Source organism: Ascaphus truei, chromosome 4 (assembly GCF_040206685.1).
Source record: "Ascaphus truei isolate aAscTru1 chromosome 4, aAscTru1.hap1, whole genome shotgun sequence".
In the NCBI taxonomy this organism is placed as follows: domain Eukaryota; kingdom Metazoa; phylum Chordata; class Amphibia; order Anura; family Ascaphidae; genus Ascaphus; species Ascaphus truei.
The window spans coordinates 44,755,226-44,899,404 of NC_134486.1; the positions used below are offsets into that span (position 1 = coordinate 44,755,226).

Genomic DNA, 144,179 nt, shown 5'->3' on the forward strand with positions numbered 1-144,179 from the left:
AATTATTTCCGGACCTAACTGTATATATACACACCATACATTTTTAGTTATGGTGGGTGAAAAAGGTGACTGAAAACCTCCACCGTTAGCATATAGTCAATAAAGAATATCACTTGTGAGCACATTCACATGTCTTAGACAGGTCTGCAACCCTGCCTTTCAACCATTATCACCTCACATACAGTGCTCCCACTGCAGCAAGGGATTCTGGGAAATGACATGCAAATGAGCACACAATGTGTCACCTTTTGCCTGGAATATCCATTCACATGGAGCCCATTTAAGCTGATGTATCGCTGTTCACACAGCTTTTAAACCTGGCACTAGCAAAGCAAGTTTCACAGACATGTTTCAACCTTGATGGGTATCAACCAACCTCACACTGATGATACCAATCAAGGTTGAAACATGTCTGTGAGTGGCGCTGCTACTGGGGGGCGGGGGGGCTGGTGGCTGCTACTGGGGGGCAGGCGGTGGCTGCTTCTGGCTGCTTCTGGGGGGGGGGGGGCATTGCTGCGGGAGGACCTGTGGCTGCGAAGGGGTGGAATTGCTATGGGGGGGGTGGGGGGGGTGTTAGGCCGGTGGCCCCTCCCCAGTACATATAAAAATACCGTCAGAGAGACCTGTTACCGGATGCCCTGCAGCCGCCCTGCGTTTTTATTTATTTATTATTAACGCACACAGTCATGCAAGGGGGTACAGAAGGAACAAGTGTCCTGGGCCCGGTGACTGTGGGGGTGCGGCGGCGGCAACTGCAAAATGGCCCGACCTTGGCCAGACCCGGCTGCCGGTCGCAGCCTGGCTCCGGCTCCCCATCGGCTGCAGGCCTCTTCCTCACTATGTGTCCCACGCGGAGCTTCCAACCTGTGGCAGCACGCGACGGGCCCCTCGGACGTCAGAGCGCCGGAAGTAAGCTGGGCCTCAGCCTCCGGTGCGCGCTGACTTTGGAAGCTCGGCGTGGGACACAGAGTGAGGAAGAGGCCTGCAGTTGATGGAGAGCCAGGCCTGGCCTGACCAGAGGTTGGCCCCAAATTGCAGCTCTGGTCGCCGGACCCCCGCAGCGATCGGGCTCAGCCTGACAATTCCCAAGGTAAGTCTACTTTATTTTATATGTATTGGGGGGCTGGGTGTCTTTTTATATGTATTTGGGAGTGGGCGTCTTTTTATATGTATTTGGGAGTGGGCGTCTTTTTATATGTATTGGTGGAGGAGTGGGGGTCTTTTTTATGTATAGCGGGGAGTGGGGACTTGTTATATGTATTGGGGGAGTGGTAGTCTTTTTATATGTATTGGGGGAGTGGGGGACTTGTTATATGTATTGGGGGAGCGGGGGTCTTTTTATATGTATTGGGGGGAGTTATTGGGGGGAGCGAAGGTCTGTTTATATGTATTGGAGGGAGTGGGGGTCTTTTTAATATGTATTGGGGGGAGTGGGGGTCTTTTAATATGGAATGGGGGGCAGTGGGGTTGGTATGTATTTTGTTGCGTGGGATTGAGTGAGAGTGGGGTAATTGACGGAAGGTGGTGGCGAGTGAGAGGAGAGAGGGGTTGAGGGAGTGAGTGAGGAAGAGAGGGAGTAAGAGTGAGACGCAGGGGAGATAAATACATGCGAGGCAAGGGGGGTGTGAGGAAGAGGGAGTGAGACGGAGGGGAGAGAAAGACATGGGAAGAGGGGAGGAAATAGAGGTGGCGAGTGAGGTGTTAAATGACCTGGGCCCCAGGAAATCTGTCAGAGGCCCTGGCCGTATTACACTATGAAACACACATTTTCAGCTTATTTAGAAGAAGTAAGGTTGGTGAAAAACGTACCTTTAGGGCCTTATTCTATACCAACCTAAGTGGCTTTTTGGGCTGTTTTTAGACAAAAATTCCCATTGACCATGCAGCTGCTTTGTGGGTATAGAATTACCCCCTTATAGGTAGAGGGGTTTAGACAACAGTTTATTTATTTCTAAATATTTTATCAGGAAAGATACACTGACGCAGATGCACAGACGGGTGCTGAATCTTAGCACGCATCATCTCCTATTCATGTGACTTGGCGCCCTTCTGTAGCTGGGAGACATTAAGAGTTACTGTACCTCTCGTTTTCAAGTATGTATAGAAAATTAAGCAAGAGCAAGTGAGTTTTTGTTTCAAGTGGCCCATAAACACACACACACACACACGCACACACACACACACACACACATATATGTGTATACAGGGTTGCCAGGTGGCTTCTCCAAAAATACTGGACACAATGGTAAAAGAAGCGATACGCTCGAGACACACACACACCTCTCACCGCTCCATGCTGTTTCCTCCTTTCCTTGGCCACACCCCGAAGGCTCCTGGCACCACACCTCCTCCTGATTGGCTGCATTACCCAGCAGCAGCCAATCAGGATGGCGGAAGGGGCCCAGCCACCGAGCAACAGCCCTGCTCTCTCCCTGCTCTGGGAAATCCTGCGGCCCGCCCAAGCCGGGCAGGTCACTATGTCCAGAGAGGTGATACCAGACAGACACATGTCCAGTATTACCTGCCATTTTTTTACTGGACAAAGTGTCCAAATACAGGACAACAGGCATTTTTTTAAAAGTAATATTACTTTCTTAATTTGTGTAACCCTTCCAATTAATCATACAGTAAATGTTTGTGACTATTGTGTCAATTCATGTTTTCTCTTTCAATATTAATCAATTCAATACATTTCATTAGGAATTATAGAGATTTCACAGTAAACCCTGAAAGAAGCAAATACAATGGGGGTTACGCATTAAACTGTGATACTGCAGATCATGACAGTCACAGTGTAAAAATAACCCCCTACTAGTACTTCCACATTTTGCTGTACTTTCCTTTTTGTTTTCGTATTTGCTCATTTTGAACGTTTTTTTTTTTTTAAAGGGCAAATTTACACTTTTTCGGTAAATTACCACTTTATGGAGAAGTACAAATGTTCCCTATTTCTTATAAACATTACTCGGAGTAAGAATTACTTAAAGTCATAACATGATAAAATAGGGGGAGCCATGCTATACCACGAGTGGCCAACTCCAGTCCTCATTGGCCACCAACAGGTCAGGTTTTCAGGATATACCTGCTTCAGCACAGGTGGCTCAAGCAGTGGCTCAATTGAAGACTGAGCCATCTGTGCTGAAGCAGGGATATCCTGAAAACCTGACCTGTTGGTGGCCCTTGAGGGCTGGAGTTGCCCACCCCTGTGCTATACTGTTGATGTTTAAAAAAAAATAACTTTTTTTGTTGTTTTTAGTTTTACAAACTTTTGCTGCACTAGCAAGATTACGTTATGAGCATTATAAAGAAAGCAAAACAATGCAAAACTTTTAGTGAAACTGCTAAATGTTATAAAAAGCTCTTCAAACAATCAGTAAACTAAATTGAATTGCTTTTTTATATATATATATATATATATATATAATATATATATATATATATATAGAGAGAGAGAGAGAGAGAGAGAGAGAGAGAGAGAGAGAGAGAGAGAGAGAGAGAGAGAGAGAGAGAGAGAGAGAGAGAGAGAGAAAGACAGGGACAGAGAGAGAGAGACAGATAGATAGGCAAACCATGAATATGTTATTTTTGTACAGTAACTTATAGGGACTCTGATAGCACCAGTAGTCTGGTCTATACTAGTTAAGTGTGTGCCCCAATCCCCTTCACAATCAGGGCCGCCAACAGGGTGAGTCTGCCGGGGTTGGCGTCCCAGGCCCGGTGAGTCAGGGGCAGGGCCGCCAACAGGGTGGGTCTGCCGGGGGTTGGCGTCCCAGGCCCGGTGAGTCAGGGGGCCCAGGCTGTCGGTGTGTCAGAAAGAAAAATGCCCGTGTGAGAAAAAAATCAGGGCCTTTCTCATGGGCGGGGCGTGGGACTAGTAGCTAATATAAGCAACTGCACAGGCGGGAGAAACGTGTTTGAATGTTCCCGGCTGTGCAGCAGCTTATTCAAAATACACACACAAGTGAATACAGATGGTCTGACTGTATCACCCTGTACTGTTGTGTGTGTGTCTGTGTACAGTATACTCTGTGTTTGTCTCTGTAGTGTCGTGTCACTCGTGTGTTGTCCGTTTGACTGTCCCCCCCCCTGTCTTACCTTACCCCGTCCTACCTTCCCCCTCTCCCCATCCTACCTTCCCGGCACTCTGTCCTGCCTGTACACCGCGGCCATCTGCAGCAGGCTCCTCTGCTGCCGCCCGGTAGTGGTGTGCTTCAGCCTGCAGGACCCCCATATGTCTAAGTTCCCTACCCCAAAGCCACCCGGGCCCTAGGCCTCCAGCTCTTCAGCCCCCCACCCCAGGCCCTACCGGCATCCTCTGCCTCCCCTCCCCCCCTGGCCCTACCTGCATCCTTTGCCCACCCCTTCCAGGCCCTACCGGAATCCTTTCTCCTCCCCCTCCCTACCAGCATCCTCCGTGGCCCGTCTGCAGTGACACCCGGGCAGTCGGGCCTTAAAGCGCCCCCCCCCCCAGCCAGGCTCCTCAGCCCCCCCCACCCCAGGCCCTAAAGGCACCATCGGGCCCCCAGGCCCTACAGGCATCCTATGCCCCCCCCCCCCACCCCGGCACTACAGGCATCCTCGCCCCCCCCCCCCTACTGGCATCCTCTGCTGAGTGTCCCCCCCCCCCCGTTCCCCCCAGGGTCGATTAAAGCCCCTCCGCAGGCTGATTGATGGCCCTCCTGCGGGCCAGTTGTAAGAGACAGGTGTGTGTGCATTCATACAGTGCAGTATTTATAGACATGGGATTTAGCACTCATGGGAAGAGAGTTCTCTTGTGTAGTGGCTCATGAAACTGCGGTCTCGGTTTAGGCCACAGGTCAGTGTGCCGAATAGAATGGTGTTACTCTCTCATAAGGATGCACCCACTTTGGATTTCAGTACAGAAAACTACATTTGCAGATTTGTGATACCTTAAAATTAATATTTGTCAAGAACTGGAACTGTAAACGTACATAGCAATGTGTTACTGGCCCCTGCAGAACTGAAATGCTCCAGGGAAAAATTGTGAAGGGTAGCAGATGGGGATGGAGACATGCAAGTGGCAACTGTAGGGAGGGTGTTAGAGAAGTGAGAAATTACCTAATTATGCTCGTGACAAAGTAAATTGACCTAAATATAGGCCTTGGACAAAGTAAAAAGTGAAATAAAGAGAAGTAGTAGAAACCACTGGGGATAGCAGATGTGGAGAGGTCGGTGAGTTTGACAGTAATAATTGTGAGATCCCTGTTGTAGAGCATGTGCAACTGGGCTTGGAAAAATACCGGACACACCGTTCGGCCTGGTCTTAGGGTGTCAAAATTTTGGGGCGGCAAAAATTTCCGTCCCCATATGTATTTGCCGTGCTCTCAGGCCTAACGGACCTAACGGGAAGGCACTTAGCTCTGTCGGCCGCCTAGTTGCTGCTGCTATGCTTCTCCTTTGGAATTCCAGCGTCAAATGATGCCGCGCGACGTAACCAATGCGCCGTCACGGCCCCACGTTGCCACGGCAGACATGATGACGTCAAATGACATCATGACGTCGCGTTTCCATGGCAACGCGATGCCGTCTGACGTCGTGTTGGCGACGTCCGCAGAGTCATTTGACGCTGGGATTCCAAAGGTGTGTGCACATCCAAGAGACAAATTATCCTCGTGTCTGTCAGAGGGGCCTGGAACACATTGTTCCTCCCCATAAGGATACAGCACTTATTGGAATATTTATTACAGCTTGATATTCATTACTATACAATATTGGCTATTCACCCAAGATGGGTGTCTTTATCAAAAACAACGTTTTTTTTTTTTTTTTTTTTAATGAAAAAATGTTTTGTTTTTTTAAAGATAGTCCTATTAAAAAAAAAAAAAAAGGTAACATAACTATTATTGTGAGCATCAGATCCTAATCACCGTCAACGTGTGTTTCAGATCTTGGCCTTGTAGCCCATTGCGAATGAATTAATACATGGAAGAAACAAATATAATGTAAGAAAAAACCGAATATAGGATGGAACGGCACCTAACCCACGTTAATCTCAACTGGCAAAATGATTTCTTGATTCAGACGCTTCAGTCCTAATTTTTTGTTTATTTTAATCCTTTTTGAATAACAAGTCTGACATGCTTTTTTGCCTTTGATAAAATTCCAATAAAGCCAGGATGGCTGTAGCTTGGTGCAATGTCTGGGGGGGTGGAAATTAATACACTGACACCTGTATTTTACTAGCCATGCACAATGTTAAGTAGGGATCTTCTCTAGGCTCAAACTAGGCCGATTGGCTTGTTAGTAGCGCCATCTAGTGGTAGTTACTTTTGTCACATACACAGGTTAGAAATATGTAACACCCCTATCCCCCTCTCTCTCCCCCCCCCCCCCCCCAGCAGGAGATAGGGTGTACATGTGTGAACAAAGTCCTGCTCCGCTCCCGATGGGATTAGAGTGTCAGCTCCTTGGTCAGTTACCTGTGATATCAGGGTTCCCATTGGCAGGTTGAGGCCTGGGCTGTAAAGGAGGGTAGTGTGGGTTGGAGGACAAGATAAGAAATAGGGCGCCAGGATCTTTTGCAACTCACAGGTATTTTATTGACAGGCACACACCAGCTCCAGGCTTGCACAGGATCAATTATTATCATCATATAGAGCACAATACCTCATTAGACAGGTCCCTGTATAATGGTCTCTTCAGGGCAAGTTCCCTCAGTGCCCCTTTCCTATTCAGGTAAGTACTTCTGGGTCAGTCTTTGCCTCTAGTCCACCACAAATCTTTTGGGCTTCCTAGCTCCTAGCACCCTGCATCCCAGAATACTGCTTCAGCCTGAATATCAGTCAGGAAGGGCTTACTTCTATTCTCTTAGTCTTGACTGTGCCTCCCAGGAGCTGGGTTCCCAGGCAGTCTTCCCTTAGCAGTCCCTGGTCCTCACCCCCTAAGGGGAGGAATGAACCTGCTCTTCCCTAGGTGAGGGAAAGACTCCTGCCTTTTGCAGAACCCACACTATAACATACAGCAGGAGGGGACACACTATCCCTCCCCCTCTCCTTGCAACTCCACCAGCCCAGACTTGTGCCAGTAAAACTGCTACACTTTAGCAACTGAGGGGAGGTGATCTCACTAGCTAACTATTAACCCTAGCAATGCCTGCTCTTACCAGGACTTATGTGGTAGGCTGGGGGGGGGGGGGGGTAGAATTAGTGAGGGGGCTACAAGTGTATAGAGAGGAAAGGCACAAGTCGGTTTATTAGCCACAAGGGAACAATGTTCCGGTTGGCACAGTAGCCTTTGGCAAGGAAAATGGCATTTGGTGTGCCTCATGTATTTTGTTTTTCATGCATACACAGGTCAGTCACTCCCGGGACATGAGCTACGTGTAAGGATCGTGGCAAGTTTATTACTATTGTTTACAATTGTAAGGATGTGGTAGGAACCTCATATGTGTGTTCAGTTGGTGTTTGGAGTGTAGGAACCTCATATGTGTGTTCATGTGGAGTGTCTGCAACAGTGTTGCAGTGTGTCAGAGCAGAGTCAGACAGGCAGTGGCTGATGCAATAACTGTGTGTCTGTGCAGATTAAGGTAGAGAGGCTCCGTGAAGAAACTACAACTCCCATGAGCTCCTGGGCAGTCACCTGATGTGAAGAACCAATCAGAAGGCTAGGATGACGGGAGCAGGAAAGGGAAGCGTGGGGGAGAGACCACGCTAGTCAGAGGAGATCTGGACGGAGCTGAAGGAGGTAGTGTGAGTGCAGGGGGTCCGTGACTGCCTGCATAGGCCAGCTATCCCCTCAGTCCCATATGAGCATCCCCTGAGTCACAGTAGGCTGCTGTACTGCAGGGACACCCTGTAGTGGAAGTCATTGTCACCCTACTATACATTAGTTAGGGACAAAGCACAGAGTTGCGGCCGGTTGCAGTCATCTGGGACTAGACGGCTGGACACCACGACATCTGGACGTCAAGGGTCGGAGGCATCTGATCCTTTGTGAAGAGGTACCGGTCACTGCCGTGACCGGAAGGTATATTGTAACAACAAGTGCACCAACACCGGTCATCAGGCGCTGATCCCGTTTTAGGCTAAACTCTTTAGGGACACTAGCGAGTGGCTAGAGGACTGAGCCTATACCACGTAACACAATACAAGGACACGATGTGTGGGGCACGTGGTGATGGGACAGGTCAATACTCTATAAGAGCGTGGCTGAGCCACTATTGTACAGGACAATATTCCCTAGATGTGTGGCCGAGCCACTATAGTATACGGACCGTAGCAGTTATAAAGGTGTTAGGTATTGCTGCCAAGACTAGCATTTTAGTATAACAATATGTGTGATGTCATATAGAGTATAAGGTATGATTGCATAGTAAAACTTGGTTGCACGCACTGTAGTGGTATGTTTCTTGCCCAGGGGAGTCTTGCATGACAGGGATCCTGGGTAAGTGGAGGCGCTGCGCTAGAAGAGTTACCCCAGGCTCCCAGCTAGCGGAGGCTCAGATCTCCTGGAGCCGCAGGTTGTGTACAGTGACCAGTAGTCCCTTTGGGAGGCGTCAGAAAAAGGGCTACATTTTGGGGCGCTGCTGAGAGCTCAGACCTGGGGAGCCCGATACATTTTTCTCAATTGTGCAACAAGTTTTTTTTTCCATCATGTTTGTGCCCTCGCAGCCCGAGGTGCGCAAGTGGGCCCAGCGGCATGAAATTCCCCTGACACGTGCTTTCGGCCTGGGACATGTTCCCTCCATCCTCTCCCTAGGCACCGTGACTGACCATGTCAGGAAACTCCCGCTCATGGACACTGCCCGAATGCAAGATCACTATGACGACCGGGAACAGATTTGGCGCAAAATACTATATGTCACTGAACAGGACATATGCCCCAAAGCCCTGTCCTTAGTACTATTGCTACCCGAGGCTCCCGGCATACACTGTCCAATAGTGCAAGTGGATTCCACCGAGCCACTGGCTGCGTCCACACCACTGAGGGGATATCCCGGCTCGTTAGGTGCCGTCACTAGCAGCTCTGACCGCACCCCTGAGAACAGTTTGAACCCTCGATGGCCAAGTTCCATGCTCTGGCTCAGAAAGAGGGAGAAATGGTGTCCGACTTCCTTAGACGTCTGCATCTGGATCTGTGGACTCTGGTGAGGAAGGGGGTGGTGCCGAAGGTGGATGCCGACGGACTGCGCACCACCCAGCTACTGAGGGGGCTCCTGCCACTGCATCCGGTGTCCGTACGTGTCAGCGGCTGCCTCGTACCCGGACAAGCCTGGGCGTTTAATGACCTAATGGACCGGGTCCAAGCACATGAGACTGTGCTGCTGGGGCGTGACTTAACCCCAGGGAAGAAGGCGTCGAGTGGGAATAAGGACACCAAAAGGTCGGAAGCTAAAGCCGAGACGTCCGAGAGTGGGGACCCCAACAAGGAAGACTCGGAGGCGCCGACAGCTGCCCGGGAGCGCCCTGTGTCGGGACGAAACTCGCCACCCATCCGAGTGATGCCTACCTCAGTCAACTCCGGTGTCATGCTTGTGGAAAGATGGGGCATCTTAGGGCGCGCTGCCCCTCCCTACGGAAAACGGCGTCTCGACCGGCCAAGTCCATGCTATGTACTCCCCAGGACGGCGGAGCCGTGGCCCAGCCTTCGACGAGTAATCGGATCGGACCAGCCGCTATCGTCGGGGTACTGATTGAAGGCATCTATGCTTCTGCGTTGATGGATACGGGGTTTCAGGTGACCATAGTGTATCGGCCCTTCTACGATCAACACTTACACCGGCTGCCGCTGTTATCTGCTGACTCTTTACGGTTGAGAGGGTTGAGTCACGAAGATTACCCCATCGATGGAGTGGTGAAGGTACATCTGGACATTCCCCAGCTGAACACCGGTAAGCATCACCCCATGGAAGTGGAAGCCTTAGTGTGTCCAGAACCACAAGACCACCCCAGTGCCCCGATAATCATGGGAACCAACACAGACATTGTGCAATCGGTGATCCGCATGTACTTACAAGAAGCGGGCGAAGCCCTGTTGCTGGCTCTCGCTACGTGTCCGGCACTACAAGAGGCTTGCGGTAAAATCGTGACTGAAGAGGAGCATGGAATGCTGTACAGTCAAGAGTGGGGCGTGACCCAGATCCCTCCCGGGGAAGGGAGAATGATGATCGCGGCCTGCCACTACCCGGATAGACGTCCGGAGGATCAGCTATTCTCATTGGAGAGCACGACATGGGATGATCAGCGGCTTGGCTACGAAATATTAGCTTCAGTGAAGAAATTGCCGGGGAAAATTCCGAATAGAACCTGGGTATATGTGCAGAACATCTCCCCGTACCCCATGTGCATTGATCGTCGGCAGTCTCTGGGTAGAATCTATCCCGTGATACCTGAAAGAAGGCCGTAGAGGAATGGCCGGCGGCCACCACCCATGCAGTAACTCCCCTGTTGGCATTTGACTTTGGAGATTCGCCACTAACAGAGGACTGGAGAAAAAGACTGCAGACCAAGCTAGGAGAACGACGAGAGGTGTTCTCCACGAGTGATATGGATGTGGGGTGCAGTCGCAGTGCCCGCCACACCATTCGGATGAGCGACACCGCCCCGTTCCGGGAGCGTTCCCGCCACATAGCTCCCCGAGATGTGGAAGAGGTGCGGAGATTACTAGCCGAAATGGAGAAAGCTGGTATCGTTCAAGGATCACGCAGTCCGTACGCCTCTTCCATCATGGTGGTCCGCAAGAAGAATGGGACGGTACATCTATGCGTAGACTATAGGACACTGAACAATCGTACGGTACCTGATCAGTATACCCTCCCACGCATTGAGGACCTTCTGAACGCCTTGACGGGAAGTAAATGGTTCAGTGTACTAGATTTGAGGTCGGGATACTATCAAGTGCCCATGGATCTGGAAGACCAGGAGAGAACAGCCTTCATCTGTCCGCTAGGGTTCTACCAGTTAATCCGCATGCCACAAGGGATCTGCGGGGGCCCTGCAACCTTTCAGAGGTTAATGGAACAGACCCTGGGAGACATGAACCCGCAAGAATGCTTAGTATACTTGGATGACATTATAGTGTTCGGGAAAACTTTGGAGGAGCACGAGGAGCGGCTAATGAAGGTGTTGGATCGACTTCAGAAGGAGGGACTCAAACTGTCCCTGGATAAATGTAAATTTTGCCGCACGTCCGTGACTTACGTGGGCCACATTGTATCAGTTGAAGGGATATCCACCGACCCAGGGAAGATAGAGGCCGTAGTGAATTGGCCCAGGCCCAGTAACGTCCAAGAACTCCGATCCTTCTTGGGGTTCTGTGGCTTCTACCGGCGCTTCGTGGAGGGCTACTCTAGCAAAGCTAAGCTCCTGAATAACCTTTTAAAGATCTATCCTGAGGATACGGGCAGGAAAAACATCACGGTGCAAACGCCCTTTGGAGAGAAATGGACCCCTGCTTGTGAGCAAGTGTTCTTGAAACTGAAAGCCAGTCTAATGCAGGCCCCAGTGCTGGCCTATGCCGATCCTGACCGCGAATACGTGCTACACGTGGATGCCAGTTTTAGTGGACTGGGAGCAGTGTTGCATCAGAAACATGACACAGGGCTCTGCCCCATGGCGTATGCGAGTCGAAGCTTGACCCCAAGTGAACAGAACTATCCTGTCCACAAGCTGGAGTTCCTAGCCCTCAACTGGGCAGAAGTGGACAAGTTACACGATTACTTGTATGGGGTACAGTTTGAAGTCCGGACAGACAATAATCCAATGACGTACATTAACACGTCCGCCAAATTAGATGCGACAGGTCATCGGTGGTTGGCGGCGCTGGCCAACTACCGTTTCAACCTCAAGTATAAACCAGGGCCCACCAACATAGGGGCCGATGCTTTTTCACGAAGACCGGGGCTCCAGCCTGTCCTGGATGAGGAGGTGTGGGAAGAAATTCCGGGGCCTGGTATACGGGCTCTATGCTCCATAGCTGCAGTAGTCGACGATCAGGTCGCATTCTCGGAGCTAAGAGTAGCCGACTCATTAGGGTGTCAATCCCGTGCTGTCCCTCGGGCCTACCGAGGCTTGGAGGGAATGAACCTTACGGAAGACAAAATCATCTCCTGGAACGAGCTAGTGCAACATTAAATTCAAGACCCAGTGGTAGAATTAGCTCGCCAAGCCTTGCAGCAAGGAAACCCCTCTATTCTTAAGCAAGCCCCCAGAGAATTGGTGAAACTCTTGTTGAACGAGTTCGGGAAATTCAAACTGGACAATTGCCTCCTGTATCGGGTCATACCCTACCATAATCATCCCGACCGGCGACAGCTATTCCTGCCCAAGATTCTGTGGAATATGGTCCTCAGGGCCCTACACGATGATCATGACCATCTGGGTGTCGAAAAACATTCGGGTTACTTCGGGACCGATTCTACTGGCCGAAGATGAGAGAATCCGTGGAATTGCATTGCCGACAGTGTACCCGCTGCATACAGAGGAAGACTCTCCCCACTCAGGCTGCCCCCATGGCACATTTGAAAAGCTCCAGCCCCATGGATTTGGTGTGCATGGACTTCTTATGCATCGAGCCAGACTCCCGGGGCATCGGTAATGTACTAGTGATTACTACACAAGATACGCCCAAGCATTCCCCACCAAAGAGCAACGAGCGGTGACTGTGGCTAGAGTATTGTGGGAAAAATACTTCATTCATTATGGATTACCGAACCGGCTACATTCGGATCAAGGCCGAGATTTCAAGAGCACTCTCATTAGAGAACTGCTGAAGTTGCTAAATATAGCTAAGTCACGAACGACCCCATACCACCCAGAAGGAGATGCTATGCCTGAACAGTTCAACCGCACGCTACTTGACATGCTTGGAACACTAACAGGCTCTCAGAAGACGGAGTGGAGCAAGCATGTGGAGACACTGGTGCATGCATATAACTGTACTCGCCACGAGTCTACCGGGTATACTCCATACTTCTTGATGTTTGGAAGGGAAGCTAGACTGCCCGTGGATGTGCGACTGCGGATATCTACCGATGGGGTATCCAACAGGACGCATTTTCAATATGTACAAAGACTACAAGACAGTCTACAGCAGGCCTATAAATTGGCGGAAAAGACGGCGGCGCAATTAAATGCAAGCAACAAAAGACGCTATGACCACAAGGTGAGGCATAAAGAGATTCGCCCGGGGGATGCTGTTCTTCTTCGTAATTTAGGCATTCCTGGAAAGCACAAATTGGCTGATCGGTGGAGAAATGGGGTGTATGCGGTAGAATCACAGATGCCTGGCCTCCCGGTGTACCTCATCAAGGATTCAGAAGGCCGGGTAAAGGTATGGCATAGGAATCATCTGCTCCCCATACCTCAAGTAGGGGACAACGAATTGGAAGTGCCCACTATTGCAATAGATGGAGAAGATGAAAATACAGAGGTTGGCCCAGAAACTGTAATAAATGCCACCTCTGAGAATCCATGGAGGGAACCTCTCAAAGGGGCCTTCCGGCCGTGGGGGCATCTCCCGAAGGAGCTACGGGTAAAGAGCCCCTTGGTCCAACGACAGAGACACTGAGCCAGCCGCTAGATCCACAGAGCCCGTGCTTTGTGCCACAAAGAGACTTTGTAGACTTATCAAGCCCCTCAAGGGCAGAGTTGGAAATGCCAAATGAGAATTGCTACTCTCCAGAGGAGGTAGCTGAAGAACAAATTCGCAGAAGCCAAAGAGCTAGTCAACCTCCAATGAGGATGGCTTATGATCAATTTTGGGTACCCCATTATGAGGCTCAGCAATGGGCTCGCCGCAGGGTACAGTCGGTAGTGGTAATGTTCACTGAACTGTGCAATTTAATATAGAGCAATAAGTAAGATGTACTGTGTTGCGTTATTTTTGGTTATATAACATTCTGTGTATAGTTATGTAGGTGTAGCCCAAGCGGGGACGTTGGATTTTGCAAGGGGGAGAATGTAATGATATGGTAGGAACCTCATATGTGTGTTCAGTTGGTGTTTGACTCTGTTCAGTGAGAGGCATGTGGAGTTTCTGCAACAGTTTTGCAGTGTGTCAGAGCAGAGTCAGACAGGCAGTGGCTGATGCAATAGCTGTGTCTCTGTGCATATTAAGGCAGAGAGGCTCCGTGGAGAAACTACAACTCCCATGAGCTCCTGGGCAGTCACTTGATGTGAAGAACCAATCAGAAGGCTAGGATGATGGGAGCAGGAAAGGGAAGCGTGGGGGAGAGACCACGCTAGTCAGAGGAGATCTGGACGGAGCTGAAGGAGGTAGTGTGAGTGCAGGGGGTCAGTGACCCGCCTGCATAGGCCAGCTATCCTCTCAGGCCCATAGGAGCATCCCCTGAGTCACAGTACGCTGCTGTACTGCAGGGACACCCTGTAGTGGAAGTGATTGTCACCCTAGGGACAAAGCACAGAGCTGCGGCCGGTTGCAGTCATCTGGGACCAGACGGCTGGACACTGCGACATCTGGAGGTCAAGGGTCGGAGGCATCTGATCCTTTGTGAAGAGGTACCGGTCACCGCCGTGACCGGAAGGTATATTGTAACAACAAGTGCACCAACACCGGTCATCAGGCGCTGATCCCGCCTTAGGCTAAACTCTTTAGGGACACTAGCGAGTGGCTAGAGGACTGAGCCTATACCACGTAATACAATTCAAGGACACGGTGTGTGGGGCACGCGGTGACGGGACACGACAATACTCTATAAGAGCGTGGCTGAGCCACTATTGTACAGGACAATATTCCCTAGATGTGTGGCCGAGCCACTATAGTATAAGGACCATAGCAGTTATAAAGGTGTTAGGTATTGATGCCAAGACTAGCATTATAGTATAAGAATATGTTATGTGTGATGTCATATAGAGTATAAGGTATGATTGCATAGTAAAACTTGGTTGCACGCACTGTGGTGGTATGTTTCTTGCCCAGGGGAATCTTGCATGACGGGGATCCTGGGTAAGTGGAGGCGCTGCGCTAGAATAGTTACCCCAGGCTCCCAGCTAGCGGAGGCTCAGATCTCCTGGAACCGCAGGTTGTGTACAGTGATCAGTAGTCCCTTTGGGAGGCGTCAGAAAAAGGGCTACACAATGTTCCCACATGTTCTGCGGTGGGGGACAACGGCCTGTGAAGACGATAACAATGAAATAACAATAATAAATGTAGCCCCCTTTCCCTATGCCTATGGGAAACCGCGGGCGCCTACGTGTGCTGCTGATACCTGTACGCTCACAGGAGGCCTGAGCCTACGCTTCTGGGAGCCTGGGGTGAGCTCTCTCTCTCAGTGCAGCGACTCCACCTATGAGGGATCCCAGCGTTGGCGGGGTGACTCCTCATAGGACCCAATACAGTCAGTAATAAACAGTATCACACCAGATAATATATAACTTGTATTTACTGACACACATACAACAATAGTATAAGAGTAAAATGCAATGCAACCACTGCCATGATTGAGTCCCCCAAAGTACTGAGGGTGCCCTGAGCACCTGTAACCCGTTGTCCACACGAGCAAGCCCACCCAAAGTGTGTGGAAGCGCTACCTCCTCTGTGATGTGAACTGTTGGTGCACTTGTGATACCTGCTTGGGTACTCCAGTACACCAGGGGCAGCTTCTGGAATTTCTCTGACGCAGGTCCCACGCAGTGAGGCCTCAGACAGTAATCCCCTCTCCCCTAAGGGTCCCAGCCTCGACGTGGTGTGAGCTCAAGCCGGAGTGTCTCACACAAATGTCCCTAAACACTGCAGTCTGGTCCCAGGCCGCAGTCCGCCGCGTAGACGGCACAACAGTATAGCGGTAATGATAAGGTGAGGAGGGTCCCTATCTGGGGCCTTCCCTACAATACGGAGCTATGGTTGGCTCAGGGCCTGGCTGAGCCTAGGGGCAGAGTCTGGCCTAGTCTAGGAAACTACAGGTCCCTGGACACTACCGGATGCGCTTGTAGTGCGGCGACGCGACGTCGCGTCAAAACAAATGCATTGAATCTGTCGCATGCGCTTATAGTAGGCGCGACAGCGATGGAGCGGCCTTAGGCTACGCTTATAGTGCCGGGGACGCGACCGTCAGGCTATGGTCACTAGAAAAATCAAATAGAGATGACTTCCAGAGATCGCGACCAAACCGTCGCTCCTTCGCGTCGTGCTTACAATAAGCGCACGCGCCGGTGGCAATGCATTTGTTTTGCCGCAGCGTCGCCGGCACTATAAGCGCAGCCTAAATCTCTGTAGTCAGTAGAATTTGATTTTTACAGCGACAGTCTCACTATGTGACAGGCTATCAACCAATCAGATAGCTTCTGATGCAAGGAGAGGGGGAATGTGTGTGTGTGGGAGCGCAGGGAGATGGGGGATTTGTGTGTGATTGTGTGTGTGTGATTGTGTGAGTGATTGTGTGTGTGATTGTCTGATTATGTGTGTGTGATTGTGTGATTTTGTGTGTGTGTGTGTGTGTAATTTTGTGTGTTTGTGTCTGTGTGTGTGTGAGTGTCTGTCAAGTGAAACACACTAAATTAACAACTTTAAAATAGTAAATTCTCCCATAATTTAAAGTAAAATTAAAGTAAATTCAGCATACAAACAGAAATTACAACTCCTCTCTGTTCAACCTTTCCCCTTGCTCTTGTCTCCTCCCCTCTGCTTTCCCCCTTGCCTGACGTCACTCCCCTTGTAGCGAGAGACATCTTCAAAACTCAAATGACAACTTTTAAAATGGTTACGGAGACAGGTGACGTCATCCGTAGCCGTTGCCAGCACAGTAAGCGCAGCCTTATCGCTTCCGTCAGAATGGTTTGCGGAGGATATCCTTTTCCTTCAGGCTGCATCCAGGCCATTGGTTGGATCAACCCTCGTGATCACCCTCCCCCGAGGATTCTGGGACTCGTAGTCCTGCTTCGGTCCGTGCGGAGCCAATCCAAGATGGCCACCACGCTAGCAACACTGCGCATGCGCGCCTTTCTACAAAATGGCATTTCCCTGCTAACTCCCCGATCGCACGGAACTCCGCCGATCAGCTGAGCAGCAGAGCAGCTACCCTTCACCGGAGGTAAGGAAGGGGACCCGGCTACATAAATAATAATAATAACATTAACTAGTACAGTAGGTAAGGAGAGCCCTACTCCAAAAATTGTTTAATGGGTTAAATGGTGCGGATTGACGCAGTTTCTAAAAAGTTAGACAAGTATTTTATAATATATATGTAGCCCTTGTACCCCCTTAGTACAGAACTACATGTGCTGCTGTCACCTGTTTGGCTACCAGGAGGCCTGAGCCTCCGCCACTGGAAGCTTGGGATGCACTTAATTTCACGTTGCAGCGCCTGCACTGGCGAGGGATCCCAGCGTAGTGGGAGGAGCCCCTCACCGGAACCAATATACACAATAATACACACAGATATGATAACAGTATTTACTATGCATAGATTATATACCATCCACATAACACAACCCCGCAAGATATCACCCCACAGTTAGAACTCCCGACTGTAAACCCGACCTCTCTGCAACATTTGACACCGTGGACAACCCTCTTCTCCTTCACATTCTCCATACTCTTGGTATTCGGAACAAAGCTCAATCCTGGATCGCCTCTTACCTCTCCCATCGTACTTTCAGTGTCTCTTTTGCTAACACCTCCTCCTCCTCTATTGGTCTCTCTGTGGGGGTACCTCAGGGCTTTGTCCTGGGACCCCTTCTCTTTTCTCTTTACACACTCTCTCTAGGTGACCTAATCACATCTCTTGGGTTTAAATATCACCTCTATGCCGACGACACACAAATTTACCTTTCAACCCCTGATCTTACACCTGCTACTGTATACAGACCAAAGTTTCTGAATGCCTCTCTGGAATATCATCCTGGATGGCCACCCGCCGACTGAAACTTAATATGGCAAAAACAGAGCTCCTTATACTTCCTCCCAAACCTAGCCCTACTACCTCCTTCCACATTACTGTTGGAAATACGATCATTCACCCAGTAGCCCAAGCACGCTGCCTAGGGGTCACACTCGATTCATCTCTCTCATTCTCCTCTCACATTCAAAACGTTTCTAAAACTTGTCGCTTTTTCCACCGCAATATCACAAAGATACGCCCTTTCCTCTGTTACTCGACTGCCAAAAACTCTGACTCAGGCCCTCATTCTCTCTTGTCTCGATTACTGCAACCTCCTGCTGTCCGGCCTCCCTGCCTCTCACCTGTCTCCCCTACAATCTATCCTTAACGCTGCTGCCAGAATCACTCTACTCTTTCCTAAATCTGTCTCCGCGTCTCCCCTCCTGAAATCCCTCTCCTGGCTTCCGATCAAATCCCGCATCTCACACTCAATTCTCCTCCTCACTTTTAAAGCTTTACACTCTTCTGGCCCTCCTTACATCTCAGCCCTAATTTCTCGCTATGCACCATCCCGACTCTTGCGTTCTTCTCAAGGATATCTTCTTTCTACCCCCTTTGTATCTAAAGCTCTCTCCCACCTTAAACCTTTCTCACTGACTGCCCCGCACCTCTGGAATGCCCGACTACCCAATACCCGACTAGCACGCTCTCTATCCACCTTTAAGACACACCTTAAGACACATTTGCTTAAAGAAGCATATGAATAACACTGGATAATCCTGGACACATGATACATAAAGCTTGGCCCCCTGCAGACGCACTTTTTAGAATTCCCTCCTACTGTCTCTATATGTTCCCCTACCTACCAATTAGATTGTAAGCTCCTCGGAGCAGGGACTCCTCTTCCTTAATGTTACTCTTATGTCTGAAGCACTTATTCCCATGACCTGTTATTTATATTATTTGTTATTTATATGATTACAAAATGTATTACTACTGTGAAGCGCTATGTACATTTATGGCGCTATTTAAATAAAGATATACAATACAATACAACCCCAAAGATCCGGAGTGCATGGGCACTTAACCCTGAGTGTCCACCAGCTATCCCTCCCCCAAAGAGTGTGTGTGGAATAGCGCGCTTCCCTGTGTTGGGGCCCGTTGGTACACTTGGTTAATACCTCCCTGGTCTTAGTCCAGACCAGGACAAATAGTAGAACTCCTCGGATCACCGATGTGGTTCCGCGCCGCAATCTGCTGCTCCTTTCCTTTTATTTTATTTTATTTTTTATTTATAAAAATATTTTACCAGGAAGTAATACATTGAGAGTTACCTCTCGTTTTCAAGTATGTCCTGGGCACAGAGTTAAGACAAATAATACATGGTTACAAATAGTTACATAAATGAACAGGGTATACATTATATACAAGACATTGCATGCACAGTTAAAGATAATAAATATTATGGGCGTATGAAACAGTTACAGACCAGATTAAAATGTGAGACAGCCTTAGATTTGAAAGAACTTAAACTGGTGGTGGATGTGAGAGTCTCTGGTAGGTTGTTCCAGTTTTGGGGTGCACGGTAAGAGAAGGAGGAACGTCCGGATACTTTGTTGAGCCCTGGGACCATGAACAGTCTTTTGGAGTCTGATCTCAGATGATAGGTGCTGCAAGTGGTAGGGGTGAGGAGCTTGTTCAGGTAGCTCGGTAGCTTGCCCATAAAGAATTTGAAGGCAAGACAGGAAAGGTGAACTTTGCGCCTAGACTCGAGTGATGACCAATCTAGTTCTTTGAGCATTTCGCAGTGATGTGTGTTATAGTTGCATTGGAGAACAAAACGACAAATTGAATTGTAGAGGGTGTCAAGTTTGCTAAGGTGGGTTTGAGGTGCCGAGCCATATACTATGTCTCCATAGTCAATAATTGGCATTAACATCTGCTGTGCAATACGCTTTCTGACCAGCAGACTTAGGGAGGATTTTTACCTGTAAAGTACCCCTAGTTTGGCATAGGTCTTGGTTGTCAGGGTATCAATGTGCATTCCGAATGTTAAGTGGGAGTCCAACCACATGCCCAGGTATTTGAAACTAGTAACAGGAGTTAGGGTGGTGATAGTGTTGGTTCTAATCAGGAGCTCAGTCGCTGGAAGCTTTAAAAATTTAGTCTTGGTCCCAAATACCATTGTTACAGTCTTGTCAGTGTTTAAAAACAGTTTGTTTTGGGAAATCCAGTTTTCGAGTCTCAAAAAGTCAGACTGAAGTACGTGTTCAAGGTTGGAGAGGCTCTGGCTGTGTGCATATAAGATTGTGTCATCTGCATACATGTGTATTGAAGCTTCCTTACAAGCTGTGGGAAGATCATTGATGAACACTGAGAAGAGTAGGGGCCCCAGAACAGAGCCTTACGGGACACCACTGGTGATATCCAGGGGGTTGGAGTTAGAGCCTGAGATGGACACATGTTGGGATCTACCTGATAGGTAGGACTGAAACCAGTTTAAAGCATGTTTCCCTATTCCAGAGCTCTGGAGTTTGTTAAGCAAGATAACATGATCAACAGTATCAAAAGCCTTTGCAAAATTTAGGAATATTGCACCAGTGAGTTGACCACGTTCCATTCCACACTGGATTTCATTGCAAACTTTTAGCAGGCTAGTTACGGTAGAGTGTTTGGGGCGAAAGCCAGATTGGAATTGGCTAGGGAAATTTGTCTTGGTATAGTAATCGCTTAGTTGGGAGTGGACACATTTTTCCATGACTTTGGATAGGATTGGGAGAAGGGAGATTGGTCTGTAGTTTGAGACAGTGTTTTTGTCCCCACTTTTGAAGATTGGGACAACTCTAGCAGTTTTCCAGGTCTTAGGGATATGGCCTGCAGACAGGATAGAGTTGACTATGGAAGCAATTGGTTTGGCAATGGCTGGGGCACCAAGTCTTAGGAACCTAGATTGTAGTAAGTCAGGTCCACATTGGCTGCTTAGTTGTAATTTGAGGAGCGCTTGTGTAATCTCCTCTTCAGATACTGGGCCAAATTGAAAATTGTGGGTGAAAATTCCTGGATGAATCCTTAGGTTGTTGCCTCTGGAGGGGCCTCCAGCTTGATGGTACCCCTATAAATAGTCTCTATCCAGGAGTCTTGGTCTGCTCCCTTGCAACAGGCCGCACTTCTCCTTCAGGCAATGTCCTGCAGCATATCTCACTATTACTACTGTGGAGAGGGTCCCTATCTGAGGCCTTTCCCTACAGTATGCAATGTTCACAGTATCTACTGGGGTTCAGGGGATCTATCTGGGACCTTGGGGGACACCTAGCCTAGTCCAAAGGAGCACTGCTCCCTGGACCCTACCTACACCCTCTCTGTCCGGATCCCGACTGCCTAACGTGCTCTCCTGGCTCAATCTCTAGTTCCCTTCTGAGGAGGATCCTAGAACCCTATTGGCTGTTATTTGTCAGGTGGTGCCTCCCTAAGGCTCATGGGCCTGGCAGTCCCTGCCCAGAGCCTCCTCTGATTGGTCGGGGCTTCGCGCGCTATTCCCTGCGTATACGCGAGATCTGTCGTGGCCGCCTCGACTCCTGCTACCACTGCGCATGCGTGACCCTTACACAAGATGGCAGCGCCCGCAGAGGGCGCCGCCGGCGAGCCTGTCACCACCTTCACTCTCCACAACATCCCCCCCGTGCACTGGAGGTAAGGGGAGGGCCCGGAGGGCCATGGGAGACCTGGCTATATCCTCCCCCTGGTAGAAAATACCAACGACCCCGCTTGGGAACAGCGTAACATAATATAACCATACTCATGAGTTACACAATAAAAATGCAGATCATATATACAACTTATCACGTCATATTAGCTCTACATAAGATTATACATTTCACTGAACATCAGTATGAGGGATCTCACTTTACTGCGGGCCCACTGCTGAGCCTCATAATGGGGTGCCCCAAATTGATCATAGGTCATCCTCATTGGAGGCTGACCAACTCTTTGGCTCCGGCGGAGCTGTTCTTCGGTCACTCCCTCTGGAGTGTAACTAGCATAGTCCTGAGGCTCAGCCTCTTCCCTTGAGGGGAGTAATGTCTCTGAACAGTCTTGTTGAAGTACAAAGCACGGGCTCTGTGGATCCAGAGGCTGGCTCGCTGGAGCCACCCTATTAGGTGCTTGTCTATGGGGCCCTTTACCCGTAGCTCCTCCGGGAGATGCCCCTTGAGTTTGGGGCCCCTTTGAGAGGGTCCCTCCATAGGGTCCTCAGAGGTGGTGTCAGTTACAGTCTCTTGACCAACCTCTGATGAGTTCGGCTCACCATCCAGGGGATTAGCCGGTATCTCAGACTCATAATCTCCCACTTGCGGAATGGGGAGCAGATGATTTCTGTGCCATACCTTTACCTGGCCCTCAGAGTCTTTGATGCGGTAGACCGGAAGGCCAGGCATCTGTGACTCAACTTCGTAGACGCCATCCCGCCAACGATCGGCTAATTTATGCTTTCCCGGGATTCCCAAGTTGCGGAGAAGCACGACGTCTCAAGGGCAAATTTACCGGTGTTTGACCTTATGGTCATAGCGCCTTTTGTTGCCAACATTAAGTTTTTCAGCAGACTTTTCGGCCTGTTGATACGCTTGTTGTAGACTTTCTTGAAGTCTCTTTACGCACTGGAAATGATTGGAATTGTGTATTCCATTCATGCATACTCTTAGACGTACGTCCACTGGTAGCCTGGCTTCTCGCCGAACATAAGGAAGTAGGGGGAGAAGCCTGTGGACTCATGGCGGGTGCAGTTATATGCATGTACCAAGGTCTCCACATGCCGACTCCACTCTGTCTTCTGTGCCCCGGTTAACGTGCCCAGCATGTCCAGTAATGTCCGGTTTAACCGCTCTGGCAAAGCGTTGCCCTCGGAATTGTATGGGGTTGTCCGGGACTTAGTGATATCCAGAATTTTTAGCAACTCCCGAATTAAACTGCTCTCAACGTCCCGACCTTGATCAGAATGTTGGCGATTGGTTAGGCCATAATGCATACAATATTTATCCCAGTGGATCTTTGCCACTGTAATAGCCTTATGGTCTTTAGTCGGGAAGGCTTGAGCGTATCGTGTGTAATGGTCCGTGATGACCAACACATTGCATATTCCTCACGTATCAGGCTCAATGCACACGAAGACCTTACACACTAAGTCCATAGCGCCTGAGCTCTTCAAATGGGCCATGGGCGCTGCTTGGGTCGGGAGGGTCTTGCGCTGAATGCACCTGGAGCATCGTCGCCAATGTTGTTCCACTGCCTCGCACATTTTTGGCCAGAAGAACCGGTCTCGGACGAGTCCAAACGTCTTGACACCGAGATGTCCGTGCTCATCGTGTAGCGCCTTCAGGACTATGTGTTGCAGGTTCTTGGGGTGAACCAGTTGTCGTCTGTTTGGGTGATTGTGGGATCGCACCACCCTATGAGTAGTCCGGTGTCTATCTCGAACTTGTCAGCTTCGCGCATAAGGATGGCGACCACTTCACTAGGGGCACGCTTTAACAGGGAAGGCCATTTTTTCTGAACGGCCTGATGGATGACACCGGCTATGAGGTCCCGGCTCTGATATTGGACCATATCTTTCCATGATATGATCTTATCTGGGGTTATGTGCATCTCACTGGGGTCACAGTAAGCAGCAGGGATGGCTTTGGACTGACACCCTAAAGAAAACGCAACTCTTAACTCTGAAAAGGCCACTTGGTCATTGATAATGGCAGCCGTACTGTATATAGCTAGCCGCTAGCCCCGGAATCTCTTCCCATTGATCGTCATCGGGAGTGGCACTTAATCCTGGTCTTTGAGATAGGGCATCAGCTCCAATGTTCAGGGGCCCTGGCTTATACTTTAGGGGGAAGTTGTAATTGGACAGCGCTGCCTGCCATTGGTGACTGGAAGCATCCAGAAGTAAGTGAGGGGATTATTGTCCGTCCTCACTTCAAAGGTGACTCCGTAGAGGTAATCATGGAGTTTATCCACGACGGCCCATTTGAGAGCCAGAAACTCTAACTTGTGCACGGGGTAGTTTTGTTCACTGGGAGTCAGGCTACGGCTGACATAGGCCACGGGCCGGAGTCCTTCTGAATGTTTCTGATGTAGTACTGCACCTAGTCCATTGAGACTGGTGTAATAGTGAAGATGGCGTTCCTTGCGTAGTATAGGAATAAAGATATTGGACTTTTTATATGTCCGGGCAGCTTTTTAAAATTATTTTTTTTCCTTAAGTCATAAAAATGTCACTGACTGCAGATTGATGAGGGGGAAATTTGGGGGGTTGGTGGGGTGGGGGTTTGGGGATGTACGCCCAGAGGGTGGGATTATGCTGTGTTCCAATGCAGGAAGGTTAAAATATAAGCCATGCAATTTAGATATGAAGTCAGAAATTCAACATAGAGGGGTGTGTTTTGTCTATTGCACACATGGATTTCCCTATTCTCAACTTCAAGCCCACTCTGAAGTAACTGATTATGTTATGCGGTAACGTAATTAGATAAATCTATTTTACTCCCTTTTATTTGTACTGTGTTTTTGTAATATTTTTCTGTAACCTAAGCACTGTATTATTTTTGTATATTAAATCTAAAATGTAATAAGTAATAATAGGAGTGGCTTAGTGAGTAAAGACACTAACTCTGACTGTCTAAAAAGAAATCCTATGTACTGCGCACTGTGTTGTAATTGTGATGCACTTTGCGTCCCATTGAGAGAAACATGCTACATAAAGTAAAGTTCTTATTATGAAATAAAGTTATTATTCCTTTGGGCTCTGATTGAACTTTGCGCATTTTGAAGTGTGATTATAGTTTGAGACACATTTTGCTACACCAGATTTGTGTGGGTTAAGTGCATATATTCTTCAGTAAAGAGAGACCAAAGGCTCAGCAAGTTCATCGTTATCTCTTTGGTAGTGGCAGCAAGTAAAGATAGATATTGTGACAGTTTGAGGGGGGATATTATTCATTTGAGTGACCTTGCATAGGTGACAAATGGATCAGTTAGATAGCTGTGTGTATTAACCCGTGTCACTTGCTCACAGGTGTGCTGTGCCCGACACCAGAAATATACTTTCCCCAGCAATATCTGTTGATCTGTTGATCATAGACAAGTTCTGTTTGCTCACAAGGTTCTTTGGTTTTCTACAAGACCTCTATCCTGTGAGAAATTATTTCCCTTTACGTTTGTTTCTTTTTAGGTTCCTCCGTGTTGGCAAATCTTAGTCTGAGCAACTAACAAGAACTATCTCTTCCCCGTCAGGTTGAGTGTGTCTATTGTCTACATGGTTGTGCTGGTGTGCTGTGACCCTCTGCTGGCTGCTCAACGGGTGTGTCCTGCACTGCCTGGAGATGCACTTTGTAAATGCTGCGATGTGGGGGAGTTTAATGGCTTTGTGTCGGGTGGGGGAAAGGTGTGTGGTGCAAGTAAGAGAGGAGTGAATGTGGTGTGATTAAGAAAGAAGGTAAAAGGGTGTGTTGTGTAAAAAAATTTAAAAAAAAAAAAAGGTAATAAATGAGGATTGTGGAGGAAACAAGTGTGAGTATGATGTGTGAGCGTGAATGGGGAGTGTGTAAAAAGAGGGTGGGTGAGTGCATGTGAAATGGAGCACGAGTGTTGCATATAAAAGCGAGGGGATGAGTGAGGTCTGAAGAGCAGGGGTACCTGAGACTTTAAAATCCCTGTTCAAAATAGGTTGAGAATCAGTGCCCTATATGCCGTGTGTCTACAGGTAATCTCTATTCTGCAGCCATCACCGCACCCCTTTGGGTATAAACACTACTTTTTCCAAGGACCAGTAAGATTGCTGCGTCTCTATTCTCTAACAAAATGATCAATGTTGGGGAAAAGGGGAAGAGAAGGGATAGAACTTCAGCTTACTCTAATAATTAACTAGATGTTAGACTCGGTGCAATAGGGACAGGGGATAAGCGACACTCATTCTACAGGGAATCAATCCATATTGTCTAACAAAATTACACAGCAGATAATGCATCATAACACAGATTTAGGTTCTAGAAACACGTCACACGAGCGTTCAGCCAATGAGGGCAAACCAGCCTGGTGACACGTCCGTCAATCCTCGGCCACGCCTCCAGCTCAGTTCACCCATCGCTCGGGCAACAGGCACGCGCGCCGCCATGCGCTCCATCGCGCATGCGTGCCTACTATAATCTCCGCCTAACACTGAATGTAAGGCAGCCCCTTATACTGGAAGGTGTATTGTGGTGTAGCACGGTTTAATATGGCCCTTAATCTATCATTGACATCTGCGCTATCTAGTTTGCGATGACGAAAATGCACGGACTTGCATCTGAAAAACTCCATATACAGCTATGTGTACATACAACAAAAATATGACTAGAACATACTGCTTTTATTTGGGGCTGAAACCTACCTGAAGAAAATATGCTGCAGAAATATCCCAGCACGAGTGATCAGGTCTGAGCTAAGCTATGGGGGGCCGGGGGGGGGGGGGGGGAGGGGGGAGGAACTGGCAACACTCGTCATTTAAAATACAAGAATCATTTTCTGAATGATCAAAATGAAAATATTAATAATGAATTCTAAAGTACGTAACGTAAAATACCTCACCATATACTTTCTTTAGAGGCAATCTAAGCATGCGGTTCTTTTTGCAATTTTTTTTTTAGCATATGATTGAAGGGGTCTCCGGATCTGAACCCCATTAATTTGAGCTGCGGGGACCCCCTGCTTCTGGAGATACTTACGTCTGTAGGGGGTGCCGGTAGCCGCTCTGCCAGTAGGGATCACGTAATAGTGGAGTTTAAAGCTCCTGCGGGCCAATAGGAAGCCGTGACATCATCAGGATGGGCTTCCTATTGGCCCACACGACGCGGCAACTTTAAACTTTGCCGATACCGGCTCCCCCACTGGGAGGTATGTTTGTCAGGAAGCAGGGGGTCCCCTTAGCTTAACCTGCTTCAAACCCGGGTAAAAAGAATAATACATTTTTTTTAGGTTATGAACTGCTCCATTAACATAAAAAAACCCAAAATAATTTGCTTTTATTAATATTTTTATTAAAGTATCAAAACACAAAAACCTCAATATAGAAAACAAAAAGGTTCTTAAAGTACCTTATTTTTATAGCGTCGTAAGTTTGGTGTGAACATACACTAAAACATGCAATTCATTTCTCACATCTGTAATATCGTGAGCAGTTTACAACAACGATAATTAAACCTGCAGATGTTAAACAGACGTGGTGAACGAAATAATAAAATAGTGCTAACATGATTAACATTATACATGCCAGTAAACACTTGAGTATAACAAAAGCCAAACAAAATTACATGACGCCTGCGTCAGATGTAATATATTTGGATATATATATATATTATATATAGTAAGAACCGTACAAGACATTGAAAGCAGAGAAATCTGTCCATTTTTATCATTAAAGAGAAGCCAATTTTCAGTGCACCTACCATAAACTAATATGATAGCCTTTTCTCCCCCCACTATTTCATTAACATTTCAGGGGGGAAAAAAAATTCGGTATCTGATTAATTTTAAATGATATACATACACAGCACTCAATTAGATTACAATGAATGTTCAATACCCCCCAATTTTTCTCTTTAGAAAAAAAAAAATCAGTTTCCTGGCTTCATTCAAAGATGACTTTCAATACTCATTCATTCAATTTCTCCCCAGTCATAAAACGTAGATGTGAGAGAATAGGACATTACAATATATCCGGATCCAATGACAACGTTTAAAGAAGTTCTGTTGCAGAATATAACAATCAAATACAAAGTTAGGTATCTATTATACTTTTCTGGCATTTGCTGATATTTGAGGTCACATTTGGTTTAGTCTAAATTGTGAAGTAAAACACACTGCGCGAGAGGCGAAAATGGTTCACTGCAAGAATTTCAATGGTATATGCCATTTCAACATGGATTAGCTCATGATTTTGGAAGCATGTACTAAAATAGAAAACCTGGGCTATGTATCAATGTCCATGGCAAATGGAAGAAATTTGTTAATTAGACCTTCATTTGACACCAAAGTTAGTAAAAAAAACGTTAGTAAAAAAAAAAAAAAAAAAAAAAAATTTATATACAGGACCTTTCTCAAGGGACCGAAACGTCAGTTGTATGTGCCTTTTTTTCAATACATCTATATTTGATATCAATCTGAGTGCTGTCTCGGTTCTTGCTGCATGGTCTTGGACTCCTGGTCTGCCTGGTAAGGAATCTACATTTTATTCAATATTATATGGGACAAGCACCGGCTTTCTACCTTTATTGTGAGTGACATCTGCCTTTGTGTGTGTGTGTGTGTGTGTGTATACACACACACACACACACACACACACACACACACACACACACACACACACACACACACACACACACACACACACACACACACAGTGGTCGATAAATCACAAAAAAATCTACTCGCCGAACAAAAAAAATCTACTCGCCACCTAGTACCACTTGTGTGCTGCTTGGGCCAATAGGAGCTCGCCACGATGTTAAATCCACTCGCCCGGGGCAAGCAAATGTATAGGTTTGTCGAACACTGTATATATATATATATATATATATATATATATCACTGCAATAAGGAACTGCTTCCCCATTAATTGCTAAAATCACTCAATGTCGCAGTAGAGGCTGAAGTATATAAAAGGAGATGGATACATGTTCAAATTTGCCACAGCTAAATTAAACTTCTGCCCGTGGAACACGCTCTCTGCTTAAAGGCAAAGCAATGTGTTGCCGGTACCTCTGGTAGAGAAGAAAAAGAACACTAAATTTGGACAATGATACATAGCTCTAGAGAATGATAAGAGTCGTGTTGCCACAATGAAGTGATCTCAAAACTGTAGGGTTGTTGGGGTGGCCATCCATTGTGTTTTGGTGCAGTGGTGTGCTGAAATGATACTCTCCAGTGAGTGAGTCACACATGCACTGGCGTGAAGCACTCACTTCTTACCCCATGTACTTTTTTTTTTTATTGCTCAAGCCGTCCTATGTTCAATATAAATTACATTACTTCCAATACATTTTTCTCCCATACTTTAATTTACTCTACTGCTGCCAGAGTGGCTTGAAATGAATGGGATAAGCCGGCTTCTCTGGCAGCGAAAGTAGTAAACGAATGATGCTGTATCTAGGAATCAGAAACAATTTGGCATGGTTGCCCATACAATAACCACAATTCTAATGCTTAGGGATGTTTAATACAATTAAATTACTTCCCCCAAAAATAATAACTGAGACCACACGTGCCAGGTCTCTGCGTGGTTAAGGTAAAGGCGATGAATTAGATCTTTGTTTACAACACCACCGGTGGGTTTCAATAGAAAGCCGTTAATTTCATTTGTGGGCCAGTAACTCATAATACATGAAGCACTGTCAAACTGTCAACGTGAAAACACTAAAATGTTTATATTTGTGCTTCTGCTTCCACCAACAAAGATGAATAAAATTGCACATTGATGTGTGGAAAAAAAAAAAAAATCACATAGTGCTTCTTTAGGAAACAAGACTAGGGAATGGATTCTAGTTAAAACCCAAAAGGTACAGTATATTACTGTTCGCTATAGCTTCCAAGAACACCAGTTCAAAGAAGGGACACCTAGCATTTAGGCAGAAGATAGCCTTCCACCACGTCAGGATCCAGTCTTCTGGTTAGCAAGTCCTGCCAGCGGCAGGGTCATGCCTAATTCTTCACAAAGCCTGCCCTTCCCAGGAAGGATTCTGCAGCAACAAGATCTCTCCGATGCACATCAAGTCCTCATGGCTTCTGGATGTTTTAGGAGTTCTGCATGTGACAATAGTTTGGATGCTCAGTTCATCCCCTTTGTAATTTAGCTCTGAAGTGTTCCGTCTTTGATCTGCTGAATGAAGAGGTTCCTCTCGTCTTCTGGTGTCCGCCCATTCTGAGCTCGGACGATGCAGGTGGGTCGATGGAGGTTCAGCATGTATATTAAATGTTGCTTCTCGTTCTTCAGCTCCTCTATCTGTGCTTTCAGATCTGCGTTGATAGATTCCAGCTTCTCTGACTCCTTATCGGAAATAAGCAGAGCAGAAGATTAGTGCTTAATGTCAACATCTCGAAAACCGAAACTTCAAAATCTTAAAAGGTCACATGTAAGAATTAATTGTGGTCCAATAAGAAAATGTACAACCTGCAAAGGAGCAACAATGCAGGATTCACTGAACAGTACTTTTCAACCTTGTACAGCCCAGATCCACAGAAGGGGGCTAAGCTTTAGCTTCCCATTCGTAACAAAAGCAGTAAAGTTTAGCTAAAGCATAGCACCCGTTTGTGGAAATGGGCCTAAAAACTGCAGAACCTTTCAATGTATTGTGACTTCATACAACCCCTTGAAAAGCCATTATTACTTTGCAGAACCCCAGATACTCATTGTATGTATTTAAAAATACTACTGCGATAGTTCTTATATTTAAAAAAAAATGTGTGTGTGTTTGTGTATGTATACATACATACATACATACATACATACATACATACAGTATATGTGAGTGTGTATACACTTTTTATTTTTTTTAAATATAAGCACCACCGCAGTAGTATTTTTTAATACAAATATATATCTATTTAAAAATACTACTGCGGTAGTGCTTATATTTAAAAAAAAACAAAAAACAAAAGTATATATTAGTATATTTATATATAACATTTAAGAACAGTTTTTGATTATTACATTAATAAATAAATGATAAAAAAAAAATGATTGGCTAATAAAAAGTAAATTATCCATCAGCGCATTACAAAATTAGTTTGAGGGGGCACCTCACAGAAAGAAACCGCTGCATGCTAAAGCGACTTGCACTGAAATTCAGGTGCCAGATTAGTACTACTACGCTGCCAAGAGATGGCGCTACTGTGCAGGGCGACTCAAAGATATTGCCAAGTTCTTCCATTTCTGTCTACAACTACTAGGATTAACACAGACAAATGTGAAAATAATTATGTATGGATTTATAGGCATCGTCTCTGGATTTATACACTTCCGGGGGCATGTCATTTATCCTTAACGTTGACATGGTGCCATGGATAATTGATGCAACTGGCAAAAAAAAAAAAATAATTCACTGCCCATTTTTTTTTTTAGCAGGATTTCCCCACCGTTCAGTCAACAGAGTCAGGAAATGACTCTGCATGAACCGATGCAATCAAAAAGTTGTGCTTTAACATCACTCCTTAGCACTCTACTCCGTATGACCGCAACCAGCAACACAAGCTTGTGCGTCTCAAACCAAACACGGCCCATTGTCACCAGATTAAAAAATAACTGGCCCATGGAAAACTCAATACGGTCCACAGCGAGAATTTTGGTGCTCTCTCAATGCCCATGTGTTAGATTACTTGGCAAGTACCAGTTGGGTTGACCATTTCCTGCTGCGCAGAGTAACTGGAAAGGGGCAGTCGTGTTTGGACGAGCTCGAGGTGAAGCTGGCTCTGCCGATTCGTATTCTTACCTTCTGCAAACATTCTGTTTTTTCCTTCTTTTTGTTTCGACACTTTGCAGCTGCGACTTTATTCCTCTCTCGTCGCCTCTTTTTCCTCTCATCCTCTTCTGGGACAAACTGGACAAGAGACAGGAGAATGTGTTACATGTGCTTGCTTGTCAACACTACACAGGGCAGGGTTCTTGATGCAAATGAAGACAATGGGGTGTGAGGAGAGAATGGGGTGGGGTTTAGAGGTGCGTGTGAGTTGCACGGTAGTGGGGCCTTGGCCGGGCTGAACTTTGATCTTCCGAGGCCCTAAGATAAGCTTTGTTGGCTTATGTGCAAGTCTGGCACTGGGCCTTGGCACCTGCACACAACAGCTATGTATATGCATGAAGGGTGCCCAAAACAGACTCTGGGTTTCTGCATCTTAGCAACCTCTACCTCACTCCTTCCTCATTTTATCCACTCCTGGATTTGCAACTCAGTGGCAGATAGTAGAGGATGTCTGCAAGCCAGCATAACCACCGGCAGTGACGGGGTTAATAGAACACTTTGTGAGAAAAGCGGCAGGGCAATAACCGTGACTACTAACCAGAGTGCAGAACTGCGCAAGGTCGCCAGGAGTTAGGTTTATCACAGTATATGAAACGGACAATTCAAAAGAGCAAAACTATTTTACGATGAATGGCTAAGACGCGGAATTGGAGGAGGCAAAGAACCGGAGAAGTGGTGGCAGGCGTGATTTCAGAAATCATACAGGTTATGAACAAGCAGCTTCTGATTGTATCTTCTTGGTAGATTACTGCCACAACCTCAACAGTAGCATGATAGCTGACGGTGTTGAGTGCGCGAGTCACTCATTTCTTAAATGCAACTCCTTATCTGAAGACCTGACCTGTATATCACAGTCATCCTGCACTCTATGTTGGACATAAGAAAATAGGTCATTCTAACTAAGTGGTGCTATGCCATAAGACACCTTACAGCGATGTCTCTTGGAACTGGAAATTGTGTTATGGGACAGCACCGCTTAATAAGTGTGGGCCATTAACAAGAAAATAATCACATTTTTATGTTAATTAGTAGGAATGGAGGATGGAGCTGTAGAGTTTGACTATACTACCTACATATCATTCCAAATATATACTTTGATTTTAAAGGAGCCTTAAGAAGTGTCTACACATCAGTATATCGGAAGGAATAGAATGGTTCTAATGGAATAGTTACTTTTGACCACACACAAATGAACAATGCACCTTTAGAAATCTCTGCTGAATGAAAGGAAGATAAAGAAGAGCATAATTATATCCTGACTGCAAAGCACTGGTGCTATTTTGTAGCACAGAGCTGGTCTGTCCTGCAGCCGCATAGGACCTCTAGTAAACCTCTTAATCGGGCATAAAAGCTACAGCGATCACCACCTCCACCCTCACATCTATACTGAAGAAAACACTGCAGAAATGCCAGTGGTGCAGCAAGGTAACTTGTAAGGAAAATTCCAGAGACATTTTTTTTACATGAAGCTTTCTCCAAACAGATATGTAGATCTATGTGGTTTTTGTATATAAAATACGTACCTCTGATTTAGGGATGGACATTTCTATGGGCCCTTCAGATACAATGACTGTATCCAGTGTGCAAGGCGCTCTGTTGGAGAGGCGCTTGTTCTGGATGGCGAATCTTAATTCTTCCTTCACTAGAGGGGTTAAGTTGGTGAAATCTTCAAAACCAAATGACATTGTTGGGGACAAACATGGAATCATAGCTGTGGCACTGACTTCTGCAGTAGATCCTTGTACTGGGTGTTGGAGCATCATTTTCTGAAAGAAAAAAAGAAGTATATAAATATATATTCTTATTTAAAGATAAAATAGAAACATTTCATTGGATTTGTTCGAGTCCCTTTTTTGTATCGTTCTGCTCTCAAACGAAAATAAATTCTAGAAAAACGAAATAACTACATCTTAAAAAGGTTTAACATTGCATATGCATGGATTCAGAAAATGTTTTTTTTTGTGTTTGTTTCTACTGTATTTCTTTACCCACCATAACTTTAATCTATGTATGTATGTCTCTATTTATATAGCATGATCCATGCAATTAGCGCTTCACAGCAGTAATACATGTGATATTATATTATAACACATTATGGGATTTCAGCAGGAGACACGCTGAGGCAGATGTAGGAAAGAGCAGAGTGATTCTGGCAGCAGCGTTAAGCATAGATTGTAGGGGAGACAGGAAGGCCGGACAGCAGGAGGTTACAATAGTAGAGACGGGAGAGAATGAGGGCCCGTATTAGAGTTTTAGCAGTAAAGGGACAGAGGAAAGGGCGTATGTTTCCAATGTTATGGAGGAAAAATGACAGGTTTGATCTACATTGTGAATGTGAGAGGAGAATGTGAGGGAGGAGTCACATGTGACCCCTAGGCAGCGTGCTTTTAATATAGTAATGGTAATGGAGAAGGGGGCAGTAGGGCCAGGCTTGGGAGGAAGTATGAGGAGCTCCATCTTTGACATGTTAAGTTTGAGTCATCCACCCAGGATGATATCGCAGAGAGACACATTCAGAAACTTTGGTCTGTACAGCAGGTGTAAGGTCAGGGGTTGAAAGATAAAATTTATCTGTCATCAGCATAGAGGTGATATTTGAACCCAAGAGAAGTGATTAGATCACCTAGAGAGAGTGTGTATAGAGAAAAGAGAAGAGGTCCCAGGACAGAGCCCAGTCTGGTCATACCCACTACCAGCTTTACGTTGCATAGCCAGCATCTAACCTCGTACTGATGAGGTACGAAATGGTGGAAACAGCTGTCTGTGAGCAGGGTTACTGGCTGTCCTGAAAAGCTGTGTAATACGACAGGGATACGCTTATAGGGGTCAATGTAAAATTGGATAAGATGTAAAGAGTGACTCACTGTGAGTGCTCATTTGCATGTCATTACCCAGAATCCCTGGCTGCAGTGGAAGCACTGTATGGCAAGAGATACTGGAGAAAGACAAGGTTACAGACCGGACTGAGAAATATGAATGTGCCCACATGTGGTATCTTTATTTGCTGCATCCTGTATTTCTTTACATTTATCTCGAGATTTGTGAACCCCGTTTACGAACAGATTAAAGAAAAAAAAAAAAAGCGATCCCCACACAAGTCTGTGCGAGTTTAACAAAATGTTAATAAGTTTCTTTAAAAAAATGCCGATCCGACTGCTGCTTCAACATCTGCAATGTCCTGTTGTGCATTTAAGTGGCGCTCAAAGGCGAGTTATTTGTTATGCAAAAAAGAGGTAGCAATTCCCATCTTGCCAAACAGTGGAATTTACACATTCACCAGTTCTCGTTGATAATATTTTTTGTAAAGACATTTCTTAAACGATGAGTCAGAGTTCAACTTTTTTTTTTTTTACAGCACAGCAGATAGTAACCTGAGAAACTATTTACAGTAATAGTAATGAACAAACATATCAAGAGATATCAGTCATAACATATATTGTCAGTATCAGCAGCATTTATTTAAAACGTAGGAGTTCTAATAAATTGATTGCTGGTAACCATATGACATTATACAACAGAAGGCATATATACTTGAAGAAAATGTCATATCTCCACTACTGGAAGGCAGAGTATGGACCTGTACTGGCGACCCAATGCAAATGATGCATAAAAGTAGCTACAAATAAATAATCTCCCCTTACATTTGAATTACAGAAGGATACAGAGGCATATTTACTACTAGTTGCTATGCCGAGACACCTTACAACTAATTTAAGTGAGTGGGTGCTGGAAGGTGTCTTGTGACATAGCACTGTTTAATGAATATGGCCCAAAGTTATCGCATAACGACTCCGAAAACCTTCCAGGATGGTTCTATTATCCCAAAATCTGAGATGCCCTAAACCTGTCTGAAATGTAAGTCACCTGTGTTACCATCTTGTTACTTTTCATAGACATAAACAAAGTGAAGGGAAAAAAAACATCTGCATGAGGCAGAACTTTTGGGGTGGTTGATACATTGACCTGACATTTAGGAGTAAGGGGGAGCAACTCAGATCTGAAGACTATGTCCAAAATAATACAGAAGCAATTCATTTATCAAATTTTGCCTGCTGCAAAACTGGTACGAGAAAGGTAAGAAACAATAAACATAAATAAATGGTCTATGTTTTTTTGTGTGCTTGTATAATAAAACCACATTTAAAGCAGGGAGGCTTGGGGGGGTTGTTCATTAATCTGCCCCATCACATTTTAATAAATAACCCTCTTAGCCTCCACAGGACAACTCATATGCTGGTCAGTATGTAACGGGACTGACAATATATGTACAGTAGTAAGTCGCCATTGCCCTGCTGACTTCTTAACCACTCCATGTTACATTAATTACATTCAAATTATTTCCATTCATACCCGCCAAGTATAGATTATAATAACAGATGGTGGAGAAGTCCTCTAGTTTTTCAATATAGCAGCGTTTTAAAAAAAACTTTCAGAAAGGCAAAGCTGTCTATTGCGTTTTAAAAAAACACTGCCAGCATAGGAACTCATTTCCCCTAAAGTATAAGGGCAAATGAGAAGAAAAAAGACAAAACATTTAAAAATAAATTCTGTAAAGATATTCATAGGCTTGTTGAAAAAAAAAAAAAAAAAAATACCCTAGATACTATTTCTTCTTCAGTGATGATCATTTGATGCAGAAGTGGCCGACTTCAGTCCTCTTCGACGGAGCCACCTGTGCTGAAGCAGGGATATCCTGAAAACGTGACCTGTCGGTGGCCCCTGAGGACTGGAGTTGGCCACTTCTGCTTCAAACTATCATCACTGCTGTCATCATCATGGAAGAATGAATACTCAACGGTGTTTCACTTGGTGGCCACATTACAAAGTACAAAGTTAACCGGATCCATAAATAGCAGCTCCTGGCTTATAATTACACAAGTTGCCTGTTTTATTTTTAGAGTCAGATCACCAATTAACCATTCAATTTCCTGATACTTACAGCAGCACGATCTGCCAGTGTGCTATGCTATTGTTTCCTGCTATAATTACCAATGACATGTTTTGCTGCGGCTACATGTTTGTAACCCTGAGAAAAGCAATGTACACAGATTCTCAGAGGAGTACAAGTAACCACGCATTTTAAATAGGGATCCCATTACTATTTCCTTTGCTTTATTATTATTATTATTCATACTATACTCCTTAGTGTGCTATCGGTATACTTTTTGATACCTCAGGCAGAGTAACATGCATAGATTATTTTGTGTGGTGCGGGGAGGAATTAAAAGATAATGGGGGTAATTTATTAAACTGTGATGTAGATCAGGGGAATTTTTGTTTGCAAGGAAACTCCCACTGACTTAGATGGGAGTTTGTGCGATATTGCCCCCATCGGCACTATCACAGTTTAATGCGCAATCCCCAATGTTTTCTTTTTACTCATCTGCATTGATACCGAGTTGTTCTTTTAAACTCAACCATGGGAGTGCTGGATTCATTGTGTAACCGTTCCAGGGCTGGAGAACTATACAATCTATTGCAGAGCATCTGAAGTTAATTATTTGTTTAGTGTGATAATAGCCCTTAATTCACCACCAGGATACAACAGCCAATGAGCTGTTTAGATAATCGTTCAAAATTAAAATGAGAAAATAACTTTAGAGACACATATTGGATAGACATAGTTAGTAGCTGTAGTTTTACATGGCGGAAACCTTTCACTTTGTTGCAACTCGAACGTACAGTATGTTGCTTTCACTGAATGGTGGGTGCATCGAATTTTCACCATGAGATAAATAAAAGTATAATTGATGGCCCCTCTGTACTATAAATAAAAAAAAGCCTGCAGTTTACCCTGCAGTAATGTTTCACAGCAATGAGGCCAAAGTACAGAACAGTGTGCTGGTAATGGCCCTTGGCTGTGTAGGAACATGAACTGCGGATTAAAAAAAACAACTATTTTTTTTTTTTTATTAACATTTTGTTATGAAAAGTCCCCTAAATCAGCAGATGGCCTTATACCATGAAACTCTGTGTTGCTGTAGAAAGCATTAAAAGTTAGCGTACCATCAGAATTTATTTGATATTATTTCACCTATTATGAATGTACAGTATTTGCAAGTGTGGTGCTAATGCCTGACACTGTGTTGGACTTCTGCTCAAAGTCACTCTGTAAAAATTAAACCTGTGGGCTGTTTGTTCTGTAATCGTGGCTATCTGATTACATTTTAAGCACATTCCTAAATGCCTGCGACGCTACGATATTTGGCAACTTAAACACAAAAACAAACAAAAAAAAGATTGTCAATGAAAATCGCAAGCCACATATTGCCGCGGCTCAGGATGTGCTGGGGATATGTCCTCCTCACAGCTAGGCATAACCTGGGACTCTGTGCATAAGTCAACTTAAGACTGACATCACTTCATTCATAAAGCACATTTTTGCTTCCTAATGTAGCCCTAAGCTTAAGAGGGATGTTTATACGTATTTTAAATATTTAACAATGGACAAGTCCTTTTGCATTACCGAGACTAAAAACAAACTGAAAAATAACAATAAAAAGACAGTGAATTATTTTTTCCCCTGCAGAGCAAGTAGCTGCTGACCTACCTAGCAGTTACGAGGTTTACACTGAGAGACGCTGCATGTACAGGACATCCTTACTAGTGAAGTCACATGCTGCTTTACCCAAATGATTTAAATGAAATAGAAAATGACATAAAACGCAGAAAGAACACAGTGATCTTTGTGCTTGATATTGAAGATAAACATACACAAGGACACTTGTAAGTCATCTGAGCACACATCCACAGTCAAAGCAGGGATAGATAGGATAGATACACACACACACACACACACACACACTTTTTGCAAAGCAGTGGTCTAAGTGCCATTAAAATAAGTGGTTGTACCTGAAGTGATAGCAAGAGAAACTAATGTTGAAAGGTGAAAATGTTTAGATAACATTTTCAGAAACTTTTTTTTTTAGGTAGGTGCTCACTGAGCTATGCCCATGAGGGTAAGTAGGTGCATTTTGGAGAGGGCAACATAGTCAAGTTTTTTAAATTACTTAATTGCTCTGCTGAAATGTTGGGTTTTCTTATCGGTCCTGAAAATGGAGCGTGTGGTAACTTGGCAGATCCCGAGAGGAAGGGGGTTACATGGCAGGAGCAGTGAGTAACAAAAGGCATCAGACCTTATGGCATAAGGCAATAGTAAAGCAAAGATGGGTAGAAAGCACCCAGCACTGAGCAGCGATATAAAGCAAGAGTACAGAGATATTTGGAGTGTCAGAGGAGTGCACAACCTTGAATATGACTGGGGATTTTGCAGTTAGTCGGTTCACTTATAGTAAACATTTCTAACTATACTGGTAAACTGTAATTACCGGAAGCAATATGTAATACAGTAATGCACTGTGTGTATTGCTTGTGAGACTGTGAGAACCCTGTTTTCTGAGAAGGGTAGGTGGGTGAAGGATTGTGTGTTGAGAAGATGTTGGTATGAATAAAAACAACACGACATAACATCGAGTTTGATACATAACTCTGGTATTCACACCTTGTTAGTGCTGTGTAAAGAATAAGATGCTGTAAATAAGCATAGATGGGGGCGCTATTAGACAAATACCTTTGTAATATTTATTTTTAAGAGGTCATTTGTTTTAGAAATAATTTTTGAATGTGTCCCTTGTGAATGTTTCTACTTTTGAAACTCGGGCCACCCTATATAAAGTTCTAATAACACTGTCTGCTCTAGATACATATAAAATAACGAACATATCTTACTTTATATACATAAATAAAACTTATGACCTGCCCCTCTTAGTTTCCCTCTGTGTACATACAGTACATGATCATTGCTCCATCTTCTAGTTTAATATCCTCACACGAGCCAATTAAACTTTGATGCAACACTTCTTGATGACTTCAGGTTCATGTTAAAAGGTCAGACAGTTCATGGCCTTACTAGCCTAAATGTGACCTGAGGCATGCTGACATCATTCAGCGTGCATGATGCGATTGCTTCACTGTGGTCTATGCTTCTAAACTTTAAGCTGATGAAACCAGGAAGTATATTAAATTTCCCTAGGAAACTGCTCCTGCCTAAAATGTGTTGTGTCATCCCACAGCAGCTCCATTGTGTAAGGATTTAGCAACAGCCACAAGTAAGATCAGCGATCAAAAAGGTCACAATTATTGTGGAATGTTGACACCAGATGCATCCCCAACACATTGGATATGAGGTGTTCCAGCTCCCCTTGCACTGACTGACTTAAAGCTGAGTAGTGCAGCATATTACATGTATAAATTCACAAGGAACGGACATAAAATACTCACTTAGCAGATACAGGTAAAAGACATACTTGGTATAATTTTTTTTGTTAAAAAAATTAAATAAAAGGTGAGGGGGAAAAAAAATAAACAATATCCATTAAAAAAAAAAAGTATGTCTATGAAGCAATATAAATAGATACAGCCATGACCTGCTTGTTGCGTTTTATTTTGCTTACTTTGTAATAGAAATAGTGGGAGCCCCAACCCACAAAGAGAAAGATAATGAAGCAAAAACACCACAAGATGTAAAAAAATAAAAAAAGAGAGAAAAATGTCTTCAAAACAGTATGATCATAGGTAACATTCATGTGATCAAGCAAGCTACAAATCACATTCATACAATGTGAATATTAAGAAGTAATAAAAAAAATAGTCATTTTAACGTATAAACAAAAAATGTGAATATGAATATGCTACCTTACCAGAATATACTGTAACACAAATATAACAGGCCTTAGGTACGGTAGGAGACTGTTTTGATGGTATAAATACCATCTGAGCACTAATATACTATATTGATTTTTTTAACATTTTGACCTTTGAGATTTCTCACCTATATTTTACCCTATGGGAGAGATTAGAGTAGGTACTCATACCTATTGATATTGTATTGGCCTTACTTAAAATGTTTATAGCTGACCACTCATATTGCTTACTATAAACTATTTGCCATTAGTCCACACACAAAATCAATCGTAACTGATAATAATTTTAGTGTTTGTCAATCCTAAATGTAAAGGAGCATACTTTTGTACTAATATATATATTTCCATGCCTGAAATCCAGCAGCACCAAGTACCTCTACTTGGGTAGCAATCACATGACCATGAGCGTCCAACCAGGTGATGTACAATAAAGTAGAGGGGGTTCCACTTTGGTTTCGATTGGGCTCACTCTCCAATGACTGGTCAACCCCTACAAAATGAGTAATTAAATGATATGTCTGGGTACCACAGAAAGACCGGACATACCGTGGCCTGTGCCGTACACGGTATGTCATTAGGGCAGCAAAAAGATTAATAGTGATAACTAACAAGAAAACTTCCTCCACTAGCTGTTACATGCTACTGTACAATGGACAAGAAGCAAAAAGTGACACTGGGCTCATTTGTATGTCATTACCCAGAATCCCTGGGTGCACTGAGATCATTGGGAATGGCAGGTTTGCAGACCTGTCTGAGACATGTGAATGTGCTGATAAGTAGTATTTTTTATTAATTATACATAAAAGCCATTTGCTGCTAACATACTGCCCTGCACATTCTGGAAAGGTGATCAGCATTTTCAATAGAGAAATTCACCTGTATTTAGGTTGCTGCAGGTGCTTAAATGTTTCACGCAGTTTCTTAAATCATATTCATGGAGAATACAATAAGGATATCTAAATTAATCAGCAAGATCTTTGGCATCAGTCTACAAAAAAACATTCGAGTCGTGTAAGATTTTGTAACTCCTGCAGTGATCCCAGATAACTGGGAAATCATTTAACAAGGCACCAGTGCACACTGCACTAGACTTAATAAAGAAGAAAATCCCACTTGTTTCAATGTGAAAGTTTTTCCTTAATAAAATTTGGTGCCGTTTTTTACCCAAGTTTTGCAGCTGGTCTGGAACATTTAGAAAATGCACTCTGCCCTGTATTTCAGAAGTATGCACACATACAGCACAGTGTTAGTACATACAGTATGCAAATAAATCATATGGCTCTCATCACAGAAAACATAATTTTGGCAACATATACAGTAAAATAAAGGGAAATTAGTGACATGTAGATGGATGCCTACTGAACAATTTATCTGCCAGAGCAAAAAAGGTTAAACTATCAACAAACATCTGACAAACCACAAAACACACACAAAAAGAGTTGTTGATCTGATTTCCCTCCAGAAATTAATCTATAAACATTACTCAGAGTTCTGGTAGCAGTATTGGAAATATTAAGGTTTGTTGCACCAATCAATCAATCAATCCATCAATCAACAGTTCTTCCTATGTGCCATCCTGCTCCAAGATTTTACTTCTACGCTCCAAACGTCTAGAAGGTAAGATTTCAGGAGCACAAGAGCCTCTCTTTCACAAGTTCACCTCTACTGAGGAAGCTTGAGGGGCCCTGTCTGAAAGCTCACACAGCATGAGTGAACAACTCCCATGGTTGTCCGATAACATGTTATCTAAGCCTGAAAAACAAATATAGATGGGTAGAGATGACACTTTTATTAGTCAAGTTTTCATTTTCATTATACAATAATTAACTTGTTAAGATACTGTCTGGGTTTAGGATACCCCAAAATAGCAGCTGGATGTACTGTAACAGGAAGGCAAAACAGCTCTGCTCAGTGTAACCAGTTACAATAAGCAGAGGTAAAAAAAAAAATGTTAATAAAAAATAGCTTAGTTATACTTTATTTTAAAGGAATTTAAAATAAACTAGAAAATTGTATCTTTGAAATTCGTGAAATAATTTTTTTTTACAGAGACACACACACACACGCACACGCACCTATAGTTAGACTGTAAGCTCTTCGGGGCAGAGACCCCTTAGTATAATGCATCTTCCCTAAATGTATGAGTCTGCCCAGTATACTAGGTCTGTAAAGCGCTGTGCACACACTGTATGTGTGTGCTAAGAAAGTGGCAGCAGCTCAGTAACTTCTCCTGTGCTGAGTCTGTGCAATGTGACTTTGCTCGGGAATTTGAACGCCACCTTTTGGTCCGGTGTGTAAAATGCAACAGAAAGAGAACTGAAAGTATTACCCAGCAGTTTCATCAGATCGCCCAAACCCTACAGGAGGGACAAAACAACAACGTGTGTGTGTGTGTGTGTGTGGGGGGGACAAAACAACAACAACTGTGTGTGTGTGTGTGTATATGTACTATATGTGTGTCTATGTATATAGTGTTATTGCAGTTATCCTTATCACCTCGCTATGTGCCTCACTCCGGGAAATCGGTGACTCGCATTGTTGATGAAAACTTTGAGCAGAAGATCCTATTCCTACCTACAGTATTTCCTCTTATTCTGCTCGCGTGTTCCCGGCCAGGCGCTGAAATCCTTCGCAATGTCCCCCAAACTCAAGTTTATTTCTTGCAGATGTTTTTAAACCCCAATATAATGTGTGCGTGCGTGTGTGTGTATATATATATATAGTTTAATTATACTGTACTTCACAGTATTAAATCCCTTTACTCCTGAAGCGATCTGGTCCCTTGAAGTATAGGGGTTATAAGTGGTGATCACAATTATTCGTCGGTTAAAGAGACAGCAGAGGAAGAAGTGAAAGGTCTTCCAAGTAATCTCAGGAAAACGTGTGGCCCCTAATAGTGAGGGAAACGGTAATAAAGGAAACGGATAACTGTGTAAATCCAGGTGTGTGTGTGTGTGTGTATATGTGTGTGTGTGTGTGTGTGTGTGTGTGTGTGTGTGTGTGTGTGTTGCCATGGAAAGAACTTTAAGTGAACATAAAAATAACATACCTGTGAAATTAAATGTCACGGCGAATTGCCAATCCACAAACTTTGAGTAAACGAAACTTTAGTGAAGTACCCCAGGAAAAGCGCCATAGGGAAAGCGAAGTGATTAAAGGGGGCAACACAAGTTATCTTTAAGTGAGGCATAGCATGAGAATGGGAGGTTATTTGGCTCCAGCCAAAGAATAAGTGAAAACACCATAAAAGAAAAGGGGTAACACGTTGTGTCATGTGGGGTTGTGTAAAAGACACCGTATACTGTACTTGTGAAATGGAAAGAAAGTGACCCAGAGTTACTACTAACTGCCTACTGGGGAACCCCTTCAGCTCTGGGGACAGGTTACACTGTGCTGTGAGAGGCGCCCCTTACCTTGTCTCTGGTAGGGTGCTGCTCACTTGCTGGGGGACAGAAGGAGCTCCAGAAGTGCCACACAAAGCCCAGCTGAGTGAGTGTCCGGCTCTCCCGTGCAGTGCCGGAGCGCGGTGTGTGTGAGCGGCGCGCTGTGTGTGTGGCTGCTCTCTGCCTCCCTCCCACCTCCGGCACTCTGTCTGTAGCACAGCGTTGCATCACCTCTTTATATAGCGGAGGGGGCCGCTCTGGAATGTTGGCCCGGCCTGACGTCATTCTATTAATAGCTGCAGAAAGCGAGCTTGCCCTGGCGGTGATGCAAGCCCGGGGGGGACCTGGGGAAGCAAGAGGGGGGGGGGGGGGAGAGGGAGGGAGGAGGAGAGATGGGGAGGAGGAGGGTCTTCTCGGGAGGTGGCAGGAGGAGGTGGGAAACCTCTCTCCATAACTGGGCTGGGCGAGGGCTGGTGTTCCCGCAAGAGTGTTAACTCCTGCGTGTCATCCATATGAGCCAATGCAACCCAAAGCAAGCTCCATGACTGCAGAGGGCTGGCATGTGACTGCTGGGAGGAGGAGGAGGAGATAAGGAGGGGCCTGGGCTCAGGATCTGCTGGCGGGAGGCAGCAGCCCAGTTACACTATAACACGCCCCCTGTGCTAGGGGACATTATATAAAAAGAAAAGAAGAAAAAAAAATACGCGTTTGACTTGTTTTGTTGTTTATTTTGAACGCTGTTACCCAGCAGCAGTGCCATCTCCGCCGCCTGGCAGCAGCTAGTGCTTGCGAGACAGCCTGAATAATAATAATAACACACACTGAGACATGGAAAGAATGCAGCAAGGCAACTGACCGTTACCCCGCTCAATATTTTAACAGAGCAGGCACTCCAGGGGGTGGGTTACCGCAAGGGATCCAGTTGGTGGTGTTCCGATCAGATAGGCGCTCTCAGGAGTCGGATAGACACTATTTTCCCCGGTCCCCCTGATTTCTTTGACCCCCCTCGGGTTGCTATTGCGTGGCGAGGCGTTGCTGCCACCACTGGCAGGGAAGGGGTTACTGGTGCCGGGCAGGCCACGTTCTGGTTTAACATTTGCTGTAGATTCGGATCTGAATGTGACAAGTGGGAGCGTTATAAGAGAGGAACCTCAGTCTTTATTATATATGCCAAGTCAACATCATTTGTAAGGTCACACCCGAAGCCGCCAGTATGATTATTATTCAGCTTATTTTTTAATGTACTTAAATGATCATTTTGTATGTTGGTTTTCTGCCGTTAAAAGAAAAACGGGATCGTCAAAACCGACTGGGGAATATTATTAGCATAAATATAGATTGGGACATCATTGCAACGCTCCTGACTAGTTTAATAATACAAGCCCTTTAAATCAACAACTATTAAAATACATTTGCACTTGCAGCCTAATATATTATATCTGGTAAAACAGCATTATAACATGTGTTTAACTTACACAATGTGTCGTTTTATTGTTTGGGTTTTTGCATGCTTAAAACAATGTATTACACAGTTAATAGTTTCTACATCATGAGAAACTGCACTTGTCTATAGCTGCAGGTGGGACATGGATATTATTTGGGACTATATTATTATAGGATCGGGAGTGTGACTAATCAATGGACACAGCCCTAAAAAGTACCCTCTGCCACTTGGTATTAATTTATCAGTCATTAGCAAGCAAGTGACAGTACTATATCAACATTATAACGCCTGGAAGGAGATGCCTGCAGAACACTTGACATGAAATAAGGTGGCAGTAAGGTCTGCGGTATCTACAGTACCCTACTGCAACATTTATTATATCTTATTTAGAAAGATGGTTTAAATAAAACATATGCCTGAATAATAGGGCAGTTAGTAGCTTTACGTTTTAGGTAACATTGTAGGTTTAATCAACGTTTAGGTAACTATTATATAATAGAAAGTAAAACACCAGGATTTATGCAAAAGTGCTAAAAGTATATTTTATATATATATATATATATATATATATATATATATATATATATATATATATATATATTGCAGAATAAATGAGTTCTTCAGTATTAGGTGATACCTTTTTTATTTGGACTAACAATTTATGTCATACAGTAGGACAAGCTTTCGAGAGTTTTCCTCTTCTTCATGTCAGCTTGTCCTATGACATAAAATTGTTAGTCCAAATAAAAAAGGCATTACCTAATACTGAAGAACTCATTTATTCGGAACTGGACTAACACGGCTATTTCCAATATATATAGATATGATCTATCTATCTATCTATCTATCTATCTATCTATCTATCTATCTATCTATCTATCTATCTATCTATCTATCTATCTATCTATCTATCTATCTATCTATCTATCTATCTATCTATCTACACAAACACACAAACACTATTTACATAGGGGACATGCAAGTTTCAATACTCACAGTTACTTTCAACATCCCTGTCTACTCCTCCCAATTTGAAAGTGTTTGACAAGAATAGCTGTTGTCTCTATATATTTTTTTTAGCAAAGGACAGTAATATTTTTTTATTTTACAAATGTTTAACAATCGGAAGGGGGAAATATGGGTGGTTCCTGTATAAAAAAAAAAACAGAACACGCACTGCATAAGTAACAAAATATATGCAACTTAAGTGCTACAGCATAAACAAAAGGAAATAAATCACAGCAAAAAGCATGGAAATCCTTGTTAACAGTATAGATCAACAATGTGTATATTTTTTATATTTTTTTTAAAGTGTTATGGTTTCCCTGGTAAACCAGATGCTTAAGAAGGTTAACACAGCTTATCTAATTGATTTAATTATAAGACCATACCCGCCAACTGTACCTACTGTACATATTTAGCAGGTCCACATGTTTTTGGGTCCTTTAAGACCACCTGTGCTTGTGAAACAGAACATATCTTGCTTGTGTGTGGTAAGCTGCATAGGTTTGGGAACCACTATAGGAATTGCTTGGAATCACCGCTATCCAGCACTAATGGAAGAACTACAGTATTTGTATGCAAAATGTTAGAGGGTCTGTAAGACTATTGGTGGATCCTTCATTTCAACTGAAAAAAGTGAAATTTTCCTAGTTATTATTTTTTTTATTTGAGAATGATGATGTCATAATTTGCAGCAATAAATTGCTGATGAGTAAAAGGATTACAGTGTTCAATTTTAACCCCACCCCTCAGAAGCCTACACGAATTTAACTAATCTAATGCTCCCCCCCTATTTCCTTTGCATTTCCAATGCAACTACAACACATATCATTGCAAAATGCTCAAATAACTAGTTGGTCATCACTTGAGTCTAAGCACAAAGTTTACCTTTCCTGTCTTGCTTTCAAATACTTTCTGGGCAAGCTACCCATCTATCTGAACAAGCTCCTCACCCCTACCACATGCAGCACTTATCACCTGAGATCTGACTCCAAAAGACTGTTCATGGTCCCAAGGTTCAGCAAAGTATCCGGCCACTCCTCCTTCTCTTACCGTGCACCCCAAAACTGGAATAATCTACCGGAGACTCTCACTGCCACCACCAGTCTAAGTTCTTTCAAAACTAAGGCTGTCTCACATTTTAATCTGGTCTGTAACTGTTACATACGCCTATAATATATATTATCTTTAACTGCGCATACAATGTCTTCTATATAATGTATAACCTTGCTCACTTATGTAACTATGTATTTGTAACCATGTATTTGTCATTATAACTCTATGCCCAGGACACACTTGAAAACGAGAGGTAACTCAATGTATTACTTCCTGGTAAAACATTTTGTAAATAAATAAATAAATAAATAATTTTAACCTCGCGGACATTTAATATTTAAAAGGTTTATATTTTCTGGATAATAAAAACAGCATTGGGAAGGGCAAGTGTAGTATCTCTTAAATTAGCCAGATGCTAGCACGGACTGCTGCTTTAAATGAAAGCACAAAACACATACAGTAAGTGATATTTTCACTTTAGCAATAATTAAATCTTCTCTAAGACACATAATAACATTTCTCTACGTTAGGCTGCTAGTTTCAAATCCAGTAAGTGTGACTGCATATTTCATTTTCTGTGCTATATTTGCTAAAGGGGAAGAGTTTCAGCTTTAAAAATGACAAGCAATTTTTTTTTTTACAATATTTAAAAAAATGCAATGCTGGGGAAATAAATCCAATAAAATGTTATTTATTTAGTTATTTTTATTGATAAAATGTTTTACTAGGAAGTAATATTGAGAGTTACCTCTCGTTTCCAAGTATGTCCTGGGCATAGAGTTATAATGACAAATAATACATGGTTACAAATACATAGTTACTTAAGTGAACAGGGTTATACATTATGTACAAGACATTGCATGCACTGTTAAAGATAATATATATTATAGGCGTATGTAACAGTTACAGACCAGATTAAAATGTGAGACAGCTTTAATTTTGAAAGGACTTAGCTGGTGGTGGCTGTGAGAGTCTCCGGTAGGTTGTTCCAGTTTCAGGGTGGACGCTCAGAGAAGGAGGAGCGGCCGGATACTTTGCTGAACCTTAGGACCGTGAACAGTCTATTGGAGTCAGATCTCAGATGATCTGTGCTGCATGTGGTAGGGGTGAGGAGCTTGTTCAGATAGACAGGTAGCTTGCCCAGAAAGAATTTGAAGGCAAGACAGGAAAGATGAACGTTGCGCCTAGATTCAAGTGATGACTAATCTAGTTCTTTGAGCATTTCGCAGTTATGTGTGTTGTAGTTACATTGGAGAACAAAACGGCATATTGAATTGTAGAGGGTATCAAGTTTGCTAAGGTGGATTTAGGGTGCCGAGTCGTATACTATGTCCCCATAGTCCATAATTGGCAATCGCATCTGCTGTGCGATGCGCTTTTTGACCAGCAGACTTAGGGAGGATTTGTTCCTGTAAAGTACACCTAGTTTGGCATAGTTTTTGGATGTCAGGGTATCAATGTGCATCCCGAATGTTAAATGGGAGTCAAACCATATGCCCAAGTATTTAAAACTAGTAACAGGAGTTAGGGTGGTATTAACATTGGTTTTGATCTGGAGATCAGTCATTGGAAGCTTTCAAAATGCAGCCTTGGTCCCAAATACCATTGTTACAGTCTTGTCAGTGTTTAAAAACAGTTTTGTTTTGGGAGATCCAATTTTCAAGTCTCAAAAAGTCAGATTGAAGTACGTGTTCAAGGTCGGAGAGGCTTGGGATGTGTGCATATACGATTGTGTCATCTGCTCAAATGTTGATATATTCTACAAAAAAAGTAGATAGTTTAATAAGATTTACATACTAAAAACTTGCACGTTGGAGGCTGTTCCCTAAAATAAAATTGACCCATTTTCTACCAGGAATGTGATAGGCAATACAAAGGTATCTGTTATCGTAATATAGATATAACATATCTCGCAGCGTGCCGACTGGGACTGCATTCATGGAACCAATATGAAATACACACACACACACACACACACACACACACACACACACACACACACACACAAAAGGTCATATTTGGTGGTAGGTCTTCAAGATAAGTCCCCAGAACTCCTTGTCAAACTGGCTTAATACTGTATGGAGAAGAACACAAACACACCACTGTGGTGCAGTACCCTATGTTGTGCCTTTATTTCATATATTTTGATAATACAGATCCTCTCACATTTTGGTGTGCACGTAAGGTGTTCATGTGTACACTAATTGGGTGCTGGTCACCATTGGTATAGGACAGGGGTTCCCAAACTTTTTTAAATTGTGGACGCCCTGCTAGAAAATATTTGTTCCGCGAACCCCTTAATAATAAATCTTTTGGCCTGCTCATCAGACTAGTGCTAACAAAACTGTTTGACCGAACCCAGGCAGTATAGTGTATACAGAGGAAAAATAACCCTAATCAATCAGGGGAAGGGGGGGGGGGGCAGAGATCCCTTGGCTAAAGGAGAGTGGTCCTGTGGAGGACCGACATCTGTCGGAACCTCCGCTGGAGCCTTACAGAAAGTTTCCAGCTGAGCTACAAGCTAAGATATGCTGTTCCAGGACCGGCTCGGCACCGACGGATGCATGTATGTATTTATATATATCAGCAGCAGCCCATGTCGAACCACGGCCTCCCCAATGATCTCCCAGATATTGCGAATGCAAGCCTCTCTTCAACCTGTTACAAAATGTTCTGATTTCATCCTCCTATCTTACATTTGGTCTTTGTCTTGGTCTTTTGATATCCCGTGGACTCAAGTAGAGTACCACCTCTGTCCAACCTTGGCCATTTACATTTCTTCACGCTTGGGATGATGTCACAGACATCTATTTGGTAACCACCCCATTAATTATCTCTCCTGTGTCTTTGGGTAATACCCAGCATACATCTCTACATCTGTACATACTTCTTTGAATTGTCTGAAATTTCTAAATTGTTTTTGCATTTAGGATCTACATTAAACACACACATATATATATATATATATATATATATATATATATATATATATATATATATAATCCAATGCACAGTCGACACACCATATGCAAGTAAATACGTTTTGCTGCTTATCCCATAAAGCAATATCAGACCATACGATACCGGTTGCAACACGACATCAAGGGACAGCACGCAGGTAAGTAAATCAAAAATGTTCTATATTTGATAGAAGACACAAAAACCAACGTTTCGGTCCCCCAGTGGGACCTTTCTCAAGGTCGGTTTTTGTGTCTTCTATCAAATATAGAACATTTTTGATTTACTTACCTGCGTGCTGTCCCTTGATGTCGTGTTGCAACCGGTATCGTATGGTCTATATATATATATATATATATATATACATATATATATATATATATATATATATATATATATATATATATATACCTTATTCAACTAATGAGCCTGATATTAAGGAACTCTAAACCAGTCAATGTGGCAAAGCACTTTGTTTGGGCTGTCATCTGAGAAAGATCTACATTATATTTATGCTCTAAAAATGGAAAGCGAGATAAAAGTTTTTAAATCAATCGATTTATTTAAAAAAATATATATTTATCTTCAGAAATAACTAAATGATGTGTCTAAATAAAACATTAAGAACATTTGTTAAATCTAAAAGGTGGAAGGAACAACTCACACTATTCTCAACAAAGGTCACAGGTACGTAGACACCTGGCTCCAATTTCTGTATTATGCTGACAATTGTATGACACCAACAGATCACAGCTAGTAGTGTTTCCCCATTCCCCATTTCTTCTCTTCCTTTCCATTTATTTATTTCCCACTTTTTTCTTCTTCCTCTGTTCTCTATCTTCACTGTAGGGACAGTTCTCTGCCTGCTTTAAATATACAATTCAGCACTCACAACTTCCCTGCAATCATCAGGATATATACTGTACAACAAAAGGTAAAAATACCCAATGCTACATCCGCAGGTAGTGTTAGGACTTGCATACTGGTCATGCCGTGAAGTGGCTGCAGGCTTATAACGCTTTGTCCAAATGGTTTAACTAAATGACCCTTACTCGTGAGAATACTAACATTTAAGTATTTAACTATTATTTTCTGTCACATTGTAGTATTGTAGCATTGGGTATTTTTGTCTTTTGTTGTATACATTTGGCCACGCTCAGAAGCACTCCTTTTTGACACAAATATATATATATATATATATATATATATATATGATGTGGGTGCTGGGGTTAGAGCTTGCAGGGATTGCGTGTTTTTGAATCATCGGGATGTGCATGGATATAACCTTTTTACACACTGTTCTCTCATAGATTTACCCTGGATCTGTACACACTCATTTATATTCTTTACCTCATTGTTTCTGCATTTTAAACTGCGAACGTGACTTGAAGCCATTTGCATGTCCTAATAACATCTGAGTTCCATAAATAAGCAGTGGTGCTGTGAGGGAAATGAACTTCTCTCAGGCTGAGCGTGTCCCCGACACCCAATAAAAGGAAACCAAATAGGAATGATGTTTATTAGAGCAATAAATATAATAGGTAGGCAAATAAATGAATAAATAGGTCTTATAAATTACAAAAATAAATCGTGAAAACTTTGTAACACAACTAAATAGGCTACACTCAATTTATATCAATATTATTATTTTGACCCAACTGTGAATATAATAAAACACAGTTTAGCAAATTGTATTTAACCTTGCATTAAACAATTACAATGAAAAACTCTGCCATAGTTGCACCATAAACACCAAGTATATTTTATTTAAGTGACAGTAATCACTTTTTTTTTACTTCCCTCTGAAAGCACCAGAAAAAAAAAGTCCTGGTCAGTCTCCTCGGGAGACCGCGCTCTCTCTCCGGGATTCATCACGCTCTAGCGCCGCAGAGTCAGCGCTACTTAATTGACTTGAATGGCAGTTAATGCCGGATTGGAGTTTGGGGGGTTGGGGAGCACCCTTTCATGGATCTGGGTCAATGTCAGCTCATCGCTGTACCTCACCTCGCTCTCTCATTCACTGGACAAAGTTACTAACAGAACTGACCCTTTATAAGTCCTTATTTAATCACAATCTCACTGGCACCAGCCTGTTGCCTGCAGCCCCCACACAGTGTATAGCAACCTGGCGCTGTAAGAGAAAGTGGGGAAATGCCAAGCCACACAGCCACACAGCACCACAGCACCACGTTGCACCTGAAGAAGGAGGCAGCCAAAGAAGTGAGGCCAACCCCCCCCCCCCTCCTCCCCTACTATCACACGTCAAGCATTGGTATTAAAAACACATGTACAACAACATCTATGTATAATGTTTATGCTGGACCAATGAACGGAAAATCATATAATAAATCATACCAGGAAGAAAGCAAGAAGCCTAATATTTATTTTCTTACATATCCTTGAACAGAGTAAAAAGCTCCGTACATAGTAGAATGGTTTCTTGCTTTCAATCGTCTAACATGAGGGGTATAGGGCGTCGCACTCTCAGAAACGATGCTTATTCCAATTAAAATGCCAAATCTGTATTGCGATATGTCAGACAGGAAGGTACAGGGGAATAAAGATCTCAATGAGTTGGTCTGATGGAGCACCGTGTCATGGTGTGAAGCGCTGTAGGATTTTGTATTCCTCTGTACACGAGGCCCACCCTACGTTCTGGCATCATGCTTCATGAGAGAGCAACAGAGAATATGAGTTTGCCAGACTTTGTATAAACCCCTTATTTGGACTGAAAAAAAAGGGAATTCAAGCTGCAGGTTGACCCCTCCTAATGTAATCAATTATTTGTACAATCTCATGTCTGTTGTATGGAACACATGAAGATAAAGGGGCTTGGTGCATCAAATAGCGCCCTACTTTGATAAATAGTCCCTGTATAGTGACATGCCTAGAGGAACAAGTTGAAGGCAAAAGATGTTGAACCAGTTTCTTCCACACTTCTGAAACAGGCTCTGGCTCACCCCTTTTTGAGCCCTGCCCTCGCCATTTGTATCTAGTACCTGCCTGGTCACATGATCTTCCACACAGAACGTTGCATCTTGGGTAATCTTCTGCAGCACCAACAGTGATATAAAGAACCCCCGAGCCGAATCTTCCGATCGATCACAGGAGAACGGATCGATCGGCAACTTAGCTAATCACTTGTCAGTGTGCAGATTGTATTGATGCACATATTGAATGGAATTTTTTTTTTTAAACGTCAGCTTGAACTGCAGCTTTAACTTGTTGTTAATAAAACTTACAAAGCAGGCGGCAGCTGTATAAGCAAAAGCCCCCATATTTTTTATTTGTTTTTTTAACTGTGGATAGTTGCCCATATTTTATTTGTTTTAGTGGATAATTTAAAAAATAGGGCACCCCAGCACTTCATACTTTGGAGCTGAATGAGAGATTGGCTTACAAATGCAACAGTACTGTAGGTACTCTGATCAATGAAAAGCCTAAAACTACTTCTTTTCAAGGATTATGCTATTAACTCTTTTAAAAAGAGGAAGAAATTGCACCGACTGACGAGACAGATTTGGAGAAGATCTTCAAGCTATAGTCACTCATCCAGCCATAAAAAAAGTTGGACGTTGTTCGCTGCGAGATCTCCAGTACTTTATTGGGGGCCAACATTGTGGACTTTACGGGCTCTGAATTCTTCCGAAGGGAATATTTTCGTTGGATGTACATGCTGCAGTGACACCTTTTTGGCTATACAAGCTCCCTGTTATATTTGTATTCCTTGTTCTCTGAACCTACCTGTGTGGTTCAATATTGTCCTAATACTTTGCTCTTAATTCTGCACAGTACCATGAAAAATACTACAGGTAGCTTTTGAAGGTTTAAGGATTAATAACACCCAAGCATGATAATCTTACTCTCTACAGTAGGTAATACAACTTCCCTGAGGTTTATATAATATACATTGCAACTCAAACGTTACCAGTTCTGTGACTTATTGGAATTATTCCTATACTTGCTTACCCTCTTTATTGATCTATATATATATATATATATATATATATATATATATATATATATATATATATATATATATATATATATATATATATAACGGAAATAGCCGTGCAGAATAAATGAGGTCTTCAGTATTAGGTGATACCTTTTTTATTTTGACTAACAATTTATGTCATAGGACAAACTTTCGAGAGTTCTCCTCTCTTCCTCAGGTCGGCAATACTGATACACAAAGGAATCTATGGCTAAAACAGAGGTTAGGAAAGCAGGGAAAAAAAACAAAAACAGATATGTACATATCTTTTTTTTCTTTTTCTACACTGTTCTAGCCATAGATTCCTTAGTGTATCAGTATTGCCGACCTGAGGAAGAGAGGAGAACTCTCGAAAGCTTGTCCTATGACATAAATTGTTAGTCCAAATAAAAAAGGTATCACCTAATACTGAAGAACATATATATATATATATATATATATATATATATATATATATATATATATATATATATATATAGTCTTACCGCACTTCTTATTAGATGCTAGTATTTCTTCTTTATTTTCAGTTGGTGCTGGTCTTTGATGTATGGCTAGGACTTCCACTCCGCCATTTTGATTCAGTATAACAACTGAGATCTTCAGTATCCGCGCTTTTCAAAAAGTCGTCTCCCATCAAGACATGATTCTTTTTTTACATTTATTGTAGAAATCGTTTTTTTTTCATTTATTGTACATTTGTACTATAAATGTAAAAAAGAATAATAATGTCTTGGTGTGAGACTACTTGTTCCAACGTGCGGCTACTGAAGATTTCAGTTGTTACCCTCTTTATTGAGAGATATATTGTTAATAGTTTATTTTAATATAATCTTCCAGACGAAGAAGCCATACTATTTTTACTATTTATTCCACCATTGCGTTCAGCCCTTTAGCTCACAACGTTAGTATTCTGAACACAGCTCAAATATTTTTATATAATTACCTGTTTATCTATTTAAGTTGCAAACTCAATAAAAACATAACAAAAGGAAAAGGGCTTCACAATTTAAGGATATATTCCATAAAGTCCAAAGCGTCCCGTTCTCAGTGTTTATCATCCGAAAATCCACATACACATCAACAGTGTTCGACAAACCTATACATTTGCACGCCCCGGGCGAGTGGATTTAACATCGTGGCGAGCTCCTATTGGCCCAAGCAGCACACGTGTGGTACTAGGTGGCGAGTAGATTTTTTTGTTCGGCGAGTAGATTTTTTGGTGATTTGTCGACCACTGCACATCAATGGGGATTGCCGGACTATACCAAATTTACTTTGTATTCTTTCATTCGTAAGGTACACAGAACAATTTTCTAGGCAATTTGCTTTTATTATCTGCATAACACTGCTGTAATATTGAACCGCCTGTCAAAAACGGTGTACACAGCATGAGAACAATACAGCACTAACCGAACGATGTGCACATTACAGTTACCGCAGAGCTGGATACAGATGATCTGCAGGCAGAATAAATGCCTGCCCAAAAAGAGTCTACTGTTGAGCACTCTTGGCACGGGAAGATAACGTGACCCACCGGAGAATGCAAGGAGCGTGTGGTGGGTTTATAACTGGGTTACAAATGGGTTGGTTAAACTTGTCCTAGGAGCCCTGACTCAGACCAGGATTCTGATGGAACCAACCGACATTATATTCACATGCAAAGTAGGTTTATGATTAGCCTGTGTTTAAGTGCATTGGTTATTCCGAAAACCTGGTGTGACGGAGATGAAGGTCAGTCTTTTTTTTTTAATTTTAGATTGGACTCTATGACACCTAATTTACTAGAAGACCAGAACATGGGAATATTAAACCAAGACTGGATCACTATCTCACAAGTGAACTCGAGCTCAGGTGCAACTGCAGTTGAGACGCATGGTATAAAAACTAAAAGGTAGATTCTCAGAAGGTCGCTCATTTTTTTACGTTCCGTTATCTCAGATTAACGTATCCATAGCCGGAACGCGTATCCCCAAAGGTGCAAAGTGCAACGTTGTCCTGATATGTTCCTTAAAATTAACAGATCAATTTGAACAGAGGTTAGGCTTACTCATATGCAAATCATATGGTAATGAGCAGGTTACTTAACAACGGAGATAATGTTAACGCATGGGACTAACGCTACAATATTTAGCACCTTCCAAAAGCTGCTCTTACTCACGCCCAGACTCTGATTATCCTTCAGTTATTTCTCGGAATAGCCCAAAAGTAATGTCACGCGTATAGGACTTAAACCTTTCATTACAAAAATGACGTGTCATACAAAGATATGTATTATGATCATATAAATGTCTGAAACACATAACAAAAACTATATTTTGGTTCATGTGAACTAATATGGTATATAATGTAATAATGACTGGATAAAGTATGGCTGTACAGTAATGTATATCCATACGTACTTCAACAATGTAAAATAATGTTTCTTTTTTATTAATGTACAATTAAGGATGTCCGTCCGTCCGTCCTTCCTATATTTTAATTTTACATTAATGAAAATTATATAGTCATTAATATGGTTGAGGTATGTATGGATATACATTATTGTACACCCATACTTTATACAGTCATCTTTACATTATATACCATATAATTAGGTGAAATAGCTAATAGGTGTAGAAACGATAAATATCTCAATTCTATAGTAAGATTTGCATTAGCTTTTGGTAACGCACATGAAAAAATCTCAGTTAATAGCGCGGTATATAGCAGTGTATTAGAGATGGGGTGCTCAACTACAGTCCTCAAGCCCCCCCCTCCGTCCACCCAAGAGGTCAGGTTTTTATGATAGCCCTGCTTCAGCACAGGTGGCTCAACCAGGGTCTTCAACTAGCGTTGAGCACCCAGTGTTAGAGAAAGTGGCTCTGAGACATGAAAATTACAGTTGATAGTGCTAATAGACCGGACGTTATTTCTCTCATTAGTTTTGAGGATCCCCGTTAATAATAATACAAATAATACCCGTTCCCTATTTCGGGACCTGCCCCTAAGTCCTTCCACAATAAATTGCACTATAAGGTGGACCCCATCTGTTACTTACAGCGAAAGGTCAAAAGCGCTAACTTCAGATCTAGACAGCTGTCTCCCTAATAAAATGAATGTCCTGCCTATTAAAAAAATAACACGGATGACATCTAAGTTGGGAGGAACCTCATAAATAGATCACAAGTGGGAGACAGGCTGGGGACTTTTACCCTTTCACCGCTGAGTAAGGCTGCGGTCCCAGTAACTGCCTGTGCGCACGGCGCAGCGTGCGCTGTGCGTGTAAGCACCACCCCTCAATGGGGCTGGGCCCAGTAGACACCGTCACGCTGAAGGTGCAGCCGCGCCGTGCTGCAAGGTTTTTTACAACTCAATCAAATTCAGTTCAAACCTTGCGACGGAGGCGTGGCCACGCCCCCACCGGCGGTTCACCCAATGAGGGCGAACCAGCCGCGTGACGTAATGGCCATGCCCCGCAAATCCCCGACCACGCCCCCTTCCGTCGCAAGCTTCCCTCTCTCCCGGAGACCGCAGATCGCGGTTAGCGCTATGCACGCGCCGTCCCCCCCCCCGCCGGGCGCTCGTGTCACAGAACGCGCTGGGGACTCAGCCTAAGTGGTCTGCAATGTTTTGCAACACAATGTGAACATGTCAAATAAATGGAGCAAACTAAAAAAATGATATGTAAATAAACTCATGTTAATTTACACACACACACACACGCGCACACACACACACACACACACACACACACACACACACACACACACACACACACACACACACACACACACACACACACACACACACACACACACACACACACACACACACACACACACACACACATATTGGTTTACTCCACAGAAGCAGCTTGGACCCCCTGGATCCTCTACCCTATAGCCTTTTTTATATTATTGGGACCTTTGTTGTGTTGATTTACACTTATTGCTTGCACTTATATATTTTATATACATCTTACAGCGCTGATTTTTTTTCTTTTTGTTGATGTATACACCTTTGCCAGCGCTAACTGGTTTTCTGGTCATGGTAGCTGCTTTGGGTGATGTACAGTATATTTGTATGGATTTCTATGTATGGACACGCCAAAACATTCCAATTATTGTACATGCTCAGGTGTGCACACAGACATTGCTGTATTGTGCAATCCTCCACCTGGGTCTCTTTCTCCTATTTTACTAATAGATCTGTTGCAGACTGTGATACTTTGTACACAGAATTCTTCGTAGACTTAAGTTACAGTATGTGATGTGGAGCATTTAACAGGGTATTTGTTTAATGTGTTGTATTGATTCCTGGTAATGGATTTGAGAATGTTTTTCTGTTCTGCCAGCGCGTCATGAAGACACTGCCATTATTATGTGCCGGCAGCCATTTTAACATCCCTGCGTAAGAGATAACCTCAACCTTCTCATTCTCAAAATGCAGTGCTTCTCTCCAACTACCCTCTGTGTTCATTTCCTTCCAACCCATGTACATCAGGGAGATTTGGGGGTACTGGAGCAAAAATATGACATCTTAGAGGAAAAGCACTGATTTGTATTAAAATCTATGAGACAGCTTATGCTAAAAATCAGTGAGGTTACCTCCCAATGACTAGTGCTCGCAAAAAGAAAATCAGCGCAATTGGCCAATTACAAGTACAGTACTACACTATTTTTTTTTCAAAACTAATTTTCAAAATCAACTAAATTAAGAACACGGTTAGTTTGAGGAATCACCAAAGTGCCAGATGATTTTTGTATTGCTAGTTTCTTTCCCAGAATGCACTGCTTTTCTCACCCATACTTTTTCTTGACTCTCCATCCCAAATGGAGAGAAGCGACATCATCGGACTCTTCTGGGTATTTACATGTTTAGCTTTCGCCTTTCTCTAAAGAGGAGACACGCAAGGTTTCAAAAACGCACGTATCCAACAATGCGCAAGGGATGTTCTCTGAGAATAACTTAAAGCAGCAATCTCAGCTGCTTGTTTTGAAACAATATTTATCTATTGACATAATTGGGGTGCTGGGACCACAGACCCATAGGAATCTGCAACCGATGGTAACCTAAGAAGCTAGTAATAAGTCATGTATGAAAATAGTGCTTTTTAACACTATAAAAAACATATAACAAGAGCAGAGCAAGGTCAGGGAGCAAGGCACTAACATTACATGCGAGAAACTCAGATAGGCTTCTTTAGGGGTGTGGGGGGAAGGGGTTCTGCTCTAACATTCCATTGGTAGCCATAAGCTTTGGAGGATCGTTACACTCTGTATCCAAAGTCTTTTGGTGACAAGACTGTTTGTCAGTCTTCAAAGCCCAGGTAAATTATTCTTTTTGTTTTCTTCTTTGTTTGCAAAAGTAATTATGATGCCATCATTAGTTATTTAATGAGCATATGCTCTCCAAAACAATGTTCCCCCCCCCCCCCCCAGGTGGGAAGCAGGGGGTCTCTGGAGTTGAACTGTGTTAATGTCAGCATCGGGGACCCCCTGCTCCACGAGATACTAACCTCCGTAGTGGGTGCCGGTAGCAGCTCCGCAGGTTTAAATGATCCGGACACGCTGGCCAATTGGAAGCTGCAAGGGATGATGTCATGGCTTCCTATTGGCCCGCATAAGGTGGGACATCTAAACCGCCATTATGATAGCCCCAACTAGCCCCAGCTAGCCCGTCTACCAGCATGCCCTACGGAGGTAAGTATCTCGGAAAGCAGGGGGTCACCGGAGCTGAAATTAAAGCTGTTCGGCCACGGAGACCCCCTGCTTCAAATCTATAAAAGAAAACGACAACAAAAAAAAATCAGACCAGGAGTGCCGATTTAAAGAGATAAAGATAAGTAGCTGATGTACTTGAGTTTAGAGGGCCCAGAGAAATGTAAAATATAATCACTTTTAGCACCATGCTAATAAGCAAAACACTTACTTCGGGAGGGATTGAATATTTTTAAGAAAGCCATTACATTGATAAATTGTTCTCCGCCCCCCTCAAAAAAAATGGATGTGCTACTGTATGCTCTAATCTGCTCTAATCCCAAATCTTTTCTGTGCCTCTTTCAGTTCTCCTCTCTGGCTATTTTGATATGTAAGTACAGTCCCATGTGACACATGCATGTCACAAATGTGCAATAAAAAATAAATAGACATTTGTTAGGATTGAACCAGAAGGTGTTGTAGACTTGCAGGTTCCAACGCAGAACTGAGGAGCGAGATGAGTGTGGGTATTGATAGATATTGATGATTGATGATATAGAATGATGTTGTATCCATTCTAAATCTTTGTCTCCTTTTTTCTGCATGAACAAAACATACCACGTCTGAGCTGGTACAAACCTATCGGCCAACACAACAATCTCGCACCACATATCATTTGAAAACAAGTATTATGTGAATGACGCAGACTCTATAGAAAAAACTATGTCCGAAGCCAAACTGAGCGAAATAAATGAATATTGCCTAATTATATGTTCGCTTGCAGATGAATGCGAATTAGATGAAGCAAACAATGTTAAGGCCATTTCTATAATGTAATAATATATTGTTTAAAGCGGCAATACTAAATTCCCCCCTTTTTTTCTTTTTTCTCTTCTTATTTTTATATATAAAACAAGTGACGACGTATAATTCTACATTCTTACCGAAGAGGGCAATCATTTGGTGCTCCTGTTATAAATCTGTCAAAATTCTGCCTAACATAATGGCCGCCTTTCAGTTTCAATCAATCCTTCAGTGAGTGTAACTCAGCAGCTACAATGTATTCTGATATTACTAAGGTAACATTATCTATTGTTACAGTTTGCAGCTCAAACTGCTGGGAACATTGGCAACAAATGATCACAAACAGGAAAGTGTTGCAAAGAGCTTGCACTGCTGGGGAGCTGGGCTAAAGCCTGCTATAGAAATCAAACGATGCTTTAAAATGCATTAAAAATGGCATTAAGAGTTGAATTTAAAAAAAAACCACTCACTATTATCTAATACTACAGAACGGATTTAAAAAAAAAATGGAAACATACAATTTCACGTTTTGCTGCTAAAGTTTCTTCTAAAATGAGATAAACTTGATGCAAGTTTCGTAGACAGGTTACATTAGCTCAGCATGGATGGGAAAGGGGGTTAGAAAATCTCCTGGGTTTTTTTTCTTTGATAAATCACGTTTTGAAGCTTGAAGAATTTGATAAACGTGCGCCCGATGACTTAAGAAATAAATAAAAGTGATGCAGGGAACCGACGCAAGTCATTAAAAAGGAAGGGAAGAAGTCCCACGGATGCAGAACAATGTTGGTTAACCCCTTGCTGCCAGGAAAGCGTGCCAAGGATTCAAAAAGCCTATCTGGCAAGTGAAACGTTACATCATCAAACGTGCATGGTTTTTTTTTAGGTACACAGAAAAGCCCTTTTTAGTTTTGATATCCTGCACCCCTCTCATCATGACTTTAGGTTTAAAATCCGTCAGATGTAATCTCCTAACGGCTCCTTTCAATATTTATCTTGTGGCAGGAGATTGGCGGCTCTAAATTGGGTGAGATGTTACACAAACATAACACTCACGTTTCTCTCTTTGGAGAGTTCATGTCGGCTGCTCTCCTGCTCACGGCTGTGCTGCGTGTTTATATTGTCCACGAGTGAATCAGTTCTTATATATATGAACAGGGCAGAAAATAATACAGGGCCTCTGGATTTTATTTCACCTTTTCTTGCGCGTCAAAATGGCAGTGCTAAAAATTAATACAAACCTTCCAAAGAAAAGTGCATCGTAAGTATGAAGACTTCATACATAGGATGCATAATGTGTAGTTTGAAATGATAAAATGATAAACAGAGCACATCAGCGGAACTCTGTTCATACTGGTTGCTTGGCAACCCCACGCTGTCCCGTCCCCATGGGTATTTGCGCCTTTTTTGGCGTTCTAGGAGTATACACCGTGTTCAGAAAAAAAGAGACCCCTTTCGTTTTTCATCATACAGTATGTTATATATTTCTCACTCAATCCCCATGAACATTTGCACAATTGTAAGTGTGTTGTGTAGATTAACACTATATATAAAGCCCAATGTAGATAATCAACTGACGTTAACTAAATTGATGTCACTGTATTATGTCAACAAGTATCAGATACGCAGCAGGAGGTTCATGTTCATTGAATGAGAAATAGGAGTTTTTCTTTCATAGTTCGTAAATGTGTTAAACTGTTGTAATCTAATCGGAAATGTAAGATTACTATAGAGTTTGAGTTCAAAGTATGTGTTCAAAATGTATGTTCAAAATGTACCTCCTTCTCCCGAAACACGCGCCCAAAGACGAGTACCCCGTTGTCTGATTGCATAATCGATATGCAGCTTCTCCAACTCCTGAACGACACGTTTTACTAAATAGTTTTTTCAGTCCCAGTCTCATATTTTCTTGTTACCTGCATATATGAAAAGACAAGCGGAAAAACAAAAGCACCTATATGGTGTTGTATGTTTTATTCAACAAGAAAAGTTAAAATAATGTAAGTAATGCGCTCACAAACAAGTGTCATTGCAGTCTGCTTATCTGTAGTTCTGTAGTTCTGCATATCTGTAGTTCCTCTTATCTGTTGGTCCTCCATTATGTCAGCTGGCGTCTCTGCAGCATGAGGGATTCCCTCCCCAACGGTTCTGATGAAGCAGACTAAGTTCTGCAAAACGCATAGAGTCTGAAGTGGGCTTCACTGAACTGGGTTCAGCTACAGCAGCTTCCGTAGTGATGTCATTCAGCTAGGCCAAGGCTGCGTCAGACAGCGCAGAGGGGCGCCAGCACTGTTGGGGAGGGAATCCACCATACTGCAGGGACTCCAGATGACAAAATGAAGGACCAATACTCTACAGAACTACAGATAAGCAGACTATATAGACACTTGTTTGTGAGCGCATTACTTACATTGTAAAAAACAAAACATACCACACCTGCTTTTATTTTTGTGCTTTTGTCTCTTTATACACACATATATTATATATGTCTTTCTCCCTCTATAATTTGTAATCATGTTTTATTATTAATACAGATTTCTTTCAAAAGATCAAACTATAGAAAAACTTTATTGATGATGTTTTTGTGGGTAGAAGGACATCTATCTCTCTCTCTCTCTCTTGCTCTCTCTCTCTCTCTCTCTCTCTCTCTCTCTCTCTCTTGCTCTCTCTCTCTTTCTCTCTCTTTCTCGCTTTCTCTCTATATATATAGATATATATACACTCTATTAGTTTTATCCTGATCTAGTATCTGAATGCAAGAATAACAGGAAACATAATAGGTTGCAAACAGATATATTTTCTTAGAAACCCTCTAAATTAAATTAGGTTTTTTTTTTCGTGCATTAGAAAATTGTGGTTTTAAAGATATTATCAAATGGATTAAGATTAAATACAATGATCCCCTTGTTTCTATCAATACACATGGTTTTAACACTGATTACTTCCCCCTTTTCAGACAAACCAGGCAAGGCTATCTTTTATGCCCCTTACTTTTCCTAATTAGAACCAGTCTAAGTTCTTTCAAAACTAAATCTGCTCTGTAACTGTTACATACGCCTATAATATATATTATCTTTAACTGTGCATGCAATGTCTTGTATATAATGTATAACCCTGTTCACTTATGTAACTATGTATTTGTAACCATGTATTATTTGTCATCTTAACTCTGTGCTCAGGACATACTTGAAAACGAGAGGTAACTCTCAATGTATTACTTCCTGGTAAAATATTTTATAAATAAATAAATAATTGCTCTTGAACTTGGCCATACAAATAAGAAAGAAAAATAATATAAAAGGCATATATAAATCGCCATTTAAAAATAAGCTGTAGTTATATGCAGATGATATTTTGGTTACAATAAATTACCCTGACTATACAGTTGAACTTCTTATGAATGAAATGAATAATTTCTCAATTATTTCTGGCTACAAAATCAACCCTAAATTTATAGAAGCACTATACATTTCTAGTCGTTGAACAAGCAAAATGCTAAGTAAATTGCCTTTAAATGGTGCCCCGATGGAATTAATTATTTGGGTATTAACATTAATCCTAAAATTGGACAAACTGGTAATACTAATTTTTCACCCATTCTGAAAACCTGTTTATTCTGATATTGATAGATGGTGTGTAATCCCTATGATTTTGATGGAATAATGTATCTAACAAAAATGAATATTGCTCTATGCATTAATTATATCAGTAACCTGTTACCTCTTAGATTTCCCAAATCAATATTTATTCAAATTGACTAATCAATAAAAAAAATTATTGCGGAATCGCAAACAACCCAAAATAAGCCTTAAAAAAATAAAAAAAACTGTTGCTTTAGGTAATGGTGAACTTAATGTGCCTGACTTTAGATTATATATCAGTTATCATATCATTTGCAAAATTCATTGCAGTGGCATTTTATTACAACACCTAAGCTTCTAGGGTTCAGATCCACAAAAGGGTGCTAAGCTGTAGCACACCCTTTACATACATATATATATACATATACATATCTATCAACTAAAAATAGAAGAGCTCACAGAAGTAACTCTCATAGTGTATATGAATTATTCCACAAAAATAGAACAAAAATAAAAGTAATAAATAACTCACATTTGTGCTTACTGCAGTAGACACATAAAACCCGATCAGGTATAGCAAGGACCACCTTATGGACCTCTAGGATCCCACTGTGTGTGCTTGGACTGCGTGTCTGTGTCTCACTCTGGACTTTATTCTCTGGGTTGTCCTATATGTCTCTATACCTGTCTCGCTAGCTGTTTTTATGCCTTTTTAATTTGTATAAAGTATAGTACTAAAATCCCATAAGCGCTCAACCATAAAACAAAATTGGGATAAATAAAATATTGAAATAATACAAATTAAAAAGGCATAAAAACTGCTAGTGAGTCAGGTATAGAGACATATAGGACAACCCAGAGAATAAAGTCCAGAGTGAGACACAGACAGGAGGTTTCCTTGGGGGGTGGGGTGGGATTTTCCCTAGCTTGTCGAGCCCTGTATATTATATATATACTGTATATATTATATTTTATATATATATATATATATATATATATATATATATATATATATATATATATATATATATGACAGAAAATATAGACAGCGCCCTTCACACACTACACCTAAATTGCTGCAGCCCTGACAGATGTGGCAAGTATTTGCACCAGGCAGATATGCCCAATAAACAGTAGTGTGAAAATAACTAAATGTATCCTGGCAGGAAAAACTAAAAATGACTATTTAATAAAAACACAAAAACAAAAAGAAGTGTGCATAACATATAAAAAAAAGAAAAAAAGCAATAAAAAAGATATATTGCCAATGATAGTAAGAAAAAATGACACTGAGTGTCACTGGGACTTAACTAAAAAATGCAAATATAAAAATGGGTTCATGTGATAAGCAATAAAAAAATTTTTTACACAAATATGAGCCCATAAATGCAGTGAATAATAAAAATACTTAAGTCCACATGTGCCCATGATAAGTTGATTTGCAAAAGGTCCAGGCTGCTTCTTCTTGGGCTCACCGAACTCCCACAGTACCTATTAGAGAAAAAGAGAAAAGAAGCGCCCGATCCTTGTATAAAATCAGATGAACAAAGTTTTAATAACTCATGGACAAGACAATGAGAAGAAAGGCTAATGGCAGCCGCATGTGGAGATTGAATGCTTACAAACACCAAGGATTACTCCCCTGGAGACAGCAGCTGACAGCAACATCCTTTTTGGAGCCAATACTGACACTCACACACAAAGAAGAGACCGAGGAGTCCTCAGTTGGTGCATGGGCAGGTCCCATAACATGCTTTATTTTATCAGACAAATTGTAAGTGTGCATTTGTCTTGTCCATGAGTTATTAAAACTTTGTTCATCTGATTTTATACAAGGATCGGGCGCTTCTTTTCTCTTTTTCTCTAATATATATATATATATATATATACTGGACACTTAACAAGCTCCTATTGAACCCCCAAAATAACCACAACATATATATAAGCATATGAGTGTCACAGAGGAGTGCTACTGAGCATATATATATATATATATATATATAAGATATACAGGGCTCGACAAGCTAGGGAAAATCCCACCCCACCCCCCAAGAAAATCTCCCTCCCCCTTCACGTCTCTTACCTGCGGCGGGGTCCGGCAGCGTGGTGCAGCGATCTCCGTCTTCTCCCTTGCAAATTGCACTCTTTCCCCTGCAGGTCATGAAAAAACGGCCGCAACGTCACGTAACTTGGCGCCGCGTGACTTCACGTAGCATCCCATTGCCATGGCAATGCAGAGTAGTTTGACACTGCGCGGCCATTATTTCAGGACCTGCAGGGGAACGAGTACAATTTGCAGGGGAAGCCGGATATCGCCGCACCATGCCGCCGGCCCCCGCCGCAGGTAAGCACTCGACAGCGGCCAAAATGCACTTGCCCGTGGCGTGCGGGCGAGTGCATTTGTCGAGCTCTGTATATATATATTTCTTCTTGTGTGTGTATATATATTTATAAAACCACAAACATAACCGCATCAAAACCAAGAAACTATAAATATGATCACAAGCCACAAATAAGCCCAAATAAAGGTAAGTGGCGGTGCTACAGGAACAGGAATAGTTAAACACACAAAAGACAAAGAAATCCCAGATGAAGCACTCTGATCATGAAATAATATATTGAATCAAAAAGGTTTATTAATCATGGACTAGAAAAACAAATCAAACACAATAAAAATAACATACATATAAAAACAATACCAAACGGGGAAGATTCAGTCGAGACTCAAATCCCAAAATGTTATATGCACAGTGCCTCACAAAGTGGAAACCCAGATGGAAAAGGGTAGGGGAGGAGGATCCTAGCATTCACAGAGGGAATCAAAAGATCCCGCTGGGAATCATGACCGGACGGTCGCCACATGTAACCACTGAGAGGAAAGAAAAGTGTAACAACCATAAGCTGGAAAAATGGTGTATGCCGGCTAAAGGGATCCGAAGTGAGAGCATACAAATGAAGTGAATGTCCTACACTAGAAAAAATCTGTACAAAGCAAAAATATAAAGGTGGTGAGCAGGCTAGGGGCAGAATAACTGCACATGGAGTATGGAGTACAAACAAAATAAAAGTACCCCCCTAATATTCAGTGCAAGAAAGCTACTGCCCACACAGAAGGAAATATGTCCACCTGGGATAAGAGAAAGAAAAAATCAACCCACACAGATACACAGAGACCCCACATGAATCAGAGAATGCTACTCATGAATGATGGAATAATGGGGTGAACAGGGTCGGTTGGATGCAGCTAGGAGGAACGGAATCACCTCCCACTGATGTAGGAGGTGAGCTGCAGGCAAAGCCGTTAATAACGGGAGCAGGAAAGGTGGAGAAATAATGAAAAAAGTCAGAGTTCATATCACCATGTAAGAGTCCCGCGCCTCTGCTCAAATCCTCCGGTTTCCTTCCACAGTGAAGCCACGATGAGGCAGGAACAAGCTGACCACCAACACCATCCTGAATGAGATGTGTGTTTACACACACATATATATATATATATATATATATATATATATATATATATATATATATATATATACTGCAATGCACTCTACTTGGGTCTTCGGGAAAAAGAGCTGCACCGCCTGCAGCTGGTGCAGAATCCTGTGGCCAGGTTGTTAACGAAGCAGACCCGTTCTTGCCACATGCCACCTGTTCTCCGTTCTTTGCACTAACAGTTCCTAGAATCTACCTGATTTCCTTTGGGGCCCGAGCTTTTAGCCACGCTGCTCCCACTCTTTGCAACAGTCTGTCTCGTACAGTGAGAAGCCCGCTCTCTGGGAATCTATACAAACAGGCGCTATACCTACCTTGTTACCCGGGCATTTAATTAATGAACCACAACCTGTCCAGCAAATGTTTTCTTCTTTTCCCCTTTTTGTAACTGTGAAGCACTTTGAGTCGCATTGGGAGAAAAGCGCTATATAAATAAAGTTATAATAGTTAATTTCGGTAATTGGAGATTGACAAGTCTTCCTTTGTGTTGATACCATTTCAAAACACTGTATTCCTACATACCTAATTGTGTAATTATGTCATTATGTGTCCTCCTTTAGTAGAAGGATAATTAAAACCAATGCTTTGAAGGCCAGTGGTTCTCAAACTGTGGTCTCACTGGTGGTCTCCTAGGACGCTAATTGTGCCCCCCAAAATCCTTCAGAGTTCACTTTAGACAGCTGTCTCCTGCAGTCTCTTACTACTGGGTGCTGATCTTTATACCCAAGGTCACTATCATTCAAAGAAGTGTCACAATTAAATATAAATACAGTATATTGATGACCAGAGCTAGGCATGGTGGTCACCATGCATTGCACTAAACAGTTAATTAAGAAGAAAATAAGCGTTAAGAAATAAAGAGGGAAGGAGACACTTGGGTGAGCGCTTTTTGTTCATTACCACTTCAGTATACGGCTGCGCTTATAGTGCCGGCGACAGTGTTGCGACGTTGTGTAGAAACAAATGTACTGACGCCGTCACATGCGCTTAAAGTATGCGCCACATGACGGCTTGGTCGCGATCGCTGGAAGTCACTTCAATTTGATTTTTCCAGCGACCGCAGCGTGACGTCACCGTCGCCGTCGCTGTTGCTGTCGCCGGCACTATAAGTGGAGCTGACAGTGTACAGATGTACAACAAGGCTGAAAATAACTAGGGTTCAAATACCCACCATAGATAAGGTAGAATGGGCTATAGAGGGTACAATTAAGTAACCGCTCCCAGCGCTGTGGGAGGACAGTTACCACTAAAATGCCCGTTTATATACTGTCTCTATTGTGATTGCTACTTTTCACTAAGGGATTTACAGCACTCATCCATCGGTTCTACCCATACCAGCACCCCACCCTGAGACAAGAGGGATTATTGCTATATGCTAATTAACTCTTTATCCACCCATTCCTGTCTCATACGAACGATAGGGATTTGGTTAGGGGATACATACTTTATTATTTTGGATTTAACCATAGACATCCCTAAACCCTTCACCACCCGGTATATGTGTTTCAATTGTTTTTATGGTAGTTTTGAGTATGTGTTACTGCACCAAATTTTGTTGAACATTAAAGTATTTATTGTTTTTTGCCTACGGGCATTTTAGTGGTAACTGTCCTCCCACAGCGCTGGGAGCGGTTACTTAATTGTACCCTCTATAGCCCATTCTACCTTATGTATGGTGGGTATTTGAACTCTAATTATTTTCAGCCTTGTTGTGCAGCAAATTGGGATCTTTTTAGGAGAACCCTTGTCTCCTTATATGTTTATGTCTGTCATCCCTATCCCCTTTGCACCGACTGAAATTATATTCTCTATCAATTTATTTACTACGGTGAGCGGTATTTCACAAGTTATGTAAAGGTGTACAGATGTAGCCAGACTTCCTGTGCTCTGTGTCGTGGACAAACAAGCAAAAGTCTGCGGCGCCGAGGGACAGCGCCTGCCGCAGTGAAGCCGCACACGGGGTCCATGCTTCTCAATGGGACCCCCTGCAGCGTTAATTCTACGGTTTCCTGCGAGCGCTGAGATCGCGCGACCTCGCATTGCAGCGGCACGGAAGACGGTAAGGTCTCGCTACATATCTACATTGCTAAATGGTAAAACGGGTTTTCCGCTTGGATTTATTTTATATATACTGTATATCTGTAGTGATATTAGAACTGCTGTGTCTATAGCTCAGCCCAACAATTTTGGAATTCCTGCAGCATTCTTTCATCGGGCTTGAAACCAAAACTAAACCATCATAAAAGCAGCATATATTTCACCTTCAATGATATTTGTTATTGTGCTTTGGGGAGTTAAGCTTTTAAGCCTAGAGCTATTAAATGTATCTTTTAACTATGGATGCTTTATCTAATTTACTGGATAAGTGGGCATGTTTTTAATCACTTGTCTAAATGTAATGGGACTTACAATCCCACTCTCCTTTTAAAGAAAATAAATGTTTATTTTAGAAAGACTCTAGGTGATTAAAGCAATGTTTTCAAAGCGTATTATTGTTTAAATAATATATAGAGGCTGCAGGAGTCGGCTGAAGTAGGTGACCCTTGGTCAGATCGCCATAAATGGAACCTTGGACAAGTCACTTTGTCACCCTCTGTCTCGGTCACCAATAATTAGACCGTAAGCTTTTTGGGGCAGGGACTCATTGTGCCTTCAAAATGTACAGCGCTGTATATACCGTCAGAGATAAATAATACAAAATATATATTATTTCTAAAAAATAAATGTTCAAAAGCTTTGCACAGCATTTAATAAGCTTAGGAATTCGTGGATGGCGGTGCAACTGCCTTGGAAAAAAGCGTGGGACCAAAGATTGCAGGGTACTGGGTACAAAAGTTTATTGGCACATAAAAAAGCAGCACAGCAAGCACTCTGACGCGTTTCAGCCGCGAGGGCCTTTGTCAAAGAGTATAAGTTTAAAATGAATTCAAAATCAGGCCCCAAATCACTACTTTTTTGAATGCCACTAAATCACTGTTTTTAACAACCTAAAATAGCTCCATGATTATAAAGCTGGAAGGAGTCGCAGTCTCTGCTTGTTTATGAAGTGTGCGTTTGTACTGGGAAAAACTTTGATAAAACCTTTTTATTCTTGCGCCCAAAATTATGTTCTTTAACATTCATACTCTAGCTCTCTAGACCTCAGAGATGTGCAAAACGGTCCCAAAGTGTGTTTGCAAAATTTTTGCGGGATTTTAAAACTTGTTTTTGCAGTTTTTTCAAGATATTTCGCTTAAATATACAGTGCTAAAAAAAAAACGCCACATCAGTCAAACATGCTACAGGAATCTGCGACATTTTGCAAATCCCAGAACATCTTTCTCTCTCCCTCCCTTTTTCTCTCTCTGTCTCTCCGCCTCTCTTTCGCAGCCCTCTATCTGTCTCCCTCTCTCCCTCCCTTTTGCCTCTGTGAATAAGTTCAAAAGGAAGTATATATTTAATAAACATTACTGGTCCCTCTGGCAGTAAAAGGGTTAATAGCTTTTCAGATGTACAGTAGTTGCGGCAACAAAAACTCCATACTAGAGATGAGTGGATCTGGAATCCTGATATCCGGACCTCGCCGAACATCGCCAATCCAAGCACAATTCATTCTGAGGCTTGGACTGACTTGGCGGTCCCGGATAGGGTTGCCAGGTGTCCAGTATTGAACTGGACTGTCCTGTATTTGGACATTCTGTCCAGTAAAACATGAGAGGTAATACTGGACATGTATGTGTCCGGGATTACCTCTCTGGACATAGCGACCTGACCGACTTGGGGGGGGGGGGGGGCGACAAGATTTCCCCGAGCAGGGAGAGAGCGGGGCTGTTGCTAGAGGGCTGGCCAGCTTCCTCCATCCTGATTGGTTGCTGCTGGGCAATGTAGCCAATCCGCAGGCAGTACCAGGAGCATGGGGGTGGGGCCAAGGAGAGATGGAAACAGCATGGAGCGGAGAGGGGTGTGGGTGTCTCGAGCACGTCGCACCTTTCACCATTGTGTCCAGTGTTTTTGGAGAAGCCACCTGACAACCCTAATCCCTGTCCAGCTTCCTCTATCCTGATTGGTTGCTTTTGGGCAATGTAGCCAATCCGCAGGCAGTACCAGGAGAATGGCGGTGGGGCCAAGGAGAGATGGAAACAGCATGGAGCGGAGAGGGGTGTGGGTGTCTCGAGCACGTCGCACCTTTCACCATTGTGTCCAGTGTTTTTGGAGAAGCCACCTGGCAAACCTAGTCCCGGACCGAAAATGAGGCAAAACCTCCTTTTAGTTTCCGGTCCAGCTCGAATCTTGCAGGATTTCATCCTTCTTTGCATAAAGCCCTCTTGCCTCCTTCCTAGCATGAAGTCCTCCCGTCCCTTGCCACCAATCGGTGCCAGCGTTGGGAGTGATAGGGAGTGACAGGGAGGGTAGGAGTTTGAGCAGTGAAGAGGCTGGCATAGAGAGTGGCAAAGAGGCACAGAGGGGCAGAGAGAGAGTGACACGGACATAAAGAGGCACAGAGGGGCAGAGAGAGAGACCAAGGAAGAAATATAAATATTAAATAATTTAATTGTATATATAATATTAAATATGAATTAAATAGAATGTTATAATCTGGACATGCTACCCACCATGTGACTTGACTCAGACCAGTCAATCAGTTCCAGTCCAGACTAGCTCATAGTTGATAACTTGGACTAGGTCATATTATTATTTTTTGACTGATTCTGACCCGACTTCTGTATACTTATCTCAGCTATACTGTTATTTTACTGCCAGTCAACCAATTTATTTTGTTTGTTTTTTCACACCCTTAATCTGCAGTAGTTCTTTTTTTTAATAGGTAGGTGTATATATATAGTATTACATGATCATGGGGTCCTGGTAGCCCCCCTTTTCTTGCTTCTGGGGAGTATGGTAGGTGTGACAGGGCCTTAACCCCTGTCTAAACATGGCTCCAATAGGAAACCGGTATCTGAGTCTAGCAGAGAGCTGGTTAATTGCAGCTAGAGTCTCCACCTGGCTCATCGGACACGTAAAAAAGCCTTCTGTATAAACTGCAGGACAGATCTCTTGAGCATAGGGGTCTGTGTTGCCAGAAGAGATTAACAGGAACAGTTGTCTTGAGCACAGAAGGACTGTGCTGCGACCGTGACACCAGACCCTCTACATCTAGGGCATGGCAGACACTGGAACCCGACAGAGGGTGGCCCCCCAATGGACACAACCCAGAGACTGACAAAGATCCCCCTGCTTACAGGTACCTCTTTGGACTTTGTGGTCATAGTTGGAAACCTAGTCATAGGTTGGAAAGAGGCTTATCCTCACAGGCAGGGACGCGAAACGCGTAGGTGTTTTTTTCGTAACGTGTAAGCTGTCCATGTGAGCTTAATCAATTCTATTTTTTTTTATGGGAGTTACCCTGGATGATCCTTCGTTTTTCTCCTGCTGCAGCTGTGCTTCATTTATACAGATTTTACTGTGATTACAGTAACCAAGAAACAACCCACATCTGTAATGCCAAAACAATAGTGACGTGTGATGCAAATAACAATACAAATAGTAATGAAAGAGTTAAACAGGGCACAAGTGCAAACTGTCTTATTATATCGATAACCTCCATATTAGTATTCATATTAATAATGAGATGCTATCAGTAAAGTTAATCTGGACTAGATAACTCCAATTTTAGCACACGGTAGGGCGAGTTTACGCTACTTAGTATATTGAATGTTAAACACACCTTGATTATAAGGCTAGAGTTCAGTCTATAGCAATCCCCGACCTTGATAGAAATTAGTATAATTGCTGTTTTCTAAACAACAGAAGAACTATCTACTGTATACTAGGGGTTTTCAGCTATATGTTCTAGTCTGCAGCTATCAAAAAGTACTGTAGGTTTTATAGCAATTAAAAAGGATAAACCAAAACGGCTGATGTAAGATTTTGGTTAACTTTTTCTTAATCCATTACTCTTCTGTAGAAATTGAAGTTCATCCTTGTCATGTCACAGATTTTGTTGGGGTTCAAACCCCTTCATTTTTTTCCTGTCTCTTCGGGTAATACTCATCATGCATCTCTCCTCCATACTTCTTTGTGTTGTCTGAAGCTTCTGAATTATCTTCGCATTTATGGTCCAAGTTTCACATCCATACGTGAGCACGGGCAGAATACAGTGGTCAAAAGCTTTCTTCTTGAGGCCCAATGGAACGTTCCCTTGAAATATTGTCTTCCAAATGTGCTCCATCCCATCTTCATTCTCATATTGATTTAATTCAAAAATGAGTGATATTGAGTGCATGCTTTCTGGGGACATTCTCTGAATCATTTGGCCCATTTGGACCAACTGCTATTCAGTTTGTTTCGTGTCTATTTGTTACGTCCCCTATTGCACCGTTTCTTCTGTGCCCTCTGTCTTCATGCCTTTTTCCCGAATGCTGTCAAGTCCACGGAAAATCCGGTCTCAGAAGAATGAAGTCTATTTTTTTCTGTGTCTTCCATATATTTGAGGGTTGAGGCCTTGCTTGCCATGCCGGCCTCATTCGCATGTTGGTATTGTGCTTTTTGTCCAGTTAGTCTTTTTGAATACATTTTCAAAGCAATAACATTTGTAATAAATTAGGAAAGAGCCTTTAAAACGTTTTTGACAATTCAGTATATTCGTCTAAAGGAAACAGCCCTTTGCAAAAAGCCCATTTTGTTCTGTGCAGCGCTGCACGCAGTAAGACCTACATCCCAAAACATTATTTTACTATTATATGTTCTATTTCATTACCTTTCTCTGCTGGCAATTACCGTATTAGCTTGTTTTTCAAAATAAATTGGTTTGAAGCCAGACCGTGTGTGTACTATCTCCTGCCCACCACACGTACATTCTCAGCATTTCAGAGTTTGATAAAACTTGCCTTCTATTATGCAAGAGATCGTTGTGGATTCTTGTTTGAACTACCTGTGATATGACTAAAACAGGGAAGTTGCTAAACGATTAAACCATTTAATTGCAGAATGGCCTGCAGTGTGCCGCATTGTGCTGCAGTGTGCCGCATTGTGCTGCCGTGTGCCGCATTGTGTCGCATTGCTCTGTTTGTAACTGGCAGTGTGCCGCACTGCTCTGCTTGTAACTGGCAGTGTGCCGCATTGCTCTGCTTGTAACTGGGAGTGTGCCGCATTGCTCTGCTTGTAACTGACATTGTGCTGCATTGCTCTGCTTATAACTGGCAGTGTGCCACATTGCTCTGCTTGTAACTGGCAGTTAGTGTGCTGCATTGCTATGCGTGCTACATTGCTCTGCATGCCGCGTTGCTCTGTGTGCCATTTTGCTCTGTGTGCCGTGTTGCTCTGTGTGCTGTGTTGCTCTGCGTGCTGCATTGCTCTGTGTGCTGCATTGCTCTGCGTGCTGCATTGCTCTGCGTGCTATGTTGCTCTGCGTGCTGCGCTGCTCTGTGTGTTGTTTTGCTCTGTGTGCTGCATTGCTCTGTGTTGCTCTGTGTACTGCTTTGCTCTGTGTGCTGTGTTGCTCTGTGTGCTGCGTTGCTCTGTGTGCTGCGTTGCTCTGTGTGCTGCGTTGCTCTGTGTGCTGCGTTGTGCTGTGTGCTGCTTTGCTCTGTGTTGCGCAGTGTGCTGCGTTGCTCTGTGTGCTGCATTGCGCTGTGTGCTGCGTTGCTCTGTGAGTTGCTGATCTTATTTAAATGCAACATGTAAAGTACCTTTCCAGACAAATTGCGTTTTTCTATTACATTTATTTGATCTTGTTACGCAAGTTGAGGTGAGATGCGCTGGGTGAATAGCACCAGGTTAACTAAGTTAGTAACGGACATTATTTTTGTTTTCGGCCAGTTTAGCGTATAACCACAAAAGCCATAATATGCAAAAACAACAACAACGGGTGTTTAACCCACTAGCAGAGGTTAAATTAGCACTGCCTTGCGTTAGCTCCAAATAACACGGCTCGCGTAATGTTTGTCTTAGCTAAAGGTGGCGTTACCCTCACCCAGACCCCGAAATATGGGCTTTGGAGGAGGGAGAGTCTATTTTATTAGCGTACCGAGTGACGTACACACTTCCCCAAACACACCTTTATACAATACGTGGAGAGATGCCTGTGCACAAAAAGAACATGCCTCAGATACCTGGGAAATGTGCTCATTTGGATATGCAAAGTCTATTCAAATGATTTAAATTAGCATATATCGCAGGCATCTCCAATGTGTTTTTTTTTGCATGTGCACAGCTATCCCTTCGTGTATTGTATAAAGGTTTGTATGGGGGGGTATATAAGTCACCTTGTACCATCTCTCTCCCCCTCTCTCTCGCCCCCCTCTGTCCCCCTCTCTCTCCCCCTCTCTCTCCCCCTCTCTCTCCCCCTCTCTCTCCCCCTCTCTCTCCCCCTCTCTCTTCCCTTCTCTCTCCCCCTCTCTCTCTCCCTCTCTCTAGGGTCAGGATGGGGATAGCGCCACCTTTAAGTATAACCTAATGTTAATTATGTGCATTTATATATATATAATATAGATGGGATAAGTGCATCAAGACATAAGTAGGACATTCGAAGACAAGGAGTCTCTGCCCCCAAAGAGCTTACAATCTAAAGTGAAAAAACAATTCAGCCCTTTTGCTCTGTTAGCAACGTTGGTAGAATGAAGACCTGACAAACTCTGGCCTGGAATATTACTGTATAGCTGACCTGTATTTAGATGGCTGGTATAAATATTTTGCACCATGCTTCGGCTTCAAATGAACTCTTGGAATTATGCAGGTTATTATGAATTTGTTTATTTAAAAACAATAGTTTGCTGGTCCCCTCTAGTGGTCATAGGGTTAAATGTGCTGGTATCTTTCAATCTGCAATCCCTCCCAAATATCAGAAAAAGTGCTCTTACTCATACAATGCTCTATCTTTTTCTATCCTTATAATATGAATTAAATCATTACGCAAGAAAGTCCTTAATTCCCACTAGAGGAAATAGCAGACATTGGATACACTCACCAATGCCAAAACATACAGACAGGTATCTCTGCAGTAAGACAGTGTCACTAAGAAGGGCTGAATCGCTCTGTATATACTGTCTGCCTCTCAGAGCCGATTCCCTGACTTTTATTAGAAAAATACGTATAATTTCCGTTTACCTCCCTATAAAAGGATCCTTTATCCTAATTGCAGGTGAATAGAACATGCAGAACGGACTCCTTTTCCCCTCCTCCCACACAGGACCCCACACATCGGAGCCAGTACGTTTAGAATACTTCCCAAGAATTGATGGCAGCCATGGAAACGCACAGGGCCGTCAGAACTGAAATATGGATATTTTTTTTAATACTATGAAATGCTATGTATGCTATTGTATTAATTCAAATTTGTCTCCTCTGGTTCTTTACAGCTGGATCACACCTGGATCATCTACGTATAAGGATATTAAGGAGTCATACTGTATATCAAAAGTCTCCCAGCTGCAAACCGGGTGCAGAAACCCCGCATAAGATTTATCCAGCAGCAAAACACGCTTTAATGGGAATGTTTTTCCTGAATACGTTTGGGGCAGTTTATTTGCTGCACTGTCCCAAGGTATGCAGTCAGTAGACTTTAGTATATAAGCCACAAAGTTGGTAAATTCCCTTTCTCAGAAAGCCAGCCTCTGCGTCTCATTTATCAAAGTCTCCTGGTTGCAAAACGGCACCATATGTTTCAGGAGCATATTGTCTCATTACCAACAACGGGATTTTTCCTTTGATAAATTTGCACAGCTTTGCACCAGTTTTGCTCCAATCCTTTCCATTGCTATGGTTATTTTTTAAAACTCCTACAGAAGATATACTTAATTGAAATAGTATGAGCTCTGAGGTTAAAATGGAGCTCTCTCCAGAGCCCAGTGCAGTCTAAACCTCAGAATCTAGTGATTAAGAAAATCTGAATTTACGGGGGAGAGGGGGCATGGGAGTCCCAGATATCCAAAAATACTATCAAGCCGCCCAACTAAAGCAAGCGGTACTATGGAACACAGACCCAGCCCAAAGACGCTGGCTCCAAATAGAAACATTCTACTCTAAAATGCCTTCTCTGCCAGCATGCCTATGGAGTATGGAAAGAGAAGACATGCCACCGCGAAAATTTAAATTAAAAACGGCAAGACACATTTGGGAAGTCTGGCTAAAAACTAAACTCAAATATAAACTCACTTCTACGGGGTCACAACTTACTCCAATATTTGATAATCCTAAATCCCCCCCGGGGTGTGCGTCAAAACAGTTTAACTAACTAAAGTCAAAAGGAATAAAGACATTGATGGACATAATGTGTCTAGGAAGTCTCCTAAGCTACCGGGACCTAAAAGCAAAATATAAGATCCCGAATTTGGATGCGTTTAAGTACCTCCAAATTAGACACTTCGCCCAAAAGGTATCTCCAAACCCGGAATTCCCCTTTCCCACTAGATTCGAGAGATTATGCAAGCCCGATTCAGACCAAAGGGGACTAATCTCCAAGATCTACTCGGAAATGGAAACAAGGGAGGGACCTCCTCAGCATGATTACATGCTTAAATGGGCCGCTGACCTGAATATAACTATTGAGGAGGAAGATTGGGAAGAAATCTGGGGAGCGGCCACAGAGACATCCATCTGTACCACCACAAAGGAAAATATTTATAAGGTACTCTTCAACTGGTACCTTACGCCAGCGAGACTAAAACAAATCTACCCTCTGGCATCGGATCTGTGCTGGAGAGGCTGTGGTCAAAGGGGGGACATGGTCCATATATGGTGGACATGTCCAGAAATTAAGAAATACTGGACTACGGTCCAAAATTTAATAAAAGAGGTCACAGACCTCGAGTTACCCATTGAGCCGCTGACCTACCTACTGGCCAGACCAACTGAGGAAATTGGTCGTCCAACTAGGAAATTGATCTCCTTTATTCTCACAGCGGCAAGATGTGAAATAGCGTCTTCCTGGAAGAAGGTAGCCCCCCCTACTAAGGGAATGATAAAAAAAAGACTCAACGAAGTGATGCTTATGGAAAAGCTTACGGCCTACCTAAAGCAAAAAGCTAATTCATTCGAAAGAGTGTGGGAACCGTGGCTGTCACTATAGGACGAGGGTCCCCCTCGGGTCAAAACAGGACCCCCCCCCCCCCATGGAGATCTAGCAGCCCTAATAACTGGGACGCAGGACGCCCAGAAGAAGGAATACTCCCCCCCCTCCTCTCCCCTCCCTCCCTGTTCCTCCCCCCCCCCCCCATACAGGTTCCCCCTCTCCCTTTCCCCCACTTTGGTACTATACCAAGCTTCCCCCTCTTGGGAAGTGCTCCTTATGGGCAAGCTGCCTTGCCTCTCCCCCTACAAAAATTGAAAATGGCGTCATGTATTGGGATGAAAAATGTTGTCATTTGTATTCATGTAACTGTGTACCTACCCAATAAAAAAGTTTGGAAAAAAAAAAAAAAAGAAAATCTGAATTTTAAACACACACACACACACACACACACACACACACACACACACACACACACACACACACACACACACACACACACACACACACACACACACACACACACACACACACACACACACACACACACACACACACACACATAATGTTTTTTAAAGAGCAAGACATGCTCAGGGGGCAAGATGAGAACGTTATATGAGTTAAACTCATATAAACTTCTGGGGGATATTGCTGCTTTAAAACCAAGACCTACCACTTAGAACACACTATGGACCAGATGCACAAATAACGTGACGTTGGACGTTATTTTCCCTACATTTAACGGGTATCTACTAAGTTAATGATATGGAAAAATAGCATCCGTCACCCAAAGTAGTGTCATTGCAGTATATGCATTAGCAGGTACAGTAATATCACAGAGACACATTAAGCAATACAGTGCGCATGTGCATTGGGAAAAATCTAACGTCCACTCCAATTAACGCACATGTGTTCAGGCCGCGAAATGCCTAAACGTACAAAGAGGAACAGATAAACAATGTTGTGCTCCTTATCAAGTGCCACAGTTTCTGTTACATTTTGTTCCCTGTATTTTTCAGCCGCAGTGATTTATCTTGTGTGTATGAATAAATGCTAAGCACAGTATGTGTCTCTCTGTAATTATTCCAATACATAGTTGTAATGTCATTGTACACACATCATTTAGTTAGTACACAATATACGTTACATATCATAGTAACTGTTACAAACATATCCTACTTTAACTTTGAACAATTAAATACATTATACAATTTATTACATACTTTATCAGATGCACCTCTTTCTGTGTTTCTGAGTGGCATATAATTGTTATCTATCTTGCTCTGACACTTATAACTATTTCAATGGAAAGTGCTAAGTACCAAACCAAAATAGTATATTAGGGTACCACTTTTTACATCCCTTTGTCATTATAGCCTAATGTCTGAAATAACGTTGGGATAATCAGGTTTTGGTTCTGATTAACGGTGAGTTATGCGGTGACCTATTTATCGTGACGTTATTTCCCTGCGCTAACCTTAACACAGTCTAGCGGATCTGCGATGTTCGGCTAACGGGTAATTAGCATCTTATTTGCATACGTGTTACCCCAACGTCCGTAGAAATGTATCGATACGATATTTCAGGGGTTAACCCTGACGTTATCATAACGTTATTCTCTTTAGTGCGTGTGCGTTAGGATTAACGTAGCGGTTATTTGGGTTAGATAGAGGAAGTGAGAGATAAGGGGGTGGGGGAAAGAGTGATGGGGAGAGGGGTGAGACAGAGAGGAGAGACAGTCTATTCCCCCGCCCCTCTCTCTTTCTCTTTCTCTCTCAGGGCCACTTCCGGGAGAGGGAATGGGGGGGAGAAAGATAGGGGGTGTGGGAAGAGAAAGTTTACATGCAGGTTATAGTGACGGTTTCTAAAAAGAAATCTTGGCGCAGCCCGAGTCTCACACCGTCCCCCAAGCTATTATGAGTTCGACAGGCCTGCCCGAAACCATTTACCAGAAACCGAGATCGGAGAATATTAATAACAGGAGGCGAAAATGGTTAACCTTTGACCAGCCACTGCTCACACTGATAGTAACCATGACAAACAGCAGGCACTGGAGAATACACTGTTTAAAATGGAAACCAAAACACACTTGAATCATTTACATGGGAGAACACAAATGTTGCATTGTAAAGTGTTTATTACTTTGCTAGGTTTCACTTTCATTTATTTGAAAATGAACCAACACAGCGCTGGAGTGTGAAGCAGTAACGGTGGTAGTCAGTGTAATAAATTAAAATCATTGTATACGGCTATCTGTCGCCACATACTTTATTTACGTTGTGCATTTTTTAAATCTGCTTTCAGTCATTATTTCACTTTTTTGTTGTTTAATGTGACATGCCATTTTTAGTGCAATTACAGTGCTGAATGTTAATTAGGAATATTCTTTAAAGCAGCGATACTACTGTTCCTTACCCCCGTATTTGTATATGTAAAGCATGTGACAGTGTATCAGTCTACCTTCTTACCTAAGTTGGCAATCATTTGGTGCTCCTGTTATAACTACAACAAGATAAAGCAAACCCCATTGTGAGCACTCAATGACCCCAAGTGATGAATTGATGATAATTGGTAAAATTAGAAGACTTTTAATACTGTAGATACATTTAAAATAATGGAGTAGCTCGCAGACAACAGACAAACTATACCCAAATCTACTGGAGACTCTCACATCCACCACCAGTCTAAGTTATTTCAAAACTAAAGCTGTCTCACATTTTAATCTGGTCTATAACTGTTCCATACGCCTATAATATATATTATCTTTAACTGTGCATGCAATGTGTTGTATATAATGTATAACCTTGCTCACTTAATGTAACTATGCATTTGTCATCATAACTCTGCCCAGGACATACTTGAAAACCAGAGGTAACTCTCAATGTATTTCTTCCTGGTAAACTATTTTATAAATAAATAATGCACTAAAATAGTGCTAGGGTATATAATACATAAATGTGGACAATGTAGGAAACATAGAAGCCTACAAAAGTCAGACCCAAAGAGATATGATCAGGGTAACAGTGACTCTTCGTTGGGTTGGCTATTAGAGGGCTACGTCTCCTAGACTGCTACAAGATGTATGCATGGAAGGGCTAATAGAACTGGCCTAGATGGCTACTGAAAAAAAACTAAATGTAGCTTTAAACAAGTGATCTATATGGAGGGATCAGTACCCTTTACCTAGTAGCCGGCAATGTATAGAAACAAACCTATTATGTGAGAGAGAGCATGTTTCAAAAGAGGAAGTGGATATGACTTTATAAATGGTTGCTGCAGAAACCAAAGGTTTATCAGTACATTAACAATTTTTTTTTTAGAAATGGCATTAGGAATTAAAAAAAAAATGCAGACAGTATTATCTAATACTACAGACTGATTTCTTTAAAAAAAAAATAACAAATATGATTTTTCACGGTGTTGCTGGTTTAACTGTGTTTCCACCAATGCTCTCTCCAACTTTAGTTTTACACAATTTAACTAACAATGTGAAAAGCTTATAGAGCACTTTGAGTACAATTAAAATAAATACTATTTACAAAACTGACTGCATACGCTATAGTTACAAACAATTATGCAAATTAACCTTGAAAAATAAATGGAAAGATAACAGTTAGTATAAATCTATTTAATTTTTACAACCTTATTTTAAATATTATTCTTTACAAAACAGGCTTTACTCTGACTGAAATATATAGTATCAATGTAAAGACAAGTATACAGTGACATTAAAGATATCTTTCAGAACATAATAAATAGCAGTTGTACACATGGAAGGCAGGTACGTTGTCAACGATCCAATTCATAATACCAATGTAACCTTCCGTGTCCGACTCTAAAGGCGTTTACATCAGATTGACTATTTACATGGCAATGCTCAGTCTCTCACACCTGTTCAGGGTGCTGGGGTGGTGCAGGTTGGGCATGGATGTGCAGATAGAATAAGGATGGGCGCCAGGAACTTTTATAGTACAAAAAGAGCTTTATTCACATCCGTTTATAACACTCGCCATACACGGACATACTTCACGTCAGACATATTAACTGGTGGAAAATCACAAAGTTACTCTGTGCTTCTTCCCCTGGCAGCTCTCACTCCCACACTTGGGAGGTAATTATGCTTGTTTCCCTTAGTATTGGTTAGATTGGCAATCTCCTGCATAGCGTCTGTAATGCCCCATTTCAAGTGCCCCCCCTGCTGGGAATACACTATACTCTCTCTGGGATCAGTATTCCAGCACTGCATATTGGTTGGGGAGTCTGCTAAAGACCATTCGGTTGCGCCAATCCAATTATGCTTGGAGCTACAACTCTGAGAACTCCTCTTAATTATATCCTCCCTCCTTCCCCAGCATGAGAACAATCATTATCCATTACTACAGGCGCTAACAAAATAGGGCATGTTCCTAAACCGAAAACAATAAGTAGGGACAGGACACTTCAACATATTTACAGGACGCACGAAGAGGTCCTATGCAGAACTCCGAGGAGCCTGCTTCTAGAACATTGGGTGGCGCTATAGAGTATATACCCTTCTATCTCCCTATGGTGACATCACTGGTCACAAGACATCCTATATCCCATGAGGAGGAGCGGCAATACCAGAGTGATACCAGCCCCTAAGGTTAACCCCTGAAACCCATTAACCCCTAGACTTTGTAGTCCCTAGAAGGGCGCTACACTAAAGAACCGGACAGAAATTTCATAAACAGGACAGCGCAGGCAAACCATAAGTTCTCTTCTCAAACGCCGCTCTCATAGTTGTTTTTAAATTTGCTCTGATCAAGTATTATCTTATGAACATTTGCAGATAACCTCTTGATGTATAAATGAAATTTCTCCAAAAAGTTGCCATTTTAATCATTTTGTCTCAGACGGGGTCTGGTCTTTCATTAGATACAATGGTAACAGAATGGTAACAGAATGGTAATATAGTGGTAACAGAATGGTAATATAATGGTAACAGAATGGTAATATAATGGTAACAGAATGGTAATATAATGTTAATATAATGGTAACAGAATGGTAATATAATGGTAACAGAATGGTAATATAATGGTAACAGAATGGTAATATAATGGTAACAGAATGGTAATATAATGGTAACAGAATGGTAATATAATGTTAATATAATGGTAATATAATGGTAACAGAATGGTAACAGAATGGTAATATAATGTTAATATAATGGTAACAGAATGGTAACAGAATGGTAACAGAATGGTAATATAATGGTAATATAATGGTAACAGAATGGTAACAGAATGGTAATAGAATGGTAACAGAATGGTAACAGAATGGTAACAGAATGGTAATATAATGGTAACAGAATGGTAATACAATTTTAATAGAATGGTAACTGTTTTGGGAGAAACTTTCTTAAGCAACAAAAGCTTTCCGAAGAGCAAGAAAGGAGTGAGCAAGCTTCTTATAAATGTATTTAACATAAAGGTAAGATAAAGGCACAGAGATCTCTCTACCAACACCACAATTACTGAAAAGAAATCAAAGACAAATCTATTTGGTCAATTAGGTAAAAAATAAAACAAATGGAAGAAATGTACATTGTTGGTAAATACGGACTATTTCGCCCAGAGCCCAATTTATGTTTAATTCCGTCTTTTGCTCTTTTCACTTCCAGAAATCTCATGCATGGCACATCGCATTGTCATACTAAACTAATTTACCGATAGTAGGGAAAATGTACTCTGATTTCTGATCAGCTTGTTAGAGCTGCGCTAGAAATTGGAGCCGCACCTCCCACGTTGTTTTACATAGATGATACTTGAGGTTACAGTACTTCTTGTTCTTCTGAAATTACTGGAGCTGCAGAAGGTTGCTAGTATAGGATTGATAGTTCCAGCTTTCTCAACCACAAGAGGTATAGGTTCAATATAATTACTTCTGGGTACTAACATGCATCTGGACTCATTCTTTTTGGATGGCAAGGGCAACCACAGGGGAATACAGCAAAGTGACTTACAAAGAAATATCCACACCACGTAAAACCAGCGATAATGCCTCACTATTATAAGGAAGTCCCCCCAAGTCTGCACTGGGCTACTAGTACTAAGGTTACCAAAATGAGTCCCACAAAGGAATGTATTGAATGTATTCAACAGGATGGGAAGAAGTGGAGAGATCACAGAGTGGTTACTGGAAATTATTGGGGAGGAATAATGCACGTGTCTAAGTAGGAGCAGTTTTCCCTTTCAATAATTTAACTGGCTGTCTCTATAGTAAGATGCATTTCCCCTTTACACAAACTCTTTACATACGGCTGCGCTCATAGTGCCGGCGACGCGACGTCGCTCGAAAACAAATGCGTTGTCGCAATCGCTTATAGTAAACGCGACGCGACGGAGCGACGGGAGCGACGCTGGCGGCGCGAATTTCTGAAGCCGGTCAAATTTGATATTTCAGAGGCTGTCGCCACACGTGACAGCCTCTGAACCAATCAAAGACCTGGTCGCCCGCGACGTCGCCGGAAAGCGAATTACAACTTTCGCTAGCGGCGACGGGTGACGTCACCGGTCGCGTCGCCGGCACTATAAGCGCGGCCTTAGAATGCATCTGAGGGGACAAGTGATGGATTTGATTGTTATACAGTTGCTTCTCTGAAAGTTAGATATGTAGAGATGTTGTGTGGTTTACAGTTTGTGAGGGTACGAGAAGAAATACCTGAGCTATCTCACAGAATCTCAGTTGTACAAACCATAAAAACTTGGGGGTATTTTTTTTTTTTCACTTACAAAAGGTCAAATATGAAAGAAAATAATGCACTGCGATAAAGACAAACGCTAAACCACTCTTTTTTTTTTTTTTTTTTAACGAAGTGACCTTAAAATGATCACACTCCTCGGTTGGACTATTGCACAAAACTGATCAAACGTGAAATATATCATGAAAAGAAACTACAGTGAAATGAAACCAGTGCAGAAAGCTTTCAAGAAAAGTTCTGATCACCACAACTGAAACCGCTGTTCACAGATCTACAAAGTTCACTAAAGCACATAGCAGTTCCCAGCAGTATAACGCTATTAGTTATGGGTCTGCCCCGTCTCTGCCAGATATCTGTGTACAGATGCTTTAAAAGTGTGAATCTTAAATGGGATCAAACTGAACTGGAGATTAAAAAAATAAATAAAAAAAGGAGCTGCATAAAAAATCTGAATTTTTTAATTTATTTCTTGTAGACAAAAAATATTTAAACACAGCAACGAGGGCAGACTTACCCCAAGCTCAGCCTTTCGGTGGGTTAACTTAACTCCTTAGCGATCCAGTGGGATCAGCAATGCTTTGCACTTCTGATAGAAATCCTGTCCATGCTATGCAGACGCCAAACGGACAGCGAACACGAACACCAATTTGCCCCAAATACCACAACATGAGAGAAATCCAGACCGTCCAAATCGGACGATTACAATTCACAGCATGTATCGTGCCTGTAACAATCCAACGTGCTGAGTACCGCGCACTATACTGGAATTGTGACGCACTTTGAGTCCCATTGGGAGAAAAGCGCTATATGAAATAAAGTTGCTGTTCTTATTATTATTGTGTCAAACCACTTCCTCCCCCCCCCTCCAGGACCCCCCCCCCAAAGTATAGCAGGGCCGAACACTGATTATTCTTTGACACAACAAATTATGTGAGTCATAATTGCTTGTCTTGGAGTACCTGAGTTTCTCTAACTTTCTTTTAAAGTAATGGGTCATAAGGTGCCTTAAAGCTTACAGCTGTTTAGTGAATATAGCCCATATCCTAAGCACACTATAAATGACCAGCACATGTGTAACATAGTTTTATAAAGGAAAATAAACATTCCCAAGATTCCTGATAAAGTTCCCCCTGGAAACAGAAGCTTAAAGTAATGTACATATTAATTTCCCATTAGGAAATGCTGAATTATAGGTCAAGACTGACCCTTAATCCTTACCCTAGGCTTGGGTTTTATTAAATAAAATAAAAAATCTGATATGGTTGCGGTTTGATACTAACGCCAATGAATGAAAACACAGTTATTGACTCATAACTCTGCATTTTCTAACTTTTATCCTCTTTGAGGCAGCTCTATTCTAACCTCCCTCTCCTAATATACCGCCAACATGCTCAAGGTAGCAGTCCTGAGAGAACAGCCCCCCCCCCAAATCTTCACTCCTTAGGAGCAGAACCAACTGACGCGCATGCAAATGGTGAAATGCTCTGCAGAAACCCACTGCTGGAAATCGTCAGCCTTCTAGCAAGCAGTTTATGTCGCTTTGTGTGTGTTTGAGCTGTTCTCTTCCTCAGCTGCATCTCATCCCAGCCACTCTTTTAAAGGAGCAATTTATGCATTTAAATGATTATTTTTCTTTTTTTAACATTGGTTTGAAGCAGCGGGTCTCCGGAGCGCCAGGGACCCCTTGCTTCCCGAGATACCGACCTACAAAGGGGGTGCCGGTATCTCAGCAAAAGCATCACGCAGGCCAATAGGAAGTCGAACCTAATGATGTCACGGCTTCCTATTGGCCCGCAGGGTACGGGAACTTTGAAACTCTGCCATTGCGTGAACCCTGCTAGCTAAGCCAAGCAGCTACTGGCACCCCCTATGGAGGTAAGTATCTCCAGCAGAAGGGGAGCCGGAGCCGAAAATGAATGGAGTTCACCTAGGAAGACGCCCTGCTTCAATCCAACGTAAAAAAAAAAGAATTGTTTAGTGGGAATGAGTGTGCAGGTAGATTAAAGGGGGGAGGGGCCTTTCAGTGGAGGGTGAACACGACAAATCAAGGGGTCCAGTTGCCTGATGGGGGGCAGCTGTCCCTGATCGGTAGCCCTGGGGAGTGTCGCTCAGACAGATAAACATAAATAGATAATATGCTTGTAACCACTGTCTCCCAGAGAAATGCAACTTATGTTCATGTTACACAATCTAGAAATATGTTAAATAAAGTTACATTGATGATTAATTTTTCTAAGGAAGTTACTGGCAATTTTTTGGGACCGCTACGTTGAACTGCCCTTCAAAATATCTCTGTGTTACAGGAACAGGAGGGGAAGGAAACGGCTAAAAACAGATACTACCCTCTATAAAATAATAAGTGGAAGTTTTAGTTCTGAAGTAATAAAAGTAATATCCTGTAACATCACAATGACTGTACAGAAAAATATAGGACTAAGTTAAGTGTAGGATAGGGTTAGCAACTGTCCCAAATTTAGCTGGGCTGTCCCAAATTTAGCTGGACTGTCCCAAATTTGTAGTGAATGTCCGATACACCAACCAAGGTTGGCTAAGACGGTGGAATGAGATGAATTTGAGGACAGTTTTGCTTTTTATGCTTTGGGACGAGTATAAAAGCAGATTGCGATGAGATTTAGTTGCGCACTGGGAGTGGTGAGAGGGAAAAGGCAGAGAGAGGCAGTCAGCTCTCTTTAAAGAGGGTTCAGAATGGTTATTAATGTTAATTATATGTTTTAGGCTGTCTATTTTTACGTAAATATATTAAGATCTTTTGAAATCATTTGATTATAGTAAAGGCCCCCTTTTCATTTTTTTACCGTGCTGGAAAATATTTAAATCCCATTTATATGGATGGACATAAACTCCCTGAGCTCCCATTATTCCGCCATGTAATCCTCCTCAGAAGGGCCCATTGTGCAGTCCTACATGGCTAGGGTGACCATATTTGTCCCCATAAAAAACGGAATAAATGGCGCGCATACGCAGTAGTGCTTGTGACTGCGCATGCGCGAGATCACTGTGCATGCGTGAATGCCGACTGCGCATGCGTGATGAGCACTTGCCGACCACGCATGCACATGCGTGATCGGAGCTTACTGGTGCCAATCACGCATGTGCTGCCGGCGCCGATAGAAAACAGGGACAGTGGCCCAAAAAGTCGTGACAGAGGCCTAAAAAACGGCTAGACTGGTACGTCTGGTGACCCTATACATAACATAAGTCAAAAGATTAAATGTCAGAAAGGTTGAACCGCCCGGGTCTTTGGGTCGATATTTGTTTACATTAGTTGTTGTCAAGTATTTTGCTCTCACTTTGGGAAAGCCAATCAATAGGTGGGGAAAGTTGGGACTGCTGATGGAAGGTGTCCTTGGAGGTGCCTGTTAAGGCAGCAGGAGGTGGAAAGGAGGCTTCCTTGACAGGCACCCTCCAGCAGGCAGCTCTGCAGGCCCCCTCCACAGGCCTCTAACAGGCCCTCTCAATCCTCCAGGGCAGCAGGTGGGCCGTGGGTACACTCGGCTCCTCTCTTCCTATCTCCCTGTTTCTCTTTCTCTCTTCCCTGCCCTCTCCTTCCCTCCCTCCTCTCTCCCCATAACTACATGCAGTACGTTCAGTTACATTACACCCAGAGGGGCAGAGTAAGGAGTGGCGTGGCCATATACCACAAGGAAACCTTTTCATATTCCATTTCTTTCAGTTTACATTCTGTTCAAAAAGAAAACAAATTAACTGTGTATCTGAGACTGCGTTTTACAACGCTCCTGAAACAGATGTATAAAATACCACTTTCCAGTAAGGGGTCAAACTGGTATATCTGTAGCAAACAACAAAAACAGATAGGATTGGCGGGACAGCGCACCCATAGAAAAGTAATGGAACTCACTGTCTGTAGAGAACAGAAAAAAACGTGTACAAGCTCCATGAGGTCTAGCAATGATGCTTTTGAAGCATGATAATATATGTAATGTGATGAAGGGAGTTGACACCGGATAATGAGGAATGAAGGGTTAAGCAGTACCAGTATGATTGCAGATTAATGGGGGTAACAAGAGGGGAACACAGCAGGGACGGAATAATGTGATATGCAATCACTGAGTCCACCTAGACCCGGCTAAGCCCGGTGTGGAGTACCCTCTACTCACGACGATGAAACACCGTCTTGATCCCCCTCCTTCCAGCTGCTTCCCTGACGCTGCCAAAAGCGTCTCCCGTTTGGCCTCCGGTGGTGTAACAGATCCTCTCAGACGACAGCAGAAAAAGGTAAGGATCAAATATACAACCTCTCCATGAAAAGAAGGTAGGCGCTCACCAGCAAAAAGGGGTAAAAATCAACTTTAATAGAATACATAAAAAACAAAGAAACAAACAGTACTAACTACTCTCCCACGCGTTTCACGCCCACTGTGGTGATTTTTCAAGGAGTAACGAGGTGGGGGAGGTCATGGGTATTTAAACCTCTCCCCTTCATACAAGACAGCTGTTGTTAATAATTACTCTTGTCTTGCAGAAAGAAAAGGTGGAGAAGAAAGGAAAAGAAAGAAAAGGAGAACAGAATAACCAAACATAAAGATAAATAAAAAAGTGAAAAACAGTATATGAATAAATATCGAATGCAAAAAAAAAACAAATAAAATTAAACAAAAAAATTGCATTGTAGTAATGGCGTCAGTAATATATGCAAAGTAACTGACCAAATGAGTGAGTGAGTGAACTCACCCAATAGATGCCAATAGAATGGAATAGCAATCAAAGGCATATCGTAATAATTATATTATGATAAATCTATAGCATAATAATATGCCAATGATACATAGTAGTTCATCACAGGCAAATAATAGTAACATAGTAAATCTAACAAGTAGATTACTAACGGAGATATATTAAAGTAAACAACCATAAATACCAGAACAGGCAATAACGAATTTAACCTGAATGAACATTAATAAAGCAAAACATTGCATAATTAACCTATAAATAGAAAAAAACAAAAGAAAAAAGAGGGAAAGAATAAGAATGGAATCATCAAAAGTAACAAAGATACAATAGAATGACTATATCTGGAATCTATAAAGAACACTATGACGGGAGATAATGAAAAAGAACTGATTAAAACACAATAATATAATAGAAAAAATATAGTAGAAAAACATTGATTGAATTATATTAAATAATATATTTATATATCTATGATATTAATAGAATATATAATACAAATAAGATATAAGTTCCCTTTGATATATATCCATAAATGCAAAGGGAATTATCCTAGTAGTTGTAATGTAGTTTTGAGAAAGTCTTTGTATTTAAGAGATATTTACACATTTTGCAGTGTAAATATTTGCACATTTTGCATTTTGCAGGGATTTTTTCCAAACCTTACTGGTTGCTATCCTTGTCATCACTGCAAAATGTGTAAATATCTCTTAAAAACAAAGACTTTCTCAAAACTAGATGGTACCAGGGTGTTTAATATTTTGTCATGTATAACTTGCAATACTGATCACATCATCTATATGCTCATGTGCGGTTGTAACAAACGGTATGTTGGCTTGACCACGAGACCTTTGAAGCAACGCATACTTGAGCATATGAGTTTGATCATCAAAAAAGATCAGTTACACCCAGTATCAAAACATTTTGATATCTGTCAGAATGGAAGTTTGACCAACTTCAAATGTGTTGCACTGGAATCTATAAAGCCACACTTTAGGGGGGGAGATAGAAGCAATTTGCTTCACAAACGTGAGGCTCTTTGGATTTTCACACTTAATACTTTAGTACCCAATGGGTTAAACATTGATTGGGATCTAAAATGTTTTTTATAAGTTCTATTATATTTGAGGTAATTAATATACTTTTTCATATTTTTTCATTTTTTATTAATTAATATCATCATTAAAACCATTACAACTACTAGGATAATTCCCTTTGCATTTATGGATATATATCAAAGGGAATTTATATCTTATTTGTATTATATATTCTATTAATATCATAGATATATAAATATATTATTTAATATAATTCAATCAATGTTTTTCTATTATATTTTTTCAATTATATTATTGGTTTTTAATCAGTTCTTTTTCATTATCTCCCTTTATAGTGTTCTTTATAGATTCCAGATATAGTCATTCTATTGTATCTTTGTTACTTTTGATGATTCCATTCTTATTCTTTCCCTCTTTTTTCTTTTGTTTTTTCTATTTATAGGTTAATTATGCAATGTTTTGCTTTATTAATGTTAATTCAGGTTAAATTTGTTATTGCCTGTTCTTGTATTTATGGTTGTTTACTTTAATATATCTCCATTAGTAATCTACTTGTTAGATTTACTATGTTACTATTATTTGCCTGTGATGAACTACTATGTATCATTGGCATATTATTATGCTATAGATTTATCATAATATAATTATTACGATATGCATTTGATTGCTATTCCCTTCTATTGGCTTCTATTGGGTGAGTTCACTCACTCATGTGGTTAGTTACTTTGCATATATTACTGACGCCCTTACTATAATGCAATTTATTTATTTCATTTTATTTGTTTTTTTCTTGCATTCGATATTTATTCATATACTGTTTTTCACTCATTTATTTATGTTTATGTTTGGTTATTCTGTTCTCCTTTTCTTTCTTTTCCTTTCTTCTCCACCTTTTCTTTCTGCAAGACAAGAGTAATTATTAACAACAGCTGTCTTGTATGACGGGGAGAGGTTTAAATACCCATGACCTCCCCCACCTCGTTACTCCTTGAAAAAGCGCCACAGTGGGCGTGAAACGCGTGGGAGAGTAGTTAGTACTGCTTGTTTCGTTGTTTTTTATGTAGTCTATTAAAGTTGATTTTTACCCCTTTTTGCTGGTGAGCGCCTACCTTCTTTTCATGGAGCGGTTGTATAGGCCTCACTGTCTGTAGGCCTGACCATTCTCCGTTTACATCTAATGACCTGCTACTAATGAGTTTAAGCTGCATTTAATGTGAATAGATATTATATACTGTTTTCTGGATGATATAGTGGGAATTAGCAACATACTTGGATTCAATTAATTGAAATCCTTCAGATAATTGGATGAACGAGTGAAGTGAAGACATCAACTAGACCAAGAGTGGCCAACTCCAGTCCTCAAGAACTATCAACCAGTCAGGTTTTCAGGATATCCCAGCGTGAGCACAGGTGGTGCTCTCAAAGACTGAGCCACTGATTGAGCCACTTGGGCTGAAGCAGAGATATCCTGAAAACCTGACCTCTTAGAAGCTCTTGAGGACTCGAGTTGACCACCCCTGAACTAGACTTGATGGACACTTTGGGTGTATGTTTTCTTGTTCATATGTTCTCACTCTCTCTCTCTCTCTCTCTCTACATACAAAACGCCGTGACCGATTCTGATGACATTTTGGGAGTACCTTTCTGCTATCCTAACTTAGATCTGCCAGAAGTTTCAACCTAATCAGTGCAGCCCCCATCTTGGATTTTAAAAAAAATAAAAATTAAAATGTAAGTGCTAAATAAAATTAAACGGTACATCTCATCGACCGGATTCCTGATACAAAAAAATTCATTATATTATTTTTGCAACTTGTACTACCTTTTCAGACTATGTGCTCGATGCGTTTCAAAGAAATAAAATATTTTAAATGAAAATAAATTGGTAACCACGGTAACAAACAACACTGTACAACAACAACCTGTGGATTTACTTTGACATCTGGGTGGGGGTGATAATTGTTCACTGCACAATAGGTTTTTGATTGTTTTTCAACGGTATCCACAATGTCAGTTTAACGGTTCACATATCACGACCATCTTGAAAATAATGAGCTTCGTCTGTTGTTTTTTGTTTTCCAACTTTCGGACAGTTTGTTGCAAACGAGATGGCCATTGTTACATGGAAATGTTTTGCATTTTGTGATATTATATTACATGTATATCTTTTCACGTCGCAGTGATGTCAGAGGTGAAGTGATATTCAGTATTTACTTTTTTGTTGGAGAGTGCTTGGTCGTTGTGTCGGTTGTCCTTTCCGGACAACTTCGTTGCCGGCGCCTCGACTTTCAGTGGAAAACTCGGCTTATTTATAGGCTCGGATAATACCGCACGATAAGTGTGATAATTAAATAGGCCACACATGATCGGGTTTAACTGGAGTATGAGAATACTAGAACAATTTGATAACAAAATCCACACACTGCCTGTTTCCTTCCATGTTATGAGTCTTTGGCTTATTATGTTTCCTCGCTCATCCCACGCCGTATAAAATAGAGCGTTTTCCTAGTAATAAAATAATTCTCTACCCCAAGCTTTGGCTTCATGACTCTAGATATGTGTAGGAACGATGCTTAATCCTTTCACTGCCAGGGGATTTTTACATTGGTTACAAGCACGTGGCTGTAGCAACGCCACAGTTGGCTGTGTTGCTAAGGTGTGCTTAGAATATTGAGCACAATGGTGCCCCAGCACCAGGAGTGGGCAACTCCAGTCCTCAAGGGCCACCAACAGGTGAGCCTTTCACTGAGCAACTGATTGAGCCAACTGTGCTGAAGCAGGGTTATCCTGAAAACCTGACCTGTTGGTGGCCCTTGAGGACTGGAGTTGCCCACACCTGCTCTGCACATGACTTTACTTCAACATTTATCCTAAAAAAGAAAACCATTGTCTAACTTCACAACGAAGCTACAAAGGTATTAGAACAGGATAAATACATGTTCACACATATATTTACAGAATACATGTACGAAGTGGGACTGCGCCTTTAAGATCTAAATCTACATACATACATACTCAACCTTCCTAAAATTGTATCTGACTCTAACTCCCCATATAAACGATCTTGCTGAAAGATGTCATATTCCCTTCCCTTTTAGTTCAGCTGTTATCGGTAGCGCCTTACTTCAGCTGGCTGATATGTGCTGCTGCCTCGTAAAATACTTTCTCTCTCGTATTGTGCATTAGTCATAGAGCGGGTTTCAGTTTGACTGCTGTAATACAATTATGTGTTCCTAATGTCAAATGAGTCAGAGAAAAAGCATAGTGTTTCCCTCTCGCCCGGAGCTCCACCTTGGTGTTGGTTTCAGAACTGAATGCTGAGACTTAATGCAGGGGGAGCTTTCCTAGAAAAGTTCGAAAGGGTATTATGACAAGTTTAAATAGGGCTGCCGTATGTCACTCTGATTGACTCTTACTTAAAAATAAAAACGCACGATAACAAAGGGAATTCTAAGCACTGGAGGCATAGGTGACTAATACCGAAAAACACCGGCTAAATGAAATAATGAAAACAATGTGTGCCTGCCCGGCACTCCTGTTACTCCAGTAGGATTAGAAAAAGTTTTCAGTGGTGTGTGGTGTCTCCATGACGGGATTCCCCTGAACCGACACCATTTCCATTGATAACCAAACAGGGAGAGGTAGCTGGATTCGGAGTGTTCGAAGGATGCTCAGACCATTTTAATAGCATTCCAAACATACAAATAGTGACACAACATTTCGGGGTACCCTTCCTCGGGTGCATACGTTTCAAAGGGCAAGATTGGGTTAAATACAGTACACGTACAGGTTTCCCACAATGCAATTCAAATTTTTGCGCCAAATATTAATTGTATGACACCATAGGTTCCATCCTTAAAGTGACATATCTAGATTAGATTACAAATAGGCGGTGTCCACACTGCCGCTGAGCGCGCTTGGCGCTTGCCGCTATCAATTCAGTGATTCCCAATAAGTACGGCCACGCTAGTGCACGTACGCTCTCCAAAACTCGGCGCTTGGAGAGACATGGAAATTTGATATCCAAGCGCTGAGAATGGTCACATGACCCTTCTGTAACCAATGAAAGTGTGCCAGTCAAAAACCAATCGCAGCAGCCTTTAGCCATCCACCCGCCCCCTCCCTTAAATGCCCCCCCTCAACCCCCGCTCCTGCTCTAAAATTATTGAGGGACACCCGATCGCTCATGCTTGGAGAGTTGGTGACGTCACCGCTCTCAAGCATGAGCGAGCTCAGCAGCAGCATGGCCGCAGCCTTAGATTGTATGCTCCTCGGAACAGGGACTTCTTTTCCTAAATGTTACTTGTATGTCTGAAGCGCTTCTTCCCATTATGTGTTATTTGTAATATTTGTTATTTATATGATTTCCACATGTATTACAGCTGTGAAGCGCTATGTACATTAATGGCGCTATATAAATAAAGACATACATACATATCTTTCATTAGACAATTTGTACGTGTGTAATGTTACCCGTAAATTGTAGTTATTTTCTTCAAGATGGCAACATAGTTATAATATATATTCCTTCTTTACATTGAATGTTCCAAGAGTGAAATATGTCTCTATTATATACATGTATAAACAGAGGCATATATATATATATATATATATATATATATATATATATATATATATATATTGGAGAAACAAGAGAAAAAGCGCCCGATCCATATGTCAAATCTGGTAACAAAATTTTAATAAGAAATCACAAGACAAATGCACACTCACAATTTGTCAATGCAAATTAAGCATTGTATGGGTAAACCCATGCGCCAACAAGTAGCTCCTCGCCGAATGTTTACTTCAGTACATCAGACCTCACTGCTACCGGTGCATCACAGTCAGATGTCCCTCTGGAAATTCAGGTATACAGTCTGTTGTTCCAGCATTAGATGCTGTGTGTGGCTCAGGGAACGTCCTCCCTCTCCTGGCAGCAGACGCACGATGAAATCCGTCAATCGGAAGAAACGCGGGCACGTGGTTTCAAGGAGCTACGTTTGGTGGAATAGCTCGTGCGTCTGCTGCCAGGAGAGGGAGGACGTTCCCTGAGCCACACACAGCATCTAATGCTGGAACAACAGACTGTATACCTGAATTTCCAGAGGGACATCTGACTGTGATGCACCGGTAGCAGTGAGGTCTGATGTACTGAAGTAAACATTCGGCGAGCAGCTACTTGTTGGCGCATGGGTTTACCCATACAATGCTTAATTTGCATTGACAAATTGTGAGTGTGCATTTGTCTTGTGATTTTTTATTAAAATTTTGTTACCAGATTTTACACATGGATCGGGCGCTTTTTCTCTTGTTTCTCCAATAGAATTTGCTGGGAGGTTGCTGACCCCAAAGAAGAAGCAGCCCGGACGTTGTAATCTCCATACAAAATCATCAACTTTTTTGGGGGAAAACACATATATATATATTTTTAGTTAATTTTTTACACGTTTTTTTGATTTTTGATTTTTAATTTTTTAACATTTTCATTTTTTGGTCAATACATTTCACCTAATCATATTATATTTTGATAATCATATTTTTCAGTGTTTTTTGCAATAATAGTTCATCATTCATCATTTTTTATTCAATATATTTTTTAACACACAACAATTATACATATACAATTTTTACATTTTTTATATTTTACACACACTCACCATCAATACTTATGACCACCATCTGAGTTCCTATATATATTTTATAATAATACATTTGTACAATTGTTTTATACGGGTCATCTGTGCTAACATTTGTTGTGGTCTGTTTGTTGTCAGGAGTCTACTGTGGGGCTACTACACACCCAGAATCTTTCAATTAATATATATATATATATATATATATATTGTATTGGATGTCTTTATTTATATAGCGCCAAAAGTGTACTTAGCACTTCACAAAGAATACAGTACAGGGAATTATAATAATACAATAAGTGCAGCAAAATCAGACAATAGGAAAGGAAATCCCTGCCCTATCCAAAAAACACTTTATTTACTTACACTTCCACCAGATATGAAGCATTGTACCCACCTCACTACACCCTCTCCAGCACTTATCAGACGTACCTGGATAACATTCGTTCAATTTTTGTGGTGTATAATACCACCTATACATTATTTTATATGCATTTTCCAGTATGTTCGTTGACATCGAGGAAGAGCTGGCATTATTCCACATTTGTATCCATTCGGGTACAGAGTATTCCCTACTGAACTCCTTTCCCCAAGCTAATACAAATCCTGGCTTAGATTCAGCTTTGATTTCCAGAATTGCTCTGTAGATATACGATATATTGTGCCCCCTTGCACCCAACATTACCAGCACTGTTTCAAAAGAATTCAACCTCTTACGTTATGTGTTTTAAGTCATACGTAACCCGGGTGTTACTCTCACCCAGACATTGAAATAGGGCTTTTGCTGGAGGGGGAGAGAGAGACCATTTGAGAATAGGGCCCATTAACTTATATACCTCCAAATAGATTAGCCCAGGGGTGGCCAATGCCAGTCCTCAAGGGCCACCAACAGGTGGTTCAATCAGTGGCGCAGTCAGAATGACAGTGGGCCACCCCTGCATTAACCTATACTCCACATAGGGGATACATCCTGAGATTTCTGGGAAATATGGTAATTTACATATGTATATATATTCAAATGATTTCAATTAACATATATCCCAAGTATCTCCGGTGTGTCCCCTCGTCTTCAGAAAAAACTAAAACAATTTGAGGATCTGGATGGCAGTAACACCAAAAACTAAAATAACATCACGTGTTTTGAAGATAACGTTGCGTTATTCTAAAATAACATGACAGGCTTTCTAATAAGCGGAATTATAGGCGTTATTTTGGAAAATTATTTGCTTAGTAAATAAGGCGTTATCTCTAGGTAAATTGCTGCTGTTCATGTTTTAGATAATGTCATGTTATTTACCCTTCAGCCGGGATAGCCTTAAAACCCCACTTGTTGGGGACTGGACTTGGGAATCTCTGGAATAAACCTCCTTCTACGATATGGGCTCCTCTATGGGCGCTTAGTAAGAGTTACAGGACATTGAGTATGCGAGAATGACTTTAGGGGTACTTTAATATAAGTACAAGAAGCTGTGATTACTGCATACTGGACATGTGACATTAACCAATCGGAATACTTCAGTCAGCAAAGCTCACAGAAACTATTATTTAAGAAAAGGTGCTACAGTATGTAACCCCCTTTCCCCATGGGTGATTACGCGTGCTGCTATTACCTGTTAGGCTCACAGAAGGCCAAAGCCTCAGCTTCTGGGGAGCCTGGGTGCTATATCTCGCGGTGCAGCGCCTCCACCTATGAGTATCCCAGCATAAAAGGAATTACTCCTCATAGGAAATAATGTACTCAGCAATAAACAATATCACACCAGATATTATATAACCCGTCTTTACTGTGATCCCACAGTATGGCAAATAATACAGTACACACAATACAATAATGTATCAGCAATGATGGTTGTCCCCCAAAGTACTGAGGGTGCACATAGCACCTGGAACCCTGAGGTCCAGAGAACAAATCCCACCCCAAAGTGTGAGAAGGTAGCGCTACCCTCCCTGAAGTGTGATGGTGCACGGTGGTACTTTCCTGGCTATGACCAGGGAATTAGGGGGGTCCTCTGTTAGCAGAGCCGCATCTGTGTCCCATGATGGGGGGTCTGCAAAACTCCCCTCACACCTTACAGGTGGTGGTCCCATGTGGTCTCGTCCGAAGGCCGTAGGTCGCCGCGTGGATGTCCGTCTGGCGGCGTAGTGCTGAAGGGTGTCAACACTATTGGGAGGGTCCCTATCTAGGGCCTTCCCTGCAATACTCAACTCACGGGTGAACGGGGCCTAACTGCGACCTTAGGGCAAAGTTCTGGCCTAGTCCAGGGGCTTACATGCTCCCTGGACACGTCCGTCCCCTCTGCTGGCTCGGTGACGACTCACCATGCTTGCACTGCCCCGCGGAGGATATTGAGTTCTCGCAAAATGGCCGTGCGTGCATCATTGGCTGGGACTGTCCATGTTACCTATCCCCACCCCGGGGCTTCTGGGACTTGTAATCCCACTTCGTTACATGCGGAGTCATTCCAAGATTGCCGCCGCAACTTTCCCTCGATCCGACGGAGGCCTCGAGGATCACTCGGGCGACAGAGGGCCGCTCCCCCTCTCCCAGGCCAGTATGGGGGACCCCGCTACATGTATTAGACACTTCACAATAGAAGACACTTTACAGCTATTTAGTTGAATTTATTAAGGTGTTCTGGAAGGTGTAATGGAATAGCCCTGCTTTGTAACTATGGCCCAATATGGCTGATATTTTGAAACATTGAGCTTTGTGATTGGCTTAGAATATTGTCATACATACAGCAAGCCTGTGTACCAAAAGTCTTAGTGATTGGCTGCTAATAAGCAATAAGGGATATCCCATTTGACTAAATATACATTTCAGAATGTGTCTTTCAGCAACATTTCCATGGGAAGTTTACTTTACATTTTAATCTCAAGCATTTTCATGATGCATTTCAATTGTCTTTAAAGCGCCAATCCCGTAACATTTATGAACTATTTGGAGTTTGCAAAAGGCGAGGCCCGCTGCCCATGCGCAAATGGCAAGCGCCCATAGCACATGCACAAACGGTAAGCGCCCATCGTGTCTGCGCACGAGCGGCTGGCACAGCTTGCCAGCTGTGCATGCGTGATTGGTGCTGTGCACTTGCGCAATGGGCGCTCACTGGTGTTGGGCGTTCCCTGACCCTGCATGCGCATGAGATGCCGTCAAGCGGCGAAAAAAATTGGGACTTTTTTTTAAAAAGACAGGACCTGGGACAAAGTCCAAAAAAACGGGACTGTCCCGGCAGAGCCAGGACGTCTGGTCACCCTACCTATACAGTCTCATATGTCAGGGGGGCTCAACTCCAGCCCTCAAGCTCCCCCAAAAGGTCAGGATTTCAGGATATTTCTAGACTGAGCCTCGGATTGCGTCACCTGTGCTGAAGCAGGGACTGATTGAGCCACCTGAGCTAAATCAGGGACTTATTGAGCCACCTGTACTGAAGCGGAGATATCCTGAAAACCTGACATGTTGGGGGGTTGCTTGGGGACTGGGGTTGAGCACCCCCGCCGTACGTTCAGCCTCGGATATAGAAGGCGCGGGAGCGATGGGGCGCGTCGCGCACACCTGCAGCTTGAGCGATCCGTGACCGTTGGGACTTCTATGTCGTGTGCGACGGGGGAGGCGTGGCAGAGGCGGGGCTGTGATGTCACGTGAGCGGTCCGCCCTCAATGGCGGAACCGGCCCACGGGATCCCGGCCGTCGCGCCACAAAATCAAAATCCTGCGTCTGCTGGAAAATCGCCCCGCGCCATCGCGCCTCATCGCACACGCGGTGATGCGCTGTGTGGCCTGCTTTATAAAACGACGGCCTTCTGTTTGCGTGGCGCGGAGTATGGACGCGGCCTTACACTTGCTGCTCAGCCATTCTGCTGATACTCAAACCTTTTTCTTGATTTCATTTATTTGTACAAAATGAGAGACGTGAGCTCCACTCACCGGCCCGGTGACTGGGCTAGTAATTCTATGTCTTTTTTATTTATTTTATTGGCATGACAGAAAACATTTCAGTACTGCCAAAGCATGAATAGCAGGGGGCGTCTCTCAGCCTGTGACAGGTGCTGACGTAGTGTGCGGCCAGTCCTGCTGCGGTTTCGTCTTCTCCTGGGAGTATCACTATTTTTTGCAATCACTCCAAATAAACATAGTCAACCTATTCTTGTAAGTAGCAAGAGAGAAGATCCGGCGCCACTGCGCATGACAAAGATCCAAGCTACTTCCGGGTAGTTTCACAAAACTTTATTGGCACATGACACACAAGGCTACACCACGATCTTCCCTCTCAACGCGTTTCACAGCTATGGAACAGCGCTTCGTGTAGCCTTGTGTGTCATGTGCCAATAAAGTTTTGTGAAACTATCCGGAAGTAGCTTGGATCTTTGTCATGCGCAGTGGCGCCGGATCTCCTCTCTTGCCATTCATCTCTACAGAAGGCTGCGCGCGGGATTTCAAGGAGCAGAGGAGAGCAGGACCCAGACCGGAGAATTTGTATAGGTAAGGGTTTTCCCTTCCAACTCTGGTCACAGCAGAGGTCACCATTCGGACCCTCACTCTCTATCCCTTAGTGACTCTATTGACACCCACGGGTGCTGAGACCAACTACCGAAGCGCAAGACAGTTTTATTTTATTCTTGTAAGTAGCCGGCATTTGCCATGTTGCTATGTTTGCCCTGACTACCTCCGCTGGAGTGCGGTTCCATGCATCCCCTACTACTTCACTGAAGAAATATGATATCTCTTTTACAAATTGTTATGGTTTGACATTTAAATGACATTTCTAATTTTTATTGACGTGAAAGTGCAAAAAGAAATACCATTTTGGTTCTGATGAAAGGAGAAAGTTGCCCCTTTTGCTTGTTTTTCTGCCGAGCACTGGATAAAATACTTTTGATTTACAACCCTTGTGGTAAATTGAAGCAACTGAAGTTTTCTGCCCGTTTCTGGCCATCTCCTTGGCAGTACAAAGTAGCCCAGACTACAATCTTATACTCCGTGCCAGATTACCTACCAGACTCACGAAGCACGTGCCAAGGGGCCCCCCAAAGTTAGGTGCCCCTCGTAGGTGGCGGTGAGTCGGTGCTGTGGCGCCCCCAGCTCCCCATGCAGCTGCCCGGCGGTCACTGTCTGCCATACTCTCTCTCATCCTGTCAGCGCCAACTTCCGCCCGACCAGAGGAGGGAGCTGCGGAGTGCGCGGACCTCACCCAAGGTACGGTGTGTGTGACATGACGCCGAAACGCTGCAGGAGGGGGGTCCCCAGTGTCTTGGTGTATAGGGGCCCCAGAAGGTCTTAATCTGCCACTGCTTAAATTACAGTATGATGAGGTGCTGATTTGGAAAAGTTGAACGTCTCTGAGTATTTTTATATGAAAGCATGTAATATATAAACATATGAATAATATGTTGTCACACTTTAAATGGCTTCTGGGTGCCAGTGTGCTGTCCAGCGCCTGTCTTTACAAGCAGAAAAAAACCTCTCCCAAGATATTGAAGATATAGTAGGTGGCTGGTCTAAATTTTTTTTATCTATAGGGCAATTTAAAATATAGAAGGATATACATCAACATGGCCCACGGGACAATTTATCTGTGTCACTTTCCCACCGATGCATAGATATGCAACATGTTTAATGCTGCGCCTAACATTTGGCATATACAGTATCTCCCCAGAACCAGTGGATGTATATGACCCAAGGATAAAGGAAAACTGCATGAGTTCTAGGTTCACATTTTGATGCATCTCATTCTATTGCGCTCACTAATTCCTGGTACGTCCCAAACTGTTGAGTTTTGCAAGTGGAGCGATGCACATTGATGCACAGTGACATGCATGTGATACCCTACTTTGGAGCATTGTTCCAGTTTGCAACACTAGATACATACCGCCAAAATACTAGCCATTTTCAGAGGTCTGCAGTCTCCATTTATTCTTGACCTATTTGTGCTGCGCTACAGACTTGTGCAAACCAGGACTGCCCCACGTAAACTGGTCCATTTGGTAACTGTACTTGTATACTGTAAATTGCTCTTCCTTATTGCTTCTGGTCAGCATTTCTTAACCTACATAATAAAGCACTTTACTTTTAAATATTTGCATCCGTTAATGAAGCTGCCGATGCAGAGGTGCAGATCACACTTTGGTCAAATAATTACGGGAATGTTATTAGTGTATTGTGTTGGGCAAACACTAGCATTATTTGTATGCTTTTTAACATGTCAAAGTAGCACTCGTTCCCCCACTCAAGTTTTTTTACCCACCCCTTTATTTACCAGGATGGGAAGTGGCGAGTCTTTGGAGCTGACCCAGGGAATTCTCAGCATCGCAAGATACTTATCCCTTAGGGTAGTGAGTCTCTGTCCCCTGCAGGGGAAACAAAATGGTCATTTAAATCTCCCACGTAAGGTTGTGACTTCCTTTTTAAAGCAGCAGTCTAAGCTGCCATTTTAAAAATAAAAAATAAAAGGAAGATTCCTTTTAATATGTGCATAAATTCAATCCACACAATAAGTAATTAGCTAACTGCCGATCGATCTGTTCGCTTGTGATCGATCGGCAAAGATTCGGCTCAGGTGTCAGTGCAGCAGAAGAGGACCAAAGATGCAAAGTTATGTGGGCAAGATCATGTGACCAGGCAGTCACTAGATACAGTTGGTGCACTGCTAGAGAGAGGGCAGGGCTCAAAAAGGTGTGTGCCAGAGCCTGTTTCAGAAGAGGAAGGGGATGTGACTTTGTAAATGGTTGCTATAGAAACAAAGAATGCTTGTTACATTATAATACATAAAACATTATATGGCTAGCTATGTCTGTAACATTGAAATTATGCTTTCCCCCCTCTCACTTAACGGCGCCCAGTAGAGGGCATGGAAATCACATTTCAATATGAAATATATGTAGAGTAAAGAACACCCACTTTATCAGACCCATATATAAAATATGAAATAACAGAGTTGCTAGTACCCAAGGTGGGGAGACCCTCAACCACCTATAAAAATATACTGCAAAACATAAAAATATATTGAAAAATAACTATATTGCAACTATACAGAAAAAAATGACATTTCGGTTAAAGCAATACATAGCTCAAAAAGAAAGAATCAATATACAGAACCCAGCATCATAGTGACATCACACCCAAGGGAATGAGGACCTGACATGACCTCATTTGTCATTTTTTAAAATATATTTTGAGTGTGCTGTGTCTTTTTGTTGTTGGGTTGGAATCACACTGGAATAACCATGTCAAAAATGAATCAGATTTGTTGTCCCATGCCCATCAATTCTATTTAAGTCAATGACAGTTTTCGGCCAAATATGGTACTATTAGCCACTTTGGACGCATTTGATTCAGTTCTAGAACAGCATACAGTTGTATCCCCATTTATATCAACATTAGCTCAACAGATATACTGTACGTTTTACAAGCCATTCCCACATTACAGGGGCAAGTATTAAAAATGCCGGTGTGGAAGGGACTTTAGAGGTCCTGAAAGCAGGCACCTAAAAATATCGGTGAGCAATGAAGGTATCGTTTTAACCCAACCGTTTCATAGCTTTCACTTAACCCCATCGCTGCCAGAGACCCAAAGATGCATCCAAGGAACATGTGGCAGCAATGGTTAATAAACATTGTTTATTATAAATATGTATTAAAAGTGTGTAATTTCTGCATTGATCTCTATTTCATGTTTGGCAATTAAATAGAGACGTTGGGACAAATATTATAACAGTCCTGTGAGGCTACAAACAAATAAACCTATACTACATATTCTCCTCGGTATATGAAATTGCACTTTTTACAAACAGGAGTGGATAAGTTGCACAATTGGAATATTGGAATCATAATAAAGAACAAGATCACACTGCATTTCTGGAATATTTGTTTTTCAGCAACATGGCTCAGTTACCAATATGCCAAAACTATTATTTAAACATCAACAACTATTCTTGGTTAAATTGTTCGCATTATAGGCCTTGTGACAATGCTCTCAGAGTTGTTCTCGTATAGTAAGTGCAGAGAGAGAAGGCACCTTTTAAAAAAAAAAAAAAAAACTTCAAATATAAAAAATATTGTATTCACCCTGAATATAAAGCGACCCAAGTTTAGTTTGTGTGTGTGTGTGTGTTAGGGTGACCAGATGTCCCGGTTTTTCCGGGATCATCCCGGTTTTTCCGGCATTGTGGCCCGACTTTTTACAAAGTCACAAAACGTCCCGGTTTTTTTTGCTTGCCGTTGGTGCATGCGCTAATGGCCCGTGAAGGCACTGTCAGCAAGAGCTGGTCGCGCAAGCGCTGTATCGGCTCTGGCCATTCGCGCACGCATGGTCGGCGCAGGCCGTTCGCGCATGCCAAGAGTTGTCACCAGTGTGTATGTGTGTATGTGTGTGTGTGCGTTTCCTGCCACAAGCAACATGGCTGATTCAGGGCTTCCTCCATTTTACCCTCCTACCTCTTACATCCGACATTGGCTGGCAAAGTGGGCGGGGCACGATTATAAGGCGAGTATGTACTTTTCAACTTAACTTTATTGGGGAAAAAAACCTTGCCTTATTATCGGTCAAGACCAGTAACAAAGACTGGGCGCATTAAATAATCCTGACAATGGGCAACAATGGTTAGCTATTTTTAAAACAGTAAGAATAATTATCCAAGGACACATAAGTGTAAAAATGCGTAAAAGGAAAAAGCGCTCCGTACTCAGTTTTGTACGTTGTTATACCTCATATATTATGCACTTTATATTCTACCGGAGTTATTACATGCGGGATATACTATTGACTTTTCATGGAGTCTGTCCTGGTGTTTTTAACTCTTTAGTTGCTATTTGTTATTGTTGCTCATTTTATGGAATACATTTTGGATAATTATGTTGAATATTTTTGTTACACTTTTTCTGAGCTGAGTGCTTTCAATGAACTCCTATGTTTCGCTGTGTATGTTCTTGTTGTTACCTCTTAGCACCAAAGGGGTATGGATGTTAAAAAATGTTTGGTGTTTATATATATATATATATATATATATATATATATATATATATATATATATATATATTTATTTAACATGTCTACTCTGATTTTCTGTGAGTCGCACTGATTTTTAGCTGACTTTTTTCCACTATATATATATGTATGTATGTATGTATGTATGTATGTATGTATATATATATATATATATATATATATATATATATATATATATATATATATATACATACATACATACATACATATACATATATATATGCATACATATATAATATATATATATAAAATATATATATATATATACACACACACATATATACACACATATACACCATACAACTTCCATGACGGCATATTTTAAATACAATAAATTCACAACATTAAATTCAAGTAAATTCAAATCACAAACATAGATAAGAACTTACATTAGCTGATAGTTATATTTCTCTCCTCCTAATGTCCATCCTCCCCAGTGCAGTATCATCTCCACACACATGAATCCACATCTGCCTTCTGCATGCCCTCTCAGGCTACTTATAAAAACTGTGCTACTTAGAGCATTACACAACTTTTTGCTATCAAACTAACTCTGCTGTCACCAAATCTAAAAGGGACTGTGATGTAACACAAAACATGACTACATGAACATTTGAGTAAAGGTCCAACACATCATCATCAACAAATGAAGCAGCTACCTCATAATAAAGAGTGATTTAGAGAGAACCCTTACCCTCTAAGTTTAGACATACTGTACTGCAATGTGTGTGGATTAGAGCTGTGCAGCTGTGCTGGTAATTAGTATTTTATTAGATCTCATTCCTTCCATATGCCTTGACCTTTTTGTTTTTTTGGGGGGTGGGGTGGGGGTTCCACTGAAGGAGACATAATTTCACAGGAGTTGTGTGTAATGGAAAATCTCAGCTACCCTACAGTTCAAGTGAGAATGACCTCCTCTCATTCGCTGGGCAGCAACACCTACAGTAGTCGTTGCTGGAGGGAGCGAGAAATTAAGCTTACTTTGCGAGTAAGTACATCAAGTTAACTGGGATCATACTTTTTAAATAATAGGCGTGAGCCACCATGAGTCATAACCCAAAGGAGCAATTATTGACTCTTCTGGTCTTACAATAGCGGGAGAAAGCTGTGTTGTACTTTCCAGCGTTGTACAAACGTGAGAAGAGAAAAAAAAAAGTCCTTTGTTGTGCTTGTGGGATGAGTAATAATGATATAGACCTCATCTAAAAAGCCACATTGTTCTCAGTTTCTGTAGCCTCTTACCACAAGCCCTTAAAATCCTACAATTAAGGAGTTTCTTCATTGTTCCCAAAATGATCTGCACTTCAAACTAACCCCCCCTATTCAAGGCGATGTGAAATAGAGTGGTGCCTGTTCACTTTGAGACATATTAACTGTTTCTGTACTGGGGTGCCAGCAGTGCAGTGTTGTAGCAGAAAAAGGGTTACCTCAGACCTGTCAGTTTAGTCTCATTTAAATAATCACTGAGGTTATATGGTGAGAAGCAGGGTAACGCACAGTTAGCAATCCCATAACTTGAATTCACTTGGGTTAAACTTGTTGCTTCACTTCTCCCTAGAAATGGGAGAAAACCTTCGCAATAGTTCATGAATCTGGCGATTTTTTAATGTTTGTAGCAGGCGACAAAATGTGCAAAGCTATGAACCTTCGCCGGAAGTCACCAACTGTGAATATATTACTTAGGGGTAAATTCTATATATTCAGAAGGGGACGTTCGGGAGTTTAAAGACCGAAATGTCAATGGGTTTTTCGACCCCAAAATTTTCCCGAACTGTTGCTTCAGATTTGATCCCTAAAGAGCATACTGATGCCAACGTTCGTATTTCACAAGAACAGTTGGAAAATATTTGACAATATAATGGTGAATATTGGCCACGTTCGCAAATCAACACGTACAGTACCGTTGACAAATTGCTTTCAAAATGTGTAAGAACATTCAGAAGTTTTGCACATCTGTACCTCTTAGGCTGCGATTATAAAGAAACCCCCCCGTGGTGTCGCCCGTAGCGACACCGTGCGGCGCAAAAACAATTTGGTATAGGCAGTGAAAATTGCCTATACCAAATGCGACTGTCTCCCCGCTTGCTAATGCAAAGTGGGAGACAGTTGGAGCGTTTTCAAAATTTGTTTACGGGTTGCGACTGCCGCGTCACGTGACGCGGCCGTCCAATCAGAAAACAGATTACAGCCAGCAGTCACGCGCGCAGTAGCATGTGCTCTGCAACGTCGCTCTTGTGACGTCAAAATTGCGACATCGTGCTAAGTATGGCAGCGGCCTTAATATACTTAACTGCGTCTTTATTTTTAAGTCGGTAGTTTTCCATTTTAATGTTATTTTTTGGGGTGCAAAACTCCCATATTTTACTTGAAGGTTTTTGTCTCTGTTAAGCACTACAGTGAAGGATTTAATCAAGGGGTAAAAAGTAAAAAACACTTTTTATAAGCTACAATTAGTACGGATAATTTCCCCAGTGTACTGAACAATTATTGCACTCACGAAAAAGTGACTTCTGCTTTTTTACTCATTACCAAATGCTGCTTCATAGGAATGTGGTGTCAAAAATGTACTGATCCTCATCCAGCCTCCAGGACAGTGGTTTTATTTAACCTTCCAATAATTGAGAGACCCTTTAAGAATGTATTGTGACTTCACAAACCCCTATCCATTAATCATGTTTATTAAAAAAAGAATGAATATTATGGTAGAGATAGATATATATATATCAAATAAAAAGATAACTTTTAAGCACATTCACATGTCTTAGATCTGCAACCCTGCCTTTCACCATTATCACCTAGCACAGCAGTGCGGAAATTGGGGGGCACGACCCCCAAGTGGGCCGCAAGATTTTCTGGGGTGCGGCAGTTATAGAGGTCCCGCGCTCTCCACCCAGGCATTTAAATTAAATGCCGGGGGACCGTGCGAGGCCTCTATAATACACTTACCTTCCCTTCCAGCGACGCGTCTTCCTGGTAACCTGGCGTCAAATGATGCCGCGGGACACGTGACGTCCCGTTACCATGGCAACGGGACATCACATGACCCCACGCGTCATTTGACACCGTGCTCGAGCAGGGGGGTGGGGGGGGGGGGGAGACGCCAAGGAGCAGGCAGGGGTGCGCACGGGGAAAAGTTTGCACACCCCTGACCTAGCATAGTGCTCCCACTGCAGCAAGGGATTCTGGGAAATTACATGCAAGGGAGCACACCGTGTCACCTTTTACCTGAAATCCATTTTTACATGGAACCCTTATAAGCTAATGCTTTAAGCACAGCATGGGAATCACATGCAGAGCCAGCAAAACCACTCAGACATGTGATTTTGCTCACAAGTGATCTTTTTATTTGCTATCTTAATATATAAATTCGAAAGTTGTGGGGTTGAAACGACATGTGGTGAATCTGATTGATCCAGCCTCTGGCCAATCAAATTGGTGGCTCTATGACGTCACCCAACTGCCACACACACACCACCTCCCGCCCAAACCGCCGCCTCACACCCCTGCGCCTCCAGCCACCCCTCCACACAGCACCACACACACCACCTCCCGCCTCCCCTCCCTCACCCCGGTGCCTCCCGCCGCAACCGGCCGGGACCAAGCGGCGGAACGGACGGCCGGGGGCAGGGCAGCCCACCCCCCCTCACCCATACCACTCACCCGTACCACACCACACCCCTCACCCGTAGGGTGCGGCGCCGCACGGAACTGCGGGGGGCGGGGCCTGCGCCCGAGAAAGGCGCCACACGGAACTGCGGGGGGGCGGGGCCTGCGCCCGAGAAAGGCGCCGTTGGGTGCCGCACGGGACTGATTGTGTGTGACAGTGTGTGACACTGTGTCCCCCGCTCCTGTCCACTGTCCACCCCCCTCCTGTCCACTGTCCCCCCCTCTTGTCCACTGTCCACCCCCCCTCCTGTCCACTGTCCCCCCCTCCTGTCCATTGTCCACCCTCCCCCCACTGTCCACCCCCCCTCCTGTCCATTGTCCACCCCCCCCGTCCACTGTCCCCCCCCTCCTGTCCACTGTCCCCCACACACACAATATTTCAGTAGAACCTTTTATAATTTCTTTGCATCATTGCAATAAAATATGGGCAAAATAAAACGTTGAAACATTGATCTGTATGTTTCTTATCATCAGGAAGGAATTTCTCTTCTATAACATATTGCCCTGTGCAAAGAAATGCAGCCTGCAGTCACAGGGGGACTGGACCATTGCAACATGTCAGCTCTTGTTCTATATCTGCCATTGATCTCAGTTTTCACATGTAAATAAGCAATACAGCGATGCCGGGTGCTTTGCCACTTTAAGAGCTGCAGAACCCCAGAGAATATTCCTCGCCCGCATGCACACGGCGCTGGTGACAGCCCCAGGCGTGGGACACGTCACCTTCCGGGAAACAGACACGTCACGCGCCCTTGACAGCGGCACAGAAAACAAGGAAGCAGAGGGGCGTGGAATACGCATGCGCGGTGTGAGGGGGGGGGACGAGAGCAGCCTCAACGCGCTGTGACGTCACAATGCGTATTGAGGGGTTCGGCTACAGGTGTTCGGGGGGGATTGAATGTTGGGGTTTCGCAGTGTTCCAACTGCAACGTTCTATCTGCTGCAGGGTTCCAAGAGAAAGGAGGGGCGGCCGCGGGTCTCGGGCGGTGACTCAGCAGGTGACCGGCCCCATTCTCTCTCTGCCCCGTAGCTGCTTAATTATAGATGGCGGTTCGGGGGTGATGTCATTGCCAGGTAACCGGGGAGCTGCTGCGTGTTGTTGTTGATCGTGCTGGTTGCCGAGGTTTCGCGTCATCGGTGATCCCGGTGGAATAAATGGATCTCGGTCACAGGGCTGGTATTTACGGGAAGAAAGAAAAGAAGAATCCGAGAGCTGCAGGATTTCCGGCTCGGGGGAGAAGCGGCGGGGAAGCGATGACGGAAATATCATTCAATTCATTTAACCTGTTAACTGCCTGGCGGACTTCTGCTGTGATTCTGCCGCAGAATGAAGTGCTGCAAATTCTGAAACCCGCTACTATACCGCACGAGAGCAACTTTTATGATGTCATCAGTGATATTCTTTTATAGAATCAGTAATTTTAGTAATCCAAGCAGGTCAAATACTTTTTTTTTTTGATCTTCAGACCTTTTACTATTTTATATATTAGAATATGAATATAATATATATATATATATACACACACACACACACACACACACACACACACACACACACACACACTATATATATATTAAAAAAAAAAAAAAAACACACACACACACACACACACACACACTATATATATTAAAAAAAAAAAACCAACTAGGTGGTTGAAGCCGTAAAAAGCATTGAAGGAAATGGTCACCAAGATTTAACCCATTGAACTACCCTGCTCATTATGTAACTATTTGTAACCATGTATTATTTGTCTTAACTCTGTGCCCAGGACATACTTGAAAACGAGAGGTAACTCTCAATGTATTACTTCCTGGTAAAATATTTTATAAATAAATACCTGCCATGATTTCCAAGTGACACTACAGGTTACTGCATATTTAGAAAGATAAATAAATACAAGCTTAACCTGTCCTATAATGGTGTAGGAATTTGAGATAAGGGGTATGAACCCTGTCAGCATATGTTACTCATTTACCTAATATTCTTGTACAGAAGAATGATTGGTTCCACCTAGAAACCAAAACGTGGTTACACAATTTTTTTTTTTTTAACTTATGTCAATACTTTATGTATGGGGTTCCCTATCCCCATCCCCCCCCCCCCCCCGCTGGGAAATATTAATGTGCAAATATTACAAAATAGTAGGAGCTACTTACAACATCATAAAAACATAGGAGTTACCAGTTCAAGACCAAAATACGTCCCTGTTTTCACTTTCTTGTCATAGAATACATACAAAATGACTGAAAATTACAATTATTTTAGGTATCGCAGGCTATTTGTCTGATCCCAGGGCATGAACTTGAAAAACATGGCATGTTCTCTCATCCATTTATAGTACATGTTAAATGCTGAGAGATCACATCTACTACTAGTTGATATCATGAATATTTTGAAAACGAAATAAATAGATACAGGCATACCCCGGATTAAGGACACTCACTTTAAGTACACTCGCGAGTAATTACATATCGCCCAATAGGCAAATGGCAGCTCACGCATGCGCCTGTCAGTACGTCCTGAACAGCAATACCAGCTCCCTACCTGTACCGAAGCTGTGCGCAAGCGGGGAGACTATAGAGCCTGTTACACATGCCTTATTTACATCAGTTATGCACGTATATGACGATTGCAGTACAGAACATGCATCGATAAGTGGAAAAAGGTAGCGCTTCACTTTAAGTACATTTTCGCTTTACATACATGCTCCGATCCCATTGCGTACGTTAATGCGGGGTATGCCCGCAGTGTTGTCTAGAGGTTTGGTAGAAAGGAATTTAAAGGAGCAATCCAAGCGGGCTGTTTAAGAAAAAATAAAATAAATATTTACATTTTTTACATGGGTTTAAAGCAGGGAGTCTCCAGAGCTGAATTCCATTAATTTCCGGTCCCGGGACCCCCTTTCCTCCCGGGATACCTCCCAAAGGGGGTGCTGATATTTTTACAAAGTTTAAAGCTCCCGCGTCACGTTGGCCAATAGGAAGCCGCACTGGATGACATCACAGATTCCTATTGGCCTGCAGAATGCGGGAGCTTCGAAATGCCGCCATTACGTGAACTCTGCTAGCGGAGCGGGTACCGGCGCCCCCTACAGGACGTGTTACAAACATAAGTGAAGTTCCCAGCACTTTATAGAACATTTCTAAGGAACGGACCAGTTGCAAAAAAAAATAATTCTTTACTGGAAAACAGAAATCAAAATGCACAGAAGTACAATGTCACAAAACACAGCTATTCTGACCATTAGATCCTTATTTTCTCTATTTTTGTATCTCATTATTACTGTCAGAATATCTGTGTTTTGTGACATTGTATTTCTGTGCATTTTGATTACTATATTCCAGTAAAGAATTCCTTTTTTTGCAACTGGTCTGTTTTCTTAGAAATGTTCTGTAGAGTGCTGGGAACTCCACTTACTGTATGTTTGTAAGACTTGTTCGAGAGGATTGGTGCACTCTTTGCTCCTGCAGCACTTGACTGACAATTGCTGGTTTTTAACTCTTAAGGTATTGCAGTCAACGACATATTTTGCTCCTACAGAGGTCTGTATCTCCGGAGCTTCAATCCTGTGTAAAAAGAAAGACCGCTTGGATTGCCGTTTTAAGCTTGCGATGGCTGGAGGTGTGGACATTATTGAGATGTTGTATTATAATGCAGACATTTATTGCTGTGTTCATATGGCCACTCTGCAGTTCATAATTGATTAGTTCAGTGGGTTTCAACTTTTTTTTTTGTTAAGGAACCCTAGAACAAATTGTTCAATTCTGGGGAACCCCAACTCTCTATCTCTCCCCCCCCCCCCCCCCATCCATCTGTCGTTGTCCCCATTCCTCTCTTCCCCCGTTTGTCCATCTCTTTCATCCCCCCTCTGTTGTCTGTTACGCTCTCTCCCCACCATTACACTCTCCCATGCGCTCTCTACCCCTCTTCCCCCTCTCTTTTCCCCCTTACACTCTCCCCCTTTCTCTTCTCCCCTTACACTCTCTCCCCCTTGCTCCCTTACTCTCTTCTCCCCCCACTCCACGCACACACACTTCCCTAGCTCTCTTTGAGCCTGAGACACACGCACATCTCCCCCTTACCTCTCTGAACATGCGCCAGTCGCCAGCTCCCTCCTCCTGTCAGCCGGAAGTGAACGCGACTTCTGGCGCAGACAGGAGGGAGAGGAAAGATTGCAGTGACCAGGCAGCTGCTGCCGTGCTCCGGAGCCGCTGGGTCACTGCTGCGTGTGGTGCCGCCACGCCGCTGGGCCTGGAACAACGCCCCCTGCCCTGGCGGCCGCGGAACCCCTGAGGTGGTGGCCGAGGAACCCCTGAGATGGTGGCCGAGGAATCCCTGAGGGGTGCCCGCAGAACCCCGGTTGAAAATCACGGGATTAGTTTATACAAACACTTTTCACTATGCTGGGAAACAGCTTCCAAATGCTAAAGAGTTCAGTTCAATTCAAATGAACGGGTCCCAAATCTTCTCTAACACAGGCAAGGAAGGGACTTCATAGCATATTGCATAAGGGTCATAGGGGCTGAATCTATATGTGCTGTAGTGGTCAATCAGGCTGTTTTCGGGCAAAATTCCTTATGACTTCACTGGGAAATTTTGAGTGAAAACGTCCCGATTGGGACCCCATAGATAAGAGTATGTGCAAACACCGGTGGTGACGTATCAATTAACGCACGCTGTATCGTTTCATCTTGCGTCTCTGCATCAATGTAAAGATCTAACCAATTAGATTGTAAGCTCTTCGGGGCAGGGACCCCTTTTTGTAAATGTTACTTTTATGTCTGAAGCGCTTCTTCCCATTGTGTGTTATTTGTATTATTTGTTATTTATATGATTATGGCACAGGTATTACTGCTGTGAAGCGCTATGTACATGAATGGCGCTATATAATTAAAGATATACATACATACGTACATCCCTTAAGTGCCAGAGGGGCGGCGTCAACAGAGTGCCATATCCCCTCCGGCAAAGTGCGGTCACATGACTGCCCTTGAGAGCGGTCACATGACCGCAGTGGACGTTAACCCGGAGACAGAAGATGAGGCTTCCATATCCCTTCACTGCAGAACGCGTCCTGCGCTCCATAGGAACGAAGGACACGATCTACCCAGAAAAACGAGGACTCCTTGGGCATGACGAGTTCCAGGCCCAATAAAGTAGTGGCAACGTCTTGGGACATCCAAGTTAAGGTCTTTGGTACCATGTGGTATAGGAAGTGTAAATAGGAGGAGTGCTGTAAAGATAATGAAGTTATCGAGCGCTGCGTCCCTGTGCAAATTGGCCGATTGCATTTGTATCGGGAAAATCCACATAGCCTGAAGTGTGACGGGAACTTTTCTGGCTAACCATGTGCATCACGTGTAGGAAATGATTTGATGCACGCAGAAAATGCTTGAATCTGTCCAAACAATCTGTTATTTTCCTTATGTTGATCTCTCCTCCTCTGTAGAAAAGAGAATCGCTCTGTAAAAGAGAGGCCCCGTGGACAGCTTGGCACAGGGGTTCTCAACTCCAGGCCTCAAGCCTCCCCACCAGGTCAGGTTTTCAAGATATCTATGCTTCAGCGCAGGTGGCTCAATCAGTCCCTGCTTCCGCACAGTTGGCTCAATCAGTCTTAGACTGAGCCACCTGTGCTGAAGCTGGGATATCCTGAAAACCTGACCTGTTAGGGATGGGGGGGGGGGTTGGGGCTGGAGTTGAGCACCCCTGGTTTAGCAAATGTGACTTGCTGTAATTCTATGTACTTTTTAGCAACAGTGAACAGCACTCACAATTTGCAGCTTCCGTTTGGAAAGTTCTCACAATTCTTCTATTCTCCTCAATCAAGTGTACGTAGCTTTTGTTTTGCTTTACTTTCTATTCAAACTGGTTTTCCCCCCATTTGGTATGTAAATGTTTTCATGATTTTGAGATAATACAAGGAGCGCCCTTTTGTGCTGTCCCAGCATAGCTATTTTTGATGGCAAAGAAATGAGAGCGTTTCGCCTGTTTTTAAAGCAGCCCTCCCAACTGCAGTACTCTTGTGGGCTGCAAGATCAGAACCCAAACCCACCACACCATATATATTTGTGTCAAAGGGAGTGTTACTGGGATTGTGACCTCCTGTATATAGTAAAAGACAAGAAGCCCCCAGTGCTACATCCAATAGGACAAATTATTTTTATTTATAAAATGTTTGACCAGGAAGTAATACATTGAGAGTTACCTCTTGTTTTCAAGTATGTCCTGGGCATAGAGTTATGATGACAATACATCGTTACACATTATATTTACAGACATTTCATGGACAGTTGGAGACATTATATATTATGGACGTATGTAACGGATACAGACAATATTAATATGTGAGACAGCTTTAGTTTTGAAAGAACTTAGACTGGTGGAGGATGAGAGAGTCTCCGGTAGGTTGTTCCAGTTTTGGGGTGCAAGGTAAGAGAAGGAGGAGCGGACGGATACTTTGTTGAACCTTGGGACCATGAACAGTCTTTTGGAGTCAGATCTCAGATGATAAGTGCTGCATGTGGTAGGGGTGAGGGGCTTGTTCAGATAGACGGTTAGCTTGCCCAGAAAGTTTTTGAAGGCATGAAAAAAGTACTTTGCGCCTGGATTCAAGAGAGAGACAATCTAGTTATTGGAGCATTTCACAGTGATGTGTGCTGTAGTTACATTATAGGAGAAATACTTATCTGTTTTTCTTTTCATAAGTGACGGTCATTTAGTTAACTTCTTTGGCCAAAGCATTTTAAGCTTTCAAACCATACCAAGTTATTCCCTCTTTTGCAGGTCCTAAACGCTACACTGACAACAGCTCTACTAACCTCTCTAATGGAGGGAGTGCTGTCTTAATAGACTGGTCATTCACAGGTGCGTAACAAGAACTACCATGTAAAAGGTGGGATGTATGTATGTCTTTATTTATATAGCGCTATTTATGTACGTATTAATACGCTTTAGACCAGGGAGTAGGGGGGTCAATAACCTCCAAACAATTGTTTACCAATTGCAATTTACAAACACTTACAACCCCTGCAAGCTCCAAACCCACCCCACCTTATATATTTGTGTTAGGACTTGCAAAACGGGGTACCTTGGTGTGGTTTGCAAGCTTCTAATGCTTTGGCCAAAGAGTTGAATTAAAAACAGATAAGTATTTAACTACTGTATATAATATTGGATGTAGCACTGGGGCTTTTTGTCTTTTGCTATGTACATGAAGTCACAATCCCAGTAGCACTCCTTATGACACATTTATGGTGGGGTGGGTTTGGGTTCGGAGCTTGCAGGGGTTGTGTATGTGTTCGTAAATTTAAATTGGTAAACAATTGTTTGGAGGTTATTGACCCCCCTCCTCCCTGATTTTAAGCTCACTCATCCCACCTTTTAAATGGCAGTTCTTGTTACACACCGGTGAATGACCAGTCTATCAAGACACTTCTCCCTCCATTAGAGAGGTTAGGAGAGCATTTGTGGGTACAGTAGTGTTAGGACTTGCAAAAGAGGAGATATCGCGGCGTGATTTGCAAACTTAAAATGCTTTCGCCAAAGAATTTCAATGACCCTCACTTATGAAAATAAAAACAGATAAGTATCGTATTTGCCCGATTTATAAGGCGACCCTGTATATAAGGCAACCCACACAATTCCAGCTTCTGCTAACGGTAAAAATAGGTAATATGCCGGCTGCTGTTTTCCTGCTTTACACAGGATGCAAAGGAGCTTTAATCCTGTGTAAGCTATTAACACAGTAGCCGTCTGCGCATGCGCACACGGCTGTGTTAGTAGCTTACACGGAGCGCATGCGCAGATGCCTACTGTGTTAATAACTTGCACAGGACTGAAAGGAGCGCATGCGCAGGCAGCTACTGTGTTAATAACTTGCACAGGCCTGAAAGGAGCGCATGCGCAGGCAGCTACTGTGTTAATAACTTGCACAGGACTGAAAGTAGCGCATGCGCAGGCAGCTACTGTGTTAATAACTTGCACAGGACTGAAAGGAGCGCATGCGCAGGCACCTACTGCGTTGCTGTCTTATAGAGGACAAGACTGGCGGCAGCAAAATGTGTGGAGCCTGATTTATAAGGCGAGGATCGACTTTTCAATTTAACTTTATTGAAAAAACCTTGCCTTATAATCGGGCAAAATCCGATATAAAAAACTATATAATTTAGCATATTCGATGTAGCGCTGAGGCTTTTTATCTTTTTTTTTAACATTGTTTTTTTTTTTTACATATCCGGAGAACTACAGGGTGTCCTCCTGGACAGAACCGCTCTAATTTAAGCTTCAGGGATCTCCTGGTTTAATTGCCGTTTTTTCGCTCCCAGTAGGGAAATCAAAGTGGCCACCAAATTCCCCCGGGTCTTGCGGGCCAAACGGAAGTCGCAATATCATCGAAGGGATTACATTGCGACTTCCAATTGGATGACTGCGGGTGGTTGCTGAAAATCCAGAAAGCAACTAAGCCGTTTTGCATCTCAGGAACTAGTGGCTCCCGGAGCTAAAAATAGTGCAGTTCAGCCACCGGAATTCCCTCGTTTGATTTTTGTAACCAAAAAAAAAAATCTATATCTAAAAAGGGTGGGATTGCTGCCTTAATGATTATTATTATTAAAATGTAAAGTATATTTATTAGCTTTGCAAATGTAAACCCTAAAGCAGTGGTTCCCAAGATAGTTGAGTCACGAACACTCACATTAGCCAAGGCGAGAGTGGCCTGCAGATCCTTGGATGTTACTCTTGGGTTCTTTGTGACTTCCTGGATGATTTGCCCGTTTGGTCTTGGAGAGATTTTGGTAGGATGACCGCTCCTGGGTAGAGTGACTGTGAACTTGAACTTTCTCCATTTGTATTCTTTCTGTCTTAACAGTGGATTGGTGAAGCCTCAAATCATTAGAAATTTGTTTTGTAACCCTTTCTAGACTGATGAGCATCAATAACTGCTTTTCTGAGGTCCTCCGAGATTTCGTTTGCTGACCTGTTTCCACACACCTATATGTTGAAGATAAACGCACAAAGTTTCTGATCTTTATATAGGGTGGGGGCCTCCCAATCTCACACCTGAAGATCTACCTAATTATTTAAACACCTGATTCTAATTATCCCCTTTAATTTAGCTGATAAAACCAGAGTTCCGTTTTCTTTTGCACATACCCTGACTCTTAATTACTCATTGTTTGTCTAATTCATACATCATTTTGTTTCAAAAGACATGGTATTGGTTAATATAATCCATATTGGATATTTAAAAGACTGGTTTTTATTCAAGAAGGTTATCTATGGAATTTCCGTAATTATTATTGGGGTTCACAAACCTTTTCTCGCTACTGTGTGTGTGTGTATCTCTATCTCTTGGGGAGAGGCTTCTAGAAGGTCAGATCTTAGGATGAGCTGAAGAAGAGGGATCTCACTTTGAAGATAAGTATAGGATATAGAGTAAGGATTCCCTTTATTGATTTATAGTTAGGGAGAGTGCCCTACATAGATAGCGTCCCAAGGAATGGCTCCACACTACTCTCATGAATCTCACAGAGGGGTTCCCAGAGTGTCAGCCCCGAGGCATAGTTCTCAGCCCAATTGGAGGGTCCATAACTGACTCACTCAGAGGGCCATGGGATGGTATTCAGTACCCGAGATGGGGATACTGGCAACAGACAGAGAGAGAGAGTAGTACAACCCAAAGGAGATGAAGCACTACCGACGCTACACAGCAGAGGGATCACTTAGGTAATACGGATTAGTAAAATCTCAGCATCTCCCTAGCGGGCCGAGATAGGAGAAACTAGGGAAGAGTATATAGACAGCACAAACAGGAGACAGTAATGTTGCTACCCCGGAAGTTTATATATTGTGGATGAAACTGTATTGATGGTGATTTAATAAAGCTGCTGTTTGTATAAATAAAGTTCCTGGTGCCCATCATTGCATTACCAGCCCAGCCTGCACGAATCCTGACAAGAATCCTGAGTAAGCCAATTACAGAGACATTTGATGTAAACTCCTTAGTAGCCGGGCAATGAGGATACACTGTTGATACATCTCCCTGTAGGCTCTAGTGTTGGTGTTAGGTAAGCTGTGCTATTGTGTAGTTTATACCATTTTTGTGTGCGGTGCTAATGTGACATATATATAACATTTAACAAGCTATTGTAGGTCACAAATAAAAGGTTTTATAAATAAACACGTTTTTTTTTTACCCACGATTTAGAGGGTGGGAACCTGGGGGCCGAAGCCACTAATTTCAGCTCCAACATACTTACCGGGGAAGTTACCAGGTTTAAATCACCCGCAGGAGAAACAAAATGGCTGCCAAATCTTGGGCCAATAGGAAGCTAGAACATTATCGCTGGGGCCTTCTATTGGACGGCCTTTTAAACACCCTTTTAAAATCAGGCAGTAATACAGTAACTTCCCCGACGTGAAAATAATGCGGTTCAGCTCTAAAGGTCACCCCCCACACCCCCCTGGTTCCAATCCTGTAAAAAAAAAAAATGAAAGTTAGGGTGGATTACTCTAAAAAAAAAAAAAATTGTAATACAAGCAATCATACAATGTACAGTAAAATTACACATTTAAATTATATTTAAATTCATGCACAGTAAAATATATATCTTGTTATCACATATATTTATTTATATATATCCTATTGGGCCTTAATATACAATTGTTTTTTTTCTATGGTGTTAAAGCTACTTTAGAGCAATGTAGTTCTCCCAGAACACGTACTGCACTTAAAGTAGCTGGTCTGGAAGATGCTTTCTGGAAGGTGACTTGTGCAGCTACAGTAGCAGACACATAAATGCACTTCTAGCAGATGTGGCCCGATTTTCTATCCGCCCCAAACTATCTGATTAGAATTTCACAGAACACAAAGTAAGGAAACTTGTGACAATATTTCTGTGGCCGGCAACCACAGCTTGGTTTTCCTTTTTGGCTCCTGCTACATGAGACTGCCCACTGTATACAGCAAGCTGGTGTCTGTAACATACAGTACAACACTGAGCAACGTTCCTGGAAATAAAGAATGTAGCATTATGAAGAAGAACTAAACTTGGCAATTTTGTGCAAGTCACAGCAGCAGACCCTTGTGACTTGGTGAGAAGGTTTGCCTCATCCTTTTGATGATCCATGTGTAAGATGACATCATGTGTTGACAGCAGAAAGAAGACCTCATGTGTTCTGCACAGAAATGGTCCAGTGACTAACCTGTTTTGCACATCCCCAATCTTTGTTCTTTCACGCGCCTTCCCCCTCAATGTTTTTTAATGGGTTTCAAGCTAATTGAGCCTGAGGGCAGCTTAATGTTTTGTGCTAGTTGTACTGCAAATAGCTCTGCTTATAACAATGCTTGTGTGTTCCCCTCAAAGCTAAAAGAAAACATTTGTTGTCTTTTTTTTCTTTACTTTCCAGTACGAATGGCCCCCCAAATGAGAGTAACCATTTTATACCAATTACATTGCAGCGGTTACGGTTTAAATAGTATTATGCGCATTCGCTGCGAGGATTATTTTTGTCCATGTTACCCACAGACATGCGTGTGATCTGCACTTTGGTGAACACGATTCTTTAAATGGATTTGACTGCAATACGGTTATAGATGGTACAAATGAAATGAACAAGCCCCCTTTTGTGCAGAAAAGTCTCTGTATTTGTTAAAATGTTAGTCTCTTTATCACAGTCTGTCAGCTGTAATATGGGGTAATTGGGGCATAAATTGCACTGTACATGGAAACAGGAGTCCATAGAAAGCAATGGGTTTATTTTCCTTTGGTAAATCAGGTTTGGCAGTGGGGATACTTTTATCAATTGTCCCCCTATGGATCACGGCAAAACTGGTGAAATTTATAAACCAGAATAATCAAATTGAAGCAGACATTCTCCATCTCATGTTTTTTGTTTTCACTATTCCCCCTGCCCCCCACAGAATTGAATATGGGGGGGGGAGTGCTGGAGATTGTTATTTTAGCTACAAGGACACCCTTTCCTGAGATATTTACCGGTTTAGTTTGGTCCAGCAAATCGTGCAGGCCAACAGTCCCATTAACGTCAGTGGGACTTGACATGCGACTGCACATCACCTGCTCTTATCACACCTTACAGAATAAGCCCCTAAGTGGGACTGCACCTTTACATTAAATATGAAAGCCGCAAACCACCCAACTCATTATCTTTTTCACCCCCAATTTTTTTCCTGGATGGGAACCGCCGGGTCTCCTAGAACTGAACCGCGTGCATCTTTCAGCTCTGGGGACCCACCCAATACTTACCAGTGAAGTTACCAGTTTTAACTTTCCCTCCAGGGGAAAGAAAATGGCTGCCAAGTCTTGGACCAAGAAGAAGCCCCAACATCATTGGATGAATGGTCTTTCAAAATCCCCTTTTTAAAAAGCAGGAAGTAATTCCGGTAACTTCACTGATAAGAATCTCGAGAACCAGGGGGCTCAGCTGCTGAAAATACCGCAGTTCAGCTCCGGAGAAGCTCCGCCGGTTTCCATCCTGTATAAAATAAAAATTGGGGCGTTAGTTAGACGGCGTTGCGCCTCTAAGGTACAGTATATTTAGCTTTGAAATAAATATTTGCAATTCAAATTACAGCAACAGGACTGTGCCGTTTATCAGCAATAATAGGACATTGAAAAACCTGCATTATTTTCAGTTGTTGCAGAATGTAACCATTTTATTGCAAGAGGAGCCAGGCTACGGAAGGCACAGCAGCCCTCTCTGGCACTGGAAGAGTTAAGATATATTTTATTATTTAATAGCTGTTGCAAATGTTGGCTCAAAAGACTAAGCTGAGAAAAGCACACGTTTCAGATTATACTGCACACACATATTATTAGAGCCTCAGACCTGGAATGCCAAAAATGAAGGCGGAATTAAACATCACATAATTAGGACTGAGTTCTCTGAATATTTTAGAGTGAAAATGACGATCTGGAGGAATACAGGAAACAAGTGGTACCAAAAAACATTATATACCGTATTTTAACACCAGCCAAGTAGTAATATTTCATATGCACCTGTTCCTCTGAATGTACCATTAAGACCTCAAATAGTTAAAATACAGCTATTGGTGTTATCTGGTAACCATATATGGTATGCTGTATGTTTATAGGACTTTCCCTGGTCTTACAAAACATCATATCACATAGTTAGAAAACGGAGTCTTGTGATGTTTATCTTCTCTGGGTTTGACGATGGGTAACTTCTTTTCTGAATGTTTTCTGTTTCTACGTTTCCCACAGTAGGGTTTCAAGTGGTTTGAAATGCTTGAATATTTATGTATGGATAACCCTCCTTGCCCGGCTCCTAAGGAATTTACATTGAGTGTATATGTAGAGGGCGTGCTCAGACTGTGTTACCTTGTCAGGGTGCTGGATCCGTGCAGGCTGGGCGTTAGTAATGCAATGATGGGAGCCAGGAACTTTATTCATAGAAAGAGGAGCTTTATTTACCGTAGATAAGTGCCCCGGTCACATCATACACGTTACAGTCTTTACAGTCTTTACTCTGTCCACTGTTTGTACCGGTTCTTTTTACTTCCCTAGATGCCCCAATCTTTGCCCACAAGGGAGGTGCTGAGGCTTTATCCATCCTGTGTTACCGAGCTGTTCTTCTTCCGGAATAGTGACTGTGGTACTCCATCCCATGGGCTCCACAGTTGGGCCTTGCTCTCTCTTTCCTACTGGTCTCAGTATCCCTGTCTCGGTTAATGAATGCCACCACATGGCCTTTTGGGTTGGTGTTACCTAGGGAGTCTCCGGTTGGGGGGGATCCTACTATGCCTTGGGGTTATACTTCGGTAAACCCCATCTGGGGATTGGCTTCCTCCATGTGGGCCAGTCGAGCGTGGATGAGCCATTCCTATGGACACTAGCTGGTAGGGGCACTGTCTCTATATCTACAGAAAAAGAGAAGCATATACCTGCCTATGACAAACTCACTTAGAACTAACTTATTTACACTATACACAATGAGGCCCATCCACAGTGACTCCTCCGGCGGCCTCCCTTCTAGAACTTTCTCACTCAGATATATACCCTCCTGTGACTTCGTACCATCAGAGGGGAAAAGGGGCGTTGCTCTGTGTGGGCCCACGCAGTTAACCATTTAAGTACAGTAAGGCCAGAGTAATCCCAAGGGAGTGTTACATATGTTTTGAGAAGGCAAGAGGTTGTGTGACAAATTCATTGAGGTTCTAGTATTTAATGATCATGCGATTTGACCAGGCAATACGTTCTGATATCGCTTCTATTGAAATCACACAATCCGAGCAAATAGACATACAGCACAAATTGGGCAATATTGATTTAAAATTATTATATATTTTTTTTACCTGAGTGCTTGTTTTTGTTACATACATATGCATAGATATGTATGTATGTAACAAAAACAAGCACTCGGGTTACCACAAAATAGAAGACAATTTATTTAAACAAATTTTAAAAAGACAGCTTAAAAACACAGGGCCCCTAAAGAGCCTCTAATTCTCCCGTAGGGAACTGCAGGAAGATTCCTAGCTATGCAAGTACAGGAAAGACCTGAACTAGATATAAAGCAGAACAGGTGGTGTAGAGCAATAAGGCCGATGATACAAAGGAAAATGCCTTTATTTCATCCAGACCGGGATGTGAGTGTTCATTTGGCTGTTCTTATATGTTTTTTAATAAATATTTTTTGTACCATCTGCACCATCTCTGCTGTATTCTCTCCCCTTATGAACTATCCTTCATCGGACATCCGGGAGCTCCCAGGGTAAAGGGGATTGAGGTACTACATACAGAGGAACTACACAGGGGGATTCGTGGTGGGAGCAGAGAAGAAGAGGTTAAAGAACAGATTCTCTCAATCACATTTGACAAGATTTATCTTGTAAGTAGGCACATTGTGTCATGGTTTAATTAGACTTCATAGTCCAGGTGTGCTGCGCAATGTTGTGCTTTGTTTAAATCCTTTCTAGGGTGAACATTTGAATAGCAGGCTGAGAATTGTCAAAACATCACTTATCAAAGATTTGGACAATTCAAGAACTATGCATCTTATGGACTCAGTGTCTTTTCTAGCGCCAGGTATCCTTTATTACCTTAACCCATTGAATTGTATGTAAGTTGTGAGATAACTTGCATTGTGGGAAACCTTGGCAGCTCTAATCTGAATAATTTGGATTAAGTATGTATTACCATTATTATATAATTATCAAGCAGAAATTGAATTTATAGGTCAAGCGCTGACGAGTTTAGGGTGTTTTAGTTATTTTTATTTTCACAGACCGGGATGTGAATGACTATAGTGGTACAAAAAAAATAGAAGAAGAACATATCGCAGTCCAGAAGGGTATCACATTAAAGATGGCCGAGTCACACCAAACAAAGTTATTTGTTCAGAAATTAGAGGTCTGTCAGTACACCACATAAATGATGTATAGTTAGACTCATTGTAGCAAAATCCCAAAATGAAGCAGCATAGATCAAAGACAAAGAGCATGTAATGAGCTATCATATTGATAGCGACATCCATAACATCAATAGGTAAGTTGGTATTTGTGGAACATGCAGTGATCACAGCAAAAAAGTCCTGTATCTCCGTCAGTAGTGATACAAGTACAAGATGTTATCCAAGATAGTCCCGGGCAACGGCACATCAGCACAGCAAAGGAAGCATGGAGCGCACACACCGAGCAGAGGATCACCAGCCCGGTGCATCAGAACATCAGCAGGTGAATTGTCCTACGGGAGGGTGTAGAAGGAGTCCCCGCAGAGCACCCAGATGTACGTTTCGCCACAGGCTTCTTCCGGGGGGTTATGATCGACATTGGACAGCGGACAAACTTTTAAAGTCATGACTTGATGATGTGTTGCGGCGAGTAACCACGTCCAAAGTGAAGCGTCAAATCATACTTAATGGCGTATAGTGCGGCCGTCAGAATCGATGACGTGTCGCACGGTTTGACAGAGTTGGATCTGCCTAGATCCTTATCTACTGTAACAATGTACATTTACATTTGTTATTTTATGGTTTCATCCTCCAACCCTGTTGGACAGTGCTACGGAATATGTTGGAATTATATTAATAATAATAATAATAATAATAATAATTCTGGCTTTGCCTTTCTCCTGTGAAACAAAATAAATGTATGTAACTGTAGTTGTTCTCAAATTGACTGTTACGTATTGCGTTGCCTCCTTAAGTGGAGGCCTGTATTTACTTAAAAAAAATAAATGATGATGATGATCAATTAAAATAGACACATAAAGAAAAAAGACAGATATACATAAGTACACCAGATATACAACACATTAAAAATGTACATCCGAATCCTCCTGCTTACAGGAACATGGAAAACCCCAGGTAGTCATTTAAACCTGCCGGCATCATGGAACCTACGTAATTGAACAATCCATCGGCATTCCTTTTGCAATAGAGTCTTCTCTGTATCTCCACGTCTGATTCCTTAGCCATTGTGAATACAGATAGCAATGATCAATCGGATCCATTCCTGAATAAAAAATTCCCTGGCAACTGCGGTGATCTTTTTGAGAGGAGCCTAGGTCGTATTGTGCATTTTTAATGTTCCTCATATGTTGTAAGACCCTAAGCCTCACCTCCCCTGTTGTCATCCCAACATAAATGAGTTTACATGGAGAGGTATTTGCAGTTCAGGAATGGTTGAATCCTGGAATTGTGATTCTCGGATGCATTTTTAAAGGAGTTAGTCTGAGTTATATACTTGCAGGCTGAACACTGGGCACATTTGAAAAAAAAAAAACCTTTCTGTCAAAATTAGAAAGAAAAGTGGTGGAAAAGCTGGTGGAATATAATGATTATGGGCTAGTTTGTCCTGAAGATTCGGCGATCTCCTACTGATCAAGCTATCTGTGTCTCCTAAGGCAGTTTTTAAATCCGTATCCGACGGCAACACATTCCAATGTTTTTGGAGAATGTTTCTAAGGTTGGACTATTGATTGTTATAGCATATATATATAGCCATGCCACCTGTGGCTACTAGGTTGTTTCCCTCCTGGCAGTAAACCCTGGTAAATCAGGTTGCCAGTAGTTGGCATGGGGTTTCCCCCCCTTCCTTTTGGTACTGCACTTGAGTGACAGCAGAGGGTGGTACATCCTGTTGTAGCTGGGACAACGGGGTGCCCACCTCCTGGCTGTAATTAAGGGAAGGACCGCCTTAAAGTTAGGGGTTATTCCTTCCCTCTGAGGAAGGCAGGTCACACAACTGGGAGCCTGAGATTGGGGCCTTCCCATGTGCTCTTCACTCCAGGGGAGAGTGAGTGTGGACCATACCTCTGCCTCTGCTAGGGAGGTGGGGAAGAGCTAGGACGGCTGCAGGTGCCCTTGGCCTGTAGTGGCGGTCCAGAGATCATCCTCCGGTGAATTCTGAGAGACTGTATAAGGGCAGATCTTGCCTTGTTCCTGTTACTGCAGAGTATACAGTAGTAATAAACCTGTTCCTGTTTGCATTATACCTCCTGCCTGGTGTGTGACCTTACTGGGGGGGAGAGGTAATAAGTTATACTGTGGAAGATCACCTTCAGTTCCTGGAGTCCACGGCAGATGGAGGCGCTGCACTGCTAAAGAGATATGTGGGCTATGACCCCAGAAGCCTGTTTCTGTGTCCGCACTACCATCAGCGGAAGACTCAGTCCTCCGGTTGCCAGCAGGTATATGCACCACACACCCTGTAATGGCCCCTATCTGCAATTGGGTGGGGAAAACACTGTTACATATATACCAAAATATCATATATATATGTGGGTGTGGGTGTGTATGTACTGTATGTATGGGCTGAAGAAGTGGATCAGTGAGTAAATGAGTCTGTAACCAATGACATTGCCTTGAAACAGGGCAGGCTAATTCAAATTCAATTGTCAGCTTCTTGTGACAATGTGACAATGTGTGCAATTCATTCTATTTCCATTTGCCTCCCTGTGCCATCCTAATTAGACTAAGTTCTACAGAGCAGTGATTAATTTTTTTATTGTTTGAAGACAAAATAATACAACACATACATTGAAGTTATTATATTAATCCACATAGAAAAGGATATTACTGGCCTTGAATGCACTGGCTGAGTTAAAGGCCCTCAGCTTTGCATTGGCACCTCAACTCCTCCAGCCAGGGCATTATCATTAGGTAGATAGTACAGGGAGAAGTTAGAAAAGGGCATGGGTATGGAATTAAACTAATTGATTTAGGGAGTCCCTGCCCAAAAACAGCTAATCTTTCATCTATTGGGGCAATGTAGCCAGCCTTGAGGTGACGAGATAAAATGTGTGAGTATTTCCGCCCGTTTTTGTATTTTAGACTCAGCGGATGTACTAGAATACCAGCGAATTAGCGAGATTAAGACATTTACAGATCCGGGATGAAATCGCATCAAAAAAAGCCTTTCTCGCACGGTTTGAACATACGACAAGGACTTTTACAATACGGGGTCCTGCATATCCCAGCGAAAAATATCTCTTTCCACCCGGATATGCACTTCTCACAACTATTAGAATAAGCCCGTTATGTGCTTGCATCTTAAACAAGAACTTTTTTTTTCAAACAAAAAGCATAGGTCATCATTTTACAATTTTAGACCCTCATTCTTTAAAGTGTGATAGGGCCGCTCCAGCTTCCAACATGTAGAGCCCCATATACTTCAGTAGGGCTTTCCGTGCGAGCAGCGATATCACACTACATGGGATAAGGGCATCATAAATATTATTGGACCTCTCCATGACAGGGGATTGTCTGCCCCTTTGGCATCTGTAAACATCCCTAGGGAAACCCTACAGCTGGATATAAAACTCGCCTATTTGGTATTAGGTAGATTTAGATGGCTGTATGGGCACCTTGTTCAATCTCAGACCTGTTAGCTCTCCCTTATTCCATATAGTCCGATGCAGCTGTTCAGGCTACGTTCGTACATCATAAACATAGAAATCCGAACATTGTGTAAATCCTGGTTGGACAAGAAACCCACAATTGCACTCTATGAGGACAAACAATAGGTGGAACAACTGTACTTGCCTAGGCAAGAAAAAGAACCCCTTTGGACAAGCACTCATATAGTAGTAGAATAGATGGTTAAAAGTAACCTTTATTGTGTATAAGGGTAAAAAAGGTGTAAGTAGACCACAACACAATTAAAAAAGAATTAAACAAAATACCACCCAGTCATTGTAAGTGAACTGGTAACGGTAATGGTAATGTCTACTTACACCTTTTTTACCCTTATACACAATAAAGGTTACTTTTAACCATCTATTCTACTACTATATGAGTGCTTGTCCAAAGGGGTTCTTTTTCTTGCCTAGGCAAGTACAGTTGTTTCGTTACAAACCCTTCTACCCCTGGCACCTATCCACAGACTGTAGCTTGAGCCCTTCCCTCTCTCTCTCCCCTATTCCCAAATACCACAAACAATAGGTGGGACAGAAATATAGTCCCAGGCTTATAGCCTATTGTGCCAAATGACGCAAAACAAAAAAGCTTTATTAATACATACTAAGGGACAAAAACAAGAAGTTTATGGTATAAACACAGGTGTATTAAAACTTAGGTGATGGTGACACAAAATAGAGGATAATGGCTCCTCCACAGCCCACCATGGAACATCTCATATGAAGGAGAATATGTCTCAAACTATGTCTATAATATCAACCATGAAATATATCCATAGAAAAACACAAATGTTCCTGGTTTGGAGCTCCTAATGGTAAGCTGTATAAGTGCTAGTTACCTTTGTTACACTGACAGAATATCAAGTAAAATCCCTACAGATAAGTGGGAGTACTGACATAATGTAACAATTCAAGTGTATGATATTATAAACCAAACTGCTCAAAGTACATTAGCATATGAAATTTCAACATCCACAAAGTGATACAATGTGTAACGATGGGTAGTGTGTTTGGTAACACTATAAGTAAGAAGCAGGAGAAGTAATGCAGCTGGCGTGTACACATAATATATAAACACCTGCAGCAACCCGCTTCCTAGGTACAATTATAGCCCATCTGACGTCGCAAAAAATGCCAAATCAAAGAACATACAGGTAGCATTCAACATGCATATTGCCTAATATGCCAGGTAAGTAAATTAAGACAGCGAGGGAAGGTAAGTAAATGCCAGCGCTTAATACTACCAGTATAACCGGGTGTGTATCAGTCTCCACGGTACACTGGAGCTCCTAGCATCATGGGTCGCCACCACCGACGTCAGAGGAGTGACGTCATCTAAAACCGACGGGCCGTTTCGCGTAGAAAGCTACGCTTCATTAGGGCAGGAGTGGTATTGAAACCTACTCCACTTCTTCCTTAAATACCCTACCTCACAGTGAAAGAGGCTGACAAGTCCCGGGTAATTAACTCATTGTGAGCTCTATGTTAAGGTTGCTTAGAATCCTTAAAATATTATTGGTAATATGGGAACAAATGTTACCAGACCACCAGGTAACACTACCACATTGTAATACCACATAATTACACCTAATATTCTGTAATAAAGGATAAACACCCTCATGTGTCATGTTATTGTGTCAATAATGTATGTATGCACAGTTAGTGCATTGTGAAAGCAAGGTAACACACGAGAGGGGGGAGGAGGGGTCGTCTCAGGCTGACTGAGATGATGTCAAGCTTAGTGTAGGGAATCCGCTGACCAAAAAACTGACAGTAAACTGAACTCCAAAGGGGTTACAGGAGTAAAGAAAATCAATATGGGTAGGCAAAGATCTCTAAATGGGGAGTTAAGTAATGGGATCATGGGACCGGATGGGCAAACAAGATCTCAGATGACATAGGGATTATTGTGTAGGAATGTGAGCCCTTACATGGAACCGCCTCTATCAGTCAAAACAGTTCCGCTAGAGTACTGTATATGACTCCGTTTAAGAAAATAGATCCCTGGGTCCCATTTAAATAATGATTACACCAGCGGCACAGGAGTTAATATTTGAGTGTTGTTTGAAAAAGTAGATGCCTATAGCCTCCTAGGTCTACTCGTATCTCGACCTCAAAATACAGAGGGGGAAAGATCATAAGAATGGTGTATATATGAACCCCTCATTGAGGCCGCCCGGATATAGTGTCTGTAGAGTATATATCCACCTACATTCGACCTGCATTAAATGTCGGTCCCAGTCTCCCTTCCTTTGTCCCCATAATACATGTTCAATGCCACAAAAGATCACTGATGTCAAATCACCATTGTGAGATTCATTGACGTGTTTCGCCACTGGTACATCTTTATTGTTCCTAATGGACCCTATGTGCTCAAGGACGCGTATTTTTATTTGTCTATGGGTTTTCCCCACATACTTCTTCCCACATTTACAGGTGATTAAATAAATCACCCCTGTGGTGAGACAATTTATATAGTCCTTGATGTAGTGTATTTTAGACTTAGGACCCAAAAAGGTCTTGGTTTTAGGCATGTAAGTGCATGCTCTGCATCTGCCGCAGGGAAATGAACCAATTGGTTTAGCATCTCCTAACCAAGTTCTCGGTTGATCCCCTTGGTAATGGCTATGTACTAATGTATCTTGGAGGTTACGTGCTCTTCTACATGTCATTGTAGGATTCTCCTTGAGCACCTGTTTAAGATCATCATCCCCCATTAGTACATGCCAATGTTTGGAAAAGATGTTCCTAATATTATTCCATTGGTTATTGTATGTACCAATGTATCTTATAATAGGATTCTCAGTATCACGGCTCGGTCTCTGTCAGGTAACTAGCAGTTGTGCCCTAGGTACCCTTCTAGCTTTTTTGTAAGCTCTTTTGACGGACCCCTTGCAATGTCCTCTCTCCAGGAAGCGCGCAGTCATATCTTTAGCCTGATTCCTCAATTCAAATTCCTCCATATTGGAGCAATTATGTCTCAACCTCTGGAACTGTCCTGTTGGGATGCTAGTCACCATATACTGAGGGTGGTGACTATCTGCTACCAACAAGCTGTTGGTAGATGTGGCCTTCCGAAACATTGTAGTTTCCAGGGTCCCATCATCTTTCTTACTTATGGTCATGTCCAGAAAGTTAATTCTGTGCTTATCCACTTCATAGGTCAATTTGAGGTTATGATTATTCTTATTCAACACACCTATGAATTCACACAAGAGTGTCTCAGTACCACTCCATAGTAGTATCACATCGTCAATATAGCGGGCCCACAATTCAATGTGGCCCGTAAATCTATCCAGAGCATCGCTGAAGACCACGGTCTCCTCCCACCAGCCTAGGTATAAATTGGCATATGTGGGAGCACACGTGGTCCCCATTGCGGTGCCCTGGATTTGATGATATAATTTATGGTCGAATAGGAAAAAGTTTTTAGTCAGAACATAATACAGCAGCTGTATAATAAATTTGTTATGTTGTTCCAAATGCCTACCTCTTGACCAAAGGAAATGTGATACGGACTGTATACCATAGTGGTGTGGAATGCTGGTATATAGTCCCTCAACATCTAGACCTACCAGTAAGGTCTCATGCTGTACTATTATACCCTCTAGCCTCAATAGCACATCCTTGGTGTCTCTGAGGAAGGAGGGAAGTGAATTAACAAAGGGGCGTAATACAACGTCTAGGTACTGACTGGCGTGAGATGTTAAGTTGTTGATTCCTGAAACAATTGATCTCCCTGGTGGTGGAATTCTACCTTTGTGTAGCTTGGGGAGATGATAGAATGTAGCTAGTTGGGGATTTTTGATTAACATGACGTCTAACTCTTGTTGTGAGATGACCTTGTTCCCCAGTCCTTCTGTTAGAATCTTATTCAACTCTACAGAGAAGACGGGGGTAGGGTCATTAGGAAGGACCGTGTAACATTTAGAATCACTGAGGAGACGAGTACATTCAATCTGATATGCTTCTTTGTCTAGGATTACAACGTTACCCCCTTTATCCGAGGGTTTAATCACAATAGTTGTATCCTTTTGCAGATCCTTAAGAGCAGTGCGTTCTAACAGAGTCAAGTTGCTAGAGCCAGTATGTTGGGACAATTTCTTAATGTCTGCCGTAACTAATTTTGAAAAGACATCCACGTTTGTGCTTGTCTCCATTGGTGGAGTGAATTTGGATTGGTTCCTCAATTCAGTGAATGGTCCCTCCCCTGGTTCCCTTTCATTTTCTTCTACAGTAAGAGGCTATTCATAGCCCTTAGACAAGAAAAGTCTGCTACATCAAAAGTGTTCAAAAGGTGTATTGCGATATTGATTCCTGTGTCGTCTGGCAAAAATTTGTGTAGTAATAATTTACGTTCGAACATCGCCAATTAATTCTTTGGAGATTTTGGGCCAGAAACGGCTGAAAATGTCATTCCAGAGTTTATAACACGTACCTGTCAGTTACAGATTTTTAGCATAAATGGTCTCACAGACTTCAATGGGATCGCGCTGGTAAAAAATACGTTTTGATTAAAATGGTATTTTGGGCTCAGAACCCTCAAAAATCTCACAGATTTTGGTCTTCGGGGATTGACTTTTCTGCAGTCAACGTTTCAGTATTTAACTTCTGTTCTCTCTAAGGCGGTTTTGTGGGCACCTGAAAGTGAGGAGAGGTATTCAGCACCATTATACACTGCCTTGTGCTTGTTCTGAGAGGCTGGTCTCACTCTCGCTGTATCACTCCCTCCTAAAACTAGTAATGCATCTTTAACGTTCAGCAAAATCTGCATTGGGGAAGCCATATTTATACCGGCACACGCCTTAGTACCAGGGTCGGATTACCCAGTAGGCGGACTAAGCACAGGCTTACGGCACCAGCAAAGCAGGGGCACCACAAAAAAAATGAGATTTTTGTTTGAAAGAATTTGATATTTTTATAAAAGCATCGAAGTAGTCACCATGCAAATTTTTTTAACTTTGTTGGATTTTCTTACATTCCACTATATACTCTTTTCCCATTTTTCTGTTCTCTTTTATAACTTATCCCCACCTAAATCAGGGCGTGTATTACTAACAGAGATCGAAATAATGCGAGGAAATCAAGTCACGTGTTGCAATAAATTTATGTTTAATTATTGATATATTTTTTTGAATTATATATACTTGATTCATTTTTTTCCCCTTATACTGTATATCATGTACACCAAAAACTGTGGTAACATTGGCCCTTTGTGGACAACTTTGGCCCACCATGCAAAAAAATTGAGCATTTTTTAATCAAATTTAATCAATTTGTGCGTGTTGATTTGTAGGTCACAATAGTTGCGACATCTGCCGTTTATAATATCATTCTCATTTTCCTCGTTAGATGCCAGGACCGACGCCATTTTATATGTTAGTCCTCTATGGCTCGTTGCTGCATCCCTACTATGTGGACAATGCATGGCTTTACGTAACCCCCACATTTCGCGCTTAATCTCATTTCGGTGTGCTTTTTGGGCGACGCGAGCCATAGAAAGGTTAGAATCACATTACTAAGAATTTGTTTCAAATTTGTTTCAAAATTCAGTATTTCGTATGTACAAAACTTTTGTCTTATTTTCAATACTGCAATTATTTTCAAACAAATGAAAGTATTATACTGTTTTATTAGTAACTTAAAAAAATGTAATGGTAATTAATGCCAAATATTTACGTGTTCTGTATATATTTTTGGTAAATCAAAAATGAAGCAGTTTTTATTGAAATTGTAAAATTAATTTCAGCATACATGTAAGAAAGATTTATGTCATTTCGAAAAATACAATTTTATTTTACGGCTTATATTGTTTTTATTTTAAATTACATATGTGGGTCTCCGTAATCTTTTCAGTGCTTAGGGCCTCTAAGTACAGTCCTGCTTAGTATGGTAACAGTGCTAGTTTATAGACACTGCCTGATTAAACATTGCCTGCAGAGGCATAAGGAACCTCACAGTATTAGCTGAGCTTGGTGAGTCATAGGCACAGCAGCAATCTAAACACAGAGGACTGTCAGTCTCCTCATTGAATATGTAACGATGCAGAAATACCTCTGACTAAATATTTATTACCAGACATGCACAGGCTTGTTCTTGAAGTTGGCCTTATGAAACAAGACTGAAATCTTTATAGCACCCAGTCCCACAAACAAGACAATGAATGCTGTAACAAAGTGAAATATGCCATCAATGTACCACTTTCTATAAAATTGGAAAAGTTTGTTTAACAATCGACGATCTGAGTACACACTACATAAAAAGCAACTAGGTAATTATATAACGAATGCTGCTCTTGATATCAGGCTGTTATGAAAAGCTGGTCAAGCTATGAGAATATATATATATATATATTATTTATTTATAAAAATGTTTTACCAGGAAGTAATACATTGAGAGTTACCTCTCGTTTTCAAGTATGTCCTGGGCATAGTTAATATGACAAATAATACATGGTTACAAATACAGTTACATAAATGAACAAGGTATACATTATATACAAGACATTGCATGCACAGTATATATATATATATATATATATATATAAAATATTTTTTTATGCAACTGATTAAGCTATCTGACCCATTTAGAAACCCATGCTACTGTAACTTTGTCACGGAAATATGTGCCCCTCTGTAACATATATGTTAAATTGGTGGGATTCTACTATAGAATTTAATTTACAATAAGACAAATAGCACAAAACACTATGTGCTGTTTTCAATACAATGTAAGGAAAAGTCCTCCCACTGTAAATAAATCATCATACTGATCAACGCTCAAAAAATAAATACAAGAAAATGATACACTTACGTTTTCCTTTTGGTCTCGCCAAATTTCTCTTTTTTTTGTATAAAAAAAGCAGCAATACAGGAATAAAAATCTGCCTTTTGTTTATACAGTACATTAAAGGAGAAATTTGGTGAGACCCAAAGGAAAAGTGCTGATCCAGTAAGATTTTTTTTTTTTTTACAGTTTAATGCATCTAGCGGCACAGACGTAGGACCCTAGCACCTCCACCTGAATTAAATTAGACAGGGTGAGTGCTAGTTCATTCTAAAAAAAAATGATGCCCTCCAACTGTACCTATTTATCAGGTACACTATAATGTTTTTGGTCCTGTAAGACCAGTTGTACCTACTTAAGAGAACGTATCTTGTGTGTACAGAGCTGCGTAGGTTAGGGGACGTCCATAGGAACTGCTTGAAAGAATCTCCATCCAGCACAAGGAAGGAACTACGGTGATACCTGTTATTATGTGAACATTGCTGAAGGGTTTGATATGGTGGAATTTTAGCTTCGAAGAATATTTCCGTACTGTGTCTTAAAGACATCCCACAAACACATTATATTGCATCGTGTACCGGTTTGTACTTCACTATAAATTTAAAAACATCTTCCGTAAACTCAAACCCAATTGCTATATGTTCCAGAGGGGCATTGCTGCATCATCTTTGCAGTGAGAAAAGTAATGAAGAATGGGTGAACGTTTCCTTGCAATGTACTGAACACAGCACATAATGCCATATAATGTGTCTCGGGATGATCTTCTCTTGCTGTAGATGAAACATTATAGTAAAACTCCATTGTATTGATATATGTTACAGATGAGCTTGTATATATTTAACCTATAATAGTAATAATCCCCGAAGAACAGGGCATTACTGGCCAATGTACCAGCTGCACCTCGGGCCTTCAGCTCTTCCAGCCAGGGCATTATTGGCCAGTAATGCCCTGTTCTGAGGGGATTATTACTTAAATAAGCTTCCTACATGAAGCTAAAGGGTAAAATGGTGATTAATAATTAAGGTGCATGCACGCTAACTTTAAAATAACTAACATTTTGACCTGATTCAAGTATGATTATTTTACTAGCACTTGGTGATAATGAAATATATCTAAGTATTAGAATGTTGTAAATAGTGTTACTCACATTGATCACACCTGTGTCATTCTTGATGTTGTGGGATTAAAGTGCAGTTCATGTATGACCACTGAACAAATCGAACTAATGACAGTGATATCATTTTAATTTAATGCTAATTTTTCTTATTGTAATTTAGATATACATACATTTTTCTTTGCTTAGGTTTTTGGCATTTTTTCACGACATATGTTTCCAAATCTATTAAAGCAGTCCAAGCTGCTGCTTTCTTACATTTAACCCCCCCCACTTTAATATGTGCCCCCCCCCCACTTTAATATGTGCATCAATACAATCCTTGAGAGAGGCAGGTCACACTACCAAGAGCCTGGCTATTGGGCCTTCTCTGGTCCTCTTCCCTTCGGGGGAGAGTGAGTGTGGACCAAACCTCTGCCCCTATTAGAGAGGCAGGGAAGAGCTGGGCCTGCTGCGGGTGCCCTTGGCCTGTAGTGAAGGTCCAGGGACCATCCTTCTGTGGGTAGCTGAGAGTAGAGCTGCATTGGGCAGAATATTGCGGTGTACTGCTGTTGGTGTACAGACAATAAACTGTTCCTGTTGTTATACCTCCGGCCCGGTGTGTGATCTTACTGGGGGAGAGGTTATCGGTTCTACCGTGGAAGATCATCTTCAGTTCCCGGGAGCCTACAGCAGATGGAGGTGCTGCACTGCTAAAGAGATGTAGGGTATGAACCCCAGAAGCCAAGTCCTGTGTCCCCACTACCATCGGTGGACGACTCAGCCCTCCTGTTACCAGCAGGTATCATGCACCACACGACCAGTCATGGCAGAATCTCTCAGAGGGTGGAGGAAACATCGTTACATTTAATTATGAAAACTCCCTCAAAATAAGCATTTCGAACGTCAACATTTTTCGCAAAAATGTACATTTTTTTTCCGTTTGCCTACCCCACATATTTTTTCAAGTTAAAAACAAAAAATAGAAAAAACAAAAAAACCTGTTTTGGGTATTCGCTTAAATTTTGGTCAGATACAAAAATTCTTTCTGAAGTTTAATTCAAATGACCGAACAATCTTTGAAGTTTGTGATGTTCCGATTTCAAAACTCAGGAGCCTGCCCATCCTTTTTTTATATACTGTACTTAAACAAAAAAAGAAGGATATTGATATAATAAGTTTAGTAATTCACTCAGGATTCCCTGTTTTAGTGCATGGATATATAAATGTGCATTTGCCCTAAAATCAAGAAGTTTGGTTTATTAAAATCTCTGGCACTGCAGCTATTTTGCATTGAGTTGATTCCAGGATACGTTTCAAGGGGCAGACCCACAACATTTAAAAAAAATTTAAAAAAAAAGATTTTTAAACAACTTCTTTCAAATTCTCTATAAAGTAAAGATTTCACTTCTGGTAAAAATCTGTTATTTTCAACAGGTCCTTTTACTTCTATTTGTTACCTGGTAATTTATGTTTTCCCCCCATTATATGTATCTTGAAACTAATTATGCTGGCATCATTATCCAAGCAAAGCAACCAAAGGGAAACAGGCCATTTACACTGACATAGCTAGGTTCTGATATGTCATGGCCTGATAGACATCATCAGGCCCTCCCTGCTACCGCCACTCCCGCTAACACCCGGGAGGTTCTTGCAACTTGCTGAATGGACAGGACTCACTGCAGTTCCTTCCCCTCATACAGAGGTAACAGGAAGGGTTCACAGTTTTAGGTTAGGACCTGCATTTTTGGTTTACCTTGCCGTTGGTATGCAGGCTTACGACGCTTTGGCCAAAGGGTTTAACTAAAAAAAACAAGTAATTACTATTATTCAAGTATTTAAACTTTATACTCATTACCATATATGTTTTGTCAATTTGATGTAGCATTGGGCACCCCTGTCTTCTGTTGTATACATTTGCCACGCTCAGTAGCACTCATTTTGGCATAAATATATAAAAAATATATATTCGTGATGTGGTGGATGTAGGAGTTTGAGCTATCTGGGAATATGTGTGTTAATCAACACCCGGTGTTGCCTCAATTCCTTTTCAGGCACTATTTCCTTGACCAAGGCAGTGATTTTCAGCCTCTACCTGTCAATCACCACCAAGTTCAGAAAAGTTGTGCTTCAAACTCCCTGCAAAGTCTGATGGTGTTACTCCTCGCCAGTGCTTCCAATGGGACTTTTTTCTCCAACCCCTGGTAAGCAGGGAGAGAGATAGAGAATTGCCCAGTGGTTTCACTAGGTGCCCAGCTATTGGGCAAATTGGGGCTGTGCCCCTGACAGTATACCTGTGTTACAGCAGTTCACAAATGGTTTTAACTCAAACATTAGGTATGGATTACAAACACCCTCCAAAGCATTGGGTTACCATGGAGAAATAAAATATGTATATATTTAAATAAACTTTTCTGACTTGTTTCAAAATGGTCCAGTCTGCTACATTTAACTTATTGAAAATGCCACTGCCATTAAGCTCACTTTGGTCCTAGGAGGGACTGTGGCTTTAGAAAAAATGATGGATCCCACAAGGCCCAGAGTAACTCCGAGATCCAACTTGAACGTTATTCTATTCAGCTAAATTGGCCAATATTCTATAGAATATTCAGACCTCCTGCTAAGTTTGTTAAACAAATCACTGCACAACATCAGTAAACTGCACTTCATAATAGTCAAACAGAGGTTAATACATGTCCAGTCCGTTGTAATACTAACGTGACTCACTCCTTTTTTTTTAAATTCAAGATGCAGCATTTACTGGTCACATCATTTGTAGCTAAAGGAATTAAATAAAACAGCATTTCCCTGAGAGGTGATGCACACACAGGAACAATGTCCTTGAGTAATTGGGGGTCAAGAAAATAAATTGGTTACTTTGTATAAAAAAAAGAGCTACTGGCATTGCCTTCATATTCCTGACGCATTTTTTATTTTACATATTTATATTCTTAAATAACTCAGGCTTTTTATTATATCACAAAAATAGAAATAATGAAGAGGGGATATAACGTCTATAAGGAACAATGGAAAACTGAGTGAGATGAACTAGGAAGGTAGGGAAACTGTGATGGTGCTCGGTTAGAGGTAAAGGCAAGTCTTGGAAATTACTGGAGTTGTAATGATGGTTACTGGCTATGAAAATAAGTTGTAAGCAACTGGAATTTACATGGGGGGAAGAAATCTGTATGTTATGGAACATACCATGGAGTGAGGGAGCTGTGCTGGATTCTACCAGGCAGTGTTTTACCCCGTTCCTTCTTCATATTGAATAAAGGGTCATGTAGCCGGGACCCCCTTTTCCACCCTTTTGTTGTTATGGGTGGGTATGTTGCAGTTAGGGAACACTCCGATAACGGAGGTTCAGCGCAAGGGAGCCGCCATGTTGTGGTTGGCGCCAGCACAGACTTAGCCTAGCAGAGGATGCGCATGCGCAGAGCGAGGGTGGGAGAAAGCCAGCGAAGGAGGTAGAGCACGACGGGTCCCAGCAGCCCCCACGGGTCCCCGTGATGTGCCTGGGCCAATGCGGTGCGAGACCAGGAGGAAAAGGAAGTGTTTTGCGCGCACGTGAGTTCAGAGTTGGTTGGAGAGGAGAGGAGAAGGAGCTTCGGTGGGGGGAGGCAGACCGCCCCCTACTTAGGCTGCATGCCCCAGGCCCAGTTAGGCCCTGAGTTCCCTTATTACCACATTATCACCGCTGGGACAGTTCTAAGTTGGCGGGAGGTCTGGGCGCAGACCCCGCTATCGAGCCGCAGCGTGTCTGGGTGGGATCGCCCTAGACACCTACGGGTGACGTCATCTACACCTCGCTGACCCTTTGTGAAGATTGTAGCCGCACCGGGTACTGGCAGGTAATTCTAAAGTGCACTAACGGTACCATCCTTCATTCAGGACACAGTGGCTGCGCAGTCACACTCATACACATCCATTGACTCACTGAGGGTAGGAGTACTATTCCCATAGGGAGCTGGACACGGGGTGGGATCACCCGGTGAAGGGAGAAGGGAGGGTGAGCGTTCAACGAGACGCCGAGCATAGTGTCTCCTCTAGGGAGGGACACCTGTTGGTATAACATATATGATAGATACAAAGTTGGGGTGCTCAAACCCGCATCAACTACATCCAATAACAGAATAATGTTGCCCCTGGAGACACCAGTGGGAGTGGGCAGGCAAATAAAGACTTGTAAGTTTAGCTTAAATGACAACAGTCAGACTTAACCATAACAGTCTAAACCAAATGCCCCACTCACGTCATCTCCAGGGTTTCTCTGCCGGCGTGCAAGCCAAGAAGGATCCAGAATCCAGATAAGTCCAATAGAAAAAACGAATGGCGCACAGCCAGGGAGTCAGGTGTGGAATAAAAAACTTTTCCTTTATTGCAGCATGGTAGGAGACAAATTCACCCCCTTGGGGGACACAGACAGGGACCTCCTACGCGTTTCGGACCAACGGGTCCTTTATCAAGGAGTATGGGATGTGTACAGAGTGGGCACCTTATATATCTAATGCTTAATTAGCAAATAACAAAAATCTGTGCAAAAATTGAATCGCGGGTCCGCTGCGCATGCGCGTGACGTCACTCGGCGCGCCGCCTCAACAGCCCAAAGGGTTGTGGGTAGGGACCACCCCTAATGTCGCCCGCGCATGCTCATAGCAGACCTTGAAGGAATAAAGAGAAGTTCCCTTACTCTCTGTTTTCGCTCCCGCCCCCCGTGACGTCATAGCGCTCTCCGATTGGCTGAAGTGCACCGCTGCACCACCAATACATGTGTGAGGCAGACGAGGCTGCTCCAATCGCGCAGAGTCTCGCATGCTCACACGGAGGGAAGGGAGAAGAAATACAGAGAAAAAAATTCTCTATGGTTGCTAAAAACGGACAAACTAAACAAAAGCAAAAAATAAATAAAAAACGAATGAAAAAACATACTAATATTAATAAAGGTGTACAACCCAGATACACATCCCACATATACAAAGACATAACAGTGAGTACATAAATAGGATCTATAATCCATGTCAGCAAAGTGCTGTCCATATCACACATAAACAGAAAACATGTAAAAGCAATTGAAAAATAATCAACAAGACTTGATGCATTATGTCTTGTTTATCTGTATCTCCAATAGTGAAGAGGAATCATTTATACTATAAATGTAACATATTAAACCAATTCTATGACTGTATAGCAAGCATGCTTGCTTCATAGACTAAATGATATAAAGAATGGTAATCCTAGCAATTGCCCTATCCAGGAAACTACCGTACCGGTCAAAGGCAAATATCCATAAACCATAAATCACAAGGGCTCTAGCCATATGTCAGGGTCCGATACCTATACAATACAATGGACTAGTAGACAGAAAGTAGTGTAGAGAACACAAATGTTGAGGCAAAAAATACAATTCATATTATTACTTGCATATATATTTACAAGTCACCCCTACCGAGGAGTAGTAATGAGGTGCCTGCAAAACACAATACCATATATAATATGATCTCTATTTTAATTTATAAAGAAATTTATGTTTTTAGGGCAATTTCTATGTTTTAAGAAAATGACACAGGTTCCACTCAACATTCAGACCGCAGGGTGTTCTAGTTTGGAGCATAAATATCCAATATGCCTCCCTGCGGTCCAAAAGGTTGAGTAAGTCACCCCCTCTCTCTTTCGGAAAGATCTGTTCAATTCCTTGAACTTTTAGCCCATTGAGACTACCTTTGGGGCATTGGGTGAAGTGTTTAGAAACCGGGTGGGATGTATCCCTTTTTCTGATTAGTCTGATGTGCTCAAGGATTCTAGTCTTAAGTGGTCTTATTGTCCTCCCTACGTAGTTGATCCCACACCCGCACGTTAAGAGGTAAATCACGTATTGTGTATTACAATTAATGAATGATTTTATCGGAAATTCAATATTGGATCTTAAACCTCTAAAGTGCTGTGACGGGGTTATAAACTGGCAGATCTTACAAGCTCCACATCTATATGAGCCCTTGGTTACAAATTTTCTTATGGGCAGAGTGGATGACGCGACATAACTAGGTGATATATAACTAGCAATAGTTTTTGCCTTGCGATAGACAAAACGGGGGCCCTGCTTGACGCAGTCCTTGAGGCTGCTGTCCATTTGTAGGATGCTCCAATGTTTACGTATAATATTCTGCACTTTATTACTACATCTATTATACTGAGTGATCATAAGCGGAACATCCCCCTTCGTGAATCCAGTGTCTTGTCTGTTGTTATTGCTAAATGTTACTCTATTCTTGTGTGGATCACCCTTAGTTTTTTTAAATAAATCCTCTCTGTTAATCAAAGCAATTTCTTTGGAGGTATTCGTTAAAGATTGCATATTGTAGCCCCTCTGGTGGAAGCGATGGCATAATTCCTCAGACTGACGAGAGAAAGCCTCCTCTGTGGAGCAATTCCTCCTCAGTCTGAGGAACTGGCCCTTGGGGATACCCCTAATGACTGCGGGCGGGTGACAGCTGTCTGCTCGTAACAGCATGTTTCTTGCATTCAGTTTTCTGAATGTTTCCATCTGGATTTGGCCTTTAATGTCAATAAATAATCGGAGGTCCAGATAGTCAATGTGCTGTGTATTGAAATTGTAAGTGAAAACTAAATTAAGGTGATTAGAATTAATATATGAAAAGAATTTGTGCAAAGTGTCTAAATCCCCTTCCCAAACCATAATCAGGTCATCAATGAACCTTTTATAAAATGTGATGTGTTTACGAAAAGGATTAGTGCTTGAAAAAATAAACAGTGACTCCCACCACCCCATGAACAGATTAGCGTACACCGGTGCAAAACTCGTGCCCATAGCGGTACCCCTTTGTTGTAAATAAAAAGTGCGATCAAATAAAAAGTAATTGTGATTTAATAGAAATTTTATGGCATCTAAAATAAATGCTGTGTGAAATTGATTGCTATCTGGACCCCCGATAAAGTGATTGACGGCTGCCACCCCCTGGTCGTGTCTAATCACTGAATAAAGGGACGTAACGTCCATGGTAACCCAAACTAATTGTGGGTTCCATATGACATCTTTTAGTTTGGTAATGAGATCCCCTGAATCCAACAGGAAAGAGGGTAAGTCCCTCACAAACGGTTGTAAATATTGATCAATGTATTTTGATAAACCATCTCCCAAAGATCCAATCGACGCAATGATTGGTCTCCCCGGAGGGTCGACCAATGTCTTATGGACCTTTGGGAGATGGTAAAACACTGGGATGGTCGGATTAGGGTTCCACAAAAAGGCACTTTCGGCTTTATTTAACACTTGTGTGATAACCCCTACCTCTAACAATTCTTTATATGATTTCAGAAACTTGACTGTAGGGTCCTCTGGTAGTGCAGAGTAGGTAGTAGCGTCCCCAAGTTGCCTGTAGGCCTCCTTGAGGTAGCTAGCCCTACTCTGCACCACCACCGCTCCTCCCTTATCAGCATTTTTTATAACAATTTTAGTATTTTTCTGTAAAGAAAAAAGTGCTTGTTTTTCCTCAAAGTTTAGATTATGCTTGCCTGCATTTATAGAATAACCCTCTGATAGAATGCGCAAATCCCTAATGACCAAGTTCTCGAAGGTGGTCAAGAAAGGACCCTTGGAGAACTGTGGGTCAAACATTGAGCCTTTCTTGAGGTTAGACCTCCAAGTACTAAATTCTGGAATGGTAAGTTGCTCAGTTAAGGCCTCATTATCCTCTAAGAGTTCTTCAAGGTCTTGTATGTCTTGAAGGTCACATGCCTCTCTGAAGATTGAAACGGAGGTGGCCTGGTCACTTGATGTCGCGTCTAGGTCCCAAGGGTGTGGTGTAGGTGGTGTACCAGATAGATCAAACTCTTCTACAATGTCCAATGACCTATTATCTTGATGGCCTAGAAACTGTGCACGTTTGTGAAAGAAAGATTTAAGAGTCAGCTTCCTCACAAATTTGTGGACATCTATAGCGGTGTTGAATAGGTCAAAGTCCATAGTTGGAGCATACTTTAGCCCCTTCTGTAGAAGTGATAATTCTGCAGTTGTTAAATCTTCCCCAGATATGTTAATAACATCCATTTCTTGGTTATTACTCACTTCTTCCTTTTCGCTGGCCATCTGCCGCCCTCTCTTCTTCTTTCCTCTTCTGGTTCTTTTTGATTTTTCTGGAAGAGAGGGAAGTTTTTTTGCTGCTGTTGTTGTCTGGAGGAAGATTGTTGCT

General features: G+C 42.3%; 1 protein-coding gene across 1 annotated transcript; it reads right to left on the reverse strand.

Annotated features, from left to right (window-relative positions):
* Positions 1 to 29,297: 29,297 nt before the first annotated feature.
* On the reverse strand, positions 29,298 to 106,082 carry ATF3 (activating transcription factor 3). The gene is made up of 6 exons (XM_075595677.1): positions 105,920 to 106,082; positions 45,855 to 46,006; positions 43,445 to 44,527; positions 32,853 to 33,095; positions 31,300 to 31,407; positions 29,298 to 29,858 (listed from the first exon to the last, which is right to left on the reverse strand). Exons 3-6 carry the CDS (start codon positions 43,697 to 43,699, stop codon positions 29,661 to 29,663), a joined length of 804 nt encoding a protein of 267 aa, XP_075451792.1. The 5' UTR covers positions 43,700 to 44,527; positions 45,855 to 46,006; positions 105,920 to 106,082; the 3' UTR covers positions 29,298 to 29,660.
* Positions 106,083 to 144,179: the final 38,097 nt, after the last annotated feature.

Coding starts and splice junctions, on each gene's coding strand:
- ATF3 (XM_075595677.1), bottom strand. CDS start 43,699: ATGACGTCAGGCCGGGCCAACATTCCAGAGCGGCCCCCTCCGCTATAT. Junction 33,096..43,444: donor AGCACCCTACCAGAGACAAG/GTAAGGGGCGCC, acceptor TTTTTCTTTCAG/AAAATGATGCTCCAACACCC. Junction 29,859..31,299: donor AAACAGAATGTTTGCAGAAG/GTAAGAATACGA, acceptor ATTTCCGATAAG/GAGTCAGAGAAGCTGGAATC.